This window comes from Hyperolius riggenbachi, chromosome 5 (assembly GCF_040937935.1).
Source record: "Hyperolius riggenbachi isolate aHypRig1 chromosome 5, aHypRig1.pri, whole genome shotgun sequence".
Lineage (NCBI taxonomy): Eukaryota > Metazoa > Chordata > Amphibia > Anura > Hyperoliidae > Hyperolius > Hyperolius riggenbachi.
Window position 1 is genome coordinate 52,453,299 of NC_090650.1, and position 144,179 is coordinate 52,597,477.

The 144,179-nt window shown below is 44.0% G+C and overlaps 1 protein-coding gene across 1 annotated transcript; it reads left to right on the forward strand.

Moving 5' to 3' along the window:
• The first annotated feature begins 2,301 nt into the window (after window positions 1–2,301).
• Window positions 2,302–121,167, forward strand: KIF5B (kinesin family member 5B). The gene is made up of 26 exons (XM_068235691.1): window positions 2,302–2,673; window positions 55,839–55,926; window positions 59,723–59,796; window positions 59,882–59,986; window positions 64,437–64,485; window positions 67,574–67,629; window positions 68,369–68,456; window positions 69,863–69,987; window positions 74,687–74,791; window positions 80,606–80,751; window positions 85,299–85,447; window positions 88,667–88,848; window positions 90,418–90,486; window positions 92,917–93,123; window positions 94,200–94,343; window positions 96,223–96,411; window positions 98,274–98,391; window positions 100,538–100,599; window positions 100,691–100,800; window positions 102,339–102,440; window positions 105,233–105,293; window positions 105,371–105,442; window positions 105,611–105,715; window positions 109,260–109,476; window positions 114,660–114,793; window positions 120,566–121,167. The coding sequence occupies exons 1-25, from the start codon at window positions 2,548–2,550 to the stop codon at window positions 114,785–114,787; spliced, it is 2,877 nt and encodes a 958-aa protein (XP_068091792.1). The 5' UTR covers window positions 2,302–2,547; the 3' UTR covers window positions 114,788–114,793; window positions 120,566–121,167.
• Window positions 121,168–144,179: the final 23,012 nt, after the last annotated feature.

The window sequence follows — 144,179 nt, forward strand, 5'->3', positions numbered from 1 at the left end:
TTATCTCTTTCTTGCTCTCAGAAGCCATTTTCTTCTAGGAAAGTGTTTTATAGTTGGAATTTCTTATCAGTGAGGGTCACACTGTAGTTATTTGTTATTTGTGTGCTAGGCACTGTACATACCCATGTCTATCTCATTATGCCACATGTCAGTTGTGGTATCCTTTAAGGTGGCCACTGAACGGTGCAATTTTAGCGAAAAATCGTTACAGCGATCAGAAATTCTGATCAGATTGGTTGTAAATAATCTCAGTTGATGGGCACAATCAATTATGAACAATTATAAAAATAGTCATCCGCTTAGATTTTCATCAAACCAAAATTTGGATTTTCTTGTTGGTTGTGATAGATAGGAAGCAAAGATTGGTTCGTTGGTGGTGTAGTGAACGATTTTTCTTCCGATCAGAATTTCTGATCGCTCGAACGATTTTTCGCTCGAAATTGGACCGTTAGTGGCCACTTTTACAATCCAGCAAACACAGTTGTGCCATAATGCCACCCAGATACGTGATAACAGCATTGCAATGCATGCAGTGTGAATTCATGTGAATCATTGCAGTATGTTTGCAATCATGATTTCAAGTGAAAAGGGCCCTGTATATTAAAACTGACCTGATCTTAGAACTTCCTCTCTGCTCTAAAAGATAAGCAACAGCATAATAACCTTTAAAAAAGAAACATTTCTTAGTTACAGCTGATACAAATCCTAAAACATATTTTTTACTAGAGAAATATATATATTTTCATACAAATAGGAACAAAGTCCTGAAAGAGGGACAAATAAGGAGGAAAGAGGGACAGACGGACAGGGCTCCCAAAGAGGGACAGTCCCTCCAAAAGAGGGACAGTTGGGAGTTATGCATCAAATATGGACACTGGTACAAAATACAGAATTGGTAATTACAGTGAGAAATGTAACATGATGAAAAAATGTATACCAGATTGCAAGATACAAAGTCAATAACAAATTCCAAGACATAAAATGATAAGAGACCTTGCAAGCTTACAATCTAAAGGAATGGGGGGGGGGGGGGGGGGGGGTTACAAAAGGTGGGGTAGTATACGGTATTCATACAGGAAGTGTGTTTTTAAGTTATTTAGTATGGCGTACAACTGCCAGAGGTTGAAAGGGAATAGGCCTAAGTTAGAGCATATGGCTAGCTCCCAACTGTCCCTTTCAGTGGGGCAGTCCCTTTTGAGAACCTAGTCCCACTGTCCCTCTTTATCCCTTATATGACCTCTTCCAGAACTAATGTGCAGATCTGTATGTAAATATATGTATTTTTCTACTGAAAAAAATACTTCTTATTTTCAAATGTTAAGATGAAGGAAAAATAACGAGTGTGTGTGTTACTTGTTGTGCAAGCAATGAGGCTACTACATCTAAAATTCCTGTGCTAAAATGTTGATCACAGAATCGGAAATAGCTGGGGGGGGGGGGCTTTGTGGGTGTGGGTTCTGTTGGCGTTTGGACTGCATCACCCACTGTTAAAACTGCAATAGACATAGCCGTAGACTGAACCTCTCTGCGGAGAATGCAGCACACAACCCTGCCAATCTTTCTTGTAAGAAGAATCCTGTTTCTCGGATTCATGACTGTAAAGAAAAACTATAACCAAGGATTAAACTTCATCCCAATCAGTAGCATTTAGCATGAAATCTCTACCTTTCTCAAATAGATCATCAAGGACTCCAGTACATGAGCAGGAACATCTGTATGGCTGATATTGCGGTGATACCCCTCCCACACTGTGATGTCATGACCTTGGTTCTGATAGTTTGATGTATGCCATCCTCATTGCATTATGGGAAATAACCACTTTTTCCAACTGCCAAGCAAGTAATATCTCCCTCTGTGCATAGAACTCTTAGTAACGAACATTCAGCACATATCACCTGGCAGAACTAAAGGTGTAAAATATCAGTGATACATTTCAGAATATAAATCAGAGAGAGGAAATATTTAACACTGGGCGAACACTGACTAAATAATCTATAAATCACTAATGTAAACAATAAGCAAATTCATTCATTATACATTCATTTTTTACTGCACAGTTGATTTAATTCACATTCGTCTCAGCTAATAAAGAAGCTTCCACACATACAAGTCTGCAATAGAGCCTCCACTCATGTAAGAAGCATCGTGTCGGGTGTTAGGCTCAAGTTGGTCTCCAAGAAAATGGCGTCTGCTCCCGACTTGCAAACCCACACCCCTCTAGTTAGACTGGCAGGGACTGGGTTTCGCGCATGCGTTCTAAGGCCACGGAGTAACCCTCTGTGTGCGAAGGTGACGTCACCGCCACTCCAGCGCCGCCGCCGACAGGAGGGGCGGAGCCGGGCGTCATCGCACCGGCCACAGCCATGGCTGCCATATTGGATGGGAAGTGAGCCGCATCCCTCCGCCCACTGAGATTGGCGGCGCGCGGTCTAGGGCTGCGGAGCGGCGGCGCCGGTTCTCGTCCGATCAGAGCGCTGTGAAGGTTCCCGGGCCGCCGCCGGCTGCCTGCCCGTTCCCGGAGACACAGGAGAGGGGCGTCTGGACAAGATGGCCGACCCGGCGGAGTGCAGCATCAAAGTGATGTGCCGCTTCAGGCCTCTCAATGATTCGGAGGTGCATCGCGGGGACAAGTACGTGGCCAAGTTCCAGACGGAAGACACGGTGGTCGTCTCGGTGAGTGATTGTGACGGCCAGGCGTGTCTCTGCTGACCTGGCAGTGCGTGGTGCTCCTGCCTCCAGTGTGCTGCCCTCTGCCACTGTGCCACTCCTGCCCCCAGTGTGCTGCCACTGTGCCACTCCTGCCCCCAGTGTGCTGCCACTGTGCCACTCCTGCCCCCAGTGTGCTGCCACTGTGCCACTCCTGCCCCCAGTGTGCTGCCACTGTGCCACTCCTGCCCCCAGTGTGCTGCCACTGTGCCACTCCTGCCCCCAGTGTGCTGCCACTGTGCCACTCCTGCCCCCAGTGTGCTGCCACTGTGCCACTCCTGCCCCCAGTGTGCTGCCACTGTGCCACTCCTGCCCCCAGTGTGCTGCCACTGTGCCACTCCTGCCCCCAGTGTGCTGCCACTGTGCCACTCCTGCCCCCAGTGTGCTGCCACTGTGCCACTCCTGCCCCCAGTGTGCTGCCACTGTGCCACTCCTGCCCCCAGTGTGCTGCCACTGTGCCACTCCTGCCCCCAGTGTGCTGCCACTGTGCCACTCCTGCCCCCAGTGTGCTGCCACTGTGCCACTCCTGCCCCCAGTGTGCTGCCACTGTGCCACTCCTGCCCCCAGTGTGCTGCCACTGTGCCACTCCTGCCCCCAGTGTGCTGCCACTGTGCCACTCCTGCCCCCAGTGTGTTCCCCCTGCCACTGTGCCACCCATGCCCCTAGTGTGCTGCCCTCTGCCACCCCTGTCCCTAGTGTGCTGCTACTGTGTCACCCCTGCCACCACTCCTGCACCCAGTGTTCTGCCCTCTGCCACTGCTGCCCTGTGCCACCCCTGCCCCAATGCGCTGCCACTGTGCCACCCCTGCTTCTAGCGTGCTAGCTGCTGCCACTGTGTCACTCCTTCCTCCAGTGTCCTGCACTCTGCCACTGTGCCACCTCCTCCAGTGTGCTGCCCCCAGTGTGTTGCCCTTTTCCACTCCTGCCTCCTGTGTGCTACCCTCTCCCATTGTTACTCCTGCCCCCAGTGTGCTGCCCTCTGCCACTGTGCAACCCTCCGCCCTGACTGATACCATATCTGCCCTTTGGGTGGCACTGTGCCCTTGCCTGGTACCATCCTATCACCTCTTATCTGTCACTACCTGGTATTGCTCCCAATTTAATGTGTCTCTGTCCCCTATCTGGTACTGCTGCCCTGTGCTCGTGTTTGATGCCACTCTCTCCCCATTGGAAACATTGCTGTTTTCTGCACTGTGCCTGGCATCACTTGTGTCATTTCTGCTCTGTATAACCATGCCTGGCTTCCTTATCCATACTCATTTCTGCTAGGTGCTGCTCCTGTCTAGTGTTATTGTATTCTGCTACTGTGTGTCTGGCTGGTGTCACTGCTGTCTGCCCCATGTTTGTATGTCTGGGGCTGCTCCTCCCCTCTGCCATTCTACCCCTATTTGTTATGACTGGTGGTTCTCCTCCCCTTTACCACCTTGCCACTGTCTGGTGACACCCACTCTCCCACTGTGTACCTGCTTATCCCCACGTCTGCTCTATGCTTCTGTGATAGCACTGTGGTACTTTACTTCTATGCCACTGCTGATCTACCTAGTCTTACTTCTGTCTTCTGCCTCCACACTCTGTTATTGTTTAATTGTCCCCTTGTCCTATAGCTTGGCATAGTGCCCTTACCTGCTGTCATTCCTGTCCTATGACCGTGAACCACCAAATCACTGCTCAGTATGGCAGGTGTCACTTCTAGAATTACATTCCCACCAGGAATCTCTGATGTCACTGTTGGTCTCTAGATTGTAATGCTGTATGGAATGGCTGGTGTCAGGGCTAACTCACTGTGCTTGAAACTGAATCCTGTCCAGTATTGTTGTTTTTAAGAACTGTATTCCTGTTAGGCATGGCTACTTTCTTTGCCCTGAAACTGTTACAACCCCAACCCACCCACCTACCTACCATGATATGGCTGGTATCACTCTTTTCCTTCACCTTAGTAGAGCACGTTTGGCATGGCTGGTAATACTCTTGCACTCTTCTGTTTTTATACAGGGCAAATATGTATCCATTCTTACTCTGCCACTGTGTCTCTTCATGGCATAGCTGGCACCACGTCTAGTCTACAACCCTTCTGTTGTGTACTATTGTGCAGGCCATAGTTTGTGCATTTTCTCCTTTGCCACACTTTCCCATTGCTGCTACAATGTACCTGCTTAGTGGGTGTCAGTTCTGCCCACTAGTGCTTTGTTTCATCATGGGATGTGGTCTCTTGCTGTGGCCCTTCATGGCTAGACTGATGCTATTTATGTTCTCTGACACTGTGCCCCTGCCAGTCATTATCTGTACTATTCCTTTCCCATTGTTCATCTGTCAGCTAGTGCTTGAGACATTCTTGCTGGTTAACATTTTCTGTATTTCTGCCAGACATAGCCAGTACCAATCCAATTATCTGGGGCTGATATTGAGCTTACTGCCAGTCCTGCCACAGGGACATTATTTTGCTCTTTGCCTTTGAAATATCTGTCAATGTTTCTATGACTGTCTTCTGCTACTGGGATCTTTCCCAATCCTGCCACTGGAGTAGCTGCCAGTGTTTCCATTATTGTCTTATGCTATTGGAATCTCTTCCAGTCCTGCCACTATAGTCACTGCCCTACTATAACAGATGTGCCAGTCATTGCTGATCAACTAGGGTCATTCATAACGACTGGGGTACCTGGAAGCTGCTGCTTTGGTGTTTGTGCCAGTCATCTATTCAATATTCTGATAATAGAATGGGTGATAGTCTTCTTGAAGAGACCCAGCAGGAAACCTCATAGGGAACAGTTGTCCAATCACAACAGCCTCTTACACAGGGATGTGGAGTCGGGGCAATTTTGGGCACCCAGAGTTGGAGTCGTTGATTTCATAAATTGAGGAGTCGGAAGATTTTTGTGCAAAATCCACAGCCCTGTTAAATATTAGACTAAGGAGTCGGAGTCTGAGCCATTTTGGGTACCCGGAGTCTGAGTCGTGGTTTCAGAAACTGAGGAGTCAGTCTGAAGATTTTTGTACCGACTCCACAGCCCTGCTCTTACAGCACAAAGCGTTTTGATTGGACAAATGGTGTGAGTGTAGTTTAATAATACCTTTTGGAAGCCTAACAGTTGAAACGGGTACCGTCCACCCAATCACATTAGCTGAATTTCTCTATGAGGTTTCCTGTTGGGGGTCCCCTAAAGCAAAAGTATTCCCTGGAGTGTCAGTGCATGCTGTCACTGCTGTAATCTTCTGCAGTAGCCATCACCTCAGGAGTATCTCAGTGCTGTCGCTGCTGCTTTTTGTCACCAGTGCCTATTGCAGTCCTGTCATTCCTTCCTTCTGCTGCTTGGGTAGCTTTCAGCCTTCTAGTTGGCTTTGATGCCACTGGAATTCAATCTTTGCACTTATGTTAAGGCAGCTGACAAAGGCATTGGAGTTAGTGTTATTGTTGATGGATTGTCCTTCATGACTTGTGGCATCTAGTAGCTTGGTGTTTTGTTTCTGAGTCCAGTGGTTCTGCCAGTTATGTTAGATGGCACAGCTGGATGGCTGCCAGTGACTGTTATCAAAACTAGCAGGTCTCACTATTAAAGCAGACCTGAACTCAGAGCTTCCCCTCTGCTCTAAAAGATAAGCAACAGCATAATAAACTTTAAAGAAAAACGTTTTTTTTTTTTGTTTTGTTTTGTTTTTAAAGCTGGTACAAATCCTGCAATAAATCTGCAGTGTTTCTTCCTACTTTCATGGAAGCAAACATAATGTTAACACAGCTGAGGGATCAAATTACAACGTGTACTTAGTCACAGATGAGGGGGAATTTGACAGGCTAAACTCTCTAAATACGTACAGGGTGCATTTCTCTGTTTTCGTTCTGTCCTGTGCAAGAATTCCGGTCCAAGAAAAGAAAACATTTCTTTGCTACAGCTTACAGAGCTCCTGCAATAAATCTGCCTTGTGTCTACTTCCTGCTTTCATGGTAGCAGGCCTATTGTTAACATCTTGTGTTTACCAGTTAACTGCTCTGCCGTGGCAGTCAGCTGACACAGCTGAGAGATCCAATTACAACTTGTGATTAGACACAGATGAGGGGGAATTAGACAGGCTAAGCTCTCTAAATACATACAGGGTGCGTTTCTGTATGTTTTTTTCTTTCTGTGCAAGAAGAGTTCAGGTCCACTTTAATTCTGTTTGGTGCAAGTCTTCATTTGACTCACGTCTGTCGTAATATTTCCCTTTGTCCAAGACTTGTCCTGAATCTTGCAGCATGGGTTATAATTTGCATGTAGGTGATAATCATATCCAGGAATAATAGTTATTTCAGGTGTGGATAAATTAAACATTTCCTGCCCTGTTTCTGATTTCCATAAAGCCAGCTCCCTTGACGTTAATTATAGAATATCAAAACTTAGCAGCTGTAATTTTAGAAAGTGGACCTAAACCCTGTAATATGACCATGTCTAGGCCAGCCAAAATGAGTAACGCAGAACAAGCTCACATCAATGAAACATTTACCTTTTGATGATTATTAAAAAGGTTGTTTCCTTGTTCTAATGGAGCCGTGTCATGTGATAATGCTTTGGATTATTGCCGCCTTTACTGAATGGAAATGATCTGCAGCCTAGCTTTCTCTTTGTACCCAAGCATGCTGAATCCCGATACTGGTCTGACTGAGCACAACACAAGAAAGCTAGGCTGCACTAAATTTCCCATCAGCCAAATGGGAAGGCCGTGTTCTCGCCAGATATTTTTTCCAGCCGGGTGGGGTGAGATGAGAGAATGCAGGACCGGCGCTTCTTTGCGCAACTTTTTTTTTTTTTTTTTTTTTTTAACAGCAGAGAAGGAAATGAGCCAATGACGGGTGCTCACCAAAACTAGCCGGATGGAGCACCCAGCTAAAAGACCCTGGGGAGAACAAACACTGGGAAGGCAATAATCATTAGGCAGTCACATGACAGGACTCTCTTTAGAACAAACAAGCACATTTTTTTTACCATCAGAGGTGTTTGATTTCTGCAAGCAGACTCTACCCATCTCCTGCGTAGCCCGGCTCTGATGACGTCACTGACGGGAGCCGGTTCTCGTAGTTGCGGGCGGCGTGGGATCGATCAGCGCGTATGGGGCTGCAGGAAGCCTCAGGTATGTATAACTTATTTTCTTTACAGGATCTCTGGTTCCTTTTAAATCCTTTTTAGGGAATATCTTTATACAGAATAAATGCCTTGCTGAGAATCCCCCCTTGAAGAGATGGACTAGTCCAAAACCTTTCGCTTCTGTCAGATTTTTACTACCTGCTGTAAGGCCTAGTGCACACCAAAAACCGCTAGCAGATCCTCAAAATGCTAGCAGATTTTGAAACGCTTTTTCTTCTTTTTCTGTAGCGTTTCAGCTAGCATTTTGCGGTTTTGTGAAGCGGTTTTGGTGTAGTAGATTTCATGTATTGTTAAAGTAAAGCTGTTACTGAACAGCTACTGTAACAAAAAACGCCTGGCAAACCGCTCTGAAGTGCCTTTTTTTCAGAGCGGTTTGCGTTTTTTCCTATACTTTGAGGCAGAAACGCATCCGCAATCCAAAATCTGCAGCAGCCCGGGAGTATGCGTTTCTGCAAAACGCCTCCTGCTCTGGTGTGCACCAGCCCATTGAAATACATTACCCAAGCGGATCCGCACCCGCAAGCGAATCGCAAATCGCAGCAGAACCGCTCTGGTGTGCACTAGGCCTAAGTGACAGCAACATAGGAGAAAAGTAATTTATGGCTCATTTTACTCTGGAAAAAGTGTACTTCTTATTTGTATATGTTTGCACATATTTTACATTTTTTGACATAGTGCCCCTTTAAAAAAACGTTTGCAATGTGGTCTTTTAATTCTGTATTACTGTATTTGTAGCAAACTTCAGCAGGACTAGTGGCGTGATGTTGTTAGTTTAGTTCTAATAATGCAGACTACTTGTACTTTGGAGTGCAATATTCTTCAGATAGCCTTACGTCTTTGTGCCAGAGACCTGTGATTCATGTTATTGTGCAAGAGTCTTTTAATATTCCAAAGTGAGGCCACTTTGTGTTTAGGATCAATACCTGAGCTGTTAAAGTGGAATATATTGCATATCCAGAGCTTTTCAAGTCTCCATTCATGTGACGCAGTGCCAAAAACCTGACTGATTTCTCTGTGAAGCTAGAATGTAGCCTAGAGCCCTTTTTTTTGCAATTTTTTGTTCTATTTTAGCTTTGAGTATACGATTAGGCATTCCTCAGATTTTTACTACAGTTCTTTGTCACCATTTGTGAGAATTTACGTCATTTCCTGTCCAGACAGGAAGTGCTGGAATTCATCTGCAAATGATACACAGCAGCAGTTTTTTTTTTTTTTTTTTTTTTTTTTTTTTTTTTTTTTTTTGTGTGTAATCGTGCCTGTTTTTTTAATTTATTTTATTTATTTATTGGTTTTGTTTTTTTTCTTAATGCACATTGTGTGGAATATATTGTAACTTGAAATGGAAAAAGCACAAAAGCAGTTTTTGTAGTATCCCTTCCTTTATTATGAGATTACAATGCTGACTTCCTCTTCTAATGTCATAGTGTTTGGCTGGATGTGCATCAGTATGTGAGCTGCCCAAACTCCTCCCTCTATCCCATTATCACTCACAGGAGGTAGTCGGGTAAGGCTTGATTCACACATAAATCTGTACATTTCTGTTCCTGTCCTGTCAGTTTTGCGTTTTTGTCAGTTTTACCTGACAGTATTGGAACTGTGCACCTTTTATGTGTGACCACACCCAGGGAAAACTGACACAAAACTGACATGACTGGAACGGAACTGTACATCTTTTTATGTGTGAACTAAGCCATTGAAAACTCACACACAACTGAGAGCACTTGAATGGAAATGTACAGATTTACATGTGAACCCAGCCATAGAAAACTCAGACAAAACTGATGCAACTGACAGATCAGGACTGGAAGGAAACTGTGCACCTTTTATGTAGGAGCCCAGCCTAATCCCTGGTACATGCCAGACAATTTCCCTTCAGATGGGTTAAATAGGTAATTTCTGATGGGACTAATCAGAAAAACGATTGGAAATCAGATTGGGTCTGACGTAAATATGTTCTACCCCTCTATCTGATGGGAAACTGCATGGCGTGTACCAGGAGTAAGAGCTGGGAGTGGTCAACAGCTGGTGTTATCCTGTGACTCTGCTCACTGCAGGAGGAAACAGAGGCGGGAGGGTCGGGTGATGGCATTTGTAGGGGAAGAAACTCCCACTCTGCTGGCAGCTTTGTGCACAGTTCCTTAGTCATGTGATTGACTTTTCCAAGGGGAATTCCTCTGGAACAGCTGCATCAAATATGAACATTCTGTGAGTACAAGCATAGTCTCCTATTTACCTTTACAGACAACCTGTGAGGGTGAACCAGAGCCACAAAGCTCCCCGGTGGAACAGAAAGTAAGGGTAATGTTCCCAGTGGGTACACAGACATCAATTACACCTGCAACGGCTTGGAATTATTGTCCACACTATATTCAGAGCAGAATTAGAAATAGTAGAATTGGGCTTTGTAATTGGGGCAAGTTCTTTGATGCAGTGTATTTGCACTGTGGTTTGTGCACACTGTTCTTTAGAGTGTGTACAGGCTTTACTTTTGACAGCTAAAAAAATCATTCTATTGTTTTAGCTTGCAGTGTGAAGTCATTTTTGGTATCCCCATCGTCTGAGCCTGTCAAAGCAGAGGCAACAAGCAGTCCACTTTAGTGGATTTATTTCAGACAGTTGTTTTATGCCCAAGTGCTACCGGGAGCCTCCTCATCTTCTTCCCACTCCCCTATGCAGGGGTCTGAGAATAAAAACTGCCACTTACCTGGGGCTTCTATCAGCCCCCTGTAGCAGTAATGTCTCACGCCGTCTGCTTCCAATCAGCCATTCCCTGCCGCTGGCCCCGGTCTAGCGCGACACGCCGTCCAACTGCGGCTGCGCGGCCGTGGCCATGGCCTGCTCACTCCCGCCCACGTCATTGGAACTTTACTGCACAGGCGCAGTACAAGGAAACTTCGTACTGCTGCTGTGCAGTAAGCTTCCGAGGATGCAAACGGCAGCAAGCATTATTTGGCTATGTCAGACGAATAATTGGCGGGTAACGGCGGATCGGAGGACGACGGCGTGGGACATTACTGCTATATGGGGCAGATAAGAAGCCCCAGGTAAGTGGTGGTTTTTATCCTCCGGTTCCCCCCACAGAACCCCTTTAAAGAAAAGACTAGCGACAAGGAGGTTGTTGCTAACCTGGTGCTTTTTTCAGGGGGGCACAGCAGACCCCCAGGGGGACTAGAGGCGGCAATACAGTGATACAGAGGCATGTGTTTATGCACAGACCATGACTCTGTGTCCTCTTAAGATTTATAATAACCCCTCGGTTTCTCTTTAAATTTATCCAGGGATGGAGATTTCCTGATTGGGTGTGGCAGGGTGTTCCAAAGTGTAGGAGCAGCATGACAGAATACTCTGGCTACAAAGGTTTTGAGATGGACTCTAGGGGCGACCAAGTTATTAGATCCGTTTGATCTAATATTCTTGGGGGTCTGATGCAATTGTAACAATTCCTTCAGGTGCCCAGATTGTGCAACGATTTGAAGGTCAATAAGCCAACCTTAAAGGACAACTTAAGTAAGAGGGATATGGAGGCTGCCATATTTATTTCCTTTTAAGCAATACCAGTTGCTTGATTTTCCTGCGGATCCACTGCCTCTAATGCTGTTAGCCACAGACCCTGAACAAGCATATGCAGATCAGATGATTTTTACATTGTCCGATCTGACAAGATTAGCTGCATGCTTGTTTCTGGTGTGATTCGGACACTAATAGATCATCAGGGCTGCCAGGCAACTGGTATTGTTTAAAAGGAAATAAATATCGAACACTGTGAATGCAACAATGGAGACTTAGGCGCAGCCACCATAGGCCGTAATAGGTATTACAGCTATAGCAGCTCACAGGGAGTAACTTCGGCGCCGTCAGAAGGCGGAGCTGAAGTTACTTTTATAACACAATAATTCGGCAATTGCTGGGAGCTGAATTATTTCATCCCCCACCATCCATGGTGGACCTGGAGGGGGAATAGTATTTAATACAGCCAGGAACTTGTGCAGCAGCAGGATCAGCCATATACCACGCCGATATCTCTCGTACACATAAATATGTCCGCGTCCATATTCTTCTCACTTCAGTTGTCCTTTAAACAGAATACTCCAATTTATCGGTATCCAATTGAGTGAGCGAAGGGTTGGTGTTTTGCTATGAACTCTCCTTAGCTGCCAGCAGAGCATTGGATGTAATACAGCCAGTTGTTATAGTCAGTGGAACTATATACATTTGTCTGTATGGGATTTTATACATTTTGAGTCATCCTCTAAGAACAATTATGGAAGTCAGATGTTCTGACATCACAGGAATTACACTGCCTGTATGCTTCTAGCAGGTGTGGGACTAGAGGCTTGACTTATTACAGGAGCCAGCTAGCAAGTGCTTTAAAATATTTTCAGCTGGCTTTTAGGCCTCTCTCACACCAAGACGTTGCGTTTTAGGGGACTTTAAGGTCGCATAAAGTGCCCCTAACGCAACGCATGGTGGTGTTGAAGTTGGACGTCAGATTGAGCCGCGTTATGAGGCTCTTGGTGCTATCTTGGGAAGTCCAGATCTTTTCAATTATTCGGATGATTCGAATCGGATCATTGAAAAGATCTGGATCTTTGAACCGAATCTTTGAATCATTTTACTAGGGAAGCAGGGGTGCAGCAGAGTGAGAGGTGCAGGAGAATGAAGGCACATTGAGGGTGCTAATGGGGAAGGGAGAGATGCAGCAGGAAGATTGTGCTTGTGCACAGAAGCTGCAGTTCCTGTTTCTTTCAGACATCCACTGTGAACCGAATCCTTCATTGTGGTGATCCGGATGATTCGACTCAGAAAAAAGATCCGGATCAAAGATCCGAATCCTTCATGATCTGGACAACACTACAGTGCAGTGAATATCAATAAGCCATGTGGCTAGAAACAATAGTGGACTCTCCCCTTACTGAGCATGTGCAAACAGTCTAACGCAGCTAAAACCACCTATAACGCACAGCATGCTGCACTTTCTTTGAAGATCCAGCGTTGCACTGTATCGCAACGTGGGCACTGTGAACAGCCGATTGATTTTTCATTACTGTGAGTTGGGCTGCGTTGCAGGCTGCTCTAACGTGCGCCTGTAACGTCTCACTGTGAAAGCAGCCTTAAAGAGACACTGAAGCGAAAAAAAAAATATTGATATAGTGAATTGGTTGTGTGCTATGAATAATTACTAGAAGATTAGCAGCAAAGAAAATATTCTCATATTTTTATTTTCAGGTATATAGTGTTTTTTCTAACATTGCATCATTCTATAATATGTGCAGATTACACAACACTCAGCATTCAAAATGAGTCTTTCAGAGCAGTCTGTGAAGTAATGACCTCTCCTCTAGCAGAGAAAAAGTAAACAGTTCACTTACAGTTGAGATAATAAGTCAGATAACAGCCCTCTCCACGACTAAAGGCCCATACACACGTCGGATTTTAGCGAACGACCCGTCGTTTGAACGTTCCGTCGTTCGGACGTTTCCGCGTCAAATCCGACGTGTGTACAGACTATCGTTCGGGTGATAAGACTGGTTACCAGCGATCCGCCCGGTGGATCGTTGGTAACCAGTCTTATCACCCGAACGATAGTCTGTACACACGTCGGATTTGACGCGGAAACGTCCGAACGACGGAACGTTCAAACGACGGGTCGTTTGCTAAAATCCGACGTGTGTATGGGCCTTAAGACTTAGTCGGAGAGCTTAATGGCTTGTTTGCATAGAGATAACAACTGGAGTTTCTCAACTCCTCCTGTACTGGAAACAATTAGACTGATGTATCTGATCTTAATGTTTTATTTCTTAGCTGTACTACACATACAAATCATAATATCATATTTTTTTTTCGCTTCAGTGTCTCTTTAAATGTGAAGATTTTATAGTGGTGGCTGGATAGTGTACTGTGGTGGCTGGATAGTGTACTGGTTAAGGCCACCGCCTTTGACATGGGAGACCAGGGTTCGAATCCTGGCTAGGTCAAGTACCTATTCAGTAAGGAGTTCAAGGCAAGACTCCCTAACACTGCAGGGTGGCCTCTTGAGCGCGTCCCAGTGGCTGCAGCTCTTGAGCGCTTTGAGTCCAACAGGAGAAAAGCGCTATACAAATGTTCGGATTATTATCGGATTATTATAGTTGGTAGTCAATCCAAGTTTCCTAACATTTCTGATTGGATCCTGGATTGGACAGCCAGACTTTTGTATTCCATCTTTGTGTGTGCCTCAAAGATCACAATAACAGCTGAGAACTGACAATTTTCATAAAGAAAAATGGCAGGCTCCTTATTCCTTTTACTTCAAGGTTTCTTTGCAACTTCAAATTGTTTGTCAGCTAAGTGAAAACGGGAGTCAGTGTTTGTGTTAAACCCATGAGTACTGCCTGTTACTGATTTTGAGAATAAATACATCCTGAAACTACCTGTAACTAGTGGTCGTGGCATGGCCAATGAATATATTTCTCTGGCTCTGAAGAAGGGCATTATGGGATTGCTATGTCACTGACATAGTTTTCTATTAACCTACAAGAGGGCTGGTCCAATAAAACATGTTTTTTTTTTTTCTTCTCATGGCTGTTTAGGATAGGTCAACCAGACTAGTCTTGTGATGGCCACTTCTGCTGCCAAAGTTAAATATTTTCAATGCATTATTTTTGGTTCAGACTATTTATGGATGGGATGGTTGTCACATAACATTCTATCAACTATAATCAAATTAAATAAAAATTAAATTAGTCACAGAAATTTAAGTTGTTTTTTTTTCCTCTTCAGCTAAGAAACGATACTCCACTGTTGACATATCGGGCCAGGAATTGTGTCATACTGCAGGCTTTGGTTTTGCTGATACAAATACAAATGAAATGACCACGCTGCGTACTTGATGCAGTGCAGAACCGCCAGTGAGCTGCATAAAGGACACCTGAAGTGAGAGGGACATGGAGGCTGCCATATTTATTTCCTTTTAAACAATGCATATAGCCTAGCTGCACTGCTTCTAATACATTTAGCCATAGACCCGGCACAAGCAGGCAGATCAGATGTTTCTAACTGAAGTCTGACTAGATTAGGGGCATGTTTGCTTCAGGTTTGTGATTCAGACACTGCTGATACCAAATAGATCTGCAGGAGAGCCGGGCAACTGGCATTGCTTAACAGGAAAAAAATGTTCGCCTCCATATGCCTCTCACTCCAGGTGTCATTTAATCTTACTGGAATCTCCAGTGATGACCATTATGTCTTGGGCTGGCAATACCACATATCAAATTTTCCTTGCACTGTTACACCCAACGAACCAAATTGAGTATTTTTCAGCTGATTTTGGGCAGTGTGCAGATTAAAAGGGTGGTTAGTGTGTTGGTAAATCTCAATTTAGTGGGTAAAGGAGGCGCAGTAAGAGATCGAAATCTGCATAACATTGTACTGCATCAAAGTGGCACAATGCTAGCTTATATTAGAGCTCTGCTGAGGTCTAATTAAGGAGAAGATGGTGGAATAGATCACTGCTACTCTAACTTTTGACCACAGTGGGTTTACTTGCTTGTCTATTGGGTCATTCTAGAAGCTGTGTATGAGCAGCCTATACTTTAATGGACCATGCGTTCTAATGTGAATTTACATACGTGAAAAATGCGCAAGCATGTATGCTTGTGGATATAAGCCCTAAAGTTGCCCAATAAAGGTATTATTCACCTCAGATACGCTCGTTCAATCAGATTTGCAGCAATCTAATGGTTGATTTTCTCTATGGTCGATTTGGAATACAAAATATTGAATGTTGCTTTTTTGATTGTATCTGAAGAAAGTGCGCAAATCCTCAGGTTTATGGGCACTTTCTCCTAGTTGCTCACGGTCCCACAAATCTGATCCTATGATCGCATCTGAGGAAAATATTGTGCCGTTAAAGTGGAACTGAAATGTAAAAAAACCCAAAGAGTTTCACTTGCCTGGGGCTACTGCCAGCCCCATGCAGACTTCCTGTCCTGCGCCGGTCCTCCACGATCCTCCATTCTCCTGCCCCAAGCTACTTTTGGTACTGCTGTATCTTTCCAGATGAATGTCACTGCGGCTGTGCGTGTTCTCGCTCGTGTGTCCGGGAGCTTACTGCACAGTATGATGTTTTCTGGTACTGTGCCTGCGCAGTAAGTTCCTGTAGACTGGAGCGAGGACACGTGCGCGGCCATGGACGCGCAGCCGCAGTGACATTCTAGACAAATAATTGGAAAGCGACCCACGGCGGGAAACGGAGGATTCTGGAGTGACGGCGCGGGACAGATCATTTGCCGGGAGCCGTTAGAAGCCCCGGCTAACTGACACTTTGTTTTTATTTAGCAGTACAGAATCCTTTTAAGGCTGGGTTCACACTGACTGCAAAATTGTAATTTTTTAAAATTTATTATTGTGTGCGTTTGTTTTGGCCCGTATGCTGCAGTGAATGAGCATGGTCCAGTAGGAATACATTTGTCGCATTGCTTTGCTGATACTGGCAATCAGCAAAGCACTGAAATGCTCCTCAAAAGCGAGCAAGTGTGAACCAGCACTAAAAAAAATGCTACAGAATTGCTTGGCGATTAGCGGTTTCTAGTAGATCCTGTCCCCAAGCAAATGTTATGGGATTATTATTATTTATCGTATTTATAAAGTGCCAGCATATTAAGCAGTGCTGGATAGTAAATGCATAAAATAAGGCAAAGGATGATGGACGTAGCGTTACAAGGATATACAACATAGCACAAAGTTATACAAGGCAAACTGGATACAAGATACATGATGTGATTTTGGGCTGGCTAGGTAGGCCCAGTAATACAAGAACGAGGCTTTCTGGAAAGGAGCACACGATCATGTAGAATACAATAGGGAGGGAAGGACCCTGCCAAAGGCTTACAATCTAATAACAGGTACACACCATGCAATTTCCTGTTAGATTGATTGTCAAATTTCCAACCGGTCTGATCTGATTTCCTGTCCTTTTCCTGATTTTAAATATAAAGTGAACTGAAAATCAATTTAAAAAAAAATATCGGAAATCAGATTGACAGTCAAATTGTTAATTTCTGGCAGGTCTGAACTGGTGGGAAATTGTATAGTGTGTACTAGGCATTAGGGATGAACTACAATAAATGTCTGTAATGTCATTTAGTGCATTATTGCTTCCCAGGCCACTTTGCTGAGGGCGACAGGATTTCTTTCTGGAGGACCTGTCATCTGCCCAGAGACTGTCGCCGGCTCTTTGATTACATAAAACAAAAGAGCTGAGTTTTCCTCTCCGCCAGCAGACAACATGGAGCAGATTTGCAGAAATTCTTTATCTTCCTCCAGTTATTGCCATAAAGGAGATTGTCTGTCTGCTATTAGGAGGAACAGATTGTGCATGATCTGGAGAAGACGAGGGCTGCGGAGGCCAGATGTTCCACGCATTGGACCGCAGTGAAAATCTGTATATTCTAATATTTCCGTGAAATTTCACAAGGCTGCTTTAATTTGTGCAGACGCACCACACCGCAGAGCTTTGCCGTACACCCATCTGCGGCTAGCTTACCCAAAACTGCTTTATTCTACAGGGCGCATATGTAATCCTTTTAATAATTGCTTAACTCTAAGATCTGGGAGATTTAATTTAGTATAGCCAAGCCTTTAAATCCAGCACGTCTGGTATAGCCCCGTCCTCCTCTGAGAACCTTGATGGATTACTTCATTGTTATTGTTTGAAGCTGTGAATAGCCAGTGTCACCTGTGGGATTTGATACTCCCTCTCTGTCACTGCAGGCTCGTGATTGCTGCTGACTGAGCCGTGCAGGCTGGGTGTGCTTGGTTAGTCATCTCTCATCCTGCTCCATCTTGTACAGTCACTCTTCTGAAAGCCATGTATGATGCTCATCTGCTACAAGTGGCTGGGGATGATGTAGCGGCTGTGCACAATGACTCAGGGAGAATATTGTATGTCTGCAGTTAAGAGGCATAGATATTAATATGCCATTTTTATGATGGTTTACAAAGTACGTTGCTGCCTTCTGAAAGCTTAAAGAGAATCTGTACTCTGAAATTCTTACAATAAAAAGCATACCATTCTATTCATTATGTTCTCCTGGGCCCCTCTGTGCTGTTTCTGCCACTCCCTGCTGCGATCCTGGCTTGTAATTGCCAGTTTTAGGCAGTGTTTACAAACAAAAAACATGGCTTCTAACCAGCTTGTGATAGGCTGAGAGGAGCTCAGTCTATGACTCACACAGAGCCTGCAGGGGGCGTGGAGAGGGTGTGCATAGCTTCTATCCTATCACAAGAAGAATAGTACATTCCAAGACATTACAAGCCAAGAAGGATTAGATTATATAGCAGAGATAATACAGCCACTGTGCAACTAGGAAAGGCTGCAGTAAGACAGACCACATTAGAACAGGTATAGGAACTTAACCAGTTCGGCCTATCTGGACGAGCTTCCTCATCCAGATAGGCACTGCTGCCGCCGGCTGGTGCGCGCGATCGCCCGCGCGCTCCCGCTGCCCGCCGCTAGCCCCCCGATCAGTGAATGGGAATATAATTCCCATTCACCGATCTAACTTCCCCGCAGAAATACTGACGCTTTCTCTCCAGAGAGCGCTGTATTTCTGCCCCCAGGAAACTTCTCCCCAGCATTTTAGTTCCTGGATGCGAGATCGTTCGCATCCAGGACTTTTTTCACGTGGCCATCTTGTGGCCAAATAGTAAACTGCACCCACATACATTTTTAATTAAAAAAAAAATATTATTTTACATTTAAAATTAGCAGTTTCCCTCCCACACCAAAAATTACCCGCGTACACTTTTTTTTTATTAAAAAAATAAAATAAAAATACAATAAAAAAAAACAAAAACAACATAAATAGTTACCCAAGGGTCTGAACTTTTTAAATATGCATGTCAAGAGAATATGTTGTTATAATATTTAAAATTATAAGCTTATAAATAGTGATGGACGCAAATTGAAAAAATGCACCTTTATTTCTAAATGAAATATCGGCACCATAAATTGTGATAGGGACATCGTTTCAACGATGTAATAACCGGGACAGATGGGCAAATAAAATGCATGAGTTTTAATTACGGTAGCTTATATTAATTTCAAACTGTAATGGCCAAAATCTGAGAAGAAATGATTTTTTTTCATTTCTTTCTTTATCTTCTGTTAAAATAGATTTAGAAAAAAATAATTCTTAGCAAAATGTACTACCCAAAGAAAGCCTAATCAGTGGCGGAAAAAACAAGATATAGATCAGTTCATTGTGATAAGTAGCAATAAAGTTATAGGCGAATGAATGGGAGGTGAACGTTGCTCGGATGCATGAGATTTTCGGACTGCGGTGCTGAACCGGTTATAGGATAGAAGAAATAAGGCTGAAAATGTTGTTACAGAGTCTCTTTAAAAGGTACACGAGGTGAGAGACCAATGGAGGCTGCCATATTTATTACCTTTTTAAACACTTCACCTCCTAGGGTTTTTCCCCTTAAACACCAGAGCAGTAGTGCTCTTTCCATTCATCTGCCTATAGCGTTATTACTTAGCACAACGAAACAATCTATATCACCGATTAGGCTTTTTTTTGGGTGGTACTTTTTGCTAAGGGCTCTTTCACATCTAGAACGGATGCAGGAGCTGTTCTCCTGCACGCGTTACATGCCCTGCAGCGTGTGGTCGGGATGTAGCGGTGCAACGCAATCGGCGGCGGTAGTAATTAACACGACAGGAAATCGCCGGCTCCCGATGATTAAAAGCTCTCGGGTGCGTCGTATAGCAACGCACCGAAACGCATCGTCGCTTGTGAAAGGCAAAATGAAACTTTATGGACTATCATTTTACCTTGGTTAACGCAAAGTTTCGACTTTGTGTTAAAACGCAGCAAATAGGCTCTAGTGTGAAAGAGCCCTAACAATTATTTTATGCTAACTGCATTTTAATGGGAATAAGAAAAAAAAATGGAAAAAATTCATTATTACTGAGTTTTCGGCCATTATAGTTTTAAAATAATACATGCTGCCGTAATTAACACACACACATTTTATTTGCTCATTTTCCCCGGTTATTGCAACATTTAAAACATTTCCCTAGTACAATCTTTGGTGCCAATATTTTATTTGGAAATAAGGCCTCTTTCACAGTGGGACGGTGCGTTTGCTGCAACATTAAAGCCGCACAACGTGCGCCTAACACAGTGCATGTAGGTTATGAAATTGGACATTATTTTGTACTACATTATGTGTCTCTTGGTGCGCCGGTTTCGTCGCATACTGATGGAATGAAAACGGCGCATGCTTTTCATAAAAAAAAAAATTAAAAAACTTTACTGAGCATGTGCAATACACATAACGCAGCAGATACATTGCTAAACGCACAGCATGCAGCACTTTTTAATAACGCTACACGTTACACACTAACGCAACGTGCGCACTGTGAATGTCGCACAGACTTTGCATTGCTGTGCGTTACTCTGCGTTAAAGTATTTTATAACGTGCGACTTTAACGTCCCACTGTGAAAGGGGCCTAAAGGTGCATTTTTTTTTCAATTTTGCATCCATCACTCTACATATTAAAGTTCAGTCCCTAAGGTAACTGTTTGTTTTGGTTTTTTTTGGGTTTTTTTTTTTTTATAATACAAAAAAATGGGTACTATGGTAGTGTGGGAGGGAAAGAATTAATTTTAAATGTAAATGTGGGACTTTTTAATAAAAAATTGTATGTATTTGTAATTTTGCTATTTGGCCCCAAGATGTCCTCATGCATTCCTTTCTGTTGCGTACTATTAGTACGCTAAACAGGAAACAATGCGTGGCCACGTTGCTTTTGCTTTTTGTGAATGACGCGGCATCTCATTGATCACCAGCGCCTATTCATTTATTCCGCCCTATACCGATAAGCGGGGAGAACGGGAGCGAGCGGTAGTGTAAAGCGGCAACGGAGGAGTGTATACATCCCTGCAAGGTAAAGCAGGCATGGTGATATTCGTCCCAGGGGAGGGGAAAGTGGTTAAACCATACCAGTTGCCTGGCAGTCCTGCTGATCATTTCTCGTCAGTAGGATTTAAATCACACACCTGAAACAAGCATGCAGCTAATCTTGTCATAGACATCTGATCTGCATGCTTGTTCAGGGTCTATGGCTTAAAGTATTTAAAGTGGACCCAAATTAAAGATACAAGATTTCAGAAATAAAATCTATTTTCTAAATGATAATAATAAATAGCAGCCTTTTTTCAGCTGCATGATGACAAATATACAATATTTTAAATTTATTGGAGGAACCCCTCCTTTCCTTTCAAATTGCCGGGATTTTTCCGGCAAACTGGTGGAGTAGATGGTGTCTGGCAATGGAGGAATTGCTAATGGCTGCCCCCAGTATAACCCTAGCTATGAAAAGAGAAGGGTGAAAAGCATGCACTGAAATGATAGGTTTGAAGGAGTGTTTATCTTTGTATGTGTCAGAGTGGTGCAACTAAATATTTTGAATTAAAAAAATAAAAGCAAAAAATCCAATGCGCTCCAATCCAGAACTCTCCTCACAAAGAAACGACAGGCTTCCCCAGAGTGCAGCTCCTATCTTACTTGGGAACTAGTAAGGGGCTGTAAAAAACAGTGAAAAAAGGGGAGGACAAAAGAAGCGCTCTCTGGTGCATTACCTTTTTAATATGCTTCCTATAAGCAAATAAAATCACACGTACAATGTTAAAGTTAAAAAGTGCACTTATCACACTGAGGAGCACATCCCCACGTCCTCTGGATGTTGCATCCGTCCAATGCTTCTCCTCACTATGGCCAGTAGCGGGGGAACCGATCGGTTTCTAGCAGCGGCGGATCAGGGAACACGGAGACGCTAATGGCAGCTGCCTTGCGCCTGTTGCGTCATGACGCGTTTCGGCGTTCCACGCCTTCGTCAGATGACGCAACGGCGCAAGGGACGCGAATTTGTATGCGTCTGGTTTCCCAGCAACAGCCGCCCTACCATACGGCGGCCCTGCTGGGTCACAAAATATATAAACAAAAGGATGCGCGCGCACCACCGGCGCCCTCACAGCCATGCCCATACATGACACGTCGATCTATATTGGTAAGGGAAAGGGGCCAATTCATAAAATAAATTCATCGGTGCCAATAGAGACATTTCATAAAACAGTCTAAAAATTATGTAAATGTAAAAACATTTTTTCCACTTATACATATATCCATAAAACGATATACGCATGTCGTATACGGAAGAAACATCCAGGAGGCAGCGGGGAGCTTACCCCAATGGTTCTTCTCCACAGCTCATAAATCACAACTCTCCATATGACATTGGTCAATACACATACATATCTCCCCAATACATGTATACATATATATATATATATATATATACATATACATATACATATACATATACATATACATATACATATACATATACATATATATATACATATACATATATATATATATATATATATATATATATATATATATATATATATATATATATATATATATATATATATATATATATATATATATATAAATCTGTGCAAAAAAACGATCCCTAGGCTTATTCCTGCCCATATGGAGATCAATTTTATACAAATGGTCCAAAGTCATGAACCTTAATAAAAGGGTTAAAAATACTAAATACTTCAAAAGAATATACTGTCAACAGTGCACTAATCCCTTCATAGAGTCCCATACACATCCATACTCATTCGTGAAATTATAAAAACCTCACGAAGATGGGGACAAAGGACTAAGTCTTTAAGAATAGCAAAAATTAATAATGAATCATTCATTGGTGCCCCTCCCAGAACCATGGTATGGGTGCTCGAACCGGAGCCAAGCCATTTGGAGGATAGGAGAGGAACAGGGGGGGGGGGGGGAAACGGGAAGGAGGTATAGGGAGGAAAGGTAGGAGGGGGAAGTGAGGGAAGGGGGGGGGGGGGAAAGTGGGGGGAAAAAAGGAAAAGAAAAAGAAAAAGGGGGGGGGGAAAGGGGGGAGGGATTAAGGAAAAGGGGAGGGGGGGGGAAAGAGGGGGTGAGAAAAAGGGGGAGGGGAGAGGGGGGGGAAAAAAGGGGAAAAGAGGGAAAGGGGGTACGGGCTGTTTGGTGAGTGGAGTTATTAAATATAAGTGGCCACTTCCAGCCCTTCATTCAGTCCTACTGGGGCTAGGGAGTTAAATCTAAAGATCCAGAAGGATTCTCGTTCGCATAATCTCTTATATCTCGCCCCCCTATTGAGGTCCCTTGAGATCAATTCTACTCCCATTATCCTCAGACTATCGACCCTACCCTCATGGGCTTCCTGAAAATGCTTAGGAACTGTGTGTTTGATACAGCCCTCCTCTATTTTCCTCCTATGTTCCCCCAATCTTTGTCGTAGGGGCCTTGTGGTTCTGCCTACATAGCTTTTATTTGAACATCCACAAGTGAGCAGATAAACCACAAAGGCAGAACTACAATTAATGAAGTCCTTTACCTTCACAACCTCTCCATTCCCATCTACAACTTCTGAAACCCGATGCTGAATGTATTTACAGCAGCCACATCGTTTTTTATTGCATTTAAAGTTACCGGCCAACTGAGGAAAGAAAGTTGGTCTCTCAATTGGTGGGTTTTGAATGTTACTGGGCGCAAGCTTATTTTTGATCGACCTAGCTTTCTTGAAAATTACGTCAGGACAATTGGGCAGCTCATTCTTCAACCAAGGGTCCTGCAGAACTATAGGCCAATTTTTCTTTACAATGTTTTTAATTTTCATGGCCCTACTGTTAAAGGTGGTAACAAATGTAGGACCTCCTTTATTGCCTCCTCTCATACTGTTGTTATAGGCTGACTTGAATTTTTCCTTTCTTTTATAATTGTTACCCTTATCCTTACCTCTAAACTCATCCTTGACTCTAGAGATAAACTGTTCCTCATAACCCTTCTCCACAAATTTATTTGCCAAAACCTTGCCCTGTTCATCATAATCCTTATTTAAAGAGCAATTTCTCCTTAATCGACAAAATTGACTTTTAGGTATATTCTGGATCCATCTGGGAAGATGACAGATGCACCAGAGAGCGCTTCTTTTGTCCTCCCCTGAATTAAAAAAATGTTTGGTTTGGGTTTGCTTTAAGGCAGAGGATCCGCATAACAGCCAGGCATTGTGCATTTTTTAAAAGGAAATAAACATGTCAGCCTTCATATCCCTCTCACCTTGGGTTCCCTTTAAAGAGAAACTTTAACCCAGGATTGAACTTCATCCGTATCAGTAACTGATACTCCCTTTTCCCACAATACATTTTTTACCTTTTCTCAAATTATAGCGTACAGCAAACAGAGGCGCCAAAAGGATAATATAGACTAAAATTGTTAAAATTGCTAAGTAGGCTGTGGTGGGCTTACTTCTTGAAGCGAACACAAAAACTAAATTTAAAAATGGACATACAGTGATGTGAAAAACTATTTGCCCCCTTCCTGATTTCTTACTCTTTTGCATGTTTGTCACACTTAAATGTTTCTGCTCATCAAAAACCGTTAACTATTAGTCAAAGATAACATAATTGAACACAAAATGCAGTTTCAAATGATGGTTTTTATTATTTAGTGGGAAAAAAAACTCAAAACCTACATGGCCCGGTGTGAAAAAGAAATTGCCCCCTGAACCTAATAACTGGTTGGGCCACCCTTAGCAGCAATAACTGCAATCAAGCGTTTGCGATAACTTGCAAGGAGTCTTTTACAGCGCTCTGGAGGAATTTTGGCCCACTTATCTTTGCAGAATTGTTGTAATTCAGCTTTGAGGGTTTTCTAGCATGAACCACCTTTTTAAGGTCATGCCACACCATCTCAATAGGATTCAGGTCAGGACTTTGACTAGGCCACTCCAAAGTCTTCATTTTGTTTTTCTTCAGCCATTCAGAGGTGGATTTGCTGGTGTGTTTTGGGTCATTGTCCTGCTGCAGCACCCAAGATCGCTTCAGCTTGAGTTGACGAACAGATGGCCGGTCATTCTCCTTCAGGATTTTTTGGTAGACAGTAGAATTCATGGTTCCATCTATCACAGCAAGCCTTCCAGGTCCTGAAGCAGCAAAACAACCCCAGACCATCACACTACCACCACCATATTTTACTGTTGGTATGATGTTCTTTTGCTGAAATATGAAAAATGAAATATCTACAGCCAACAACAGAGCTGCTCAACTCTTCCACACAGTGGAATCACTCTGCAATCCTTCCTGCCTAAAAGCCCCAACCACATACTCCAGGGAAAGGTGTGAAGAATTCTCTGCCTTCTTCACAAACAAGGTGTCGACCATCCGTGCCAGCATTACACCAACAACATCAATTGACCACTGGACGTTGCATATACCTACTACCGTACCACCATGGCAAGTCTTTGACACTCTGAGTGTAGAAGATTTTGGAATTCTCATTCAAAGTCTCCGCCCCACTACCTGCGACCTGGATCCTGGCCCAACTGGATCCTTAATGCAGTGCCCAGCGCTGTTCAGGCCAGCACTTCACAAAATCACTCAGTGCTCCTTGCAAAGTGGACTTTTCCCAGAAGAACTAAAGAAAGCAATCATAAAACCCCTCCTGAAGAAACCATCACTAGATCCTGATTCTGTAACCAACTACAGACCTGTGGCGAACTTACCATTCCTATCAAAAGTTATCGAGAAAGCAGTCGCCAACCAGCTAGAAGCCAGGCTTACAGATAACATCTTTGATACTTTTCAGTCAGGATTCAGGAAAAGGCACAGCACTGAAACAGCATTAGTCCGAGTAATGAATGATCTACTTACTGCAAGGGACAAGGGTGATTGCTCAATTCTGATTCTTCTTGACTTGTCAGCAGCATTTGATACTGTGGATCATGAAATACTAATCCAGCAACTGAAGAATTACTGTGGCCTAAGGGGTACTGTTCTTAGCTGGTTTCAGACCTTCCTATCTGTCAGGACACAGCAAGTATGTCTGGGCACACACTACTCTAATCCAGTGCCACTTGCCTATGGAGTTCCACAGGGTTCTGTGCTATCACCATTACTCTTTGCAGTCTACATGCTCCCACTGGGCAAAATAATCCAGAACTATGGTTTAGGATACCATTGTTATGCAGATGACACACAACTGTATCTGTCCTTCAAGCCTGGCACCCAAGACCCATCAGCATCCATAAATGCGTGTCTAGTGAATTTACAAAATTGGATGAACACCAGCTGGCTGAGGCTGAACTCTGACAAAACAGAGGTGTTGGTGGTAGGTGGTCCACACATGATGGATAAAGTTCAAAACGCTCACCACCTCAAACTAGCAATTGGGGGAGATACTGTACAGTATAAAGACTCTGTGCGAAACCTTGGGGTGATCCTGGATGGAAATCTAAAACTCAGACAGCAGGTATCAGCTGTCGTCAAGTCTTCCTTCTTCCATCTAAGAAATATAGCGAAAATCAAACACCTTATCCCAGCTGAAGACCTACCTGCCCTGGTTCACGCATTTGTATCCTCCTGCCTAGACTACTGCAACGCCCTGTTAATCGGATCTACAGATAAGGTTCTGCGCCCCTTACAGCTAGTACAGAATGCTGCAGCCAGACTCCTAGCCAATGCCCCCCGCAGCTCACACATCACCCCAGTACTGCAAACTCTTCACTGGTTGCCAGTAAAATGGAGAATCAATTTTAAGATCTGCCTGCTGACATTCAAGGCTCTACACCACATGGGACCCAAATACATAGCGGATCTATTGGAACTTTATGCCCCTCCACGCACCCTCCGCTCTGCCAACAAGATGAAGCTGGTTATTCCCAGGATACACTTAACATTTGGTGCTCGGGCCTTTTCCTATGCAGCCCCTACTCTATGGAACTCACTTCCACAATCAGTACGAGAGGCTCCTTCTCTGGACAGCTTTAAAAAAAGGCTAAAAACTCACCTCTTTTCCCTAGCCTTTGAGACTGCATAATGCAGGGTCACAGCGCTTTGAGTCCCCAGGGAGAAAAGCGCTATATAAATATTATTGTTATTGTTATTGTTGTTGTTACTTTTACGTCAGATGTAACGGGACACGCACGTTCCAAAAAGTTCAACTTTTGTCTCGTCGGTCCACAAGGTATTTTCCCAAAAGTCTTGGCAATCATTGATGTTTTTTAGCAAAATTGAGACGAGCCTTAAAGAGAACCCGAGGTGTGTTTATAGAATGTTATCTGCACACAGAGGCTGGATCTGCCTATACAGCCCAGCCTCTGTTGCTATCCCAAACCCCACTAAGGTCCCCCTGCACTCTGCAATCCCTCATAAATCACAGCCATGCTGTGAGGCTGTGTTTACATCTGTAGTGTCAGTCTCAGCTGCTCCCCCGCCTCCTGCATAGCTCCGGTCCCTGCCCCCGTCCCTTCCCTCCAATCAGCAGGGAGGGAAGGGATGCAGGCGGGGACTGGAGTTCTGCAGGAGGCGGGGAGAGCAGCAGACTGACACTATAGAGATAAACACAGCCAGCTCTGACAAGCTGTTTGTCAGCAGCGTGGCTGTGATTTATGAGGGATTGCAGAGTGCAGGGGGACCTTAGGGGGGTTTGGGATAGCAGCAGAGGCTGGGCTGTATAGGCAGATCCAGCCTCTGTATGCAGATAATATTCTTCAAACCCACCTCGGGTTCTCTTTAATGTTCTTTTTGCTTAAAAGTGGTTTGCGCCTTGGATATCTGCCATGCAGGCCGTTTTTGCCCAGTCTCTTTCTTATGGTGGAGTCGTGAACACTGACCTTAATTGAGGCAAGTGAGGCCTGCAGTTCTTTAGATGTTGTCCTGGGGTCTTTTGTGGCCTCTCGGATGAGTTTTCTCTGCGCTCTTGGGGTAATTTTGGTCGGCCGGCCACTCCTGGGAAGGTTCATCATTGTTCCACGTTTTTGCCATTTGTGGATAATGGCTCTCACTGTGGTTCGCTGGAGTCTCAAAGCTTTAGAAATGGCTTTATAACCTTTACCAGACTAATAGATCTCAATTACTTTTGTTCTCATTTGTTCCTGAATTTCTTTGGATCTTGGCATGATGTCTAGCTTTTGAGGTGCTTTTGGTCTACTTCTCTGTGTCAGATAGCTCCTATTTAATTGATTTCTTGATTGAAACAGGTGTGGCAGTAATCAGGCCTGGGCGTGACTACAGAAATTGAACTCAGGTGTGATAAACCACAGTTATTTTTTAACAAGGGGGGCAATTACTTTTTCACACAGGGCCATGTAGATTTGGAGTTTTTTTTTTCCTCACTAAATAATAAAAACCATCTTTTAAAACTGCATTTTGTGTTCAATTATGTTATCTTTGACTAATAGTTAACGGTTTTTGATGAGCAGAAACATTTAAGTCTGACAAACATGCAAAAGAATAAGAAATCAGGAAGGGGGCAAATAGTTTTTCACATCACTGTATATTAACGTACTCAAACAATGTTGCAACGCGTTTCGCAGGCATGATCCCGCTTCACCAGGCAACAGAACGAGTAGTATATAGCAGTAGTAGGTCTGGATTACACCAAGTACCTCTGTTAGATAATCAAGGGGGTTCGTAAATCTAAAATTGTGTTGAAACCCCCTCCCACAGTGTGGTGCCCTGACAGTTTGCTGTCTGTGAACCTTGTTGCCTTGTGGGAAATGATGGCTTTTTCAAACGAGTACATTTGAAATCGGCGCCGGTAGACTTGAGCGCAAGATACAGCCGGTATATAGCTGATCCTGCTTCTGCACAAGTTCCGGCTGTGGTAATTACTATTCCCCCTCCAGGCCGCCATGGATAGTGGGGGAATGAAATAATTCGGCTTCCAGCGATTGCTGGAGGCCGAATTATTATATTTTTAAGCAACTTCAGCTCCGTCTTCTGACGGCCCCGACGTTACTCACTGATCGCTGCAATAGGAGTTATTCCTATTGTAATCTATGAAGGCGCCGGCTGCGCCCAACTCTAGCAGCGCTGAAAAGCACTGCTCCGATTTCAAACTGCCAAGCAGGCATTATCTCCCTCTGTGCATAGAAACGAATATTCCATAAAGATTACCTGGCAGAGCTAAAGATGTCACCACCAGTGATCCATTTCATAATGTAAATCGGAGAGGAAAGATTTTACAATGGGCAAACTCTGGCTAAACAATCTAAATGAATGTTGTAAAAAATATTCATACATTTTTTTATATATATATATTATGGAAGACTTTTTTTTTTTTTTTTTTGCTAAATACTTGCTGCATCAACTTTTATAAAGCAGACAACCGAGACGAACTGAAGGAGAAACTGCGACCATATACAAGAGTGGGGACTCTTGCCTGTGTGTCTGTTCTTTCTCGAGTAGCAGCCGTAACTAGATTTAGTCGGTGACCTTTGAACCGAAGGTACTTGTGCAGCGCATGCACATTATTTCAGTTTCACCTTTCTGGCCCTGCGGGGCGCGCAGGCGAAGAGGTAGATCTGAAATACTGCGCATGCACCCCACAAGTACCTATGGCTCAAAGGTCACTGACTAAATCTAGTTGTGGCTGCTACCAGAGTAAATTACAGGCAAATAGAACTTCTCGGGAGAGAACGCACACAGGCCATATGCTATTCACTTTTTCACCTGGGTTTTCGCCTAGGTGATATTTTTACATTTGTCAATAAAATGCCCTTTAAGCTACCAGCAAGCAAGAAAATACTCAAAATAATTTTGATAGTACTTTTGCACTTACTTCTCAGTACTTTTTCAGTTGAAAAGTGTTGGAAAGTTATTTTAAATAGAAGATGAAAAATTACTGTATGTACTCGAATACAAGTCGACCTCGTGTATAGGTCGACTCAGATATTCAACCCTCTTAAGCTAGGATTTTCTATTCACTCAAGTAGTCTACCCAACAAAATTAATGGCTGCACTTGGGGCTCAGGAGTGGTTAATGACATCACTGCATACAGTATTGCAGCCATTAACCCCTCCTGTCTCTTAAAGCGGATCCGAGATGAAAAGCTAACTATAACAAGTAACTTGTCTATATATCTTATCTAAAGTTTAGATAGTTTACACAGCAAATCTAGCTGCAAACAGCTTCAATAGAATATGATTATTTCTTTCTGTGATACGACAGCAGCCATGTTGTTTGTAAACCTTACACACAGGAAAGCTTATCTGCATCTTCAGCACTCAGCCTGTGAAAAAACCTAATACCCCCCCCCCCCCTCCTCCTCCCCTCTGCCTCTGAAATCTGTGGCTAGTAATACCTCCCCTCCTCCTGCCCAGACTGAGCTCCCATGAGCCCTTGCTACTGTCTGAAGATGCCAAGGCTCTATGAATGCTGTGGGCGAGGCTTATTTAGTTTATAGGGAATTAGAGTATTAAAACAAAAACTTAAAAAGTATTTGGCTTGAGGAATGCCCTATAAACAATAGGAAAGGAACACAATTATGCAATGAGTAAAAGTTCATCTCGGATCCACTTTAAGTGCAGCTAATGCCTCCTCCAGGCCCCCCAAGTGCGCTAATTATTCACTCCCCCGGCCCCTTTCCTTGTTATTAATTGTTGTGGCCAGGACTTCCAGACCTGTGTTTTATTGGCATTTCCTTTTCCTCAAAGTATCACTAACCACAGGGTAAATTGCTGCACATGGAAATGTCACCATTAGTACACACATTACTCTGTGTGCTCAGTGTTGCCTGTGACTCGTTTGTAAGTTGACCCCTATACTTTTATGAAGTGAATCTGACCTAAATTTCTAGACTTATACTCAAGTATATACAGTATCTCCTAGGAGAAAACGCAGGTGAAAAGTGGAATTGCATATGGGCCATAGGGTTTTGTCTGCAAAAATGTCCACACCTCTATACGGCCTCTGTTTCTCCCCTTCAGTTCATCTTGGTATCCCTTTAACTACCTCCACAGCATCCGCCAGCTGTTTCTTTACTATCCCTGAAACACCACTCTGAGGGCTGGTTTACACTGCAATCGGTTTTCTAAGCGTTTGTGGTTTTAAAAACTCTTGCTAATGTGATGCTATGAGTTTGCTCTGACTGGAGCAATGTTATTTTATAAAAATCACATATACAGTAGCATTGCATTAGCTTTTACAATAACTAATGCTAAAATAGCTCTTGCAGTGTGAATCAGGCCTGAGGCTTGTATGCAAATTACATGCAGCTCGGACTTGGGCCAATTCCTGTTGCTTTTGTCTGGGCCAGATTTAAGTTGCACACAATTTGCTTTACATTTGCATACAGGCCTGAATTTGCTCATCACTGACCATCTCTGCTAGAAACAGACAGCCTGACACCTTAAGGGCAAGGGGTGTGATGACTGAAATGGAGTACTGAAGTGGACCTGAGGCAAAAATAATTTAGGAAAAAAGATTACCGGGCAGCACAGTGGCGTAGTGGTGAGCTCTCTCACCATGCAGCGCTGGGTCCCCGGTTCGAATCCCAGCCAGGGCACTATCTGCAAAGAGTTTGTATGTTCTCTCCGTGTCTGCATGGGTTTCCTCCGGGCACTCCGGTTTCCTCCCACATTCCAAAACATACGGATAAGTTAATTGGCTCCCCCTAAAAATTGGCCCTAGACTACAGTACTTACACTACATAATATAGACATGACAATGGTAGGGATTAGATTGTGAGCTCCTTTGAGAGACAGTGACAAGACAATATATATACACTGTACAGCGCTGCGTAATATGTCGGCGCTATATAAATACTAAATAATAATAATATTTACCTAAGAATAGGGAAGTAGTGGGCTTTTTGGGGGTGGCACAATTTACCTGACAGGTGGGTTCATACCATTGGGCGCTAAGCCACGTCCCCTAAAGTCATTACCAAAAAGTCCAAAGTAGGTAGCTTGGCGCAAGTGTCTAGTATAATATACTTTGCATGCAAACCATATTGGAAGCTAAAGTTCCTCCTAGTTTAATAAATGTTAGCACTTGTCTAGGATGCAGGGCATGCATTTTTCAGTCTGACAGAGGCGGTGTATGCCTGTGCGATTAACCATTCAATTGCAACATATGTTTAGGGACGTGCAGCCTTTCCCCCCACCTTTTTTTTAATTAGGAAGCTTGTTAAGTTCGAGTCTAACAGAGGCTTCCCAGGTCTCCCTGGCCCCCACTGTTGCCATGCTCGGACCCCCAAAAGAAATCTGTCAAGAGCTGGTTGGATTTGTGATGGCGACCACGTCTCACTTCATGTACAAGCACGGCCGTACTGCGCCTACCCGATTAAATATGTGAATTTTGAATTTCCCTCACACCTCATATTGTGTAGGAATGCAAGAGAAGGCGGGGTGTTTTTTTTTGGGGGGGGGGGGGGTGATTGAGTAATTTACATTGAGGTCATGGGTCAGATAATTTGTCCAAAAATGTAAATGCTAAACTCTGTTTATATTAAACAGTGATAGATAGTACATTATGAAAACTGTACAAAATCACACTTTGCCATCAGCATAAATATAGTGTGAAGACTATATATCACTCCATAATTCTACCATACATATGATGCGGAAAATTACAGGTCTGGCTTCATTTAATAATATGGTCCAAGAAGTTCGACCTTTTGTGGCCAGTGCTTGTAGTATAGTGTCACAACACAATATTAATTACTAATTACAAATAGCCGAGGTGCAGCTTTGAACTCAAGGGTCTGATTTACCAAGTCAAGTCCAGGGATCTCCAAGTATCTCCAGTAGGACTATAATAAGTAATCCAGCAAGCTTGGACTACCTTGTGTATATACTCGAGTATAAGTCTAGAAATGTAGGTCTGATTCACTTCATAAAAGTATAGGGGCTGACTAATACACAAGTCACGGGCAACATTGAGCACACTGAGTAATGTGTGTACTAGTAGTGACATTCCCATGTGCAGCAATTTACCTGGAGGTGACACTTTGAGGATAGAAAATGTCAAGAAAACACAGGTCTGAAAGTCCTAATTAACAAGAAAAGGGGCAGGGGGAAACATACTGGGCTGCATAAAAGGGAGTGAATCATTGCAGCGCTTGGGGGCCTGGAGACATTATTGGTTGCACTTAAGGGACTGGAGGGGTTAATGGCTGCAGTACTGCATGTACATTGGGCCCCAGGTGCAGATGTTAGTTCTTCCTGGTTCCCAAGTGCAGTCATTAACTTTGCTGGGTAGACTTGTACTTGAGTCAATAAAAAAATCCAGCTTAATAGGGTTGAATATTGGAGTCGACTTATACACGAGGTCGACTTGTATTTGAGTATATACAGTAGATTCATAAATACTATGGGCAGCATGGTGGCGTAGTGGATAACGCTCTAGCCTTGCAGCGCTGGGTCCCCGGTTCGTATTCTATTGCAATAGGCACATAATAGCAACGTGATACTATTGCATTTCAGTATGTTGACATTGCCGTATCAATGGTGCAGTGGTTTCTGGCGAAATTAAGCGCAGCACGATACAGTGGAAGTGAAGCATAATTTAATGTATTGTATGCGTCATTGTATGCGTCACATCACACTCCTAATGCACAGTACAACATTTAATCACCGTTGCATTGTAATCTTATCACGGTGCATAGTGGGAAAACTGTCTAAAGGGTTAAGATTTTCCTTCATCTCCTGAGTCATATCAGATGGTAGTCAGGGTTACAGAGAGGTTTGAAGTTACCACTCTGGAATAAGTTTTTTTATTTTTCATTTTATACATCCAAGACAGCCTGAAGATTTTTTTTTAAATATTATAAAAAGTTCTCACTGTAATCACATACTGGCTTATTTGCTAACCTTTTAGAAACCTTTCATTATTAATACCCAACTGATAATGCTGAATCTCAATGGCTGGTGATTTTTTTTTTTTTTGTCTTTCGCATGGAAACAGAAGAATCCAGTACATAAAGATGTCATAATGAACAAAAGTGTAGAACCTTTATTTTACTTTATTCGCATATATGGGGTTGTCCGTCAAAAGACTGAGCTCAAATAACTATAAAAACAGCGTAATTCGGCCACCAGCAATAGCTTGCAGCTGATTTACATATTTCCCACTGTCCACAGCAACTTGGAGGGGGAATAGTTATTATTGCCACCAGGACTCTTGCCGGAACAGGGTGTGCCCACATTTTCTGGCATATGTACGCTTTTAAACAATACCAGTTGCCTGGCAGTCCATCTTATCTTTCTGGTCAGTAGGATCTGAATTACACACTTAAAACAAGCATACAGCTAATCCTGTCAGATTTTTGTCAGAAACATCTGATCTGTTGCATGCTTGTTCAGGGGCTATGGCTAAAAATATTAGAGCCAGAGAATTAGCTGGAATCCCAAGCAACTGCTTTAAAATGAAATATGTCTGCTGCATTATTCCTCTCACTGTCTTTGGCTTCACAGTGGGTGTTATGTTCCCTGTGACAACAGGAATAAACAGACCCCCCCACTCACCCCACAGACATTAGATGGCCCCAATTATACAGACTTCTGTATATACGAACTATGATATGGATGGCTTGCTGGAGTGCTGCTCAGGGCTAGATTCAGCATTCCTAACTAGCCTTAAAATGGCGCTGAAGAATTGAAAAGGGCCAAACCTTAGCAGTGCCCAGCACATACTCCTCCCTTCTGCAGGCTAGATGTGAACCAGAGAGGAACAGGACTGAGTAGAGCGTGGGGGTGGAGCTTTGCAAAGCATCTCTTTACACTGATGCTCCACCCCCTCCATTTGGCGTATCTCAACTCCCCTGGGATCCAGACGCTGGCAGCCATTCTTCTTTTGGTTTTCGGCGCTCCACATTACCCGCGTGTTGCTCTGGATACAGTGAAACATAGTCTATGAAAAGTATGCTTTGCTTTTACTGTTCACTCGAGCTTCTTGAGGTAACGCACTGCAGTGTTATGATGCTGCACACTGTTCTATTGCACCACACCGGCTGCACTGTGAATGTCACTATAGGGGGTGCATTGCAGTGCAGCAAGCCACATAACAAAGTGGCTGTTACCCAAGCACCCCTGTGAACGTAGCCTTTAAGATCATGTTGAACAGCAATACTGGTTTGGGATAAATGGAATAAAAACAATTATTTTTAAGCAGTCGCTTGTTTGCTGATCATTGTACATCCCCCACCGATTGTCCTTCCTATTTTCTTCAATAGAGTGTCCTTTGTTTCCTGCCCCCACGTCTCTGTCTATTTCCTACATGCTATAAATATTTCTGTAATTGGCTCTGGCTTTTAGAGATGCAAGTTTCTATTTTGGGGGGTCACCAGCCCTTCCAAAGCACAAGTGTAAGTTGTATGAATATATAGCATACTTGGAAACACAAAGCAATCAGCTCGCCCTCTTTGATTGTGGTATTTCTCCTTAGGTGAGGGTGTGTACTGCAACAAAACAGAATGTGTCTCTTTAATCCTGACTCAGCAGCTCTGAGAAATACAGGCTGGGCTCGCAGGGAGAGATGGCATGGTTATTTTACCTGCAGCTTGTGTGTTTGGTAACAGGATACAGAGATTGCTAGAACACTCTGCACATGGTAATTGTCATGCTAGTGCTGTCCATGTACAGGACACCTGCAGTGGGAGAAACCTAGCAGGGAAGATGTTATCCCTGGCTTCCTTTTTAAAGGGGAACTGAAGAGAGAGGTATATGGAGGCTGCCATGTTTATTTCCTTTTAAGCAATACCAGTTGCCTGGCAGCCCTGCTGATCCTCTGCCTCTAACACTATTAGCCATAGCCCCTGAACAAGCATGCAGCAGATCGGGTGGTTTCAGACTTTAAATTCAGATCTGACAAGACTAGCTGCATGCTTGTTTCTGGTGTTATTCAGATACTACTGCAGAGAAATACACCAGCAGGGCTGCCAGGCAACTGGTATTGTTTAAAAGGAAATAAATATGGCAGCCTCTGTAAACCTCTTACTTTAAGGTGGACCTGATCTCTTGCACAGGACAGAAGGAAAACCAAGAGAAATCCACCCTTTGTTTTTTAGAGAGTTTAGCCTGTCTAATTTCCCCTCATCTGTGACTAATCATATGTGTAATTTGAGCTTTCGATTGTGTCAGCTGGCTGCCTTGGCAGAGCAGCTAATTTGTAAACACAGGATGCTTCCAGCAGGAAGGAGACACGCTGCAGATTTATTGCAGGTTATTATGCTGTTGCTCATCTTTTAGAGCAGAGAGGAAGTTCTGTGTTCAGGAAATAAAAATGTCAGCCTCCATATCCCTCTCACTTCAGTTGTCCTTTAAATCACTAGTTATTAACCACCCTTACCCGTGTGAACAATGCTGCAAGCTGTGGCAACAAGCTATGACTTGGTGTGAAAGATGCCTAGAATCTCTCCTCCATCACAAAACAAAAAGAAAAACTGTTTATTGCATCCCTGTGCACCGACAGCTCTTTACCTTGATGCAATCACACATTCATTCAATGGAGAGGAGGGACTCAAAACATCCGAAGGGATGCTAGCTCTGCAGAAACAGTGTTTTGAGTAATCATTCCCATCTTACCAACAGCTGAGAGCAAAAGAAAAGCATTGTATACAATGAAACATGCTAAGCTCTAAACAGTGGCAGGAATTTCTGCCAGTGGGTAGTTGAGAAATCCTTTAACAAATAAAACCCATAAGTTCAGTGCCAGCTGTGTTTTTTTAAGGTGAAGTGGATATATAGCTTCCTGGGATTTGTCAAGCACTGATGCTTTGTGTAGAAACCGTCATTATCATATTAATCAGACAGCAGGCTTGGACTTTATCTTATGGTCCAGATATTGTCCTAAACAGATGTACGGGAACGCTGCAGTGTGTTTTCACTGTCGTCACTCCTCTCCTTCCTCTTCAGCGATGAACTATATTCACGAGGAAACACAAACGTAGAGCTCAGCACGACCTGAATTTAGTGTAAGCAGAGATTCCACATTCATGGATTATTAATGGCACAGCGTCACACTTCAGGGCTAACCCACTTACATGGTGCTAGCATCAAAGCATGAACCACTACTGTATCCAAACACTGTCCTAAAACAGGCCAGGTGTACTGGAATGGGAAAATAAAGGGCAAGGTGCCAACAGTATATCCAGGGGCTGGACAAATCCCAGAAGGTGGCTTCCCAGAACTTCTTCAGGGCTGGTTCACAGTCACATGGCAGTAAACGACAGCTGGGGGCTCTCACAGTGCCCCACCCAGCTAATTTGGGTGAGCACTCAGATACCATCGATCCACCTCCTCATCCTCCACCTATACGGTAAGCAGAGTTGTGCCGGCACTGCATCCTAAACCCCCCCTTACGCCCCACCCGGCTACTTTTTCATGCCACCCGGCTGGAAAGACTTTCTGGGGAGAACACCGACGTGTGCTGTAACTTTGCAGCACTTGTCACCCTGAACTTCTTGTGAATGTTTACCATTGCAACGCATGGTAGTGACAGGTGTATGAAGCATCTACAGCAGGAGTGTCAAACTTAAATACAAAGTAGGAAACATACTTGTGAGATATAATACGGAAGGGGTATGGCCTGATTGAATACAAACACCTTAAATATTTGCAAAAATACAAAACTTTATTATTCACTTACAAAAAACACTATACCGAAATAGCATAAAACCATATATGGTAGCAGGAAACCCCCAGCTCCCAACACACCCACACCCCAACACCCGCTATACCCAAGGCCCTCTACTCTGATAAAATCCAGCCAGTGGACTTAGTGCACATATGTGATGATTCAAAGCTGCGCAGCTTGATGACAAAAAAATCAAAAATCTCCAGAGCACAAACAGAAAACTCAAAAATCAAAAATCAGGATACAAAAGGAGGGGTTCAGACTGGCCACATAGTGGATATAAACGTTCCAGTGTAGAGAGAGGTCAAACCAAGGAGCAGGTATCCTCAACTCTCAGCACACCATGCCGACATCGCCTCAAGTCCTGACAGCTTGTTAGTTGTTGCACACACACCAAGAGCAAATATATTGCAGCATTAGTTGAAAGCAAAAGTCCATGTAGCAGTGGCTCATTAGCAGAAAGCAGATAAATGAAAACCGTGTTATTGCCAGCAGTTCCTTGCAAATCTGCAGAGGCACCAGGGCTAGTGTATAGCAGCATAAAATGGAGACAAAAGTCCATGCAGCAGAGGCTTGATGACCACAAACAGGTTGACAGATGTAAGCAGTATTGATGTTAGTAAATCCTTGCAAGGGAGCACATCATTGTTGAAAGCAGGTCAAACAGCCAGTAGATGAAAAAGCAGCAGTGGCAATAGCCATGAAGCATAATAACACTGTATGTCAGCCAAGCATATGAATATAGGTGGTGTGTGATTGCCCAGTGGGCTCTTACTCATCCGGGCAGGTTTCTGCGACCATCAGCGGTGTTGGCTGAGAGGAGGTGATGTCCTAGAGGAGCATGGGGACTTAGGTGCCAGGGGGATCCACCACCATGGAGGACAGCGTCCTCGATCGATTTCGCCGGCTACTACCGGCTTCTTCAGGAGGCGTGTCCGAAAAGCCGTGACACGCTTCCTATGTAGTCGCCGCCGTCCAATCCGGCCACACCACACTGCCACCCGCGCCCCCGCCCCCCGGCCAATGCGAGCAGGGGGGCGGGGCGGGCAGACACGACGGGCGAACCAACCAATGGTGCGCCCGGCGCGTCCGCCAAGCCCCGCCCCCCCGCACGCACGCAGGCCCGGGGACAGGGGCGAAGGAGACCAGGAAGCCGGATCAGGCGGCGGGGACACACAGGAAGCGCGCACAGACCATCAGTAAAACAGATGATTTCTTAATTCAAATATTATGTCATTCGCATTATAACTAGCCTTTTATCTAAAACAAACTCATATAGGGCAGCAGCCAATACAATATCATGACATGAGATAATGTGTCCCATAAATGAAATAGGCACCCTAGAGAGTATCCATGTGGTGCCAATCCCATGGGACAAGTATATCACCAAATGGATAGAGTTACCAAGCATAAAAGTAAAGACTAATTGGAAAGGCCACAAGGGTACCCCAATGGGACAGATGGTCCCCCCCTAAAAGCTACAAACAGCAGAGCAGGAATGTGGCAGCAGCACCCCCGAGACCCACAAACAGACAAGACTAGATGGGCAAAAATGGGACATAACTGATGTTTTCATTTAGACCGGGATACCTGGTTGCATCTAGCTCAAATATCCATCTGGCTTCTTTTTGTAACAAAAGACGGTCCATATTCCCTCCTCTAGGTGAACCGTGGATCCTATCCAGTCCAATAAACCGCAGAGATGAATATCTGCCGTTATGGGTTTCTTTGAAGTGCCTTGCCACCGGGGTGAGACCGGCCGCTCCCGAACTCTTAATACTGGTAATGTGCTGCGACATCCTAGAGCGAAATTCGTTCCTAGTTTTTCCCACATAAAATGCCCCACAGGGGCAGATCAGTAGATAAACAACAAGGACAGTGCCACAATTGACATAGTGCGAGAGCGACCAATCTCTCCCACCCGGCAGCAACACACTCCTTCCAACCTGAATGAAACGGCACATGGTGCAACCACCACAAGTGTACGTGCCTGTTAGTTTACAATGCTTGGTACTGGACTGGGGATCCACAAAGTGGCTCTTCACCACTAGATCACGGAGAGAGGGTGCTCTACGGAAGGACAGAAGGGGAGTATCCGATACAATGGTACTCAATTTGGCATCGTTCGTCAGGATATGCCAATGTTTCTTCAGAATGTGGGAAATCTCTCTATGTTGAGCTGAAAATTTGGTACAGAATCTCGGTCTCTGTTTCTCGTTCCTGGCACGGCATTGTTTCCCAGCCAGGAGCGATGTCCTCGAACTAGCATCTGCCCGTTTGTATGCTTTAATCAAATTTTTGTCACTGTACCCCCTTTCTCGAAATCTCGACCTCAGGCGAGATGCCTCCTCATGAAAAGTTTCCTCATCGGAACAATTCCGGCGAATACGTAAGTATTGGCCAGTGGGAATACCCTTGATGGTATGTGTAGGGTGAAAGCTTTCAGCCCTTAACAAAGAGTTTGTCGCTGTCTCTTTTCTGTATAGACATGTTGAAATATGGCCATCGCCGGAGATCGAGATCAAGAGATCTAGGAAAGGGACATGTGTTGGGCTCATCTGCATGGTGAATTTAAGATTCCGAGTATTGTTGTTAATAATGTTAACAAATCGAGTGAGGAGATCGGGGTTCCCTGTCCAGAAGACGAGGATGTCATCAATGTACCTGTGCCACGCCACAATGTGGCACAGGTACATCGAGAGACCCTCATCCGCGAACAGCTCCCTTTCCCACGCCCCCAGGTACAGGTTAGCATATGACGGAGCACATGTTGTGCCCATCGCTGCCCCCTGCACCTGGAGGTAGTGGGATCCCTCAAAAAGAAAAAAGTTGTTCGTCAAAATGAACTCGAGTAGAGTCAACAAAAACATGTTATGAGCTGTGTATTGAATACCCAGCTCTCCCAAAAACATACTCACTGCCTCCACCCCTAGTTGATGGGGGATGCTGGAATAAAGGGCCTCCACATCCAGAGCCACCAATAAAGTGCCAGGGGGCAGCTGCAGGCCCTCAAGGGCTCGCAATAAGAACGATGAATCGCGTACATAAGATGGTAAAGATTGTACGTGTGACTGAAGATGTCTGTCAACATACATGCTGGCACGTTCAGTCAGGGAGCCCCTGCCCGACACTATCGGTCGGCCTGGGGGTTTACTCAAGTTCTTGTGAACCTTTGGTAATGCATAAAAAGTTGGCAAAATAGGATTCAAAACCTTCAAAAAAATGGCCGTTTCATGGTCAATAACTGTCCGGGTCAGGGCATCCTCAATGATGTTAAACAATGCCCCCTGACACTTCATGGCTCTGGACGGGGAGACCCTCAGATAACATTCCCGTTTGTTCAGAATCTGTAGGCACATATCCCTATAGGATTCCGCCTTCATCAGCACCACGTTACCCCCCTTATCGGATGGTTTGATCACCCATTCTTTATTCATAATTAGTTTAGAAAGCGTGTCCCGTTCAATGACACTTAGGTTATCAACATCCGACTTATGCCCCCCTAGTCTCGAGATCTCCCTCTCTACTACTTCAATGAAGGTCTTCAAATTTGGACATAGAGTAAAAGGTGGAAATTTCTTAGATTTGTTCCTAAGACCAACCTGTTCCAGGTGCGGGACATGGTAGGATGCATAACATCCCATCCGATCTGTCACCACATCCTGGGTCAGTGGACCTTGCAAGTCCATCAAATCCTGGAGAGCAGCTAAGTCCTCATCTGACCACGGCTTCTCCACATCGCATGTGGGTATTCGTTGTGGTTTATCCCCATATAAGGCCTGCAACAGAATCCTTCTACCAAAAAGATGTAAATCTACAATGGTCTCAAAAATGTCCATATTGTATGTAGGGCAAAATCCTAGACCCTTCGACAGTAGCGTATAATATTCATCGGGAATACTTTCTCCTGTAAGATTAATAATTTCAAAATTTCTGTTAACTAGAGCCCTATTGTTCTCACTAGGGCTCTTCATTTCCCCACCCCCTGTCCATTGGCTAAAAAAGCCGAGGCAACTGATGAGGAGGGCAAGGCTGCATCGGAGTCTTCCTGACATGATGAACTGGAATCCTGTTGGACCAATTCTTTATTTTTTGTAACTTTCTTGCTTCCTGTCTTTGATACACCGTTTTTGATTTGTTTATGTCTAAGATTATATTGACGGGGATTGTCGTTACCGGATATGGAGCTGCCTGAAGCTGCTCCACTACCGCCCCTAGTGGAGTCTGACTCCTCTGTACCAGAGGGTTGTTGTATAGGATCTTCTCTGGGAGGTTTGGGCTTAATGGGAAACCTTTTCCTGGGATTGCTCCACCTGTAGGCAGAACCTGTTTTGTATGCTGTTCTGTCCTGTAGTACTTTTTTATCTCTGTATATCACTAGATTTTTGTTAAACTGAGTGATGTGCCTATCTAGTTCCTCACTGCGTATCTTATAGAGAGGATCCTCAGAGAATGAACTGATAGATTCAGTCACCCTCTGGATTTCCTCTTCCAACGTACTTAGATCCTCCGTATCCAATTCATTCATTAGAGTTAGGCAAATTTTTGCACAGCATTCGAAATTCCTTTCCCACCGTTTTTTGAAATCTTCACTAAGGTTTCTGCGATGAGGAAAGATCTGAAACCGTAGCCAGAGAGGAGAAAACTGCTCATCCAGGTAAATTTTATTGTACTTGATGTTCCACCAAATCCTGGATTTTCTTTCATATAATCTATTCAATCTCCTGAATCCACCATTAATTAATTGTTGTGCGTCTCTAGTTCCCTGCGTCTGCGTACACTCCCGCTCCACCCGCGCTAAAAGGTTGTCCCACCGGAGCATCTCGTGGCCTACCTGCTGCAAGAAACACCCTTCGTATCACCCCGGGCCCTGAGGGTCCACTTAACCTCTATAATATAGGTATTAATCTCCAAGGGTGTACTCAGGTGTAAATAATTTTGTGGTCACTCAGGACATCCCCCTCCTAATACACATAGGAAACATACTTGTGAGATATAATACGGAAGGGGTATGGCCTGATTGAATACAAACACCTTAAATATTTGCAAAAATACAAAACTTTATTATTCACTTACAAAAAACACTATACCGAAATAGCATAAAACCATATATGGTAGCAGGAAACCCCCAGCTCCCAACACACCCACACCCCAACACCCGCTATACCCAAGGCCCTCTACTCTGATAAAATCCAGCCAGTGGACTTAGTGCACATATGTGATGATTCAAAGCTGCGCAGCTTGATGACAAAAAAATCAAAAATCTCCAGAGCACAAACAGAAAACTCAAAAATCAAAAATCAAAAATCAGGATACAAAAGGAGGGGTTCAGACTGGCCACATAGTGGATATAAACGTTCCAGTGTAGAGAGAGGTCAAACCAAGGAGCAGGTATCCTCAACTCTCAGCACACCATGCCGACATCGCCTCAAGTCCTGACAGCTTGTTAGTTGTTGCACACACACCAAGAGCAAATATATTGCAGCATTAGTTGAAAGCAAAAGTCCATGTAGCAGTGGCTCATTAGCAGAAAGCAGATAAATGAAAACAGTGTTATTGCCAGCAGTTCCTTGCAAATCTGCAGAGGCACCAGGGCTAGTGTATAGCAGCATAAAATGGAGACAAAAGTCCATGCAGCAGAGGCTTGATGACCACAAACAGGTTGACAGATGTAAGCAGTATTGATGTTAGTAAATCCTTGCAAGGGAGCACATCATTGTTGAAAGCAGGTCAAACAGCCAGTAGATGAAAAAGCAGCAGTGGCAATAGCCATGAAGCATAATAACACTGTATGTCAGCCAAGCATATGAATATAGGTGGTGTGTGATTGCCCAGTGGGCTCTTACTCATCCGGGCAGGTTTCTGCGACCATCAGCGGTGTTGGCTGAGAGGAGGTGATGTCCTAGAGGAGCATGGGGACTTAGGTGCCAGGGGGATCCACCACCATGGAGGACAGCGTCCTCGATCGATTTCGCCGGCTACTACCGGCTTCTTCAGGAGGCGTGTCCGGAAAGCCGTGACACGCTTCCTATGTAGTCGCCGCCGTCCAATCCGGCCACACCACACTGCCACCCGCGCCCCCGCCCCCCGGCCAATGCGAGCAGGGGGGCGGGGCGGGCAGACACGACGGGCGAACCAACCAATGGTGCGCCCGGCGCGTCCGCCAAGCCCCGCCCCCCCGCACGCACGCAGGCCCGGGGACAGGGGCGAAGGAGACCAGGAATACAAAGTAGGCCGAAATTGTACACTGGGACCTAGCTGCGGGCCAACCTCAATGTCTACTGGCCACCTTTCTCCCTTATAAAGTTCTCTGGTATTTAGCGGTCCTCCCTCTTTTATACAGTTTCGTGGTGTCTAGAGACCCCCACCCTCCCTTATACAGTTCCCTAGCGTTCAGTGCTTTCCCCCTACCTCCCCATATGGCTTCCCTGGTGTTCTAGGGCTTTACCCTCAATATAGCTTCCCTGGTGGTGTAGACTGGGCCAAACATAATGCAAAGTGGGAAACCACTTGAGGGCCAAATTTGGCCAGAGTTTGACATGTATGATCTACAGCGACTTCATAAGTACTGTCAGGCTTGGGTACAGAACACTGCGTGCAGTTATGCTCACAGCTTACCAGCATTATAATATGTACCCCCGCACATCTGAATGCATATAAAAATGTTATTGCAGGCTGAAGTCTAACGGTAATATGAAACGGCTGTTGTAGAGATACAACGTAATAAGAGATTGTGGTTCTGAGGTGAAGTATCCCTTAAGGTTCGTACACACAGGCAACTTTTCCGCACAGCAACCCGATGACATGACCCACCACATGACCAAGCGATTGCACGACTTGTATTTTCCACGCACCAGCCAAGTGAACAACCAACTCATTTGCATACAGTGCACGCAAGCTAACGACGGACTGCGCGATATGGCCACATTCAAAACGGGTACAAGTCGATCAGATGACCTGTACTCACATGGCCAGCTGGAGATATCATTTAAAACCTCTAATTAGACAAAAATTGTGGCTTTTCATCTTATCGTGATCACCCTGCCGCCGATTTTCCATGATTGGGATAGGTGGTTTTTACCGAAATAAACACATGAGATCAGTCGTAATGTTAAAAATTGTTGAAATTTTACTATACCATTGTTGGATCTGCAGCGCTACCTAGTCTCTCTCCATACTCCTTCTACTCTCCCCTCTGGTGTGTGCTGTGTGCAGAGACAAATCAACTGCTCTGTGTGTTCAGTGTCTAACAGAAGAAGCCTAATGCCTTGTACACAGGTACGAGGCCTTTCCTTTCATCGGAATCAGGAACCTTAGGCGACACTGCAGGGCCGAGGCAGCCTCTACACTAGCAACACCTTTTGTTGGTCTGTTGGTAGGAGCCCTGACTGCTGGGCACAAGCCACACGCGGGGATATATATGATGAGAAACTTGAACTGGAGGGGGAAGCAGCCAGGGTGTGGGTGGCAGGGAGGGTGGGGGCATCCGTCCTCCCCTTTCACCTGGGTTCCCCGTCCCCGCTCCCTCTCCAGCTATTTGCGCAAATGTTGTAATTAAATGTAAAGTATGCAGAGAGCGGGGAAGCGTACCTTCCTCCCTTGCGTTCCACCGTTCGCCGCTTGACTTCCTGCAATGCCGCCCTCTATACTTTGGAGGGCGGCATTGCAGGAAGTGACGCGGCGAGCGAAGGAGGTAAGGAAGGTAAGCTTTCCTGCTCGCTGCATACATTACATTTAATTACAAAATGTGCACAAATAGCTGGAGGGGAGGGGGCAAAGATGGGGGACCCTGTCCTGGCCCCTCCCCACTTACAGGCTGGGGCACTGAAAACAGATCTGTTTCTGTGTCCAAAGCTGCCTGTGTATATCCACTTTTGCATTAGGTTTCACTACCCCTCCGTGTATCCGGTGAAAATCCTTCAAATCTGGACCATCCATTCAGGTTTTCAGTACGGATCCCCCTAAACGCAGACTGATGAGTGTGAGTGAAGACGGCTGCTATTTTAAACATTGGTATCCGTGGCTCCGATTTTGATCCGGGCCAAAAAACAGAGCCACGGATATGTTTTTAAAATAAGTGTGACCCTACTCTAACAGAGAGCAATGGACCTTTTTAGTAAACGCTTGTCTTTCAGGATAGGGTAGTGGATTGATTTGGAATACATTTGTGGATGATCTGTTTTGTTTTTCTATTTTCAATTTCTGTAATAGGACATTACAGCATATGCCAATTGATGAAGCACAGCTTTGTAACAATGAGCATTCTGTGGTTAATCTGGCTGCCGGAGGCAGAGCGGCTCTCCACAGCGCATGGCTTCACCCTGCAGGCTTGATTTTCTCTTCCGAAGTACAAAGAGACTCATTGATATTGAATTACTTAGACACTGTGCAGTTACTCTTTATATTATGTAACTGTATACTCCTCAGATCTGTGTCTTGTCGGTCATAGGATATTGTGTAAGACACGAGGCATGTAATAAAGGTGCGTTCTTAGCCGCGGTTTCTGTGTGATATCTCTCCCACTAGGTGTGGCCTGTTAGTGACAATATGATGTACATGTCTATTTACTTATATTCAGAGAAACCACGTTGCCTGGAGATCTCTAAAGGATGCTAAAAACAACTGTCAAAAACCTGGGCAACCAAAACTGATGAAAAAAATACGTTCATGGAAAACCATATGCAAAAAACAAGAAGTATTTCCATATCTACAGCTGTTGAAGTCCTAGTGAGAATATAGGCGCAAAACCAGTTGAAACGGCTTGAATTGGCTGCAATGATGTTGCGCGTCCCTAGCCGCCGCAGTGCATGTTGGGAGATCTATGCCCTAGACTCTGATGTGTGCTTATGAAGGAAATGCTAGCTATGTTTTAGCTGACATTCTCTGGCTAGTGCTGTGCCGATCCAGCAATGAATGGAATTTCTATATTCATTGCAGGACTGGTTACCATGGTTATATGATGCTTTCCAAATGATAGAATGGAAATGTATTTACCCAGCAGATAAGAAATATTTATTGTTCAGACTTGTAATAGACATTATTGGCCTCTTCAGCTGACCAGTGTATCACATGTAGGTTTTTTTATATTACACCTGAAGTGAATAAGGAGAAAAAATACTTCCCTCATTAGGAAGGGATGGATGGATGGCACAGAGGCTTTCTGGATTCTCCTACAGCCCACACCGTTCCAGTGCAGGGTCTTCTATCTAGATCACAGAACTCTAGTCCTAGAGGGCCATATCTATGCTAGAGTTCAGGACGGACTGAGAAATGGAGAAATGTGTTCTACCTGTTTCAGTACCCGCAATTAGTTTGAGCTGTGCCAAAAATGTGTGAGGACCTTGGCCCTTGAGGACTGGAGTTTGACATCACTGCTCTAGATCTATTAGACTAAAGCCAGTGAAATAGGTTTCTTGGTTACAAGCGCCAGACATTGAGTGAAGATTTCGCATGCGAAGTAAAAAGTGCTTGTGCACGCAAGAAAAAAAGCCATTTTCGTTGTATTGAGCATGCATGGACCTGATTTGCGCATGTCCAGTCCGGATCGGCTTACCCATGGCCAGAAGATGAACTTTGCGTTGGATTGGTGGGCACCATGAGGATTTGGGAAACCTTTGGACCACCTAGAGGCTCCCAACTACTGAGATATCTAAAATGCTGTTTTGTTTGTTTTTACTTGCCTCAGGCATACTCTAAATGGCTTGGATATACTGTCTGGTAGGTACTGGTAACACTAAACCAGTGTAACTTTTGTCCTCTCGCCTTTAGCAAAATTCAATTTGTTTATGGCTAAAAACACTCCTTGGAAGGTGTGTGCTACAGTCATTTATTTTGTCTTGATCGCAGTACTGCAGCCACTAGCTTTGCACTTTTGAGGTGGTAGCATCCATCAGTTGGGTGCTTGATGGAGACTAAAACAGCCTCTTCAAATCAATGTTGTGACGTAAAATGAGCAATAGGGCCTTTTCTTTTAGTGTATGGGTATTTTTAAATCCCAGCAAAGTCCGAAGTCCCTAATTGGGGTTCATCATCTTGCAGCATTCTTGGTCCGCTGGTAGGGGTTGCTGTGGTATGACTATATACCGTGGTTTGATTGTGCATGGTAATCATACTATGCACAATCACGTTTTACCAGCTTTTCGGGGGGCAGGGCGACGTAGCGGCCAGGATGCGTTGCAGTGACAGGCGCACTAACAACGGTGGGGATAAATACTCACTTGCCGGTGGGTCCTGCAAATGTGTACTGGCTTCATTCTACTTCCTGTTCTTGCATCTCATTTCCCTGAAACAGCCCCCCTTCGTCTTTGAAGAAATAATCGTTGAGTAAATATGAACATTCAATAATTGCTTTCAGATTACTTATCATTTAAATCGCATCAAAAAATCGCATTTAGTAAAAAAAATTGTTCCGTTAATGGACACCTTAACCACATAACGACCGCCTAACGCCGATAGGCGGCGGCTGGTCGTTTGTGGTTTTACATGGGGCCATTCCATGTCAGTTCACAGAAGGATGTCTCCGTGAACAGCCTGCGAGCCTCCGATCGCGGCTCACAGGATAATTGTAAACATCCCGCTGTTTACATCATACGGCCGTAAAGGAGATCGGCAATCCCTGGCCTCTGATTGGGATCGCCGGCATCTGATAAGCTGAAGCCTATCAGAGGCGGCGCAGGACGGAACACCGTCCTGTGCCGCCCATGGAGCGAAGGGGGGGAGGGAGGAGTAGCGCTGCGGAGGGGGCTTAGAGAACGGCGATCCGTCCTGTGCCGCCCATAGAGCGAAGGGGAGGGAGGAATAGCGCTGCGGAGGGGGGGCTTTGAGGACGCCCCCCCCCCCCCCCCGCTCGGCCACACGGAGCGGCAGCGATCAGACGCCCCCCCCCCCCCCCCCAACCAGCAGGTCATTCCCCCTAGTGGGGAAAAACGGGGGGAAGTCTAGTCGCCCTGCCTCACTGCTGATCTGTGCTGTGGGCTGGAGAGCCCACGCAGCACAGATCAGCAAAAAACAGCCCGGTCCTTAAGTGGTTAAGAGTGACAGACATCCAACAAATACATGATTCAGATGCAGCCTATTGATTTTAATAGGCTGTGTTTCTGCATCTAAAATCGCATGTGGGAATCTGGTGCAAATCGCCTGCTGTGGGCCTGAAAATTGCAATGATATTGATAGTAAAGCACATAGAAACAATAAATCGATCTACATTTGATAGCAGCTGATTCTTGTACAATCTGCTTACATTTTTCCATCCAGCTCATTTGGCAGTATTTTGAGTTTAAGCTGGATAGGTATCACTTTCCATCGATTGTACAACCAGAAGTTCTTGATTCATCCTTGATTTGATTTAAAAATTGAACCTAAAGGTTGATCAAACACAAATATTGTCAAGTGTATGCTATTGATAGTAAAGCACATAGAAACAATAAATCGATCTACATTTGATAGCAGCTGATTCTTGTACAATCTGCTTACATTTTTCCATCCAGCTCATTTGGCAGTATTTTGAGTTTAAGCCGGATAGGTATCACTTTCCATCGATTGTACAACCAGAAGTTCTTGATTCATCCTTGATTTGATTTAAAAATTGAACCTAAAGGTTGATCAAACACAAATATTGTCAAGTGTATGCTATCTAAACAGTTGTCCTATTGGAGACCCAGACCCAGCGCTGTGGAGCTGGTACAAAAATCATCTAACTCCTCAGTTTTAGAAACTACCAACTCCAGGTATCCAAAATGGCTCCGACTCCTCGACTTCGACTCCTTAGCCTAATACCAGGGCTGTAGATTTAGTACAAAAATCATCCGACTCCTCAATTTATGAAACCTCAGACTCCAGGTACCCAAAAATTGCTCCAACTGAGTCCGCAGCCCTGTCTAGACCTCCATAAAGGTCCCAGGGTCAGAAAGTAAGGGGAAAGTTTTTTTTTTCCACTGGGCAACAGCAAAGATTTTCAAAATAAAAATAAATTAGGCCTCTTTTCCACTGGAATGTAGCTGATCAGGGTTTTTTTAGCTACGCACAGTGATGCAATGACATCAGAAGTGTAGAGACTGCGCTGTCTGCTGTCCCCATCCATGCGTTGCGATCGACCTAAGAATCGCAAGGCATGGTTGCATGCATTTCTGTTCATTTGTAGTATGATTTTACTTAGTACAAATGAATGAGATCGCAATCGCATTGGCAAATATCGTAGAGCAGAGCTATGCGTTGATAGCCACTTGCATTGACCACAGCGCCGTCATGGAAATGAGACCGTAATCATCATCTTGGAGTGAGACATCACCAGGCATTGATTTACACAGATATGAACAGCACAGTGTTGTCTTGGTTGCATATCAGAGGGTAGATAATAATCCAAGTATTGAATACAGTGTGTTATCTAGTGTTACTTGTGCAGCAAATAAGAGTATTTGAGGTAGCAGCCGTTGTCAGATGTGTGATGATTCAACGTGCCTTCCATCACCCCTGACAAGCAGACTGTTTTAGAACTGCACGTCTTTAAAACATGTCATATGCCTATGCTTCGTATAATGAGGGATTGTGTAATTATAGCTTGCCATTTGTTCAGGAGCAAAATGACTGCTGCATTTTGTTAACCATGTGTTCTGATGATGACAGGGCTTCCAAGAATCCTCTGCAACATGCAGCTGTAAATATGACACTCACACTCCCCTACTTACACATGACTCCAGTTACATTTCATACAAACAAAGTTGTCTCCATGTGCAAAATATACAGTACTGTTCCATTTACATATTTTTGTTACATGTTACAGTATTGTATAAACTATTGTAAGTAGTTTAAAACACTTTAAAGTGTGAAACTGTATCCAAGGATTGAGCCTCATCACAATCAGTAGCCGATACCCTTTTTTCCACAAAAAATCTATCTTTTCTCGAATAGATCATCAGAGAAGTCTATATGGCAGATTTTGTGGTGAAACCCCTCCCAAAGTGTGATGTCATGACCTAGGTCCTGACTGTTGCCTGTCTGTGAACCATTGCATCGTGGTAAATAATATTGTGGTAAATTCCAACTGCCGAGCAACCAGTAATCTCCCTCTGTGCATAGGTATGTTTATAACACACACACACACTCGCACTCTTTAGCGTATCGCATTGTTAGGAGGTGGGGTTATAGATAATGGCAGTTGGTGCTGCCTAGTTTTTTTTTTTTTTTTTTTTTTTTTTTTTTTTACTACTTCCAGTAGTAAAGATGATGACGTGCATGTTGATTGTGGATCAAACAGTATGAACATCATCATCAATCATTTCCTGATCTTTCTTTTATTTTTCACTTTGCAGTGTATTGCTTTATTTTCCCCCCCTTTTCATTAACTACTTTAGGACCAAAGTGATTGAAATCTACGCCCTGTTTTGGTGGGCTCCTGGCTGTCAGGACGTAGATTTCAATCACCGCCGCAGCGCGCATCCGCTGTTTCCGTCGCTCCCCGCCGATCGCGCCGCTCAAACCCGACATCTCTCGCCGCAACTCACTGGCTCTGCCTGTCTCTATGACGGCAGAGCCATGTGAGCGGGTCAGGAGCCGATTTCATTGGCTCCTGGCCGTGTCTATCAATGTAAGCTGTTCCCATTGGCTTTGACATTGATGGACATGGTCAGGAGCCAATGAAAGCGGCTCCTGACCGGCTCACATGACTCTGCCGTCATAGAGACGGCAGAGTCTGGCAGGAGGGTCCTGGCGTGATGTCGGTTGCGGCAGGTATGCGCGGTGATTCGTTGGGATTCCGTCGGTATTGTACCAGCGGTCTCTGGTCCATAAGGAGGCAGAGGCCACTGGTACTTAGGTGGTTAAAGTTCCTCTTTTAAAGCAAACCTGTGAGGTTTGCAGAAAGAAAAATTAGATCTTTGCCCCAGAAGTCTCCCGTTGTCCTTCACCACCAAGCCGTTCACAAGCAGGGACCTTCAAAGTGCAGCAGCACTGCGCCTGTGGAGTAGCACAAACCCGGTCAGGCTTCAGCGGAAATAGCCAAGCCCGAGTAAGTCTGTGCTCCTGTGCATGCACAAGCCATAGACGAGCCCTTAGGCCTGGTGCACACCAAAACCCGCTAGCAGATCCGCAAAATGCTAGCAGATTTTGAAACTTTTTCTGTAGCGTTTCACCTAGCATTTTGCGGTTTTGGCAAGCGTTTTTGGTGTAGTGGACTTCAGATATTGTTACAGTACAGCTGTTACTGAACAGCTTCTGTAACAATTGCGCAAAAAAGTGGGATCAGCGCATCACCAGGCCTCCTCCGAATGGCCTCTGCTCAGAGATGCGCTGAGCCCCCCCAGAAACTACAAACGCACCTTGAACCCAAACAGAGGCTCTGCATATACACCAAAAGCAAAGCTGTTAAGTGGGAGCAGCTGACCAAAAATAAATTAAATTAGTACATAGCAAAGAAATGAACAGCGCTACTTAAAAACAGATGAGTGCTTACCTGCAAAAGAGTGCAAGCCCCACTTATGGGATAAAATACACACTGAGCATACACATGACCTGTCTACCACTGGAGGATGTTGGTTTCCTGTAACAGCTTGCATGCAACTTGTTAGGTACTCGTCCCTCCCACTGTCGAAGAAGTCTTTCCTCCATGGGAGAGGACCTAACACTAACTAAATCCTACCTAGGCATATGCATAGCCTGGGCGCGCTACCAAGTAAAATTGAAAATTGCGCAAAAAAGTGGGATCGGCGCATCACCAGGCCGCTTCTGTAACAACTCCTGCAAACCCGCTCTGAACTGCCGTTTTTCAGAGCGGTTTGCGGTTTTCCTATACTTAACATTGGAGGCAGAAACGCCTCCGCAATCCAAAATCTGCAGCAGCCCGGGAGTATGCGTTTCTGCAAAACGCCTCCCGCTCTGGTGTGCACCAGCCCATTGAAATACATTACCCAGGCGTATCCGCAGCCGCAATCTGATCTGAAAACGCGACCGAACCGCTCTGGTGTGCACTAGGCCTGCTTAGGGGACATTGCTTGAATGGCCTGGTGGAGGGGGGTGGGGGTAACCTCTGGAAGGTCCAGAGGCTTCCCTCTCCCAAAGTGTGTACATATTTGGGGCACTTTTTTCCCTACAAGTACATTTTACAAATTCACTTGCATCTCGGGGATCCTCGTCAGTCCCCACATGTGCACATTTGCTGTGTCGCCTATTGACCTGCATTGCTGAATAATCCTGTGGTAACACGCTGCAGACTTTGCTTATGGTGCATCGCAGCGCATTAACTCTGCAAGGCTCCATTGACTTTCATTGCACTCGAGGCACCTCTCGGTAAGAAAGGGTAACGCAACACAGGTTTTCAGAGCTAGTGTGAAAGGGTTAGTGTTTAAAGGAGCCTGACTCCCACTTCCTATACAGGAATTTCTACACAGCAGCAGACAGACCTTTGCCTCCGAGCAAACATTGGCTTGATAAAGGGGCCCTACGTGGCTCCGAAATGTTGGCTATATGCTTTTACATGGAACCAATAAAGATTTGCTTTGGATGTGCCAGCTCTTTCTTCTATTGAATACTGCATAGAGGGAGTCATCCCTCTTCTCCAGCTGTTGCACTCCCCTTAAAAGGATTTGATCTTTTAGTGTATGCGAGACAATACAACAAAAATATGATGCTAGTGTGAAAGGGTGCTGAAAATAAATCCTTTGTCCACATTTCACTATGTTAAGAACACAAGACTTGTCTTACAAACAAATTCAGCTTTCAAACAATCTCCCAGTACGGAACCTGATTGTAAGTAGGGGACCTCCTGTATTAGAGAAAGCCTCAAACAGGAATTCATTCCATTACTTAAAGTTGAACTTTGCTTTTGATTATATCAAGGTGTATTTTTTCACAGACACAGTAATGGAATGACATCATCGGCAACATACCCATTTGCTGTTCTTTTATTCTTCTTGCCCTAACCAATATCCAGCAATATCTTCCACCTGGCACATTGAGTACAGTAGAATCCCTTTATAGTAAACTCCAAGGGAGCAGGAAATGTAGTTTACTATATCAGAATTGGTCATTTGCTGGGACCTGAGGACTGAGTTTACTATATCAGAGTTTACTATGAAGATATTTTAGTGTTAAAGTAAAGCCTATATTTTTCCAGGTGGTTATCGAATGGACCTACTCATGGAACAATAGCCAGTATTTCGATCCATATTTTTCAGCATAAAGCAGAGGGACACCAAGAGCCCCAATAGTGTAATTCGTCTTGGGGACAGTAAAATAAATGATAAGTTAAATTTATACTTACAAACCAGGGTTACCAATAGGCAACCACTGTATAGGCAGGTGGGGAGAACAAACCTGACCCCACTCAGGAATAAAAAGTCGCTCTCTGTAGACAGGAAAATAGGGTAACAACCCTCCACCCAGGGTGGACTCAATGTAGTGTACAAGATACAGAGGCGCCAAAAGAATAAAAGGTAATTAAATGAACTTAAAAAACCAACTGGTTAAACAGAGGAGGCAGCGGTGGTCTTACCCCCTCCAAACAGACACAGGCAAGGACTGCGATTCAGACAGTCAACAATTTATTCGGAACTCCAAAAAACAATGCAACGCGTTTCACGGGCCATACATCCCGCTTCCTCAGGCAAAATACAGTAGGAGTCACAGCATCTGTATTATATCAGCGAGCTCGGCGCCTCTGTGACAGAGACACAGAGGCGCCGAGCTCGCTGATATAATACGGATGCTGTGACTCCTACTGTATTTTGCCTGATGAAGCGGGATGTATGGCCCGTGAAACGCGTTGCATTGTTTTTTGGAGTTCCGAATAAATTGTTGACTGTCTGAATCGCAGTCCTTGCCTGTGTCTGTTTGGAGGGGGTAAGACCACCGCTGCCTCCTCTGTTTAACCAGTTGGTTTTTTAAGTTCATTTAATTACCTTTTATTCTTTTGGCGCCTCTGTATCTTGTACACTATATTTTTCAGCATGTCCAATCTGCTTGCGATCAAGAAACAGATCAGTTTTAAGCTTGGGATTAGTCGTTGGCGATCAGTAGGCTTTTTTCCCCCCCTCTAAACTGGTCATTTTCTTAATTGGATATAAGATCTGAAGTGAAAATTGCATGGTGTTTGCCAGGTCTAAGATGCGTCAGATACCCTTGAGTAAGAAAGCCTTAGTGTGTCACCTAAGTGCACAGTTATTTCTTAAAGCACACCCGAAGTGAGAGGGATATGGAAGCTGACATATTTATTTCCATTTAAGTAATGCATATTGCCTGGCTGTCCTAGACAAGACACAGAATATTTTATTGCGCTTTTCTACTGCCGGACTCAAAGCGCCATAGCTGCAGCCACTAGGATGCGCTCTATAGGCAGTAGCAGTGTTAGGGAGACTTGCCTAAGGTCTACTCCAATAAGTGCTGGCTTACTGAACAGGCAGAGCCGGGATTCGAACCCTGGTCCTGCTGATCCTCTAATACTTTTAGCCATAGACCCTAAACAAGCATGCCAATAGGATGTTTTTGGCTGGATTAGCCACATGATTCGGACACTACTGATGCCAGTAAGGACCAAGGACTGCCAGGCAACTGGTATTGTTTTAAAAGGAAATATGTCAGCCTCCACATCTAAACACCCCCCTTTCCCAGCACAGAATACAGCAGGACTGGGAACGACCATCGGTTACATGGATGTGGGACATCAAATTAATTCAGAATACTTGTACAATGAGCAAAACTTTTCTTTTTGCTTACAGTCACACTGAATCCTAAAACTCACTCGTACAATGTTTTTAAGGGCCCTTTCCCACCAGCGCGTTTGTGCTGGCTGAATCGCAAAACCGCAAACCGCTAGCGATTTTACAATCGCTACGGTTTGCTTTTTAACATAGGAATCGCGGTAGGTCATTTCCACTACCGCGATTCGCTTTTGTCGGGAACGCGAACGCGCGGCGGAGCGATAATTGCCACGATTTTGCTATGCAGTGCATAGCATAGCAAAATCGCGGCCGCAAACGTCGGGGGAATCGCCGGTTTTGCGATTCAGCAATCGCTAGCGTTCAGCGTGAACGCTAGCGATTGCAGGTGGAAAAGGGCCCTGATTGTTTTTGTTTTCTTTTTGTGAACTGTTTTTATGTATGAGTTAAACATCACAGAATTGGAATGAGGGCACTAGGTATTGATTTTCTTTTTAATTTGACACTTTTATTTAACCAATTGCATAATCTTTTAAAAATGTGTAATAGTGTGTGGTTGCATATTATAATAATAATAAACATTTGCAATAACATTTGTATAACACTTTTCTCCTGTTGGACTCAAGAGCTGCAGCCACTAAGGGCACGCTCAAGAAGCCACCCTGCAGTGTTAAGAAGTCTTGCCCAGGACTTCTTACTGAATAGGTACTGACCTTAGCCAAGGATTCTATCCCTGGTCCCCCATGTCAAAAGCAGAGCCCTTAACCAGTACACTATCCAACCACTGTTAACCCTTTGATCTATTTTCTGCATGTCCCTTCTATTGTAGTATAAGCTGGCATCCTCATCAGTTGTAGCGCAGTGCACCACCAACAAGTAACATTTCTTTTTTTTCTCTTTCAGAACAAACCTTATGTCTTTGACCGAGTGTTCCAGTCAAATACATCTCAAGAAAATGTTTACAATGCCTGTGCAAAAGCGATTGTTAAAGGTAAGTGGGGCTTTTATTGTTCGTGTAATGCCCCTGTATTATTAAAGCAAGAATACTCCCACTCCCTCTAAGGCTTTGCTCGCACTATACGCATTACCATGTGCATTTTGGCAACACTGATGGTGTGTGACCCGCAAGAAAATTAGAAGTGCGTATGCTGCACTGTCTGACATTCACACTATATGCTTTGCTCAGCAGTGTAATGCAATATCGCAATATCGCACTGCTGAACACATTTTTGGCAAAACGCAACACTGATCCATGCACGGTAGTGGCAACGCAGATGTGCAGTCGCATGCATTGCATTATGATCGCACGGCCATTTGTGTTTGCTAATATGAGGCCAAAGAGGGGGGGGGGGGGGTGTGAAGAGAGGGGTCATTTCCTCCAAGCACTCCACGTGACTCCTCCATGTGTTTTCTCCCAACCATGAGAGATCAGTAATCTATTACTGCTTGGACTTTTGTTCTCTTAACAGTTTTGTAGTAATGTTAATCGTTGTTGCTAAAATGTTGAATCATTGACAATATGCTGAGTTCTTATCTGTGGCAATGATATATGGGGATTAGGGATGACAGTGTTAAACCCCCTCTACACCATGCAATTCTGCATGCGATCGCTCGAATTCGATTGGATCGATTAAATCCGACATGTCCGATTGGAATTTAATCGGTAGTGTGGCCGATTTTGCATAGGTACACTGCCAATCGAATCGTGATCGAATCCCGATCGGACATGTCTGATTTAATTGATCCAATCGAAATTCGATTGATCGCATGCGGAATTGCATGATGTAAAGGGGGCTTTAGGCGAACTCATGGAGATGCATGTAATCAGTTTTTTATGTTCTGATGTGCTGGTCATGTGTTAAACCAGGAAGTCATCACCGCAAATCAGAACCTTACAAAGCTATCAGCTGATCAAACTGATCACATGCTTCTCTATGAGCTCTCCTAAGCATGTCCATCCCTAATTGGGGGAGGGGGGAGGGGATCCAGAAAATATACAATTTTTCTTTTTCTCTTTTTTTTTTTTTTTTTATGCACCAAATCTTCATCATCTTGATTAGCTTGAGAACTTTGTAGTCATAAAGTAAGCAGCTTGAAATCATCTAAATCGCAGGCAAGAATGCAAGCTTGTTTCAAGTCATAAGTGGCTCTTCATCAGGCTATGAAAAATCAGTTGGGAAATAGACATCCAAGGCAATCATCTGACATACAGGAAGAGAAGGTGCAGGAGATCTTATGAGCCCAGCAAATGTACTTACCTTTTGGAAGGGGAAGCCTTTGGATCCTGATGAGTCTTCCCCCATCCTCTTCATCCTCTGGGGCCCCAGCGCTGGCAGCCCCTGAACACCCGCGGGGTAAATATTTACCTACAGCCATCCAGCGCAGGATCAGTAATGGCTTTCCGATCAGACTCAGCCGAAAATAGCCAAGCCCGATCGATTCTGCTCTACTGCATGGGCGACTCATGCCTGTGTAGTAGAGCTGACCCGATTGGGCTTGGCTATTTCTGTCGGGGGCCCGAGAGGAGAGCTGCTACTGCGCCTGCGCTGGATTGCAGTAGGTAAATATTGAAGGCGCTACTGCACCACAGCCGACATCCTTGGCTGTGTTTTCGGGTGAGACAGTGCTGGATCCCTGAGGTTTGGGGAGGGGGGAGGGAAGCATCATTAGGATTCAGAGGCTTCCCCCTCCCGAGGTAAGTATCCCCAGGAGGTCTCTTTAAATGTAACTTTTTTGTTTTTACGCTGTCCTATGGATTGTCTCCTTGTTGGCTTTACTGACCAGCTGTCAGTAAACGTGAATAAAAATACTGAAACACAGAAATACTTTTCTTGGTTGTGCTAAAAAGGCAGCGATAACTTTACTTGTCCTGGAATGCCGCAGCAGCTGCTGTATGCTGGGAATATATAGATGCTGCCCCACCATCTACACATCTAAGTATTACTATTAAAGGAAAATCGCCACATTTCTTCCCTGCCACAGTTCTCTTAGGTCTGTCTACCCAACCCCACGATTGATCTCATACTGAGTTTGTTCAGTACGCATCTTTAGGGATCATAAAATATTCATTATAAATGAACTTTTGTCAGGCGCAGATCTTTCAGAAAATGCAGTCTGCCAATTAAATCGGACCTTCGCCATTCACGTTTAACACTTCTAAAGTGTACCTGCAATGCTGAAAAGCAAATGCACCAATGGGAAGGGTGCCTGTAGTCAGTCCATAAGACCTGTTTGTTTGTTCCTCATTCGTATAGTGTAGCAAGCTCTGGGCAAAGCTGTCAGCTGGAATTAAAGCAGCAGGGTCAGCCATACTATCCCAGGAAAAAAACAACAACACATCAGTAGATAAATACTTGTTCTGCTTATGTAACATATATATTGTTCTGTCCACGTTTTGATTTCAGTAAATTTTTATATAGTAAATAAAGAGAATTCTGTTCCTGGCATTTTCCATTCCATTGCTTCCCTCTGACTGAAGCCAATCCTGATGTAATTTCCTCCCTTACTTTTTTCCCTCTTAGAAACTGCACTGTCATAACTAGCTTGCTTTGTAAACACGTGAGCACAGCATAGATCAGATTTCAGCAGCTCACTGAACTGCCCTCAGCCAATCAGGGAGGAGTGATGAAAATTAGAGCCAGGCTGACTGAGATTAGATTTTTTTTTTTTTTTTTACAGCAGAAACCTTTCTGCATGGATTGAAGTGCGTGCAATGCAGGGTCAGGTTGCAGGCTGCATATTAAACACAGAGCAGTGGGTAATTGGAATTTGATTTTGTGGCTGACAATCTCTCTTTAAAACTGGATACATTGCTAGGCTCTGCCCCTCACCACACAACCCTGTGTGACACAAATCCATACCCACCCCCACCTTCCCCTTGCAAGCTGCAGGAATATAGGTGCCCAGGCTGTAGGAGGAAATGCCCCCATAGCCTGGCAGCTTGATTGTGGGAATGTCTTCAGCCACCGAACTGCACACAGCAATATTTACAATCTGCACTTCAGCACAGGTGCAGTACCAGCTTTCCCTCGGGCTCAGATGGAAATAGCTAAGCTCAATCGGGTCTGCTCTACTGCACAGGCGACTCGCCGGAGCTCAGCTATTTCTGCCAAAGCCCGAGGGGGAATTTGTACAAGAGGCAGATTGTAAATATTGCTACGCACTGTGGCCGCTACTGTGCCTGCACTCACCACCGATGAGCTTGTCGGTGGATTTTTGGGCCTGCCAGCGCTGGATTCCTGATGCTGAAGAGGACGGGGAGGCATCATTAGGACCCAGAAGCTTCCCCCTCCTGAGTTATGTACCCCCCAGGGGCACTTTTTTCATTACAGGTTTACATTAAAGGACAACTGAAGTGAGAAGAATATGGAGGCTGCCATATTTATTTTCTTTTAAACAATGCCAGTTGCCTGGCAGCTCTGCTGGTCTCTTTGGCTGCAGTAGTGTCTGAATAACACCAGAAACAAGCGTGCAGCTAATCTTGTCAAGGAAATAAATATGGCGGCCTCCATATCCCTCTTGCTTCAGTTGCCCTTTAAGTAAAAGTTTTCGATTAATCTACCCCTGTGATTGCCGTGAGCTGCTGTGGGATTTTGCAGGCAGGATAAGAATGAAAAGGTGCTGTACGATAAGTAAGGTAGTGTAATCTTGTTATTTAATATGCACTTCATTGATCCTTTTTTTTTTTTGTACTGTTCCTAGTCATGTGATCTGTGTCTATGGAGAATTGATGCATTTTACTTTATCTTGGTTTCATAGTATTAATGCAAATACCTTTTGCTCTCTAGATGTACTTGAAGGATACAATGGTACAATATTTGCTTATGGACAGACATCGTCTGGAAAGACCCATACTATGGAGGTAAGTATAGTGCCAATCACTTAGTTGTAGCTTTCATGGTGTAATGTTACTCTAATAGGATTTTATTTTTTCCATTTTATTTTAGGGTAAACTACATGATCCAGATGGAATGGGGATAATTCCCAGAATAGTGCAAGATATATTTAACTACATTTATTCCATGGATGAAAACCTGGAGTTTCATATAAAGGTAAACCAACAAGAAGCAGGGGACTGAATGTAATCGTTACAATCTACTTAACCACTTCTTGTCCTCCCATTGGCAGCGGAAAGCAAGGGTGTACCCCTTGGGTATCAGGGCTGCCAGGCAACTGGTATTGTTTAAAAGGAAATAAATATGGCTCCATGCACTTCTCACTTCAGTTGTCCTTTAACGGGAGTCAGAAGCCTTAAAAAAAAAAAAAAAAAAAAAAAAAAAGATACTTGCCTAAAGAGCGGGAAGGCTCTGGGTCCCATAGAGCCTTCTCGCTCCTCTCACAGTGGTCCCCTCTTTCCACCACAGTTTCCTCAGTTCAAATTTCCCCCTGTGGGAGGCCTTGGAAGCCTCCGGGCGGCTCCGTGCTGCGACTGTGTGAGAGCGCGCTGGCGCATGCGCAGTTCAGAGTGGCCTTACTTTGGGAGAAATGGGGCTCCCAAAGACTTTTGAAGCGACAGAGAGCAGTCTCCGACCCATCGATTGCAGACTGGGGAGCCAACGCTGGAACGCGGAGCCTGGGAGGAGAACTGGAAGGCTCTATAGGACCCAGAGCCTTCCCTTTCCATAGGCGGGTATCTGGTTTTTTTTTTTTTTTTTTAACTCTTTAGACTCCCTTTTAAAGATTACTATCATGAAATTGTGGTGAAAGTAAATATAGCCAATGTAACTGGTTAAAGCGTCTTCTATTTATTTTATTCTACCACCTCCTTGCCCTAAAGATATGCTTTGATGTGACAGCTTCAAGCATTGTAAAGAAGTGTCAGTAATGCTCTTGGTTCTTTTGCAGACGCTTGAGAGGGATGAGAGCAGTAATAGGCACCTGTATTTTATTACAAAACACCCCCCAACTTAAGCACATGTAGTTATTTACCTGCATCCAAGGCTCCCATTGTTCATTACAACCCACAGTGAGTGATCTGTGCCCCAGCAGTGGCTGTCTATCTGATGATGTGGACGCACTTCTGCAGGTTCTCTAGAATAGATAGATCATTGAGGGCCTTTTCACACTACATGCGACTCCGATTTTACTGCGATTTTACATGTGAGTGTGATTTTTTTTTTTCATGCGATTTAAAGAAATGTCCTGCTTTTCTGCTTTTTTTTTTTTTTCTCCTTCTTGCGTTGCTAGCATCCAGTGAAAAATGTGAATCAGATTTTTATTGCGATTTGCTGTGTTACATAAGACTGAGCTGGGGAAGAATCCCTGTGCTGTTAGCATAGCCTATTGACAGCGGTTGAGATTCACTACTGCTGGTAACGGGCACAGCCAGTGCTGATCTCCAGATGGAGGAGCCACCACTGGTAGCTTTGGCTGCCAACAGGAATTACATGTTCTGTCCTAAAACTCATTGGCCTTTTTTCGATTCACTTTAAATTTTCTCCTGGGTGATATTTTCACATCTTATCAGTAAAATGCCTTTTAAGCCAGCAGCAAGCAAGAAAATAATCATTTTGGCAGTACTTTTCACCTACTTTTTGGTAGTTTTTCAGTTGCAGGGTGCTGAAAAGTAATTTTAAACAGAAACTAAAAAATTATCTCTTACAAGAAATAAAGTGATTTGAATAAGAAATTTGCAATTGTTAAAACTTTGCTGGGAATTACGTTTAAAGCAGCAGGAACAGCAATACTATACCAGAAAAAAAAATACACAAATATAAGTCGATAAATAGTTGTTCTACTCTGCTAACTCATGCATTGTACTGGCCATGTTTTTGATTTCAGTGAATTTTATGTAGTAAATAAAGAGAAAACTGTTCCAGACATTTTCCATCTTTACTGCCTCTTACTAAAGCCTATCCTGAAGTCATTTCCTCCCTTCCACTTTTTTCCCCTCCTGCCTAAAATAGTGTATTATGCATTGCCAGACCTCCTCCCCACTGATCTCTGTAGAAACTGCACTGTCGTATCTAGCTTGCTTTGTAAACACATGTGAGCACAGCATAGATCGTATTTCAGCAGCTTCTGCAGAGGGGTGAGATGTATTTCCCCTTCTCAGCCTTCTGTCACACTGTACTGCCCTCAGCCTATCAGTGAGGATTGTGTGAGGGGAGATAACAATCTTCCCTCTCTCCCGCAATGTACCAGAATAGAGCCAGGCTGACTGAGATGAGAATGATTGCAGCAGACACATTTATGATTATATTGGAATGCTTGCAATGCAGGTGGCATGTAGATTAACATAATAAACTCAGAGCAGTGGGTAAATGTAATTTGATTTTATGTCTGACAACCCCGCTTTAAAGGAGCTACCAGGCAGGTTTGAAGAAAATAAATGCTACTTACCCGGGGCTTCCTCCAGCCCCAAGCTCCCAGCATGTCCCTGTGCAGTCCGCTCCGGCCCACGTGGCTGTGATTGACAGCGCCGCTCGCGCAGGCGCAGTACAGGCCGATTTGGAGGTCGGCCTGACGTCCTTGCCGGGGACCGGAACGAGTCTGCGGCAAACGGCTGCGGGCAGAGCTGCGGCGAGCGACATGCTGGGAGCTTGGGGCTGGAGGAAGCCCCGGGTAAGTAGCACTTATTTTCTTTGAGTATGCCTGATAACTCCTTTAACCACTTTACCCCCGCCCGTACGAATTTCTCCGTCCCTTTTTCCATCCTTTAACCCCCAGGGACGGAGAAATCCGTACTTTCCGCGTTCCCGACGCTGTCCGCGCTCCCGCTCGTAAACACGCCGCCCGCCGCTAGTAAACACGCCGCCGCCCGCTCGCCCGGAGATCAATGGACGGGAAAATCCATTCCCGTTCGTTGATCTAAGCCCCACAATGATCCGCTGCTCTCCTATGGGCAGCGCGATCATTGTGAGAAAAAACTCACGTGTCCAGCCTCCTTATCCTTTGGAGGTCGCATTAAAACAAAAAGTTACTGTGGCCATCTTGTGGCCAAATAGTAAACTACACCCTACACAATTTTTCACATACAAATAAATGATTTTTACACAAAAAATTAACTCATTACCTCCCACACTCCCCATTTTTTTTTTTGTAATTAAAAAAAAATTCAAAAATTTACAATTAAAAAAAATAAATAGTTACCTTAGGGACTGAACTTTTTAAATATTTATGTCAAGAGGGTATAACACTGTTACTTTATAAACTATGGGCTTGTAATTAGGGATGGACGCAAAACTGAAAAAAATGCGCCTTTATTTCCAAATAAAATATTGGCGCCAAACATTGTGATAGGGACATAATTTAAATGGTTTTATAACCGGGACAAAAGGGCAAATACATTTCATGGGTTTTAATTACAGTAGCATGCATTATTTAAAAACTATAATGGCCGAAAACTGAAAAATAATAATTTTTTTCCCCACATTTTTCCTATTTTCCCATTAAAACACATTTAGAAAAAAATAATTCTTGACATAATGTCCCACCTAAAGAAAGCCTAATTGGTGGCGGAAAAAACAAGATATAGTTCATTTCATTGCGATAAGTAATGATAAAGTTATAGACGAATGAATGGAAGGAGCGCTGAAAGGTGAAAATTGCTCTGGTGCTCAGGGGGTAAAACCCCTCAGTGGTGAAGTGGTTAAGCTTTGTTGGAAATTTGAGTTTAGTAATCGGATTTTGAAATAAGGGTAAAGGCTAGGTGCATGGAGGCAAGGGGAGAGTCATTACAAGGTGACAAGGTTAGTGTTAGGTTGCGGTAAATAGTGTAGTAAACAAGTTTAGGGCTGAGCCACACCGCATAGCGATTTACGATCCGCTTTCCTTTTTAAAACCGCGCTGCTATTGACCTTGCCGCAATTTTAATGCAAGTCAGTGAGAGAAACTTAAAAATGACAACGAATCAAAAAGCGTTCTGCGGTGTGGCTCAGTGTTGAAGAAGGGTGGTTAGGAAAAACCATTAATAGTCCACTTCAGCACAGTTGCACACAATAAATGGGTGGCTGGCTGGCTGCTCATACAGGTAGGTTCTTTGTTGTAATAATTAGGGCCAGTTCTCATTTTGGTTCATGGTTCTTAAAGAGGAACTCCAGTGAAAATAATGTAGTAAAAAAAAAAAGTGCTTCATTTTTTACCATAATTATGTATAAATGATTTAGTCAGTGTTTGCTCATTGTAAAATCTTTCCTCTCCCAGATTCACATTCTGACATGTATTACATGGTGACATTGTTACTGTGGGCAGGTTATTTAGCTGCTCCTAGCTGTTTTGGCTGTTAGAGACAGCTGTAAACAGCTAATTCCTGTCTGTAAACATTGTTACATTGTGGCAATTTGCCCAGAGTACCGCGGTACCCAGAGCTTCTTGTGGGAGGGGTTTCAGCACAAAATCAGTCATACAGCGCCCCCTGATGGTCTGTTTGTGAAAATCATTATATTTCTCATGTAAAAGGGTGTATCAGCTACTGATTGGGATAAAGTTCAATTCTAGGTTGGAGTTTCTCTTTAAAATAGCCTCTGTTACTGTTATGCTAACTTTGTTGTTTCTCTTTAGGTTTCCTATTTTGAAATCTATTTAGACAAGATTAGAGATCTGCTGGATGGTAAGTTTTGTTTTGTTCCCCTTTCATAGCTCGTGTTGTCCTTGGCGTGCCTGAGGTGTGTGGTGGTGATGGGTAGTTATTCCTGATGGTGAAGCTGCGACCAGATGTTAGTGTGCTACTGAAACAAGAGAATCTTTTCACTGCAACTATATACTAGTTAGGAAGGATTGAATGTGGAATCTTCAGTCACAGCCAGTTTAGTGCCACAGTGAAGGCTGTACAGATGACAACTGCAAATCTCAGAGCAAACCCGAAGTGAAAAGTGTCTCATAATTTCATTTTCAATTATATAGCTTTTTTTTAAAAAAAAAAATAACATTGCATCAATCTGTAAGGGCAATTTTTTTTAAGCGCTGGCGAAAATCGCCCTAAAACCGCTTGTGCAATGATTCCCTATGAGAGTGTTCACATTTGAGCGGTTCAATGACTATCCGCTCACCAAAGCGCTGCCTTTACCATTTTGGGGGTGATGTGCCTCAATAGAAGGTATAGGGAAATCACAAAACGCTTGAAAAAGCTCTTTTTATAGTGGTTTCCCCAGCGCTTTTAAGAATAAACACATTGTATTTATTCTTTTCCGGGTTAAAGAGTTCACTTCCTGACTTGCGTTAGGAAGGGAAAAAACAAATCGCTCTGCAAAAGCGTTTAGAAAAGCGCTTTACAAAAAAAGTAGCACGCAGGTAAGCGCCAGGAGGCGCTAAAAGAAATCCCTCACAAAATCGCAAAACGCTGGCGTCAGTGATTGCGATTTTAGATGTGAGCAAAGCCTAACAATTGCAAGTTTAAAAGCACGCTCTGTATTTTAAACTATAAAACAAAGCAGAAATAATGACCCGTTTAACTTTCCTGCAGTAAAATCATATCTCAAACTGTCTCTCACTGTTTCTTTGTTCAAGCGTTTCAGAAAACAGGAGTGTATTCGACCCAGTCAAATGGCTCAGAGAAGCACTTTTGCATAGATAAATGAAGTTTTCTACAGCTTCCTGTACTGGAAAACAATATGAGACTCTTTTCTTTGATGCTAATGCTCTATTTCTTAGCGTTACTACAGGTAAAGGCACACCACTGGAGCTGTAGGCTTTTCAGCCTCTGACTCTCTGAGATGTGGTTTCAGTTTATGACAAGGATGATGTTGCAGGTGCAAAAACAAAAATCATCTAGGATTAGACAGAGATTATAATGTACTGTTCTCAATTACAGCTGAGCTGCTCTGAAGTGACTAACTGTAGATTTGCTATTTACCAACTATAAATGGAATAATAGCAGTTTGCAACGTGTTTTCAGCCTTCTGGAAATATGAATGATCTGTAAATGTTGAATTTACAGCGATAACTTGAAAATTCTAATATACTTTGTTTTCTTTTGAAGCTATATAGCACCATAGGTCATAGCTTCTAACTGTCCCTCTTTGGGAACCCTGTCCCTCTTCCTCCCTCATTTGTCCCTCTTTCAAGACTAATGTACAGATTTATGTAAATATATGTATTTTTCTACTTAAAAATGGCGTCCATTCATCAAGCATTACTGCATTCGGTATGATTTTACCGAGCACTTAGTAAAATGTCAGTTCATCAAGGCTGTTACAGCATGACAAGCAGAAATGACCGAACAGTGAGGTAAATTACCGACTTGTGCAGTAAACACCTCAATAAATGTCAACAAATGTTAATTCATAAAGGTTACAGCATGCAGTAAAACACAGTAAGATTACTGTCAGTTCTCCTCCGTTGGAAACAGTGCGGGACTCACAGAAGCAGAGACTGATAGCCTATGACTGACAGGAGCAGAAGCCAGTAGAAACAGCCCCTGTGTCCTGCAAGTTCTGCTGATAGGTTGCATAGGCTTCTCACTTAATTTAACAGATATACTCAGTAAGGCAGGTAATACAGAAGTACACACAAATAAGCAAAATAAGAACAAGCAAAGTATAGAGTGAGTAGGCGTAACCGGTGGGGTCTGGTCTATAGTGGGCCTTGTATGCCGGAGTTGGACGGTTCGGGGGAAGAGTGTTTTTATGTCTGGAGGTTATTGTTGGGAGGGCTCTAGAGCAGCGGCCTGAAAGCAGAAAGTTGAAGTGGCGATGACAGCCAAGGTCAGACAAGGACAGAAGTGATGCTTCAGAATGGAGAACAATTGCTTGATTACTGTTGTCTTAAAGGGGAACTCCAGTGAAAATAATGTAATAAAGTGCTTCATTTTTACAATTATGTATAAATGATTTAGTCAGTGTTTGCCCATTGGAAAATCTTGTAAATCCCTGATTTACATTCTGACATTTATTACATGGTGACATTTTTACTGTTGGCAGGAGATGTAGCTGCTGCTTGCTTATTTTTGGCAGTTAGAAACAGCTGTAAACAGCTATTTCCCACAAAGCAATAAGGTTCAAAGACAGGAAACTGCCAGGAGTACCACGGTCCTCAGTTTCTTGTGGGAGGGGTTTCACCACAATATCAGTCATACAGCGCCCCCTAATGGTCTGTTTGTGAAAAGGAATAGATTTCTCATGTAAAAGGGGGGTATCAGCTACTGATTGGGATAAAGTTCAAATCTTGGTCTGAGTTTCTCTTTAATGGTAACCGGCAGGTCTGTTCTGCAACGGTTTCCTTCCATCTACCTCAAAGGAACGGGTGAGAGTTAACCATTCTATTTCCAGCATAACTTTACACCCTAATAGCGGGCCCAGAGGGTGGTTGAATAGGACCTGTATGTTTGGATGACACTGCAGATTTGTAGGCACTTTAGTGGGCACCCCTGCACAAGCGTGGCTGTACATAACTCTCAGTCTTCAGATGAAGATATGCTATTTTTAAATTCATAGGTTTTCAGTTTGGAGACAAAGTTCAACTGCTGGCAAATGTCACTGTTTTTTGGGCACAAATCCAAACACTAATTCTTGTGGCATTCTGCTTATCTGTGCAGTGTTAAATTACTTTAGCTGCTCTGAACCTGTCACAAAGAGTTCCCCTCAAACCCTGAGTGCTGCCACAGGAAGTGCTGTGCGCAGGCGTGGTACGGCACCCATGCTGGGGCTACACTGTTAACTTACTGAGTTATGAGATCATTCTCTCTTTTTGTTTTATTACAGTGTCCAAAACCAATCTTTCTGTTCATGAAGACAAAAACAGAGTTCCTTATGTAAAGGTGGGTGTTAGAATTATTTATTAAATGACATGTAGGGGTACTGAAGTGAAACTGACAATTAATAAAATTGCTTATTTTTTTTACAATATAACTTTATATATTATTTAGTTAGTGTTTGCCCATTGTAAACATTTTCTGAAATTTATCACAGGTAACGACATGTTAAGTCCTGTCAGGTGCATCACTACAGAACGTGTTTGTTTTTTAAAGTTCCAAAGCCAATGAAAGGAATACCTTATCTCCCAGAATGCTCTGGGAGGTGAATTCTGCATATCTAACCAGCCTAGGCTGTGACATCACTGGGGGGCAGGGCTACATGCTAATATACAGCAATTTATAGATAAAGGAAGTTGTGATGCTTAAACCAGGATATTTAACATAAAAGTGGGTATCCTATACAATAAAACACAAGTGTTCCTGTGTCAGTGCTTTGCGCTACTGCACATGCCAGGCACTGACAGCCGTTGGGACAGGACGCAGTGCAGGCCAAGTGAGAGGGCGTGTGTGTGTGCGCTCGCGGCGGGTGCATGCACGCACTGACTGGTGGCGGCGTGAAGAGACCTAGAGCCCATTTTTAAATGGGCTTAGGTCAACTAGTCCTGGATAATTTACTACATTCAATTATATATCATTACAGTGCATCGTTAAATGTGAGTTATTTGATATTGCAGAAGATGTCAGCGCTAAATAAATTCATAACAATGTATTACTTTTTTTTATCTTCCTCTTTCATACATAGGGTTGTACTGAACGGTTTGTATGTAGTCCTGAAGAAGTTATGGATACTATAGATGAAGGAAAATCTAACAGACATGTGGCTGTGACAAGTAAGTTATACCAGATAGCAAAAAGCCCAGCTCTTGTTTGACATTTTAAAGGGCCCTGGTCACCATTGTTAAGTTCTTACAAGCCTTTCTGTACCCATGGCTAAATTTAAAATTTTGCATGCTAGCATTGTGTTCTGCCTTGAGATGCTTGGGCACTTAAAGAGACACTGAAGTGGCTCTTTTTTACCTTATTTTATTATTCAGCCAGCTTCAGTAGTAAATTCCAAGCGGATTCACCACATTCCCGCAGCAGAACGAGTGATTTATGCCCCTGAAATAAGACAGCAAAGTTTTACAACTTTGCAAGTCGTAGATTTTGCTGCCCGGGTAGGCAGAGCTTTGCGCAGTAGCTCCGCCTCCTATACAGTCAACCTCTGCCTCTCCCGCCCCTCTCAGTGAAAGAAGACAGAGGGGCGGGGAGAGGCGGAGATTGACTGGAGAAGAGGCAGAGCTAATGCGCACAGCTCTGCCTCCACCAGGAAGGAAGATTTGCAAGCCCTGGAACTTTGCTGAGCTATGTCTTAGGCATAAATAACTTTTTGCTGTGGGAATGCGGCGAATCCGCTTGGAATTTGCTGCTGAAGCTGGCTGAAAACAGCACCACCTGCTGGCTAGATTTGTTGTAGGCTGAGGAAAGCTGCATACAGTGTAAGACAGTGATTTTTAGAATTCCTCGGCAAAATTTACAGGGACATTTGCAGTCATATAAGTGAAAAAAAAAATGAAATGACTGCGCAGAAATATATAAAATTATTGCATATAGTTACATATATTCCTTTGATTAGCTCACATCTCGATTAGTGCAATTCCCTCCTCTGTGGCCTGCCTACTAGCTTTCTGGTCCTTTCCAGTCCATCATGAACCCTGCAGCTCAACTTGTCTACCTTTCCTCTCTTCTCTAATGCTAACCCCCTCTCTCACATAAAGGATAGACTTCAAGATCCCAACACTCAACTACAAAGCACTTTACAGCCCAACTTCTTCCTACCTAGCTACACTTGTCTTTTGATACCGCCCTGCACAAAATCTTCGCTCTAACCAACCATATTCTCCTGTCTTTCTCTCTAGTCACCTCTTCTCATTTTTGCGTTCGACTTCTCTCGAAATTTCCCCTTCAATGGCACTCCCTTCCACAATCTGTGGGCACATTGCACACCGCTTCCAGTTACCAATTTTTCTACACCTTAACCTCCTTAGGCCACGTTCACAGTGGTTGTGTGTTTCCTGTGACAGCAGGAACACAACGAATCAGGACTGCGGTGCCACGTTATGCTCTTGTTGGGTCGGGTACAGTGTCCCAAACCCAAAAGTTCATTTCCAATCGTTCGTAAACAATTATCTTAGGAATTGTATCGTTATTGGCCACCTTAACAGGCATAACCTAATTTCTTCTTCTTCTCTTCCAGACATGAATGAACACAGCTCTAGAAGTCACAGCATTTTTCTCATCAATGTAAAGCAGGAAAACACTCAAACAGAACAGAAGCTGAGCGGTAAACTCTACCTGGTGGACTTGGCAGGTAGTGAGAAGGTGAGCTGTCTTATAGTCTGTGTTCTAAGTACATTGTTTCATGCAGGAACGAGTGACATACTCATATCCACAGCTGTATGGATGCTGGTGTGTTTAGACACATTTGGGTGTATGGACATTTCTTTGTTTACCTTCTGATATATGTTCATTGTACTGACTATAGACTTCTATGCAGTATGTTTTAGTTGTGTGTAAAAAAATGCTGTTGTATGTTTAATAAATCCAAACCCAATATGCACTCTGTTCCAGCAATACCATACTTCTAGAGGAGGGGTGTAGATTACAGATTAAAATTGATTTATTTTTGTTATACTGTTTCTTTCTTTACTTACCGATTGCCCTGGTTTAGATATATTTATAACATTACACATAAGTGTAGTTCTATAGTACCCATGATGGGTCGTTGGCACCCCCCGAGCGAGATATGAATTATGGCTATAGCGGTGCTCACTGAGTAACTTGGGTGCTGGCAATAGCCCAAATGTGTATCGGGGCAGCTCAAAACAGGATTTTGGAGAGGCATACTACTTACACCTGATATTGTAGACTTGTGTCGATGTTTTCTTTTGCTGTGTTTTCTTAATCTCTCAGGAATTCTCCCAGTGTTGAGTTTGCTTCACCAGAATACCTAAATCCACCCAGCTGATGTTGCCTTACAAAGCAATACAACCTAGAATAAACAAGTGGCTGAGAAATGCAGCTGCATTATATTATTACATAGCTCATTATATTCTTAGATGGGGTGGAGAGGGACATAAATACAGAGCAAGTTTATCTTTCTGTTCTCATTCTAAGCGATATTTTTATGTTGGGATATGGTGGATAAGATTAACTGTAGAGGCTCCAACCTTTCTGCAAAGTCCAAAATTAAAATAAGTTGTGCGAGTTAAATTTAGGTTTAAAAAAATATATAGTGCCGTGTTCAGAGATTAGCAGCGCTGTGTGCACAATTTAGCTGGAAACTGGGTCTAGCTCAGGGGTCCCCAAACGTTTTAGGTCGAGGGCCGGGTCAACATACTTCAGACTGCTGGGGGGCCGGAGTATTCATAAAATGATGTAGAAGTCTTTGTGGGCCAGACAGTAAAGCATACCCAAGTGACAACCTGCAGTCCAATTGGACAGCAGTGTCACCTGATGTGGAATTTGATTGGAAACCAGCTAATGACTGCTTTCTGGCTTCCATGTGGATGGGTGATGCCAGCACTGCTATCCTATATGTGGACAACCAATATTTAAAGATGTAGCTGACCGCATCTATAATTAATACATTTTGTGTGTTGGGGTCGGTAAAAAAGCATTAGGGGGCCACATTCGGCCCGCGGGCCTTAGTTTGAGGACCACTGGTCTAGCTTATTTAAAGGGAGCCAGAGATGAAGCCCCCTATGTATTTTACCATATATATCAGTGGGAACATTAGAGAAAACACCTACCCTGCTCTATTTCATCCTTCACTGCTCAGCCTGCTGGTTACCAGCCCTGATAAAATCCCTGGCCGAGCATTGTCTGGCTTTGCTCAGGAATCATTAAAGCTGAGTCATAGCAGAGCCACAAGGGGGCAGGCTTGGGCTTTAAAAGACAGAGAAGACAGACTTAGCTATAATGATTCCTGAGCAAAGCCAGACTGCATGCTCAGTCTGGGATTTTATCAGGGCTGATTAGAAGCAGGCTGAGAAGTGAAGAATGAAAGGGAGAGCAGGGTAGGTGTTTTCTCTAATGTTCCCACTGATATATATGGTAAAATATATAAAGGTGCTTCATCTCTGGTTCACTTTAAACCTAGACTACTCAACCCTGCAAGTTAATGCCAGAGCAAGAATAATGCTAAGGGTGCCCATACACTGCTGATCTTGTGGACAGATTGACCTTCCAAACCTATCAGAGGAGAATCTGTGCTGCAACGTGGCCATCCGATTGAGCTTATGCTCGATTTTACAGCTGGTGTCGTCCATCTTTATCCGCCCACCATGTGTGTGTGCGCATTCATCCGTCTGTCCTGTGCCCGTATGCAGTGTTGGATGGTCATCTGCCATACCGTTGCATATACTGGCCTCCTCCAATGTCTGGCTCCAGCGCGAGTGCCTGTAACACGTGGCAAGTCACTACATGCGCCGGTGTCACATATGTGCTTGCGGTGATGGCAGGTGGAGGCCAGGAATCATGCCAGCATGTGACTGGTGAGCCTTCAACACTGGGGAGGGGGGAGGAATCATATACACTTGGGCAGCAGCAGCAGGAGGATTTGATTCCATGCTAAACTTTATTTATTTTACAGTGTGTGGACAGGCAATAGATCAATCGGTGATCAGGTATAGGGATCTGTTTAATGGTCAATCTGGTGGCAGATAGACTAACGTATGGCCTCTTAAAGGATAGCTGTGTGATTACCAGGGCTACTCTCTCGCCTACCTCTGTGACTTGGGAACACTCAGGTCAGATGCTTTGTTTGTCTTGTGACATGGTGTCTCATTACGGGCCCTTTTCCACCAGCGCGTTTGCGCTGGCTGAATCGCAAAAATGCAAACCGCTAGCGATTTTACAATCGCTACGGTTTGCTTTTTAACATAGGAATCGCGGTAGGTCATTTCCACTACCACGATTAGTTTTTCACTTGATCGCGCCGCGGAGCGACTTTTGCCGCGATTTTGCTATGCAGTGCATAGCATAGCAAAATCGCGGCCGCGAACGTCGGGGAATCGCCGCTATTGCGATTCAGCAATCGCTAGCGTTCAGCGTGAACGCTAGCGATTGCTAGTGGAAAAGGGCCCTAACTTGTGCAGACTTAAAAAGAATGAGAACTTTGCCCATTGTTCAGATAGTTAGCCACAGATCAGAAAAATGAGTTCATAAAATCATACATGGGTATATATCAAAATGATCAAACTTTATTCATAGGCAGTATAAAGGATAAAACATACAATGTAGCTAAACAAGGGGGGGGAAACCAATCCCGGCCAAAAACATTTATGGGACCTGAGAAAAGAACTAGATTCTTAGCACAGACATAGTACGGTATATATTGTGTAAAATTCTGTGTAGGAAATACTGTGTATGCACACAAAATATAGTATCTTTGTGATAAGAATCTGGTTCTTTTCTCAGGTCCCATAAATGTTTTTGGCTGGGATTGGTTTTCCCCTTTTTTTAAGCTACATTGTATGTTTTATCCTTTTATATTGCCTAGGAATAAAGTTTGATTTTGATATATACCCATGTATGATTTTATGAACTCATTTTTCTCGCATGTGAATAGGCCGCCGGTCTTTGGTCATATAGACATCTGCTCAGAAAACACCCTTACTTCCTTGCCACTAAACTTACCTTTTCCACAGACCATCATTATTTTGAACATTATGTAAGTGATGTGTTTTCTTCCTAAGTTGTAAATACAGCCATGGTGTGGGGTAATCACCCTGCGTGACCCATGTATTAGATTAGATGATCATTCAGTATTTTGTCTACTCATCTTTTAGTATTTATATTTTGATTTCTTAGTACTTTCTTCAACCTTTTTTAGTCATATTAACTCATACATGTCAAACTCCGGCCCGCGGGCCAAATCTGACCCTCAGAGCCATTCAATTTGGCACTCAAGTGGTTTCCCCACTTTGCATTATGTATGGTCTACTCTAAACCACCAGGTAAGCTAGATTGTAGGTGAAGCCCTAGAACACCTGGGAAGCCATATGGGGGAGGTAGGGGGAAAGCACTAAACACCAGGGAACTGTATAGGGGAGGGTGGGGGCCTCTAGACACTAGGGAACTGTATAGGGGTTGGAGGGGAGCCATTAGACACCTGAGAATTTTATAAGGGAGAGAGGTGGCCAATAGACATTGCGGTTGGCTCGCGACTTGGTCTCAGTGTACAATTTCGACCCACTTTGTATTTGAGTTTGACACCCCTGTATAAACTCAAAGATCTGCTCTAAGCACAGCAGATTTTCGTTTGGGTTTTAGTTTGTGTACAATTTCATTGATTAAAAGTGTCATCATCAGCTAAAGTATCTGATCAGGAGTCTGGTCACTGGACACTTTCTGCACCACAAGACTGACAGAGATATTCAGGCAGTGCCTTCCTCCTTGCAGTCTGAGCAGCAGAATAATGCAGTCCAGTGTCAGAAACCGAACTCCTTGTACCCAGCGCTTCTGTTCATGTGAACAACATTTTACGACAGGATTTTTAACTTCAAAAGGCTCGTCTCACATAAATAGTATCTGAGAGCTCTGTTTGCTTAGATCTGTTCTTGGAATGGACTCTTTAGCAGCCAAATAAAGTAAAGTGTGCCTTTCCCAGCCTGGCAGAGTATGCAGAGTGGACGGCAAGGAGCTTTCATAGTTACCTGTCGGCATTACAGTGCCACCCGGTGGTGGAATAGGGCTGATGGAAGAGTCTCTTCCATCACCCATCTTCTACCACTGGGTGGCACTGAAAGGCTGACCTTTTCTCCTGGATCATGATCACGTGTCATATCATGTGACCGGGACCCAGAAGACATGTCGGAAGTTCAGAGCAGAAGGTGGAGGAAGAGAATAAGCCGCCTGGGACAGGTATATAGAACTGCTTCCTGCTGCCGCCAGAGGTTTAGAGTGCACAGCAGTCTTCAAACAAAAAAATTAATTTGAATCTGCTAATGGGTAAGGAAAATGTTAACTTTTTTAATTATGTTGTAAATGTAAACTTTTTTTTTTCTGATGCTTGTAGGTTAGTAAAACTGGAGCTGAAGGTGCTGTGCTGGACGAAGCTAAAAACATCAACAAATCTCTGTCTGCCCTTGGCAATGTCATCTCTGCTCTGGCTGAAGGCAGTGTGAGTATTTATACGTCAACATCTTGTTCTAGCTGTACTCTGTTTTGTTTAATAGGACGTTTTTTCAGGTATCCTGTGAATGCCTATTGTGGTTCAATGAAATTGTTAAAGTGGACCCTGGATGTATTTGGAGAGTTTAGCCTGTTTAGCTCCCTCTCATCTGTGACTAATCATAAGTGTAATTTGATCTCTCAGCTGTGTCAGCTCAGGAATCTCCGGAGCCCTCGGCAGAGCAGATCAATCATAAACACAGGATGTTATCCCTATTTCTGTTTCCATGAAAGCAGGAAGTATACACACTGCAGATTTATGGCAAGTTTTGTATCAGTTGTAACAAACAGTTTTCTGTAAAGGTTGCTATGCTGTTATCTTTTAGACAGGAGAAGAAGTTCTGAGTTTAGGTCCGCTTTAAGTAAGACCAGCAGCCTCCTGTAGCTCTACATACTTTTATTGTAGCTGCTATACTCTTCTGGTTTCACAAACTAAGGAGTCGGAGTTGGAGTCGGATGATTTTTGTACCGGCTTTAAATACTGTCTGTGCTGCTGCATCTCTTCAGAGGTCAGGACCACCCAAAACAAATATCCCATTTTGGTTGGATGCCAGAGAGTGGAATCATCACCAGCTGTCTTGCGGGCCATTTTCTGGCTTGTCTGGTCAGCTGCCAGGATGTGAAGATATCACTAGACACAACCCCCATCAATTATGTAGTGCTGCACACTTGGGTACTTTATTTCGCAAGGAAGGGCCAAAGCTGAGAGAGACTTGCTAGCATCTGAACTGAGAGGGATATTGCGGTTGCCATATTTATTTCCTGTAAAACAATGCACATTGCCTGGCTGTTCTGCTAATCCTCTGCCTCTAATACATTTAGCCATACAGTACATGCAGATCAGATGTTTGCCTTAAGACTGAATTTGCCGCATGCTTGTTTCAGGTGTGTGAGCTAGACGCTGCATGAACGATCAGCAGTACAACTGGAATTGTTTAAAAGGAAATACATATGGCAACCTCCATATCCCTCTCACTTAAGTTGTCTTTTAACATGTACACAAAAATTCAGTCCCTCGTCCAAGTAGCTGACAATTCCATTCTTTGTAGTGGAAATTGAAGCATCCCTGAACTCCACATAGGAAATTGTCATTAAAGGACACCCGAGGTGAAAATAAACTGATGAGAAAAACAATTGTATCCATCCTCCGTCTCCTAAAAAGGACTTTTTTAGATATTGCACAGTTTTGTTTTAGATTTAAATTTAGTTTTTAATTTCTTACTGTTTCATTGTCTCTGCTCAATGACACCTTCATTGAAGTATGCTGGAGCTAAAATCTATGAATTATTGACCCTTATTATCTCTTTCCTGCTCTCAGAAGCCACTTACTGACAGGAAAGTATTTTATGGCTGTAATCACTAATCAGTGAGGGTTATGCTATAGTCTTACCCAGTCCTGAACCGGTCCTGACCCAGACAGAAACTGTCACTTGAATACCTAATTTTTAACTCTTTTTTTCAGTCAGAGAAAGGGAAAAAAAAAGGAACACAGCCTAGTTATTTGTGTGCTTGGCACTATACATACACATATCTATCTCATCATGTCACATGTCACCTTGGTTGTCCTTTAAAATCCTTGTTAGCAGTGTAGGACTTCCAAAAGGTGAAACTATATAGTAGTGTATTGTGGGTCTCGAGGCCCCTATCCTGGGTAGTGCGCGTTCATTCTAGGATTATAATGTGATCTGTGCTCAGACAGGACCGCTCCTCACCCTCCCTCTTACTTGTCCACAGCTGTGGAATCCGCAGCAGATTTCTCTGCTTCCACACTTGACATCATTAAAAGGTTGAAGTTAGGGGTTACATAATAATGTATCTTTCTCATTTTCCCATTTTTTATGCTGTCTGTAACCGCATTCTGTTCACGTGGTTATTAATGTATCAACATCTGTTTTCCAGGCAATAGAATCTCCCATAAAACTATATGATAAACCTTTGGCTATAGTAAACTTGTTTTCCAGGTCCCAGCATTGCATCTTTATACATATACAATGTATGATGTATTCGGATATAGTAAACTTCTTTGCCAGGTCTCTTGAAGTTTACCATGAAGGGATTTTACTGTATTTGAAACTTTAAACTAGTTAACCAGTTCCAGACGCTGGTAGTTAAAATCTACGCCCTGTTTATGGCCTGTTATGCCTGCCGAGGCGTGATTTCAGCTACATTCGCCATACAGTCCTGTCGCTCCCGACGTTAGCATTGCTATGATGCTACTACAGTGCTCGTACTCTGCTGTCACTTTGACAGCAGAGCTCCGTGCGCCAGTCACGAGCCTATTTTGATTCCTGACCCTGTGATCGCTGTGAGCCAGTCTCCGTGTTCACAGCACAGGTTTTGTGATTTATTTATTTTTTTTTTTTTTTATTTTTTTTTTTATGGAGATTCCCTGCATACTGTAATGAAATAGAAAAGGAGTTTAAGCTCATGCACCTTTGTGTTAGTCATAACATTTTAAGGGTAAGACCTTTATTTTATTTTCAGCATTGGCAATGTGTGGCTTTTAGCACAGAAAGGGACAGGCACATGGGGATATGGCCTTTATCATCAGAGAGTCAGTAGAATGCAATATGGTTCCCTTCATGACTATGTAGAAAAAAATAGGTGAAAATGCTTTAAAGAGATCCCGAGGTGGGTTTGAAGAATATTGTCTGCATACAGAGGCTGGATCTGCCTATACAGCCCAGCCTCTGTTGCTATCCCAAACTTCCCTAAGGTCCCCCTGCACTCTGCAATCCCTCATAAATCACAGCCATGCTGCTGACAAACAGCTTGTCAGAGCTGGCTATGTTTATCTCTATAGTGTCAGTCTGCTGCTCTCCCCGCCTCCTGCAGAACTCCAGTCCCCGCCTGCATCCCTTCCCTCCCTGCTGATTGGAGGGAAGGGACGGGGGCAGGGACCGGAGCTATGCAGGAGGCGGGGGAGCAGCTGAGACTGACACTACAGATGTAAACACAGCCTCACAGCATGGCTGTGATTTATGAGGGATTGCAGAGGGCAGGGGGACCTTAGGGGGGTTTGGGATAGCAACAGAGGCTGGGCTGTATAGGCAGATCCAGCCTCTGTATGCAGATAACATTCTTTAAACACACCTCGGGTTCTCTTTAACTGTAGGCAATGGGGGTAGCTTCCTGGGATCTCAAAGAACAAGCAACACCCATGCTAACCTAGAAATAAAAAACACACATATTTAAGTAGATAAATACTACTTCTACTTACATAACAGATGTATTGTGCTATCCACGTAATGATTCCTGTGAATTTTATAAAGGAAAAGCAGAAAATCCTATTCTAGGCAGTGGCCATTTTGCCACGCTAATGCTGACATCATATCCTCCCTGACTCTACCCCCCTCCCTTCTCTTGCTCATTGTGTATTCATTAGCTGCCCTCCTCCCAGAGTCTTCAGACACTCCCACTGAGGTGTATACTAACAACTGCATTGTGTTTTTTTTTTTAATTTTTTTATTTACACATCCTATCACTGAGCCACCTCAGCCTTGCTAGTAAACACAAGTAATCAGAGGGTGTTTCTGATAAGCAGCTAGGCAGGGAAATAAATGGAAGAGGAGGAATATATTATAGATAAAAAGAACTCCCAGCATTCAACACTTTGGCACTGTTTGGCACTAGGGCCAGTGCTCCTAAAGTATGTGATAACTACAAACCATAACAGCAGAAAAAGTTTTGCAAGTTTTGAATGCAGGATTAGCATCTTTATCACTTAATACACTCAGACCAGTTGCTGTTGAAATTTGATTTTTTTTATGGTGACAGTGCCACTTTAAAACAGGTGTTATCATTATTTCAAGCCTAGTGCATGAAGACATTTAACCACACTTAACAACCTGCGGACCGCCGCAGTATAAATCTACGGCGGGCAGGGGGCGCTGCGGTTCTGACCGGATGTAAACTCTACGTCCCATTCACCTCCCGTCCCCGCTGCTGTCTGCCCTCGATCTCCACACTGACGGCAGAGCACTGTGAGCCGGGCAGGAGCAGTCTTCATTGGCCCTTGGCCCTGTCATTCATGTAAGCCGTTCCCATTGGCTTACATTGAGTGACAGACAGTCAACAGCCGCTTTCATTTGCTCCTGACTGGAGCAAAGCGCTCTGCCATCATAGAGACGGCAGAGAGAGCAGCCTGCGGCGGGGACAGGGCGACGGGAGCGGTGGATTTTAGCGGCGATTCGTCGGGAATCGGCGGTTTACTGGACCAGCACCTTCTGGTCCTTAAGGGGGCAGAGGGTCCTGGTCCCGAAGTGGTTAAAGAGAATCTGTAAGAAGTGCCCCTGTGGGGTAGTTACCTTGGAAGTAGGAACCTCTGGATCTTAATGAGGAACCCCCATCCTAGCGCTGTCAGCCACCGGATATACACTGGGCTCCAGGTGCAGTAGCGGATTTACTTCAGGCTCAGGTGGAAATGGCTGAGCCCGATTGGATTCACCCTACTGCACCTGCACAAAGATCAGAGGATTGTTACGATCCTGGAGCCCAGCGGATTTTGGGTTGCTGCCAGCGCTGAGATAGGGATTCTTCATTAGGATGCAGAGGCTTCAACCTTTCGAGGTAAGTAACCCCATAGGGGACTTTTTTTCTTACAGATTCTCTTTAAAGTGAACCTCCAGACTAAAAATCTACTCAGCAGCACTGAAAAGGTTTGGTGTTTTTTTTTAACAGTTTCACGGAATTAGAACTTTGTTTTTCTTACCCAAGTCTCATTTTTAGCTGCACAGATGAAAACTGCCCGGGCTTTTTTCCCCTCATGCTGTGCAAAGCATGATGGGATTTCTGATGATGGTGATCTTGTTCTGCTGTTTTGGTGCAAATTTTTATTTTGAATTTTGAATTTGAGATTTGAAGCCTAGCGTGCACAGCTGGGAGGGGTGATCAGGACACAGGACAGTTGGAACTGTATCTCATGTAGCTCATGCTCCCTGTCACCGCCTTTCAACCAAAAAGATGTCTGCCCCCATGAAATCACAAACATTTGCCTGTTCTTTTAAAACAGGGTGGGTAAGAGATTATATTACCTATCTATTATAATTAACATAACTAATGTAACTTAATGACAGTATGTTTGTTTAGGCTGAAGTTCCCCTTTAATTAAAACACTAATACTTTTAAATCCACAGCTTAACCTTCCCATTGCTTTATTTGCGATAGGTGAAGGAGAGAGCTGAGGCATATGATGTTAAAGGGAAGGTTCAGGGACAATAAAAAAAAATTAAAAATCCATATCTACTTACCTGGGGCTTCCTCCAGCCCGTGGCAGGCAGGAGGTGCCCTCGGCGCCGCTCCGCAGGATCCCGGTGGCCGACCCGACCTGGCCAGGCCGGCGGTCAGGTCGGTCCTCTTCTGGGCTCTATTATGCGTTTCACGCCGGCGCGCTGACGTCATCGGACGTCCTCCGGGCTGTACTGCGCAGGCTCAGTTGTTCTGAGCCTGCGCAGTACAGCCCGGAGGAACGTCGGATGACCTCAGCACGCCGCCGTGAAACGCATAATGGAGCGCAGAAGAGGCCCGACCTGACCGCCGGCCTGGTTAGGTCGGCCACTGGGAGCCTGCGGAGCGGCGCAGAGGGCATCTCCTGCCTGCCACGGGCTGGAGGAAGCCCCAGGTAAGTAGATATGGATTTTTAATTTTTTTTTTTTTATTGTCCCTGAACAAATGGCTTTTTAATTTTTTATTTTTTTTTTATATTGTCCCTGAACCTTCCCTTTAATGGCACAATTGACTCATTGACAAATGTATCCTCTTACAGGTCTATGTTCCATATCGAGACAGTAAAATGACCAGAATCCTTCAAGACTCATTAGGAGGCAATTGTCGAACCACTATTGTAATTTGCTGCTCACCTTCCTCTTATAATGAGTCTGAAACAAAGTCTACCCTACTGTTTGGTCAAAGGTGAGAACCAAGTGTACGTTATGTTTGCAAAGCATGCTTATTCTTTATGTTGTTTACTCTGCCGACGATAACTTTGTGATAAAGTTTGTTTAAAGAGCTTTGCCACTACTTCCTGATCGAACGCCTAATTGCCATGCTAAGGGACCTTTATCTTTAACAGACCAAGAATGATTAACGTGAGAGTCCTGAGCCCAGGTCACATTCTGACTTCAACCTTGTCTCTGACTGGAGGAAAAAAGTTCCTATACTCCTGGAATACAATGAGCAGATGACTTTGCTAAACTGCAGCTGACTTGCTGTTGATATACATAGAACTTAATGCCAAAGTTACAGGCAAACTGATTGAAAGGTCCACTTACACTTTTAAAGCTTCCCCGAGCAGTGTCATAAAAAAGAAAACTGAATTTACCCGGGGCTTCCTGTACCTGTGAAGTCCCCAGTATCATCCTGGCCCCCTTCCCGCTGGCAGCTCCGGTAATGCGCAGACTTCGGGACGGGAGAAGTCACGTGTGCTCAACCCTGCTGCTTACCCATCGCGTTATCACACCGCCATAAGAGTCCTGCGCATGCGCGGTTTTCTATAGACCGACGGGTACGCAACGGGGGCGAGCACATGCGACTTCACCCAAAGTCGGCGCATTACTGGAGCTTCCAGCGGGACTGTGGAGGGGGCCAGGAGGATGCCAGGGACCTTGCGGGCTACGGGAAGGCTGGAGGAAGCCCCAGGTAAGTCCAGTTTTTTTTTATGACACTGTTCAGGATCCCTTTTTAAAAGTGCAGATTTACACACAGACAGGAACACAGTGGCTGGATAGTGTAATGGTTAAGGGCTCTGCCTCTGAAACAGGTGACTTGGGTTTGAATCTTGGCTCATCCTGTTCAGTGAGGAAACCTTGGGCGAGACCCCTTAACACTGCCTACTGAGAATTTGAGCTTTCAGTCCGCCAGGAGAAAAGTGCAATATGTGTTATTTGTCTGACTGATCATGGGGTAACGTGACTTCGCTGTGAGTTTTCAACAATGTAAAGTCCTGGAAAAAGTAGTCAGAATTTCTCTATACTAAAATAAAACCTTTGAAGTAGGTTTAACCCCAAATTTCTTCTGTCCTCTAAAGAGTTAACAGAGTATACAACGAATTGTAAAATAAATAAATGGTTTTGAAGCTACCGGAAGAGTCAATACTCAAACCTGTGCTTCACTCAGAAGCTCATAAAGTTGCCTATACAGGTAGTCCCCCGACTTCCGATACGAACGGCATGGATTCAGTGTTTCCATGGGAACGAGACAAACATTTTTTTTTTTAAATTGGACTTGTAGCTTTTGAGAAAATCTATTGTAAAAAATGCAAAGAAAAAAATTGTATAAGCAGGTACGGTGGGCAGAGGTGACAGAGGGGGACACTGAAGGCACAGGGGGGCACAGAGGAGGTACAGGGGACAGAGATAGCACATTAAGAACAGATTCAGGTTAAGAACAAACCTACAGTCCCTATCTCGTTCGTTAACCGGGGACTACCTGTACTAAGCTGTGCAACCAGTGGAGAAGATCTTAGTCTTTTTATGTTTTCTGTTAGTTTGTTTGTTTTTGTTTTTTTGCCATGTTTGTTTAGTGAAAAAAATTAACTGAGTTTTATTCCATATTTAAGCCAAATAGAACTGTAATGTTGAGTTAGAGCCCTTTTCCACTTGCAAGCGGATCGCAAGCACTTGCCGTGATTGTGCCATGAACCATTGGGAACAAAGCTCAATCGCACTGAAAATCATGCAGGCATGATTGCAGGCAGACTGTGTTTGTGAAAAGATCGGGCAAAATTGAATCGCGCTGATTGGAAAGGAGCACAGCAATTTATATGTTAATTTCGATCAACAATGCTAGTTGTATGCTTTCTGGCACAGATCACGAAGTGGAAAAGCAACCTTAGCCACCAAAGAATGTCCAAAACATGAACGGTAGCTTCAGTTCTGTGTAATTGTTCATGCAAGATTACCTAAATAAACTAGCTTTACTTCCTGCCCCTAGTGGTCATGCTGTCCCTTGCCGCAGCTCCTTTCTTCTCCGGTCCCGCTGGCAGGCTCAGAAGTATTGCTGACCCCCGGCAGGTCAGCATCAACGCATGTGCTCACGTCACTGGGAGCGTATCGCGCATTATGCTCCGGATGACTTGGGCATACAGGTGCAGAAGAGGTCGATGATACTTCTGAGCCTGCCAGTGGGATGAGAGGGACAGAGTGACCCCTAGGGGCTGGAAGAAGCCCCAGATAAGTAAAGCTAATTTGTCAACTCCTGTGTTCTTTAATGATGTCTGAAATAAATCCTCCCAGTACTATTCGGATGCAGTCGTGGAGGTAGTTGCGACTCAGCATGTTCCTCCCACTATTCAGACAACCTCTGCTGGATTCTGCATCTTGAAATAAGTGTATTTGGCCTCATACTCTCTGCATTGCGGCAATTCCCGTAAGCAGCAGCTTATTGTCTGCCAACAAACACTATACATCTATAGGAGTCTGCAGCTCATCATCTCATTGGATCTGCTGCAGACATGAAGTACTTGAACAGCACCTAGGACATTTCAAGCTACTGAATTCAGCAACAGTTGCTTGATATCAGAATAAGTATGACCCACATAAGTGCATTACTACCAGACAACACAGTTGATGGCACTGATGGAAATTCTGCTTTATAGGCCATATGACCATTTTTGTTTCCTCTTTAACTGCTTCTGGGCCACCCCAGTTAAAATCTACACCATGTTATGCCCTAAGCCTGCCAGGGCGTAGTTTTCAACTTGTGCGTACACCCACCATTCCCATTGCTTTCACCACTGCAGCCCGCTTGCTCTGCTGTCACATTGATAGCTGAGCTCCGTATGCTGGTCAGGAGCCAATTTCCTGGGCTCCTTACACCTTGATCACTGTGAGCCAGTCACAGTGATCACACCTTGTATTTGAGAAAAGAAAGTCTCTGGTCCTTAAGGGGGGAAAGTGGTGAAAGGAATTCTATCAAAAATTACATTTTTGAGCAAACATCTTTAATCAATGTAAAATAAATGTAAATAAAGAAGTACAAATGTATTATGTATTACAGTGCTCTGTCAGAATGGAACACTTCCGCCCTCCTTTGCCTCAATGGCAAACATCCACTGACTCGCCGGGACACTGATCAATGCGCATATGGAAGTGAGCCCTCTCTTACATACTAATGTCCGGGCATAAACTGAGCAGAACGGATGGCTCGTTACTGCGGCGGCCACGGGTGGGGGAGCTAGGGAAACGGCCTGCAATGCTCTGTTTTACAATTAGCAACCCCTAGCAACATGGACTATTCCAGTGCCCCGTCGCCGTCAGTGTGTCCTCAGGGCACACTGACTTCCACACACATGTTGAAAAAACTTACACCACACAAAAATATGTGCTGACTTCTTTATTTACATTTATTTTACATTGATTAAAGATGTTTGCTCAAAAATGTAATCTTTGATAGAATTCCTTTAAGTATAGGAAGTAGTATAGGTGTTTGGTTAAAGGAACCTAAACTGAGCTTGGCAGTCCTGCTGATCTTTGGCTGCAGTAGTGGCTGAATCGCACACCTGAGACAAGCATGCAGCTAATCCAGTCTGACTTCAGTCAGAGCAACTGATCTGCATGCTTGTTCAGGGGCTGTGGCTGAAAGTATTAGAGACACAGGATCAGCAGGAGAGTCAGGCAACCTGTATTTTTTTTAAATGGAAAAATCCTTACCCGCCTCAGTTTAGGTTCCCTTTAAAGTGTACCGGCGCTGCAGAAGACTGAGGATGGCGACGTGGGAGCGATCGGAGTGTATGGGGCTGGAGGAAGCCCCAGGTATGAATATATGTTTTTATTTAAAGAACAAACAAAAAGTGACCAGCACTTGCCAATTCTTAAAAAGCAGGGTATTTATTCACAAAAAAAGGGTGAATAAAAAACAGCCATGACATCCGGACTCCCAGAATGTAACTATAGCTTTTGATAGCAAAGATAGCTCTTAGCTGCATACAATTGCATGAAGATCTCCTCCAGAGTACGTTACACCTTCATTGCAGCCCAATTCTGCTCACACAGTGAGTTATGTACTGAAGCAGAAAGAAGGCTCTGGATGGTCCAGAGGTTTCCTATTCCAACTTGGAGCCCACTACTGCTGTGCAGGATCCCTCCAAACAGATCTGACAAGAGTGGCGGTACTGTGCATGTGCGAGTACAGCTGTTCCTGCATCCTAAGTGGGAGTTGCTTGTTCACATATGGCGGCATGGTACTGTGCAGGCTTGGTGGTGTGTGCTTAGTACTGCCACGTTTGTACATGGAAGGAAGCGCAACCGCAAATCAGAAGAGGGTCCTCGCCAGCGACGGTGAGGTCAAGGAGGATATAGGAAGCCTCTGGACCATGTAGAGGTTCCTATCTACTTGGCTATGAATCCTTCTTTTTTTTTTTTTTTCTTTTCTTCAATACAAGTTACAGGTTTGCTTCAAGAATATTAAATCTGTAAGCAGATAGGAACACCGATAACTGTTTTTTATTACTATTATGCTAGAGCCAAGACCATTAAGAACACAGTGTGTGTTAACATAGAGCTCACTGCAGAGCAGTGGAAGAAGAAATATGAGAGAGAAAAGGAGAAAACGAAGGTATTGCGCACCACGGTGCAGTGGCTGGAGAATGAGCTCGCTCGCTGGCGCAAAGGTGAGGTTACATCTATGCTGTTTAGCTCATTATTGATGCTGTCAAAGGATTATCATAATAAACACTAAATGTAAACATTCTTAATTTTCAAGTGAAACAATAAAGTGACCCTCTAGTGCAGCCTCTCTCAACCTTTCTACCCTGGAGGAACCCTGCAAATAACTTTTTGATCCCAAGGAACCCCTGCAAACAATGTTTCGATCTCGAGGAACCCCTACATTTATTTTGCAGGAAGCATGGTCTTTAAAAGTATGTGTGGCTGTTTATTTCACTTCCCCATTACACTGCCACTCATTATACCGTCTCCTGACCCCCCAAATTAGTGCTTCTTGTTACAGTACCACCTATTATAGTGTGCTCTATATACTTCCACCACGATGGGGGAAAATGCCAAGGAACCCCTGCAGAGTACTCAAGGAACCCTGGTTGAGAAAGCCTGCTCTAGTGGATCCAGTCATATCAGTTATATCCGAAATCAGACATGTTTTTTTAAAACAGATGTTTCTTACGCTTAAAAAGCAGCAGGGACAGCCATACTATCCCAGGAAAAAAGCACATATATTAGATACTTTTCCTACTTAACATGTATTGTACTGTCCACGTTTTGATTTCAGTGAATCCTATATGGTTGGTAAAAAGAAAACTACTCCAGACATTTTCCATCCTTACTGCTTCTGACTGAAGCCAATCCTGATGTTGTCATTTCTTTCCTTACTTTTCTTTTCTCCTTAAAGGGATACTGTAGGGGGTCGGGGGAAAATGAGCTGAACTTACCCGGGGCTTCTAATGGTCCCCCGCAGACATCCTGTGCCCGCGCAGCCGCTCACCGATGCTCCGGACCCGCCTCCGGTTCACTTCTGGAATTTCTGACTTTAAAGTCAGAAAACCACTGCGCCTGCGTTGTCGTGTCCTCGATCCCGCTGATGTCATCAAGAGCGCACAGCGCAGGCCCAGTATGGTCTGGGGGCTTGCTCAGTACACTCCTGGTGACATCAGCGGGAGCGAGGACACGGCAACGCAGGCGTAGTGGTTTTCTGACTTTAAAGTCAGAAATTCCAGAAGTGAACCGGAGGCGGGGCCGGAGCATTGGGGAGTGGCTGCGCCAACACAGGATGTCTGCGGGGGACCATTAGAAGCCCCGGGTAAGTTCAGCTCATTTTCCCCCGACCCCCTACAGTATCCCTTTAAAACTGCACTGGCATATCTAGCGTGCTTTGTAAACACGTGAGCAGAACATAGATTTGATTTCAGTAGCTTCTGCAGAGGGGTGAGGGAATTTATCTTCTATTTCCCTTCTCAGCCTCATGTCACACTGAACTGCTTTAAAGAGAACCCGAGGTGTGTTTAAAGAATGTTATCTGCATACAGAGGCTGGATCTGCCTATACAGCCCAGCCTCTGTTGCTATCCCAAACCCCACTAAGGTCCCCCTGCACTCTGCAATCCCTCATAAATCACAGCTGTGAGGCTGTGTTTACATCTGTAGTGTCGGTCTCAGCTGCTCCCCCGCCTCCTGCATAGCTCCGGTCCCTGCCCCTGTCCCTTTCCTCCAATCAGCAGGGAGGGAAGGGATGCAGGCGGGGACTGGAGTTCTGCAGGAGGCGGGGAGAGCAGCAGACTGACACTATAGAGATAAACACAGCCAGCTCTGACAAGCTGTTTGTCAGCAGCGTGGCTGTGATTTATAAGGGGTTGCAGAGTGCAGGGGGACCTTAGGGGGGTTTGGGATAGCAACAGAGGCTGGGCTGTATAGGCAGATCCAGCCTCTGTATGCAGATAATATTCTTCAAACCCACCTCGGGTTCTCTTTAAGCCAATCAGTGAGAAGCAGGAATGTGGGAAGAGAAGATATGGCTTTTATTAGCTTCCTTTTCCCCAGCAATGTATGAGAAAAGAGCCAGGCTGACTGAGATAAGATTCCGGGCTGGTTCAGCCATGAGAAAATTGCTGCTGCTAATTTATCCCTATGGGATCATTCTCACTGCAGGGTTTGTGATTTGCATAAGTTGCAAACATGCTTCGTGCAATGCTTTGCAGGCGATTGCGATGTGATTTTCGTTCTACTGAACGGAAAGAACAGTGCAAATCGCAGGAAAATTGCGATGCAAAATTGTTCCCGTTTTTTGTGATTTGCTTTCAGTGTGTGAACACATTTATGATTATATTGGAATGCTTGCAATGCAGTGTCAGGATGTAGACTACATAATAAACACGGGGCTTTGAGCTGATGGAGTGGAGGAAGACATTAGCTGTTGTTGTTGTTACACAGCCTAACTGAACAAAGAGCATTGCTTCCCTGGCCTTATTAGTGACTTAGCGACGCCAGGATCTGTATGTGAGTTATAATTCATATCCAGAGGACCTTTGTTAACAGCAGCACTATCTAATATATGTTACTCTTCCTAATAGAAACCTGCTAGTAGGGAAATCCCAATAGCATACATTTCGCTGCTGTGCCCCTTTAACCCCCTTGCCGTTCCAATTATGTCGGCAAGGGGGCAGCGCAGCACTTTTTTAAAACATTTTTTTTTTAAATTCATGTAGCTAGCCTAGCGCTAGCTACATGTTAGCCCCTGACGAGCGGCATCCCCCTACCTACTTCGATCGCCGCCGGCGATCTTTGCAAGCAGGAAATCCTGTTCAGGATGGGATTTCCTGCAAGGCTTCCCCCGTCGCCATGGTGACGGGGCGGGATGACGTCATGGACGTCGGGACGTCAGAGGGAATTCCGATCCACCCCTCAGCGCTGCCTGGCACTGATTGGCCAGGCTGCGCAGGGGTCGGGGGGGGGGGCGCGGCGGGTAGCGGCGGCGATCGCATACTACCCGCAGCTAGCAAAGTGCTAGCTGTGTGTAGGAGAAAAAAAATTGCGAAAAAACGGCCCAGTAGGGCCAGAGCAATCCTCCTACGCGAATTACCCCGAGCTCAGCTCGGGATAACCGTCAAGGAGGTTAAGTAAGCAACTGTGGTTTCCCATGATGCATATCTTCTGAATATGCAAATCCTCTTTTTATGTCCCTGAAAGCAAAGCTGCACGTGCAGAACTGCTGGAATGATGTGGCGCTGTAAAATGTATTGGCTATAAACAACAAAAGAAGATTATTTGGAAATTTGTGTTTCCAGCATGCTTTTGAATTTGTATACAGTTTTTAGCCTATTCCTAATTGTATTGAATGAAGCATCATTCACTGTAGCCTTAACCTCTTTCTGTGACCCGCAGGTGAAACTGTACCTGTTGAAGAACAGTTTGACAAGGAGAAGGCCAACCTTGATGCACTTGTCATTGAAACTGTCACAACAAATGACAAGCCGGCTGTCATGCTTTCTGCTAATTTCACGGATGCCGAGAGGAGGAAATGTGAAGACGAGGTGACTAAACTGTACAAGCAACTGGATGACAAGGTAAAGCTCCGCCCATTCTACTTATCTAGTAATGTGGTGTGACACAGGCAGTGGTAGTCCTGTGAGTCTCCAGCTTGGTGAATCAGTTGTCTTTGAGGATTTTAGTGGATTTGCTACAACAAAAACTGTATTGCTAATTTCTGGCAAAACAATTCAGAAATTGTAGACTGCTTTTAAAATGTTCCTGAAGGGGGAAAAAAGTGCCCCTGGGGGGTGCTTGCCTCTGGAGGGGGAAGCCTCTGGATCCTAAAGAGGCTTCCCCCCCATCATCCTCTCCAGACTGGATTTAGTGCTGGGACCCCCCAGATTCTGCCGGCAAGGGCTTGTCAGCGGTGCGCGCAGGCGCAGTAGCGGCTTTCTGATGGGATCTGTGGAAATAGACAGTTTGCGCCTGCATGGACCCAATCGGGCTCAGCTATTTCCGCCTGCGCCAGAATCCACTTGTGCCCCTGCGCGGACCACTGATCGTAAATATTCTGGTCAGTGTCGTCACAGTTTTCTTTGTACTTACAGACAATCTAAAACATAGTCCGGGTTGCCGGCCAAATTGTTTGATTTAACGTTTATCCAGCTAGCTCAAATAAAGTGGCGTAAATGAGGGGGGGGGGGGTTAGATCTCCGCTACTCCCCTTCTGCAGAGCAGTGCCTCAGGTCTCCTCTAGTCTTCCTGATAGACACCTGCTTTCTGCTTCATACTTCTGGCTCTGAACACGTCACATAATCAGGAGATAAAGGCAAGGAAGTATAGAGCGTGCAGTTGCCAGGAAGAACAGAAGAGATACGATGCTTCACCGGAGCAGGAAAATATTACACTCTATGGGGAAAGGGTACTGAGGAAAAGGTATGTAGGTGTGTGTATGTTATATCAGCTGCACGGGGTAGATTTGGATCCAAGGAGGGTGCCCCATTCTAATTTCACAGGGGGTCCTGTGTGTTGTTGCTGCACTAAGGCTCAAAATGACAATTGCCTCAATTCACTAAGCTTATCTCCTGTCTTTAATAATGTTCCTAGAGTTATCACCATGGTGATAAGGCATGTAGTATTCAGGAAACATTTTACCTCAGGCAAACCTAAAGTTAACTCTCTGTCTTTAAGTTAACTCTTCAATCCTTAAAATAACTCCAGAATTCTAGACAGGCTGTTAATTAGCTGCATGTGAAAATAACTACAGAGGAGGTAACTTAAGGAATGAAGAGATAAGATAACTCTCCCACTGTGTGGAGGTAAGTTTTTCTCTTGCCTTATCTCCAGCATGATCTTAGTGAATTGAGGCCATTGTTTCAACCAGAAACTTTCATGCTCTGAATAGGAATGCAGTGTACTGGTCTTCTTTTACTGCTTACAATGGTGAACATTGAAACTCGTGAGGCCCACATAAAATGGCAAGGAGAGCCGCATTTGGCCCGCAAGGCCTTGATTTTGATGCCTGTGCTTTAATGTATCAGTGTAGCAACACCTGGACCAATTTCCATTGTGTTGCTTTTTAAAGTATTCCTACAAAACATTGAAACTCCACTTTTGTTTGCCCTGCATTTCACTTACTGATGTGAACTTGTTCTTTTGGACAGGATGAAGAGATCAATCAGCAGAGTCAGCTTGTAGAGAAACTGAAACAGCAAATGTTGGACCAGGAAGAGGCAAGTATTTGCTTGGTGATAACTGGTTTCATTTTACATTGCAGCAAGTCACCACAACAGTTATGTGTTTGTGCATAGCCACACAGGTAGTGCCACATCGCATTGTGAACTGTGTGATCTGTGTTTTATTGTTTTTGGCCAGTTTACACTGAGAATGTTGCAATGCTCTTTAATTCAATGCTTAACTGCTGTGCAGGTGTAAGGAATTTTCCATATTTCCTTTTGGATCAGTTTTTGTTTGTTCACACATTTGGGTCATATTCTTTTGCAAGTGATAAGGAGCCTGCTGCTTGCAAGTTACTCATTGCTTGACCATCGCTCAGGAGTTCAATTGCCTGGTTCACCTGGGTAACGGCTGAACGAGTAGAGGAAAATAGTCATTGACCTGAGAGTTGCTCTTCCCTGCCAGGGCAATGCTGGAGCAAGGCTTACGATGTAAAGCAGTCTTTCAGCACTACAAGACTGCTACCTCACTCCCATGTCACTCGCTGCTGTATGCCAGTAACCCTAACACTTTCCCAGTGTCTTTCACTACGTCTGGTATCCCAGCACTTTCCCGATGTCGCTGCTAAATGGCATGCATACGTCTTCTTAAATTATGTCACTTTGTTTTTTTGTTTTCTTACAAGTTTTTCATTTTGGTAATTATTGGGGGACAGAAAGGGGTTAAACTGATTTTTATTTCTATGTGTAGGATTTGTTTCTATTGGACAAATATAGTGCATTATTATATTTCTCCACCAAATGGATAACCGTTTTCTATATAAAACTAAAGTTAAAGTCCAGTGTTATTTTTCACAAACTCCACTAAAAAATCTCTTTTGTTCCTTACAGCAGAGATTATTCTTAAAGAGACTCCGTAACAAAAATTGCATCCTGTTTTTTATCATCCTACAAGTTCCAAAAGCTATTCTAATGTGTTCTGGCTTACTGCAGCACGTTCTACTATCACCATCTCTGTAATAAATCAACTTATCTCTCTCTTGTCAGACTTGTCAGCCTGTGTCTGGAAGGCTGCCAAGTTCTTCAGTGTTGTGGTTCTGTGATGCATCTCACCCCTCCAGGCCCCTCTCTGCACACTGCCTGTGTATTATTTAGATTAGGGCAGCTTCTCTCTTCTCTCTTATTTTTTACAAGCTGGATAAATCCTCCTCTGAGCTGGCTGGGCTTTCACATACTGATGAATTACATATGGGCAGAGCTGTCTGCACTCTGCAGTAAGAAACAGCCTGACACTTCAGTGGAAGATAGCTGCAGGGGGAAAGAAACACACAAATGATCTCTTGAGATTCAAAAGGAAGGGTGTATACAGCCTGCTTGTGTATGAATGTATTTTCTATGTGTGGACATACTGTACATCAACCTACTTCCTGTTTTGGTGGCCATTTTGTTTGTTTATAAACAAACTTTTTAAAACTGTTTTTAACCACTTTTAATGCGGCGAGGAGCGGCGAAAATGTGACAGAGGGTAATAGGAGATGTCCCCTAACGCACTGGTATGTTTACTTTTGTGCGATTTTAACAATACAGATTCTCTTTAAACCTGGCACTTAGATTGGCTTTGGGAACACATGTTTCCATTCACAAAGGTAGTGACAAAGGTAGTCCATTAGACTCGGGGAAATCAGAATCGTCACCGATGCAATACAGGGAGAACATTTGCTCTGTGAGTGAAAGTTGTGCTTCCACACCTTGTCAAAATCATTTTTTGAGAGTACCACGCTGGGTATTCACAGGGGCCGCCACCAGCATCTCTCACGGGACACTGTGGTATGGGCCACTAATAGAGCTGAACACAGCCCTTGTAACCAGGCACACTAATGAAGGGCTGTACAGGCCAACCGGTTTCACGGGGCATGCTGGCTTTCTCAAGTTATTTTGTTTATTTTGATACTGCCACCTACACTTTGTTCTACATACTAAGCAGTCTCACCATCTTCAGTGCTGTGCTTGTTCTGAAAACTTAGGACGCAGAGAATCCTGACGGGTCCTTTTGTGTGACCATTATATCCACCTCATTTTCATCTTACCTGTCCATATTTCAGCCTTTGATGTTGAGTAGAGGCTTGCTTGCGGTTGGGTAAGTTGGTGGGCATTGGCTCCTGTTAGCTTCTATGCCAGCCAATGGAGAGACGAGTCTCTGGTCAGGTGGGGCGAAGTGGTGTGGCTGTGTTCACCGTAGGTTGAAGCCTAGATGCAGCAGGAACTGCCAGTACTTCCTAGTCTTCCTTTTCAGAATGGTTACAGCATACAGGGTACATATTTCAGCCCTGACCTCTAGCTGTCACTGTCAAAACTGACAGAGTTGTGCTAAAGAATAACAAGCCATGATTTCATGTTGTAAACTGACCAGTTTCTGTACTGTGTGTTGTAGATTTAATATTTAAGTACTTGTAGCTTTTTTAAACATCTGTGTTTAAATCCTCACAGCTGTTGGCCTCTACAAGAAGGGACCAGGATAACATGCAGGCAGAATTAAACCGACTGCAGGCCGAGAATGATGCCTCAAAAGAGGAGGTGAAGGAAGTTCTTCAGGCCCTGGAGGAGCTGGCTGTCAACTACGACCAGAAATCACAGGAAGTAGAAGACAAGGCTAAAGAATACGAGAGTCTGAGTGATGAACTCAGCCAGAAATCGGTAAGGGCCAGAACATGACTTGGCATAAATAATTTTATGTTCAACTTGAGGGGTTTATGTGAACAAATAGATTTTTTTTCCCACAAACATGATTTGAATGGAATGTATACAGAGCTGTGGAGTCAGTACAATAATCATCCGACTCCTCAGTTTATGAAACCACTGACACCAACTCCGACTCCAGGTAGCCAAAATGACTCTGACTCCTTAGTCTAATACTTACCAGGGCTGTGTTTTTGGTACAAAAATCATCCGACTCCTCAGTTTATGAAACCTCCAACTCCAGGTACCCAAAATTGCTCTGAATCCTCGACTCCAACTCTGACTACACAGCCCTGAATGTATGATACTTTGTTAGCATGCATATATATATATGTTGATCACTAGAAAAATAACTGGCCAATGGGGCTCTGCGATGGTCAGAAGCGTACAACACTGCCAATTACCTTAATCTTCAGTCTCTCCCTTGGGGAAGAAAGTCTCTGTAGTCTTCCTGCATGGAAGGTGGGCCAAAGGAGTGGCCCATCTATAGCTAAGTAAAGACAATCACCCCCCGCTCTCCCCCATAGCATACTCTATTATGAAACCTCTGATGGGGAGGTTCATTTTACATATGCAGCTGCTTGGGTCCCTATAAAGACTTCATGACTACCCTGACTACATGCTGACTGGCTGCATATTGGGAGAGAAATGTAGCTGATGAAATAGTCCTCTCCCAGCAAGCATGGGAGTTGGAAGCTTCTTGTAGGCATAATCATGTGACCACAGTCTAGGGAAAATGAAAGTATCCTTTTTTTTAAAAAATAAAAAAATAGATTTGTAATTATATATCGTGGCTGAGGGAGTGCAGAGCATTCATTTTCGATACATTATAAATGACTCTAGTTCCATTTGGTGGCTTTGAAGGCTACAGGAACACAGATTCCCCTTTCCCAAAAGTTATGGGCTACTTAGAGCCTTAAATGGTTAGTCTGCCACTGCTCGCACATGGTCAGAAATCAATACCTCAGAATTCTTCAGCACTTCTTTTTGTCATGCTGTATACAATTGCATCACGTTTTTCTCTTTATTTGTAGGCCATTCTTAGCAGCATAGACTCTGAGCTCCAGAAACTAAAAGAAATGACCAATCATCAGAAGAAGAGAGCCACAGAAATGATGACCTCGTTACTGAAAGATCTCGCTGAGATTGGCATAGCCGTGGGAAATAATGATTCCAAGGTAATTTGCCCACTTTCTACTTCTGACTTCCTTCATGAATATATTTAATGCGCATTAATAATGCAAGCCTGGCCGCTTTCAGCCTGCAGCCTTCTGTCTGCTTTTCCGTCCTGGCTCTGATTCTTCTATACTTAACTCATTTGCTTTGTTTTGGAGATGTTCTTGCAGTCTTAATATAGTCAGCCTGAAAATATTGAGGTTTGGTTTATGTGTCTATCAAGACTTAGGAAGTGTCTGTACCCGTTGGAGAAGTTAATCCTTTGGCATCTGTTTGAACAACTTTCCCAAGTCCTTTCTTGTTCTTTTTTGGCATTTTTGAATGTGTTCAAAGTTTATGTGAGATTCGAAGCTGCCCCAACATTCCTGCAGCAATAGTGATTAATAAACCTAGTTCTCCTAAATACCTTGATTTGTATCTTCATCTGTCAGTCATGTGACTCTGGCTTTCCTTTTCAGCCCGAGCAATGCAGCAAATTATTTCCCCTCTATTAGACCTCCTATAGAAAGGAGTATTGTAAAATGAACAGAGGCGCCAAAAGAATAAAATCCATATTTAAAATATTTAAAAGTGCTTAGGAGGCAATAGTGTGCTTACCCCCTCTAAGCAGACACAACAAGCTGTGTATTCAACAAAAGGTATATTTATTGGTACACTCCAGGGGTTAATCACAACGCGTTTCGCAGGCCTAAACCCGCCCCATCAGGCAGTAAGGGTAGGAGTACACAACAGCAGTATGTCAGGGTCACACCTTGCGCCTTTGTTTGTCCTATAGAAAGGAGAATGATCAGCGGTCTGGGCCTTGCCCCCTCCTAGTTGATTCAGGAAGGTAAAGGGTAATTGTGTCATTAAAACCAACTATTTTTGGGGAAATTAGGATAGAATAAGGAAAGATTAGGAAATGCTCGGTTTTTATTCCTCTGCAGAGTCAGAATTTACCTCAGTTACAGTCTACAGTCAATAATTAGAGCATCCTCCCCACCTACCCCCAAACTGAGGTGGTGTTGGAACTGCTGCCAAGAATTTATCACCATATCTGTTATGGTGCCCATACATCGTCCAATTTTGCAGGCTGCTCAACCTTCCTATTCAATCATTTTATGGAAGCGGAGGAAAATTTGCACTACAACATGTCCACTTGATTGATGTGTTAGGCTGAAAGTGATTGAAAGGATCGATTGGATATGCTGGAAGTGCGACATTGCTAGATGTATGAGCACCTTTAGGAGTCCAAAGAAAAATGAGATTCATCAGACCATGCTGACTTCCTCCCCTGTTCTTCTGTCCAGTAGTGATAACCATGTTGCCATAGTGGGACACGGGTCAGCATGGACAATCTGGTTGGTCTTCAGCTACTCTGCCCCATACATGGCAATCTGCTGGGCACTTTGTGTTCTGAACACTTCTTAGCAGCAATTTGTGCACATTTAGGGACTTTTCCTGTCAGACAGGAAGTGAGAAAAAAAAATCTCCCTAATGAGCAAGACATGCCAATAACAAACTGGTTCAGGACAGGACAGAGGGGAAATGGAGCAGACACAAGTTATTTACAAGTGGTTAGTGAGATGTACATGCCCAATTAAAATCAGCAAGTGCCTTTGATTGGCCTAAGCTGAAATTAACCATTTTTTAGTGTTTATCAGGTGAAGATGGAGTTTTAGCGTCATAGGAAATTATCTTCCTGTGAGATTCATCAGTACACAGCAAGGAACAGGCTCTGTGTGACCTGATCACAGTTGGGCTGCTCCAGTTGTGTACAGTAGAGGAACACCTGAACGTTCTGCATTGTGTTCAGAGGTGTTCGCTGTATATACATGGATGAATAACTGGGAGCTGTGAAGTGAGTATGTAAACATTTGACATCCTGTTTTCTCCTGATAGCAACCTGAAGTGAGCGGCATGATTGATGAAGAGTTCACAGTGGCCAGATTGTACATCAGTAAGATGAAGTCTGAGGTGAAGAGCATGGTGAAACGCTGCAAGCAGCTGGAGGGATCCCAGACTGAGAGCAATAAGAAGATGGAGGAGAACGAGAAGGAGCTCGCTGCCTGCCAACTTCGCATCTCTCAGGTGATTCATGCAGACTGTGTACAGATCAGGAACATTTGTCTTATCGAATGTAAACGGAGCATTCATACAGAGCAGTGCCATTGCTGCTGAACTAGAAGTGAGGTATCCAGGTGAATTGTGGGATTTGTAGTTCATTGCAGGCCTGTAATAGAGATAAATGGAAAGAGAGCCAAGGCAACACAGGGACGGTGGAATTGAGGTCATAGCTGGCTTCACTTGCCCTTAACATAGATGGAGACAGAGAGAGGGCAAAGAGAATGATTTAGCTTGCCTTTGGTTGGCTATAAAACAGACACGTAAGGCTGAATCTTCACGAGGTGGGAGTTGAGGAACATAAATGTAAGCTATATTTTTATTTTTACTTAAAGGGAATCTGAAGCCAAAAAAAAAAAAAAGATACTCGCTTAAAGAGAGGGAAGGCTCTAGGTCCTGTAGAGCCTTCCCTCTCCTTAGGCGAAAGCGGTCAGAGACTGTTCTTTTCTGCTGCGGGAGGCTTCAGAAGTCTTCAGGAGCACTCCCGAAACAAGCCACTCTGTACTGTGCTCACACCTGCGCAATACGGAGCTGCCAGTCATCCGAAGCACTTGAGCTTCCGAAGCCTCCCGCAACGAGATTCGTACGGAGGAGCCAGTGGGGAACGAGTGGATGAGGAGAGGAATGGGAAGGGTCTATACGACCCAGAGCCTTCCCTCTCCTTAGGTAAATATCTGCTTTTTTTGTTTGTTTTTTTTGGCTTCAGATTCACTTTAAATAGGTTACGTTCTCTCTTTAACTATAATATGAATTATTGTGACGGCATAGTTAATTTAAAACACCAAATTCTACTTAATGGCAGGAAATGGGAAAAAAAAGTGCATACATGATTTTAGCATTGTTAGGTGGTTGTTTTTTGTTTTTTGCCTTTACAGTCCCCAAAACTTACAAGTACACTGTTCATGTTATTAAAAAAAAAAAAAAAGAGGAGTTTGTAGTGCTTTTAAATATAAAGAAAACCTTGAGAATTCTTCATGAGGAGTTGAACTAGTCTAAAAGCTGTCAGATTTTACTACCTACTGTAAGTGACAGCAACATGGAAGAAAAGTAATTTACAGTGCATATCACTCTAGAAAAAAAATGCACATTTTATACATATGCATAATCATGCATTTTTTATTTTTTTGCTGTAGAGGTCCTTTAAGTAGATATATGGCCATGTGGATTCTCTGGGCCAGATTTATCAAGAGTGTCTGAGACAAAATATTGGTAGGTTTTTAGAAATCCGTGCAGAACTGTCTCAGGCATCTTAAGAAATCATTACATAGTGCAGATTCTTTCTAAAACTGTTGTAAAATAGGAGGAGCTAGGAAGGTCTCTCAGACAGTGCAGTGTGTGAGGGGAATTGCTGTTGCTGAGGTAACCAACACACCTGCTGTATTGATAGCAGCAGGCTCTGAGGAGGAATTCAGCAGGTGGGAGGAGCACATCACAAATCATGTATAGCCTGCACTCTGCAATCATGTCTACCAGCAGCTCTACATCTGTAGAACTGCTATCAAGCACTTCTTAATCTGTGCCAGTTTAGGGAGGGATTTGCACTTTTCATAACTGTAGTGCAGCTCTAGAAATTAATGCTAAATTGCCACTATTACCTAGGATTTAAGAAGGTTATTATCATGCAGATTTGTTCTCCCTGCTGTTTAGAACAGATTAAGAAGAAAATACGGTCGGTAATGGGTTGATAAATCTTCCCCTCTGACAGGAATATTCTTAAATCTAGCTGTATATAAAGTGACTGATGCAATTTTATGGAGAATTGTACATTCTAGCCATGCTTTTACCACAGCATTATAATGGTAGATAATATTTGTTTTGTCTGTATACAGCACGAAGCTAAGATCAAGTCTCTGACGGAGTATGTGCAGAATGTGGAGCACAAGAAGAGGCAGCTGGAGGAGTCTGTGGACTCGCTGAACGAGGAGCTTGTCAAGCTGCGGGCACAGGGTGCGGCTTTATACAGTGTTATGCTTTATAATCCATCTGCTGAAGCCATCACAAACTGCACAGACCAGATATTTCAGAAAACCTGCAAAATGTTTTACGAAAACAAGGCGGGGTAGGGCAGGCTGGTAAATCATTATCGTCACTGGAGGGCATCCTAGTGGTATTACTGTGTTCCTTCAGATTTCATAAACAACCAGCTTGCATTGTACATCATACACTACATTAAAGAGAACCTGTGAGGATAGCTGAGGGTACCAAAGCCAGATAGCCTGTAACAATACTGCTTCCAGACCAGAGCACATCACACAGCTACACGCCCCTTTCATAACTTGGCATTGCCTCTGGTGATCAGGCAGGAGCTGCCTCTGAACTGGAAAGCAGCCAACATTCTTGTGCGTTGTTAAATTGTCCAGCCCATCTGTGTGAATGACGATTATTAATCATGGGCAGTTTTATTTTCCATGGCTGCATTACATCATCGCAATGCCTCACTGGATCTACGTCTGATCTGAGCAGTTAGAGGCACCGCAGTGGCCTATAGTAGAATGTCATACACTATTCAGGATACACAATTTCATTAATTGTAGTATCAGCATTTGTAACACATCTTGTATGTATATATTGCTGGATATTGGTATGTTGCACCACCTCCCTGTGATGTTTAGGCTTTTTTAGTTTTGCAGCCTTCTTCTCCCAGTGTACTCTAGGATATCGGGTGTTTCTGCTCACTTCTGAACATACAACAAACATTCCACAATTTTGCGCCTAGACAGCAATAAAAATGTCAGCACCTGTGATAATTTCAGAATGTAATTTAGGGTAAGGAAAGATTTTACAATGGGCAAACCGTGACTTAATAATTTATAAATTATTAAAAAAAAAAAAAGCTGAAGTGAGAGGGAAATGGAGGCTGCTATATTTCGGGCCTATTGGTCCCTCGCCATCCTCTGCCGCCTAGATCCTCCGGTAAATGCCCCGTTATCTACACCATTCTGCGCATGTGTGGCTGCGGTGAAGATGACGGTGCATCTACTGGAGGATCTAAGCAGCGGAGGACGGTGGGGGACCGATTAGCCTGAAGGGGCTCCAGTTATGTATAATTTTTTGTTCATCTCAGGTTTCCTTTAAAGAGAAACAGAGGTGGATCTCTGGAGGGCAGATGGGACACAGAGCCATGTTCTCTGCCTAATGACCTGGCTATGTGTCCCCCCAACCACTGTTCTCTGCCCCCCCACCATCGCACTATAGCCCGCAGAGTTTCTTGTCGCTATCTCAGAGGTAAACAAGGGAGAGGATTTCCCTGTTTAAAATGCCCGCCACCATTTTAAACAGGGAATTCCTCTCCCATGTTTACCTCTGAGATAGCGACAAGAAACTCTACGGGCTATAGTGTGACGGTGGGGGGGGGGGGGGGGGGCAGACAGCGCGGTTTCCTGAGCTTCCATTGGGCAGCTCTCACTCCCTGGCCACGCCCCCTGCTGCTCCCCTGCCTCCCTTCATGCTGCGAGGGACAACACAGTCTCTCAGTGCAGCGCATGACCCAAAGGTCGTGAAAGTGGGTCATTGCGGCCCACGGGAAGGGTGTTCTTTGCGGCTACCTGATCCGCTCAGCACCGCGGAACAGGTAGCCTACTTCTTTTTTCATTTTTTTGAGCCCACCTCGGGCTCTCTTTAAGGCCCGTTGTTTTAAGTAGAGATATAGTCAATGGTATGGAAATCATATTTTCTATTTGTTCATCTTAGGTACAATTTAAGGAAAATGATGTCTGGAACCAGCTAGTACTAGTGTTTGAGCGCATAACCTTTGTAATCATGAATGGACCAATTTCCTTTTATTTGTATTACTAATGAAAGAAGATTGATCTTTATGTGGCCAGGTGAAAGCCCAGCTCCAGCCAAAACTGTGTCTAGAACAGGCATGGGCAAACTCGGCCCTCCAGCTGTTATGGAACTACAAGTCCCACAATGCATTTGCATTTATGAGTCATGACTGTGGCTGTCAGACTCCTGCAATGCATTGTGGGACTTGTAGTTCCTTAACAGCTGGAGGGCCAAGTTTGCCCATGCCTGGTCTAGAATAACCTAGCAAAGTTAAGTCTATTTAGGAGATTTTTTTTTGTAATTACCTTATCTTGTTGTTTTGTAGAAAAAGTTCATGAAATGGAGAAAGAGCACCTAAACAAAGTACAAACTGCAAACGAAGTGAAGGTATGTTGTGATGAGCCACTTTTCCTAAAGCCTTGGTGATGAGTGTTAATCACGTGCTAATAGGTTACTATAATGTTGTTTGCCTCCTTAGCATGCTGTGGAGCAGCAGATTCAGAGCCACCGGGAAACCCACCAGAAGCAGCTGAGCAGCCTGAGGGATGAGATTGAATCCAAGGAGAAGCTGATCACAGATCTTCAAGAGTAAGTGGCAGACAATCCCCCTGCTATAGGCGAAAGATGCAGCTGTGCTCGCTAGGACCTGCATCAACAGAACTCTTGACTCATAGAGCCTGTGAAATCACAGTGCAGTGGTCCTAAAAAAAAATACAGAATAGCTGCTATGGCTTTCCTGTTTCTGAAACCTTGCCTAGGGCTGCATATTTCTGAATGGTGTACTGGTAAGGCTGCCTTTTATGTAGGATTTTAGCCTTTGACCAGGGTTTGAATCCCAGCTCAAGCCTGTATTTAAAACATGAGTCTTTGGGCAAGGCCCCCTAAAGATTCATGTCACCTATGCAGCCTAAGTGGCTGAAATGTGGGCATGTGACGCCTCAATCGAATCCAGAGGCTCCAGAGGCTTTCCCCTCACGAGGGGAGTACCCTCAGGGGCCCTTTTTCAATGCAGTCTCTTTAAAGAGAATCTGTACCATAAAATTCTTACACAAAAAAGCATACCATTCTATTCATTATGTTCTCCTGGACCCCTCTGTGCTGTTTCTGCCACTCCCTGCTGCAATCCTGGCTTGTAATTGCCATTTTATGCAGTGTTTACAAACAAAAGACATAGCAAATAATAGGCTGAGAGTAGCTCAGTGTGTGAGTCATACAGAGTGTGCAGGGGGCCTGGAGAGGGTGTGTATAGCTTCTATCCAATCACAAGCAGCACAGCACATTCCAGCCTGACTGCCTGAGCACAACAGACTCGACAGAGGAGAGAAGATTAGATCATATAACAGAGATAACACAGCCACTGTGCAACTAGAAAAGGCTGCAGTAAGACAGAGCACATTAGAACAGCTATAGGAACTTATAGGATAGAAGAAATAAGGCTCAAAATGTTGTTACAGAGTCTATTTAAGCTTCAAGCTTGCAAACACATGGGAAGATTGAGGGGGGGGGGGGGGCAGGGGACACTGGACAGAACAGGGGAGCACAGGATCGGGGTGGAGGGAGGGGACACTGGACAGAACAGGGGAGCACCCGTGGGGGGGGGGAGGGGACACTGGACAGAACTGGAGCACAAGACCGGGGGGGGGGGGGGGCACACTGGACAGAACAGGGGAGCTCTGGACAGAAAAGGACAGAATGGGGGTGCACCGGATGGGGAGGGGGCGGGCACACTGGACAGAACAGGTGAGCGATAGGCTTGTACAGACATGTTTTTTTTTTCTGCCAGTCTGATGACAGGTGATTGGATTGGCCATAAATCATCAAATGTCTGTTAGCAGCTTTGTTAGGTCATATAAACTATTGTTTTTACAGGAGCAGGATTTTTATTTTGTATTACTATAGTTCACTTGTGAGGCATTGCTAATTATTTAACACAACTCCAACTATAGTAGTAGGTTTCCCTTTTTTCATTCCTTTTGGAGTATGTCACCACAGCCAAGGGCTGTTATAGTAGAGGCATGCAGACATGTAAGCAGGGTGATGTATATGTGTCTGCAGCAGCTGTACTAGTGAACCTGGGTAGCAAGTGCAAGAAGGAAAACTGATCATTTTATGCTATTCCTTTCTAGCCAAAACCAGAAGATGATGCTGGAGCAGGAACGGCTGCGAGTGGAGCATGAAAAGCTGAAAAATGCCGACCAGGAGAAGAGCAAGAAACTGCATGACCTCACGTGAGTAGATGCCAGTATCCCAGCTGCTAGGACAATAATGTTCCTAGTAGATTTTTTTTTTTTTAAATCGTGTATATGCGTTTTCTGGCATTTTACAGGAAAAAAATCATCATTAATGCAGATTTTTTTCTCTCTTATAAATATATAAATATGTTATTTGGCTCTTCCCCATTAAAATGACACCACATTCACCTTATTTTGTCTGTTATTTTGTAATACGGTACAGACACATCTCTAGGCAATAGAACGATGCACTTAGCAATCACATCTGAATGCTACAGATGGCAGTCTTTAAGGGATACGTAAGCCCTTAATTCTATAATTGACGCCATATGTGTGTTTGGGGAGGTGCGCATAGGCTGGGGCCTGGGGTCTGTCTACGTTCATCTAAAAAATGTCCCGGTCCAAAGCAGTGGTCGGCGCAGCTGCAGTATGTCTGCGGGAGTACGCACGGGAATATGTAGTCGGCGCGTGCGGTCACAGGTGCCCAAGTAGATATAATGTGCATGTGCACACAGTATGTCCGGGTCAGATGGCATGCATGCCAGCTAAGTCTTCCCGCAGGCGTACTTGCATACTCCCGCAGACATACTGCAGCTGCGCTGACCACTGCTTTGGACCAGGACCTTTTTTAGATAAATGGAGACAGACCCCAGGCAACGGGAGGTGCGGTAAGCCTATACGCATCTCCCCGCACACACTGTGTCAATTGCAGAATTAAGGGCTAAGGTATCCTTTTAAAGTGAACTCGAGATGAAAATAAACTGATTAGATAAACAATTATATTTATCCTCCTACTCCTAAAAATAACTTTATTAAATATCCAAGGGTTTTGTTTTATATTTAAAAAATTTACAAAGTAGCTTGAAAGTTTTACTGTCTCTAATCAGTGGCAGCCTATTAAGTGTCCTAGAGTTAGAAAAAGGTCAATAGTTTGTGTATTTTATCCCTCCCTGCCCTCATTAGTTTTATTCTGCCAGGAAAACTTTTGTGGCTGTAATTAGCTTATCAGTGATGTTTACTACATTCCTGACAAGACAGAAGCTGTCACTTCCATGCCTAGAACTTAACTCTTTCAGGCAGCAAAATAAAACAAGTAAAACAGCCTGGTTATTAATGTTTTGTACTGTACATACACTTGTTTATCTCATCACATCTCCTCGGGTACACTTTAAAGCTGACCGCAAATCTTTAGCCCAGGTAAGGGGGAGGGGGGGGGGAGGGCTGAGCAACACTTTCATACTGATATTGTAACTTTGATAAACTAAAAAAACAAACAACTTGTTAAATAAGCCCCCGCCCACCCCCCTCCAACCTTGCAGCACTTTTGAACAGGTGCAGGAGCATGCACGAGTGCTGGTGACAGATGTGCCCGTGTGGAAATGCACAGCAGGGGTTTTACTCCTGGATATTAACCATTTTATGAAGCTCACGTCCGGGCGGCTGCTCTGCTCCGGTGCCGTGCGCAATCGCGCCCCCATGCTGTCCCCCGGTAGCCCTGGGATCAGTGAACGGGAACATGGTTCCCAATCACCGATCCGTGTCCCCAGCAGAAAAACCGAAGCGCTCTAACTAGAGGCTTCAGTCTTTCTGCATGTAAAATTTTCAGCGTCAACCTTGTGCTTCCGGTTAGCAAGAAGCACAAGGAGGGAAGAAACTCAAGGTCGCCATCTTGTGGCCAAATAGTAAAACTACATCTACATATTGTTTTACATTACAATTTACACATATGACATTAAAAATTAACTGTTTATTTCCCACACCAAAATATTACCCAAATAAAATTTTTAATGGGAAAAAAAAATTACAATAAAAAGACATAAATAGTTACCTAAGGGTCTGAACTTTTTAAATATGCATTTGAAGGGGGTATACTACGAATTTTTTTTAAATTATAAGCTTGTAAATAGTGATGGAGGCGAAACGGAAAAGATGCACCTTTATTTCCAAATAAAATACTGGCGCCATACAATGTGATAGGGACAAAATTTAAATGGTGTCATAACCGAGACAAACGGGCAAATAAAATACATAGGTTTTAATTATGGTAGCGTGGATTATTTTAAAGCTATAATGGACGAAAACAGAGAAATAATGAATTTTTTTTCCAATTTTTTTCTTATTAATCCTGTTAAAATGCATTTATGAAAAAATAATTCTTAGCAAAATGTACCAAACAAAGAAAGCCTAATTAGTGGCGGAAAAAACAAGATATAGATCAATAAATTGTGATAAGTAGTGATAAAGTTATTAGCGAATGAATGGGAGGTGAAAATTGCTCTGATGCATAAGGTGAAAAATCCCTGCGGGCTGAAATGGTTAATTTACCATCCAAGAATCCACAGGGGGACATACTGGATGTTAAATGAATGGCCAAAAACCAGAGCTGGTTAATCCCCAATGCCTCATTCCCAAACTAATTTTAATCACTTCCTAGTGCCTGTCCCTAATATCCACCCCAGAAGTTAACCACTTCCCAATCTATGCCGAACACGTGTTTACCGTAACTAATACACCTTTTCTCTGGTCTTCACTGTCACTAAACTGAAATCGCTACCAATATTCTGTCTCCAGCATAGGGATTCTTAAATGCCTCGGGAGCAAATGAGCTATGTGATGGCACTTGAAGGGCGATTTGTATCAGAAAAAAATACTTCTTAATCCATCACTTAATACAGAGTTTAAAAACATAGCCCATGCCATAGATAGTGCCCTTCATTGTCTGAATGCAAGTTCACATATTAGACCTCAGTGACTGTCATTATTCCTAATGCGTTTCAATATTACTTCAGGGTAATGCAAGATAGGAGAGAACAAGCGAGACAGGATCTGAAGGGACTTGAAGAGACTGTGGTGAGTAAAAAATTGTATGAATGCTCCTATAGCTTATTATCATGGCTTCCTTCTCTAACTTGTCTGTGTAATCCTAGGCAAAGGAGCTGCAGACCCTCCATAATCTCAGGAAACTGTTTGTCCAAGATCTGACTACTAGAGTAAAGAAGGTAACATATCTGCAGCTGCACTCTGCATAGAGCTTTGCTGTGGTCTTCTGTATGACTGACTGTTGTGGTCTTCTGTATGACTGACTGTTGTGGTCTTCTGTATGACTGACTGTTGTGGTCTTCTGTATGACTGACTGTTGTGGTCTTCTGTATGACTTGTGTCTGCAGAGCGCAGAGATGGACTCTGATGACACGGGCGGCAGCGCTGCACAGAAGCAGAAGATCTCCTTTCTTGAGAACAACCTGGAGCAACTCACAAAGGTCCACAAACAGGTAAGCAGATCTTTGCCACCAGTAAGGGATTCAAGTAATACCTGTACTGACTATGTGGGTAGTACCCGACTTGCAAACGCCCGACTTACGAATGGCCTACCGATTCGAACGGCCTGGATTCTGTGATTCAGTGGGAACAAGTCAAAAAAAATTTTTCAAAAAGAAATTCAAAGAAAAAATGGCTTTTAAACTTGTATGGATAGGTACAGGTTGCACAGAGGAGGTACAGGGGACAGAGATGGCACAGTGTTCTGACCTAAGAACAGATTCAGGTTAAAACGAACCTACAGTCCCTATCTTGTTCATTAACCAGGGACTTCCTGTACATAGTTTATTGCAAGCTTTCGAAAGTTTCTTCTTCAGGCATGATACAGAACTGTATTAGAACGGTCCAAAAGTTAATGTAACATACAGAGACCTGCATATGATTCTGTAGGTTAGGAGATAGTAGTAGGTGCCCAGGAAAAAGAAAAATGTATGTAATCTGCACAAACTAAGGAATGGATTGGTAGGGAATCCTACCTTAACCTCCCTGGCGGTACATTTCTTTCTGCATTTATAGGCCTAAAAGCGGTACATCTTTTTCAAGAATTTTAAGCCTCCAATTCTTAAAGTGGATCTGAGATAAACTTTGACTCATAATGCATAATTGTGTTCCTTTCATATAGTTTATAGGGCATTCCTCAAGCCAAATACCGTTTTTGTTTTGTTATAATTCTCCAATTCCCTATAAACTAAACAAGCTTCGCCAACAGCTTTTTAGAGTGCCTTGGCAGTAGCAAGGGCTCAGTCTGGGCAGAAGGAAGAGGAGGTTACTAGCCAGAGATTTCAGAGGAAGAGGGGACTGAATTTGTCACATTACACACAGGCAAGCTGATAGCATCTCCAGCCCTCAGCCTGTGACAAGCAGAACATGGCTGCCCTCGTATCACAGGAATAAATAATCATAAACAATTGAAGCTGTTTGCAGTTAGATTTGCTATGTAAACTATCTAAACTTTAGATAAGATATATAGACAAGTTACTTACAATACAATAACATTTGTAAAGCCTTTTTCTCCCATAGGACTCAAAGCGCATTGTTCTAGTTAGTGTTTCATCTCGGACCCGGTTTAAAGCGGGATTGTCACCATAAAAAAATCAAATTTCAGCAGCTACTGGTCTGTGTGTATTAAGTGATAAAGATGCTAATCCTGCATTCAAAAATTGCAAAACTTTTTCTGCTGTTATGTTTTGGAGTTATCACATACTTTAGGAGCACTGGCCCTTTAATAGTCCGTGCCAAACAGTTGAAGGCTGGGGGTTCTTTTTATCTATAATATATTCCTCCTCTTCTATTTATTTCCCTGCCCAGCTTCTTATCTGAAACACGATCCTCTGCTCACTTGGTTTTACAAGCAAGGCTAAGGTGACTCAGCGATTGGAGGAGAAAATAAAAAAAAAAACGTAAAGGGCAGAAATGACATAAAGGATTTAGCCTCACACTTTGGACAAAAGACATGGTTCCCACTATTCATTTACTGTATAAAATTCCCTCAAATCAAAACATGGACAGTACAGTACATGTGTAAGGCCTCTTGCACACTGCACGCGATTCCGATTCAGATTCCGCTTTTTAATCGGTTTTTACATCAGATTCAGATTCCGATTTGCAGTGTGCAGGGAGAAAACTGCAAATCAGAATCTGAATCGGATGTAAAAACTGATTAAAAAGCGGAATCTGAATCTGAATCGCTTGCAGTGTGCAAGAGGCCTAAGGCCCGGTTCAAATTAGCGTTCCCTGTCCGGATTCCCCGGATCCGGACCGTATACTGTACAAACGGAACGTACGTTCCGCATAGCAATGCAAAGGCTATGCGGACGTTCACACGTGTCCGTTCCGTACAGTATGGAGCCGGACCAGATCCGGACTCCGGACACTTTTCCAACATGCGCTATTTTTTGGGCCCGGATCTCCGGCCCACGCACCCGGACCGGAGCTGGACCTGAGCCTGACAGCACCATCCGGAACACAGAAACCAATGGGAAACGGAAGGCACAAAACACACTGCCTACAAACACGACGTTCTACCCCACTTCCTATGCGTATCCAAGCGGCCATTTCGGATGGGGACACATGGGCCAAGCATGTCTGGAGTGGAGCAGCAGTGACAGAGGTGCTGGAGCTGTTTGGCAGAATGTCGGAGGTGGAGGTGAGGCCTACAGCGGAGGAACCTGATTCTACAGGTACACCTTCTGCTGACCCCAACATTTTTTTTATTTAAATTTCGCTATTTTTTGCCCACGGATCCGGATGGCAGCCTGATGCAAACGGACCGGATCCGGATCAGAACCGTACGGTTTCCGATCCGGATCAGGTCCTGATCCGATCAGGATCCGGTCCGTTTGCATGGCAAAACGCAAGTGTGAACGGGGCCTAATGCAAGTAGATCAAGTATTTATCTACTTATATATGTGTTTTTTTACCCTGGCATAGTATGGCTAATCCTCCTGCTTTAAAGGGACCCCGAGGAGTGAAAAAAAACAAAATCGGAACTTACCTGGGGCTTTCTCCAGCCCCCACCGTAGGTCGGGAGGTCCCCCGGCATTGTCCTGGCTCCTCTCCCGGTCCCTCCGCAGAAATCACGACCAGCGACACCAGGGCCGAGTGTCGGGCTGACACTTCCTGAACGATGACGCTCGTCGTCCTCACGGCGGCCGGCATGCGCAGTACTGTCACGCCGGCCGCCGTGATGACGACGAACTTCAAAAAAGAATAGAACAAAATTGTTGAAATTACATTTATGAATAAACTTAAAAAATTGTGAAACTGTACAAATAAGGCACCAGTCTATGCAGTATGTACATATATACCTAATACACCTCCTGCGTGTGGTATAGTTTGAAACTGGGAATGGCACAGAGGGTGACATCACAATCTGGGCAGTAGTAGCATGATTCCTTTTGGACTTTTTCCCCTTTACTATCAGTCTTAGGCGGCAGGCAGAGAGTAGGCTAAATCCAGGCAGAAGTTGCTGCAGGCGGCAAGCAGAGAATAGTCAAAATCCAGGCAGACGTCAGTGCAGGCGGCACGCACAGAGTAGTCAAAATTCAGGAAGAGGTCGGTGCAGGCGGTAGACAGAGTAGTCAAAACCCAGGCAAAAATCTGTAACTGTAAGGCAGATTAGCAGAAGCACTTAGCTCAGAAGCAGTTGGGAACCAAATGGCTATATTGTTAACATCCTGTGCTTTTAAATGAGCTTATCTGCCATGGCAGTCGGGTGACACGGGAGAAATCAAATTACAGATCAAATCTCCCCCAGATAAAACCGCCAAGATGTTTACTGCAGTAAATGGCTTGGCGTTTTTCTCTGGGGAGTGAGGGGAGGCGGGGCCAGCCGCCGGAAATCAAGTGATGCGGGGTGTTCAGGACCGGTTCTCACAATACAGGATGATGCAAAATTATTCCAATGACGAACGCCGGACTATAATACACTTGCTCCACCATTGAGTGTTCTACAAGGATTGCATTAAGGAATATCAACCATTTTCTTTTTCTTTGCAGTTGGTACGGGATAATGCAGATTTGCGTTGTGAGCTTCCAAAACTGGAGAAACGACTTAGAGCTACAGCTGAGCGAGTTAAGGCCTTGGAGTCTGCTCTAAAAGAAGCCAAAGAAAATGCATCTCGTGATAGGAAACGGTATCAGCAGGAGGTGGATCGCATCAAGGAGGCTGTAAGGTCCAAAAACATGGCCAGAAGAGGGCACTCCGCACAGATTGGTAAGCACATTGTCAGCACTCCTTGCAAGTGTGTCGCCACCTGCTGGATTCCAATAAAGTAAGGAGAGCAAGTATTATGCTGGCCATACACTTATAGATTGCCACCCTATGTGGATAAACCATTCCTCTGTTCAGAATCGATTCTTTCCAATAAACTAAAGCAGGGAAAATAATAGATTGAACCTGTGTCCTATTGATCAATCACCACTCCTGCCCTGTCCCTGATCAGCCTAGATTTTCCATCCTCTCCGATCGATAGTTTTGATCAAAATTAGATTGATTGGACAGTTTGGCGGGGAAAGGTTTCCCAGCAGATGAATTGAATCTGCAGGGAGTCGAATGGGAAATCTGATGTGTATGAGTACTTTAAGGCCTTGTTCACATTGGCAAACGCAGATGGCCGTCCATTCAGATTGCTCGTGATTGTGTTGATGTGCGATGTGCTGCAGATCCCATTCATGACGGTAAAGTCGGTTGATTTAATCTAGAGATCAATGGAAATTACAATCGGACAACAGTCTTCGGTGATGGAATATGCAGAGGAATAGCTTATAGTGTATGGGTATCATAAAGGAAACCTGAAGTGAGAGGTGTATGTAGGCTGCCATATTTCTTTCCTATTAAAGAGACCCTGTAACAAAAAAAAGTCCCTTGGGGGGTACTCACCTCGGGAGGGGGAAGCATCAGGGTCCCAATGAAGCTTCCCCCACTCCTGTAGCTGCAGGCAGTCAATCGCTGGCTCCCCCGAGGTGTCCCGGAATCCTCCCTCGACAAGGCTGATGAGCGCTGATTTATTTACTTTTCCTGGCTCCAGCGGGGGCGCTGTTGCGGCTCTTCGCACGGAGATAAGCGAAAATTGCCAATCTCCGTCGGGTCCGCTCTACTGCACAAGCGCAAGAGACTTGCGCCTGCGCAGTAGAGCAGCCACACAGCGATCGGCTATTTCCGCCTATCTCCAAGGCTGAGAGACGATACTGCGCCTGTACTGGAGCCCGGGAGGTAAATATTTACTTCCCCGCCGTTCTGGGAGGATTTTCGCCGCTGTCGTGGGACCGAGGAGGACGGGGGAAGCCTCAATAGGATCCGGAGGCTTCCCCCACCCGAGATGAGTACCCCCCAGGGGAGGTTTTTCTTATTACAGGTTTTCTTTAAGCAATGCTTGTTGCCTGGTCGTCCTGCTGATCTTCTGCCTTTAATAATTTTAGCCATAGACCCTGGCTGAACAAGCATGCAGCAGATCAGGGGGTTCTGACATCATTGTCAAATCTGACAAGATTAACTGCATGCTTGTTTCTGGTGTTATTCAGACACTGCTGCAGTCAAATAGACCAGCAGGGCTGTCAGGCAACTGGTATTGTTTAAAAGGAAACAAATATGGAAGCCTCCGTATACTTCTCTTGCTTCATGTTCCCTTTAAGGCTGCTGATAATGCACCCTTACTTTTTTATTTTTGCATTTTAGTTTACAGATTTCAAGCCCTTTCCCCTAGTTCTGCAATACCTACCCACCTATGTGTGCTTTTCTGGGTGGATCGGGGAGGCAAAGGCAGCTCAAGCTACACCCTCCTCACAAAGGCATTATGTACACACTCAAGTGAGAACTTGTAATATTGAGGAGCCTTTCCTCTGACCTGCTCCTTATCCAGGCTATGCAAGCAGCACTCTGAATCACATATCACAGGATAGAACATGCAGTGTTCTCCCCAGATATTTTTTTCCAGCTGGGTGGCATGAAAAAGTAGCCAGGTGGGCGTGATGGGTGAATGCAGGGCTGGTGCAACTCTGTTTGCAGCATAGGAGGACGAGGAGGCGAGCTGATGACAGCTGGGTGGAGCAACGGGCTAAGAGAGCCTGGGGAGAACACTGGAACATGTACTGCAGTGGACAACCTTTGCACAGGATCCACTGAATGAGGATGATTATCAAATCTGGGTTTCTTTATTTGGGTGCCTGAATTATGCCGTACACCACACTTAGGCCCCGTTCACACTTGCGGTTTTGTCAAAACCGCACCGGATGTCCGGACCGCACCGGAGCCGGACCGAACCTGATCCGTACGGTTCCTATCCGGATCCGGTCCGTTTGCATCCGGTTTCCGTGCGGTGTGAACACGGTTGCGGTCCGGATCCGGTTTCTTAAGGAGATACCATCCTGTAAATACCTGGGGTCTGGGAGGTCAGCAGAAGGGTCTGGGGTCATTGTTGGAGACAGGTGGACGTGTGGAGACCATCCGTGGATACAGAGACTGCAGTTGGGACCATGGATCCAGGCATTTTTTACTCGTAAACCTGGGAATTCTCTCCTTCCTGTTGTTCGCCTCCTCGTTATCAGACATCAGACATGTTGCTGCCAAAACGAGCTCCAGCATGAAATCGCTGCTGCCCCACTCTTTGAACGCTGGGCCCATGTGGTCCCCATCCAAAATGCATAGGAAGTGGGGTAGAACGTCCGGTTTTTGTAGCCAGTGTGTTGTGCGCTCTCCGGCTCTCATTGCTTTGTATTGGCCGGATGGTGCAGTCCGGCTCCGCTCCGGATACGGCTGCCGGAGGAGCCAGACCAAAAAATAGCGCATGTTGGAACGGACGCCGGAGTCCGGATCCGGTCCGGCAGAACGGACGCATGTGAACGGACGCATAGGCTTTCATTGCTATTGCCGTGCGTCCGTTCCGTCCGTTCTGCAAGCGGTCCGGCTCCGGCACGGCGATTCCGGACGGCCACCGCTAATGTGAACCGGGCCTTAGTGACTCTGAAACGAGTGTAACAGCATGTGATTACTGTAAAGCACCATATATAGTGCTAAACCGCCACTATCCTGCGGCAAAACGAGGGGTTTCTACCCCCAAATCCCCCCTGCAAAATCCACAACTTTCTTGGTCGTGGATTTTGCTGCTCATGGAGGCAGAGCTTTCAGCTGCAGCTCTGCTTCCATGCGTGTCAATCTGCCGGCAGATCTCCGCCTCTCCCCCGCCCCTCTGTGAAGGCAGATTGATAGGGGCGAGAAGAGGCGGCGATCAGCGGGGATTGACACGCTAAGAGGCAGAGCTACAGCCTTTAGCTCTGCCTCAAGCAGGAAGCGCTCCCCTGAAAAAGGAGAGGGGATTTGGGGGCTATAACCCCTCGTTTTGCCGTGTGGATGCGACGGTTTAGCACCATGTAAGGTGCTTTACAATAATCAAATGCTGTTTCACTCGCTTCAGTCTCTCTTTAACCACTTTACCCCCACGCGTACGTATTTCTCCGCCCCTTTTTCCATCCTTTAAAAACCAGGGACGGAGAAACACGTACTTTCCGCGTTCCCGACGCTGTCCGCGCTCCCGCTCGTAAACACGCCGCCCGCCGCTAGTAAACACGCCGCCGCCCGCTCGCCCGGAGATCAATGAACGGGAAAATCCATTCCCGTTCGTTGATCTAAGCCCCACAATGACCCGCTGCTCTCCTATGGGCAGCACGATCATTGTGAGAAGAAACTCACGTGTCCAGCCTCCTTATTCTTCCTCCAAGCTTCCGGAAGGAGGCTTGGAGGTCGCAATAAAGCAAAAAGTTACTGTGGCCATCTTGTGGCCAAATAGTAAACTACACCCTACACATTTTTCACATACAAATAAATGACTTTTACACAAAAAATTAACTCATTACCTCCCACACTCCCCATTTTTTTTTTTTTTTTGTAATTAAAAAAAAATTCAAAAATTTACAATTAAAAAAAATACATAATTAGTTACCTTAGGGACTGAACTTTTTAAATATTTAAGTCAAGAGGGTATAACACTCTTACTTTATAAACTATGGGCTTGTAATTAGGGATGGACGCAAAACTGAAAAAAATGCACCTTTATTTCCAAATGAAATATTGGCGCCAAACATTGTGATAGGGACATAATTTAAACGGTTTTATAACCGGGACAAAAGGGCACATAAATTTCATGGGTTTTAATTACAGTAGCATGCATTATTTAAAAACTATAATGGCCGAAAACTGAAAAATAATTTTTTTTTCCCCCACATTTTTCCTATTTTCCCATTAAAACACATTTAGAAAAAAATAATTCTTGGCATAATGTCCCACCTAAAGAAAGCCTAATTGGTGGCGGAAAAAACAAGATATAGTTCATTTCATTGCGATAAGTAATGATAAAGTTATAGACGAATGAATGGAAGGAGCGCTGAAAGGTGAAAATTGCTCTGGTGGTCAGGGGGTAAAACCCCTCAGTGGTGAAGTGGTTAAACACCAAAGCTTGTGGAGAGAGCCACGGGGATGCGGTCCACTACGAGACTCAGATGTTGTTTCCGACCGGCTTGGAAGGTGAAAGCATCTGAGTCGTGTAAAGCATGACGTGAACTGCAATTCCCATACATGAAATAAAGGCACCTAGAGAAACGGGCACAGGGGACTACCGCTAGGAAAATATCACTAAAGTTAGCGATATTCTACTACTGCATTTTTAAAGTAAAACATCGGTAATATTTACTGATATTTTACTATGGCTACACCTAACTCTACTCTCACACAGAACCCTTCCCCTGGTGGTGCCTAACCCTAAGGGCCCGTTCAGATCACAAATGCGGATGGCCATGCGTGCGGAACGCGTGCGGACCACAACGCGTACGAACGCACGCCATCCGCGTTTGTGTGCGTTGCGTGGCTGATCCCATTACTGAAAAGTGAATGGGACAGCCGCGCGTTTTTGTAAAATCTGCGCGCAGCATGCGTTCCCGGACCGCACAGGTCTGGAATGCATGCAGTGTGAACATCAGACAGTGCACTCTATGCACTGTCTGATGTCGTGCGTGTCTGCCTTCTGCACGCGTTTCCAAAACGCGGCTGGAAACGCGTGCAGTCTGAACGGACCCTAAACCTAACCTTCCTAAATTTGTGCTCCCGGAGGCGCTGTATTAGCGGCAAGAAGGGAAAATATTTCCGCACAGCCTTGTGGATATCCAAATCGGCTTGCAGATAATTAATTTGTGGCATTGCATAGTGGGCGATCCGCAGATTGGAACACCAATATTTCTACTGAAAACTATTTTATTAATAACAATACAATGTTCAGTTATAACCTGGCCACACTGAAAGCACTTTCCCATTTCTGTACTTGTCACGCAATAAACAGATACATTTGATCTCTCAGGGCCACTCAAATAATTGTATATAACATCTGTTCTTTTTTTTTTTTTTCTTTGTAGCTAAACCCATCCGTCCTGGACAGCATCCAGCTGCATCTCCAACGCATCCAAATGCAATCCGTGGGGGAACCGTATTCCCTCAAAATAGTCAGCCAGTGGCTGTTCGTGGAGGAGGTCCTAAGCCTTGACAGAATGTAAGTATTTAATAGTTGTGTTTGAGGAATATGCTGTTCATTTCTTTTAGAACTGCACAAGTTTGCAGTTTGTAACAGCTGTGGCAGGCAGGGCTCCAAAGACTGCATGCCTTTTCCATGATCACAAGTTCAGTTCACTCAAATATGAAGGTTCCGGTGACATTATCCACCCCACCCTCCCTGGATGATTAGCAGTCCTGGCCTTGTTGCATCCCATACATTTCTGCTGGTTAAAAGTCTAGCTTTTTAAAGGTGAATTTTAGGATTTTATTCAAGGAATACTTTGCACCAAGGCTTTATAGAGCTAAACTGGGACTGGGTGTACAAGTCTACAGTGCTTTTCTTTCCTTGTACAGTTTTTAACCACTTTAGCAGTAACCCCGAGTCAGGCTCAGGCCGGACATCCGCTGCTCAGAGCGGTAACTCCGAGCCTGACTCGTGGTAGCCGCCGGGGGGTATGGATACAGAGCGCAGCATGGCGGCATTTCAGCTCGCCTCCCCTGAGATCCAGGCGCTGGCAGCCAGTTGTCTTCTGGCCCTTAGAGGCTCTCGATCCTTGTGGTGGGATCCCTGTCTGTCGGCATGAGATCTCACTATGGGAGTAGAGCGCCACCTTGTGGGCAGGAGGAGTATTGCAGCGTTGGATCTAGGGGAGGTGAGTGCGGGGCTGCCGCAGATCTATCCAGTGATATGATTTTTTTTCCTCCATTTTTAGGGTCTAAAAGCTTGTGAAAAAATTGCAACACAATTTGGACCCTAAAATGCGGAATTAATCTCACAGCTAGGGAGGTTAGAGCAGAGGTAAATAAATTAACAAGACATTCAGGGTCTAGTTTATCCATTCCATGATCCTGAAGGAGATTTATTGGAGCCAGCTTAATGTATGACAATTGGTGAAAAACTGGAAATCCACATTGAGTTCGCACACCCACAATGAGCCCAGCCCAATTGACTTTTTCACCTAGGAGATATTTATATTCTGTTTAAAATAACTCGTCAGCAGTCGTCTGCAATTAAAGTACCAAGAAAGCAGGTGTAAAAGTACCGTCACAATTGTTCGGAGTATTTTCTTGTTGCTGGTGGCTTAAAAGGCATTTTATTTATGAGATGTAAAAAAAAACACCTGGGACAAAAAGCAAATTGGATCGGGCCTAATGATAATTGCAGCGATATGGGGCGTGATGCCCTCAAAAGGAGTTCAGGATCAAGCACTATACAGATGCGTTGCTGGGCTAGATACGCATTTAGTTGCTATGGAGGGGAGAGGAGGAACGACAGCACAGTGCAGGAGGGGTAAGGAGAGGGGTGCACTGCACTTATTAAAGATCATCCAGCATTCAATGAAGTTTGGGGTTTTTTTGAGGGAGGGGGTGTCTATCATTGGGGTGGCTGTGCACACACTTGATTCTTAAGGCTCATACACATGTCCAACAAGCACACAACCACATGATCAACATGACAAATCACACAACCTGACGAACCACATGACCTGTACATGTACACACCTAGACGGCTAAACTATTAACAATTCACATACTGCGCATGCAAGAGGACTGATGGACTACACATTCAAAACAAGTACAAGTCATTCAAACGACTCGTGCACATGCACCAACTGCATGATATCAGACCAACATAGATCCAACAGATAAATTGGGCAAAACCGCCTGTTATAAGTTGCTTGTCAAGATATTTGGACACGTACACATGCCTGATTATTGTCCAACAGACTAAAATCAGATGATGATCAGGCTGCAGGTTGGTCTGTGTGTACTAAGCTTAAAGAGCAATTGAAGCAAGAGGGGTATGGAGGCTGCCATATTTATTTCCTTATAAGCAATACCAGTTGCCTAGCTATCCTGCTGATCCTCTGCCTCTAATACTTTTAGCCATAGACCCTGACCAAGCATGCAGCAGATCAAGCATTTCTGGCATTGTCAGATCTGAAAGATTAGCTTCATGCTTGTTTCTGGAATTATTCAGACACAATTGCATCCTAACAGACTAGCAGGACTGCCAGGCAACTGGTATTGTATAAAAGGAAATCCACACAGGATGAGCCCTGCCAGGACACATTACTTTACCTGTGGATGCGCGCCGTTTCCTACAAAACATGGACTGTGGGCTTTGAGTACATGGTTGGTAAACTACGCTTTAGACAAGGGCTGGGCAAACTTGGTGTGGGCCGGGCCGCATTCCATCCATTTCTCCCCTCCTCCCTCCCTGCAGAGTCACGAGTGGGTGGTAACAGGGTTAAAACTCACCTGCTTGCCAATTCCAGCGATGCAACTCCATGGCAACTGGGCGTCCGTCACATGACACGCCACTGGGACATGCCAGCAAGTATGTGATACGCTGGCCTGTTATGTGACGCCTGTTATGTGACGCGTGTCATGTGACACCCTGTTACCTTGAAGACCTGACACAGGAAGGGGCAAGTAGGTGAGTTTTATCCTGCTCACAACTCTGCAGGGAGGAAGAGAGGAATCCGGACGCCAGTCAGCAGGCCGGATGAGCAGCACATCGGCCCACGGGCTGTAGTTTGCCCAGCACTGCTTTAGACTCTAGGGTGGCTCTCAACATGTGGTACATTACGGTTGCCCAGGGGAACTTTTTTGTGGTTCAGGGGGTATTTCAGCGTGCCAAAGCCAGTCTAAGTATTGTGGGTGCTCGTATTTAAAAATAAACAAAATACATATGTAATAAACCTGAATAACTATTAATAACTAATAAACCTGAGTAACCACATTTTTAGTTAATAGCATAAATAAATGTTCAAAAAACGTTTACGGTATGCACAATTTGGTATTCCTACCAAAGATACATGCATCAGGCGGTACTTGAGATTGTTTGTTTTTCCCAATAGGAGTACTTGGCAAAGGCTGTCTTTGTTAAATGGGAACATGCTGTAATAATATTATGCAACACTGATCTAAACTGTATAGGTTATTACAGTTTATAAATATGACATGACGAATACAACTGCTGGTTGTCCTTTTAAGCGATGAAGCCTCCCCCCCCCCCCCCCCTGTTTTTCCCTTCCCCCTCCGGTTTCCTTTCCTTTTCCTTCCCCCCCCCCCCTTTCATCCTCCCCGCCCCCCCTCCCCTTTTTTACCCCTTCCCCTTTCCCCCCTTCCTCCCCTACCGTTTCTACTATGGGTTCCATATCGGATCAGTGAATGATCTAAGAACCATGTAACAGCTTATGAATATATGGAATGAATATATAATGTTTCTGCTCCTCAGCCCCAGTATCCAATTTTAATGTTGAAACACATCTTCACACTTACACAGTTTCTTCACTTAATTGTAATTCACCAGTGGATGAGCCAGTGATGTTTTGATAGATTGCCACTCACAATTACAGGCCTGATAGTGGATGGATGGCCACGGATGTACCTGACTAGCGTTCCTTAGGCTTTAATGAGTATTACGCACCCTGCCGGCGGTTTTGAAACCGGCATGTGGTCCCCTGCAACACCAGGATGAAATACATCCGGGTGTGAAGGTTGGATCAAGTTGTTTGCGCTGCATGTGACGCGTGTTTATGCGACCAATGGGCCGCATGACACGCTTCTCGCCAGTCCAGTGATTGGGTGGTGCGAGACGCGTCAGACATGACGCACGCCGATGCGGCAAGCTGGAACGCACGCGATGTTATCCTTTGGCCACCACCCACACCATCATACATCACGGGCTCTCCCATTGGAGGAATTTTTGGGCTCCAATCAGCGCCGACGTTGTGACACCACAGGGGAGGCGGACCCTCCCGTATGTAAACTGTGGCCAAGCATCGCCGGCGCATAGTGGAGCGCAGCGTGACCAAGCGTCCAGGAGGATGCGAAACGGCCGTCGCTAGGCCCATCTCACTCCCATGCTCCCACCTCCATCACTGACGGGCTATATACGGGAATACAGATAAGTTTGCCAACTATGATATATACATCAAACATGTAACACAGATGAATCATGTTATGCACCGTATTGTATCTGCACTGGTTTTTGCCTATCCGCAATAAATGCACAAGTCTGGACGGATGATGCACGCTCTCTGCTCTTCATTTTATATTGTTCAAATCTCTTCCTTCATATCACAACAGCGGAGCACACGTCCTGCATACAGTGTTTGAATACTAATAAGACTGTCAGTATATTATTGACCACCTGTCCACATAAAGCCCGCCTGAGAGGCTGGAGTCAATAAATCCCCCATTAGAGAGGAGAAGTGCCACGCTAATCCTATCCTCTTTAGTTCAACGTACATTACGGTTGCCCAGGGGAACTTTTTTGTGGTTCAGGGGGTATTTCAGCGTGCCACAGCCAGTCTAAGTATTGTGGGTGCTCGTATTTAAAAATAAACAAAATACATATGTAATAAACCTGAATAACTATTAATAACTAATAAACCTGAGTAACCACATTTTTAGTTAATAGCATAAATAAATGTTCAAAAAACGTTTACGGTATGCACAATTTGGTATTCCTACCAAAGATACATGCATCAGGCGGTACTTGAGATTGTTTGTTTTTCCCAATAGGAGTACTTGGCAAAGGCTGTCTTTGTTAAATGGGAACATGCTGTAATAATATTATGCAACACTGATCTAAACTGTATCGGTTATTACAGTTTATAAATACCTTTTTCCTTTCCTTTGTGTGCTTCTGTAGCCCACTAAGCAGCCTGTTTTGTACTGAGTATTTGGTACCGGAGTGTGGGCAGGCCTGGGTAAGCCTAGTCTTGCCTCCTGTTCCTCTTTGGAGAAGTCTCCTTTATCCTTGGAGCTCTCCGTCAAATTACCTTAAATTCATGATTCTGTAACAATGCGCATTAGATTTGTCATCGAAAATTAATATTTCTTGAATGTTTCAGGTGATTTTTTTTTTTGTTATTTATATAGTACGTTATTGTCTTGTCACTTAACTGTCCCTCAGAGGAGCTCACAATCGAATCCTTACCATAGTCCATTGTCTATGTATTGTGTAGCGCAGAGGTGCCCACACTTTTTCAGCTAGTGAGCTACTTTTAAAAATTAGCAAGTCAAAATGATCTACTCATGTCCAATTTTAGGAGCACATTTGTATATAAAGAATGGAAACTGGAGTGGGGTTGGGATCTACCATGAAGGCCTTTGCGATTAACTGGTATATAGCGATCTACCTAGTGGACACTCCTGGTGTAGTGTGTGTCTCATGCTAGGTACACACGATGCATTTTTTAGGTCGATTTTTCGTTCGGTCGATTTGTGTTTCCCGCTCTATTCTCTTATCTTTTCTTATCAATTTCCATTCACTTCTATGAGAAATCGACCCGAACAACGATCAAACATATCGGACATGCTGGAAATGATCAAACTATCTAACACAAAATTGTATGGTGTGTACCTAGCATACAGTAAGTCTAGGGCCATTTGTAGGGGGAAGCCAATTAACTTACTTGGTTTTGGGATGATGGAGGAAATCTGAGCGTCTGGAGGAAACCCACACAGACACGGGGGGGGACATACAAACCTGGCTGGTATTCCCCCTATGGAAGATGTAGGCGCTAAATAAATAGTGCATTTGCTGATGATGAGATAAGCAAGCTTCTGCTCTCTGCAGTGAAAATAAATGTTTTCACACGCAGGTAATACTTAGTCATGCTTTCAAATGTTCTTTTATGTATCTGAGCAGTTACTGAAATTTTAGTTTTGGGAATATAATCCCACTTTAATTAAATTCAGAAAATAGGTCTATCATGGTTTATTGATATCCCCTATTTTTTCTATATTTCAGGTGCTGAAGGATGATTGAAGTACCAGAGTGAGAACAGTCACCCGATGGCCATTACTGGGGTTCACTTACCTTTTTGGGGATTGTAGGATTGTTTTTCAAATTGTAATTTATATCTGGCCTGTACAGCTCTTTCTTTATTCCCGACAAATATTTTTTTTTCCCCCCTTTGGGCAAATTCTTATTGATTTGCAGCAAAAGAAAACTAGAGTGCAATTTTTTGATGTCTTTGCATACGATATGTAATTTAAGGTATATAGCTCTATCTTATTGCACAGTTTGTTATCCATGTCTTAAACCTTAGTCTGCACTGTGCCAAGTCTGAATGTATGTTACTGGTCAAATAGAACCTAGTTAGGTCTCTGTAAATCTTTTGTCTCTGGGACATGGATCAAACGATAACGGTTTATTACGCTCACAGGTTAACTTTTTTTTTAAATACTTAACACTACTGCTTCGTCATACAAGGGCAGTAGGGGGCTCTTTAAAGTGACTTCATTAAAGGACTTTGTAACATTTAAAATACATGTGAACACGCACAAATAAGAAATACGTTTCTTCCAGAGTAAAATGAGCCATAAATTACTTTTCTCCTATGTTGTTGTCAATTACAGAAGGTAGTAGAAATCTGACTGAACAGACAGGTTTTGGACTAGTCCATCTCTTCATGGGGGATTTTCAGCATGGTCTTAATTCTTCATAAAGGCACTCCCTGAAAAGGATTTATGCAAAGATGCTGGCCAGCCTCCCTGCTCATTGTACACTGTTTTGGCAGTTTGACGGAGCAACTGCCGTTCACTAAGTGTTCTTGAACATAAAGAAAACCCTGAGAATCCCTCATGAGGAGATAGGATAGTCCAAAACCTGTCGGTTCTGTCAGATTTCTACTACCTACTGTAAGTGACAGCAACATAGGAGAAAAGTAAACCATGGCTCATTTTACACTGTAAGAAACGTATTTCTTGTTTGTATTTACGTGTATTTGAAATTTTATGATTTTTGTGATAGTGGTCCTTTAAATGGCGATGCTAAAATGCCGCACTGTAGTCTGTACAGCCTGCTGCAGTGCATAGCTACTAAAGCGTGCTCTATACCAAGCTGCCACTGATCCGACGTCTACGTTACCGTATAATCTACAATAACCGGTTCCTACAAGGCTGCTGTACCAATATCCAGCAGGACAGCTGCTGCCGTGCTGTTTAAATAATGTATAGTAACGACCATAGAGGAGTAAGACTTTTATATATGACAGTGAGGGTTCTTCGCTCATAAATATTGACTGTCCTATCACAAGCATTAATGTCTCGCAACGTTATTGCTGTGAAAACATTCTGCTTCATTCTGTTAATAAATGTGTATGGGATTTTCATGAGCTATTTAATCATTTTACTGTAATACAAGTGTGCACTGGCTTTAGTGTTATTGTTTTTTTGTTTTGTTTTGTTTTGTCTTCTTTTATAAACTATTTTAGTTTTGTTTTTCTCTTTATTTCTATTTGACCTTTATAATGCCACTTGTAAGAGTCCAGCTCAACGAAGATACATTCCTTGCAAAAGTGGTTTTATGAAATAATGTATTTATGTATACCAGAAAGCCTTGATTCTATTAGACTTCTCTCCCCCCCCCCCCCCCTACTTCACAAGCAGGACCTTATTGAAGTAAGTGTGAACTGGCTTTTGTGTTAGGTTTATGGCATGTTATGATTTTTTTTTGTGCTGGCTTAGAAATGGTTGTGGGAAAGTATGTTAGTGGATAAATTAGCTTGTCCTGTGTTATGGTGAGGAATTCAGAGGTGGTCTATATGGCTTGGCGGAGTCATCGTTTTTTTTAATGAATGGTAGACCAGGAAAGGCCTCAGTTCATAATGGTGGTAACGGGAGAGATGGCAACGCATTCTAAAACCAGGCTGCTTCTGAGCGACTACCAACAGAGGCGCGCAGAGCCCCCTAGAGGCAAATCCATATCTTGTATTCAAAACAGATGGTAAGTATGCTCTAATGCCCTAATCTTAGAGTACAAATGGAATGCAAACATAAAATATTAAATGGGAGCAGCTAACCATAAGGTAAACTTATATTTTTTTTTATTTTTTTTTATAGACAGCAGGGAGAGGTGGCAGTGCTTCCCAAGACAGGCTGCATCTGAATGACTAACCGCATAGGTATGCAGAGCCTAATTACAGGCCAGGTACACATCTTGTATTGAAAACAGATGCACCAAAATAACATTGAGGATGTTTGCTTCTAAAAATAGTTTTCACATCTATGCTGTTATTCATTCGGATGCAGCCTGTCTTTGGAAGCGCTGCCACCTCTCCCTGCTGTCATACTGGTGGTAGCTATCCATGGGAATTTAGGAAAAGACTGACCGCTGATGATTGGTGGGTAGATAGAGGTCTGCTGGATCTCCTGCCGGCATTGTGGAGAAGACCAGATGTCAGGTTTTTGTCTTGGTTTTGGCAAGTTTTCTCTTGAAGCGAACTCCTTACCCCCAAAACAGAGGGTTCTTGAGCAGATAGCCAGCTTTTGTCTGTGAAACAAAACCAGTAACTTGATTGGTGGGTGTTGGTATATCCAGCTCAACTGTAGTTTCACAGTAAAGTCCATAAAGCCCTAGTAAACTCAAAATTGAGCTAGGCAAACTCCAATATCATTAAAGGTTGACAAACGTGCCAATGGTTTGTAGAAGCAACGTAAGGAACAGAATAACTGCTTCATGGGCCAAAGGCGCTTAGAAAACTGCACTATGGCTCATTTTGCTCTTCTCTAAATTCAGACAGGTCATTCAGGTTTAACCGTGTACCATTCAGAGTAGGAAAAAAGTAGAAGCGGGGCTAGGTTTTCCCTAAACCTGGCTTTACAATCGTAATTGTGTCTCCTATATATGAGGATATACAGACTTGTCATTTACAGGAAGCAGGTGTTGGTCATTTGTAAGACTTCAATCTGCTCACAAGTAACTACATAACACTGATGGTCTTCAGTATGTATAGATAGATGGACAGCTGCAGGCAAGCACAGCTACACTATGAATTCCTGAACTTCAGAAGTTCAGCTCCTAACTTGAAAGAAAAAATCTCCACAAAATCAGCATAGCTGCTTTAAGATTAAGCATTTTTTAATTTTGGATTTAGCCGGGCTTTTGTGGAAGCCTAGAAGTCTCCGCTGTCTGTCAGTGGCCATACTTCAAACTGCATTGCCTCAGCTATCTTTGATATGAATAAAATGCCTTTTGGGATCTGATTTCAAAATCTTACTGTTTTTATATGCAACCTTTTTCCCCCCAGCATTTTTTTTAATATGTAAGTTGACTTGTATTTTATTTTTGGGGTGAGTAATAAGTCACTTTGCCTCCTTTCAGATTGAGATTACCTTGTATAGTTTTGATTCATGCTGTTTTTTTTTATTATGATTGCACAATTTTACTGAAAAACAGTTTCTAGGAGTCAGAAATAGACTTTGACCACTAACTGACCACGTTATGTGCATTGCTTAAAGCCATCTACCTTTACAGGATGACCTGTGGGATCGAAAAAGGTGCAAAGGAAACAGGAGTACAAGTGAAATAGTTGCCCAGAGCAACCAGTCGAGTTTTTAACTGTTATGCTAGGTACCCACAATGCAATCTTATTAGATTGATGGGTAATCTTACAGGAAGCTCCATTGTGTGTACATGGCTAAACTGCTTCCAATCGATGGGATCGATCTTCAGATCATTACTTCACAAAAGCAATCCCGTTATTGATCGGGAGCAGATTAGTCAAGTCGGAAATAATCGGCTCGACCCGTCAATATGATCGGAATATTCTTATTGGTTGTTCTGAAGAACTTAAGTTTTGGCCCAGTCTCGTTAAAGTATACCATACTCGAACCAAAGCTACGTAAGGTAAGAACAGAGGTATGCTGGATCCACATCTCTGCATTGTCCGTTCCTTTCTTCGTTCCCCCCAGTTGACTTTCAGCTTAAGTCAATTTTTCAGACGTTAACAGGCAGGCTTGCGGCCTGCCTCCTTCTTGTCTGAAAATGTGACTCTAGCCAGTGATTACAGAGACCAGGGGGAATGAGGAGAGGAATAAACAGAGGTTTGTGGGTCCAGCATGAAGATACCTCTGTTCTTACATTAGGTAGCTTTGCCCGAGGTCCGGTATCCTTTACATGAGTTCCTTATAGCTTAGTTGATTGACAGGCTGCAGTCCTCTGATTAGTCTGAAACATGCAGTTGCGTGGTGGCAATGGACACACTGCAATGTTGTTTCTTGTACTGCTTGGGATAGCTGTGTTAGTATATATTTGTGCCTGTTTGTATAATCTTATCTATAGCTAGTCCAAGCCTGGCCATTTAAGGTATCTGCATGACTTACTTTAAGCTGCAGTAGGTTGACTGAAACAAAGCTTCATGGACCTTGCTAGCCTTCATACTTCTGGGTTACTCCCAAGAGCTCTCAGTGATATGCCTGTTGTTGGTGGACTGCTTTTTACATTTTCATTATACACTCCTTATCTGTAAATTTGTAAACCGAATGTCTGGTTCTGAGGACAGGACGCCTCATAGTAACTTCTTGATTGCAAATACTGACCCATTTTTAAACATATTTAATTATAAACACTAAGTCCATTCATTCTAACGTACCAAGTTCAGTCCGTTTCCAGCTGTTTGTTTTGGGTCTGCAGTATACTCTACCCTGCGCCTTGCAGAACACAACCAAGACTTTGCATCAGGTTAGATTGAAATTTACCATGGTGCTTGATCACACTTTGGATCAGTTGGACCAGCACTTTAGAGGCTACCAGTCGATCTGAATCCGAACATTTGTATAGCTCTTTTCTCCTGTCGGACTCAAACGCTCTAGAGCTGCAGCCACTGGGACACGCTCAAGAGGCCACTCTGCAGTGTTAGGGAGTCTTGGGTTGAACTCCTTATAGATAGGTACTGCCCCTAGCCAGGATTCGAACCCTGGTCAAAGGCAGTACCCTTAGCCAGTACACTGTCCAGCCACTACTGACCCCACCAGAAGATTTTGAGCGGATTCAAAATGATTTGATTTTTTTTTCCAGCCACTCTCTTGATTTTTTCAAACGGGTGTGCATGCAAAATGGACGGTTATAAAATGTCCTATTTGCAGTTATTAGTGCAAGAATAGGATGTTTTAAAAAAGTCAAATTTGCAGGAAGTGGTTCAAGCCCATCACAGCCTGTCTGTGTACCCTACCCCAAAGCCTACCATATTCTTCAACTTTGGGGTTTCCATGGAGTTAAGCCACTTTGGCTCCTACTAGTACAGTCCCAACTCGTCCTTTCCCCCCCTCCCCCCTGCAGCATCTCCCCCATACGATATAGCCAGTGGTGGTCCATACCTCTCCCAAAGTCACTTGCAAATCAACTGCCCTCCCCTGCCTAATGTTGGCTCCTCTTGGCAAGGGATTCCTGGACTTGAGGTGAGTAAGTTGTTAGTGGTAGTTGGGTGAGAAGGGTTGTCACAAAGTTACTGAATAGTTTAGATTGGCTTGAAGGAAGTATTTAAATCACATGAGCACACCTGTTTTATTATTTTATGGTCCTGTTTCCAATGTCACATTTATGGAGAAGCTGATGCATTCGTGGGTGCTTCTAATAAAGGATAATGAATGTTCTCGGCAGTCTTTGAAGACCACAGTTGAGCAGTACTTGGGGTCATGGACAGGTACACTTTAACGGAGACCTGCCAGGTGCCGTACACATCCCTCTAACAGGAAGCAGAATTTTTTCTATCGTGCCTCCCATCAATGTTTTTATTATGATGTCATTGTTTTAACAGGCCTTGATGCTTAAAACTTTAACTCTGTCATCAAAAACAGAATGGCTGAAATAAACATTAGTCTGAAGTTGACACAAGACATGGTATATTTCTGTTTACCTTCCTAATTTAAGCGATTTGTTATAAGAGAACTCTGCTCAGGATATTTCACTGATAAAAGATGTGTACGGTTTATATATGTATGTTTTTATTGCATGCTGCAGACGTGAATGTGCTGTACAGGGGGATAAAGACAGTCCACAGGAGGTGAACACAGAATTACAATCAGAACCTTGTGGGGTGGTGTGTAGGGATGGTCAATGAAACATTTATAATTCTGGATTGATGCAAATCATATGCGCGGATACAATTGCATCAACTTTGATTTATTGCGATCTCATTGACAATCCTTAGTGAAGTGTCCATAGTCGGATCCAACCACAGAGTACTTGATTAAGTTTCTATTCAGGACAGAAGCAGCGCTGTGGGCCAGTAAAGGCTGTCCATTCCGTACAGTCATGATTAATCATTTTCTTATATATATGTGGTATAAGGGCGATCAGACTGAGAATACCCAGAACAGATGAAGACCTCACGCTACATAGAAGTGGTAAAGATGGCTACTAAATTTTTTGCAGTTACAATATTTGATGAAATGATCACTTGTGTGGGGGGGAAAAAAAAAAAGATGAATTTTTTTTCTTAAACTTCTATCAAGTTTTGTAAAGATCTCGCAGGGTAAAAATTTGTGATTGATCTATAAGATCAATTATTTAAATGAAGTAAACTAAAAAAATTAAAGGATACCCGAAGTGACATATGACATAATGAGATAGACGTGTATGTACAGTGCCTAGCACACAAATAACTAGGCTGTGTTCCTTTTTTTTCTTTCTCTGCCCGAAAGAGTTAAATATCAGGTATGTAAGTGGCTGACTCAGTTCTGACTCAGACAGGAAGTGACTACAGTGTGACCCTCACTGATAAGAAATTCCTCTTTTTATCTTGTTCCTGCTCTCAGAAGCCATTTTCTGTTAGGAAAGTGTTTTATAGTTGGAATTTCTTATCAGTGAGGGTCACGCTGTAGTCACTTCCTGTCTGAGTCAGGACTGAGTCAGCCACTTGCATACCTGATGTTAAACTCTTTCAGACAGAGAGAGAAAAAAAAGGAACACAGCTTAGTTATTTGTGTGCTAGGCACTGTACATACCCATGTTTATCATCATGTCACATGTCACTTCGGGTATCCTTTAAGTCGAACTATGTATGGCTTCTAGGGCTGGTCAATGAGATGAAAATTACTGCGAGTTGATGCAGCATTATGCAAATTTATGCTACTTGAAAATGAACCAATCAAATCTTGCTGAGGTAAAATTCGATTGGTTCATTTTCGAACGGCATAAATTTGCGGGATCTGGCATCAACTCAAAATTATTGATGATGGACTATCCCTAAAGCCCCATCTACACGATACGATTCTTTGTGCGATTCGATTACGTTTCTATTTACGATCCGATATGTCCGATCAGGATTCGATTCAAATCGATTTGCTATTGTTTTGCAATGGCAAATTGAATTGAATCGAATACCGATCGGACATGTCGGATTTAATCGGATCGTAAATAGAATCATAATCGAATTGCACAAAGAATTGTATCGTGTAGATTGGGCTTAATGGCTTCTTTACCAAGACTTAAGAAAGTTGTACCGTCAGGATTTTATGGCAACCTCCGACATTTCTAAGCCTTTCTTGTGGGGGTTTCATAAGTGATCCAACAAACCTGAACAGGAGCTGATATATTTGCTTGTTTGGTATAACATTGCAGCCTTGCTGGGTCCTAATAAAATCTGCAGGGGGTGGCTGAAATGTTAGTCAAATAGCAGACGTGTAATTACTGTCCCATACAGTAAAATGAACTCTTGCAGTGGGTACTGCAGTCACGCAACCATAAATAAACTAACCTTTCTGTAGTCACCACTATGATCTGCTATAACTGAGGTGAGGGGGAATTCCTAACCACTCCATAACTGGCTATTTCTTAAAGCAAACCTGAAGTGAAAATAAACTTACGAGATGATGAATTATATGTTTAGTAAAGCTAAGAAATAGAACATTAGTAGCAAATAAGAATCTCCTGTTTTCCAGTACAGGAAGAGTTAAAAGAAAACTTCAGTTATCTATGCAAATGAGCTTCTATGAGCTGTTCGACCCACTGTATTGAATAGTCCTGTTTTCTGAAGCACTTAAACAGATAAACAGTGAGAGGCAGCTTTAGATAAGGTTTTACTACAGGAAGGTTCAAAGGGTCATTGTTTCTGCTTTGTTTTATAGCTTAAAAGATAGTGTGGTTTTAAAAATGCAACTGTGAGAGAATGATGCAACGTTATTAAAAAATAATAAAAACTGAAAATTAAAAATGACACTCTTCTTTGCTAGTAATGTTCCATTGATTATCTGTACTACGCATACAATTCATTATATCATAAGTTTTCTTCCACTTCAGGTTTTCTCTAACTGAGCCTCATTTGATCACTGATGCTGTCCTCATGGGCGATGCCTTGAAGTCTCTGGAGGTGTTTCAGTAGAGAAGGCCCAGAGACAGCTGTATCCACCACTGGCCCAATGTTAATTTTTCTTCTAAATGGAGGAAAAAGAGACACTTTGATTAGCTGTTCCAGACACATTGGAGCATTGTATGTCTTGTGTGGAGTTCTCTTTTAACTTTTAGGATCTTAATCCCCATTTCATATTTCCTACATAAAACACTACTTTGCTCTATTCCCGTCTCGCACATCTCCAGGAACATTTCTGGGGGTAGCAAACATGCCATATTTATTCATGACGATTTATTAAGTTATTTTATTTAAAAAGTTATTGGCCATCATTTGACCTTAACACGTATACCAGTAAAATGTCTCAGTTTATTTCCAATACATTCACACATTAACACTGGACAGGTAAAGCACCATTGACATCCGACTTTCTGCATGCTGTAAATGTATTTGTGTTTAAAATAAAACAAAAAAGAAAACTTATGATTGCTTTTGTTTTTTTATTTTGGGAGAACTGGTTGTTGCGCTATTCCTATTGGGCTATGTCTCTCTTTTTTTTTTTTTTTTTTTTTTTTACTCCACTTTGTCCTTATTGTTCATCTTAAGGATACCAGTAGACACTTTTTTTTTCCCTTAAAGCACATCCGAGGTGAAAATAAATAAAGCAGATAAACAGTTTTATCTATCCTCCTCCTTCTAAAATGACTTTTTTTAGTCTTTTTTTTTTTATCTTTAAATCTACTTTTTAATTTTTATTGTTTTATGACCTCTTCTTAATGACACATTCATTGAAGTATGTGAGAGCTCAAATCTATAAACTATTTGCCTTTTTTTTTATATCTTTTCTGCTCTCTGAAGCCATTTACTGTCAGGAATGTGTCTTATGGCTTCAATTTTTTATCACTGAGGGTTATGTTCTAGTCTGACCCGATACAGACCCAGACAGAAACTAATTTGCATACCTGATTTTGAACTCTTTCGGGCAGAGGAAGAAAGAAAGGATCACAGCATAGTTAATTGTGTGCTTGGCACTTGTACATACACGTCTATCTCATTATGCCACAAGACACCTTGGTTGTTTTTGTAAACAAAAAAAAAAAGTACATCCCCGCCTAAGAAAAGGGAAGCTTCTCGATTCCTTAGGGCCTTCCCCCGGTCCTCTCTGCATGTCATCATTCCAACGATGGGCCCCTGTTGCTGCAACCCGTCCAAGTAGCCTTTAAGTCTCCTGAGTACCCGAAAGCCTTCAGAGGAGACCCGAAGATGCGGGAAGTTTGAAAAGAGGCAGCAGAGCAACAAGAAGACCGAGAGAACTGGGTAGCTCTGTAGGATCAAGTGGCTTCCTTTTCAGGAGAGTATGTAACTTTTTTTATATGTGGCTACAGGTACCCTTTAAGGCTTTAAGAAAGCTCTTTTGTGAAGACAAGGGTACCTGATCTCAGGAAGTCATTTGCAAGGAAAAGCCGTGGGTGGATTTTCCTTACAAAGACCAATCGCACACATCTGATCTGGTTTCAGAAGATCAGTATCTTTTTATGGTACGGTTTCTCTAAAGGTGTAGGCAGTCGACAGCAGTGACTTGCTGCTTGGCCTGGATGTAACTGTATAGTGTAAACACACTAATATCTAGAGGTGTTAGAGGCACAGATAACCATTTAGTCTGGAGCAGGTGTTGAATGTCATAAATATATAAGCTGTGGAAGTAAGGTTATTTTTACAATTTGCAGAAAGGAAGATTGCAACATCCATTAATCCAAGTACATTTTGCCTGAATTCTCATGGGTGAGCCAAAGCCAATCACTATTGGCAGGCAGGACAGATTGCACCCTGTTTTTCTAACACTTCAACTAGCCTAAGTTCAACTTTACACTAAGAGCCACCCAGCCTAGATACTGTCACTGAGCGAGACAAGCCTTTGCAGCGCCATACTAAGAGGAGCGCCTCTTACCTGCCCGAAACCTTCTTTACGGTACAGCAGGCCACTCCGCTACCAACCTCTAGTGATTAGAGTAAGACAAAGGGCTGTGACTGCCACTCTGGCGGACAAGTTACATCTTTCCCCATTATCCAACCTGGATGGGGAATAGTAATTAATGCCGCTGGGACTTTTGCAAGAGCAGGGTGAGCTGTTTAATGGCTTTACCCTGCACCCAAATATCCCAGCAGCTTAAATATAGTTACTCTTGCAAAGAAGCTGCAGCAACGCTGTAAAAACAGCGCAAGAGATTTGGACACAGCTGGCGCCACCATAGGCTGTAATAGGAATTACGGCTACTGCAATGCTCAGCAAGTTATTTGGGCACTGTCAAAAGACGGAGCACAAATTACTCTAAAAACACTGTAATTCGGCCAGCAGCCATATCTGGAAGCTCAAATACATCTCTCCCTCACTAGCCATGGCGGCCTGGAGGGGGAATAATAATTAGCGCCGCCAGGACTTGTGCAGGATGGCTTTAACCACCAATTGGCGAGAAGTCCTGGGGGCGGGGATTGTGATCGCCGCTAGGGGACTGTTAGACTGCAAAAGCGCAGTGTTTACATTGTACAGCAATGCGATCTATGGCAGCGCTGTACTGGGGACAACCCCGACGCTCGGTTGCTACCCTGGGAGACTCAGAGAGCGATCGGCGCTCATAGGCTGATGTCTACGAGAGCCGATCGCTGTGATTGGCTGGCAGGGGGAGGGAAAGATTTAAAAAAAAAAAGCATTAAAAAAAAACACTGTCTGCAGAAGCTATCAGAACCCACCAACAGAAATCTCCGTTGGTGGGCAGAAAAACCGGGGGTGGGGGAAGTTATTCATGTGCTAAGATTAGTGCTCTGCAGCGAGCTCTTAAAGCTGCAGAGCACCAATTAGTAAAAAATAGCCTGGTCACTAGGGGGGTGTAAGCCTACGGTCCTTAAAGTGAACCAGAGATGAAGCACCCTCATGTATTTTACCATATATATCAGTGGGAACATTAGAGAAAACACATACCCTGCTCTCTGTTTCATTTTTAACTGTTCAGCTTGCCTCGGCTTTAATGATTCCTGAGCAGAGCCACAAGGGGGCAGGCTGGGACTTGAAAAGACACCAGAGAACACACTCGGCTATAAAAATTCCTGAGCAAAGCCAGACTGAATGCTCAGTCGGGGATTTTATCAGGGCTGATAAGAAGCAAGCTGAACAGTTAAAAATGAAACCGAGCAGGGTAGGTGTTTAATGTCCCCATTGATATATATATATGGTAAAATACATGAGGGTGCTTTGTCTCTAGTTCACTTTAAGTGGTTAAAGTGGACCCAAATTAAAAATACAAGATTTCAGAAATAAAATTATCTTCTAAAATATAATAATAGCAGCCTTTTTTCAGCTGCATGATGACAAATATAAAATATTTTACATTTATTGGAGGAACTCCTCCCTTCCTTTCATATTGCCGGGACAGAATCCAGCAGACTAGTGGAATAGGAGGTGTCCGGCAAAGGAGGAATTGCTAATGGCTGCCACCTGTATAACCCTAGTTATGAAAAGAGAAGGGTGAAAAGCATGCACTGAAATGCTCATAGGCTTGAAGGAGTGTTTATTTATCTTTGTATGTTGTCAGAGTGGTGCAACTAAATATTTTGAATTTAAAAAAATGTTTGGTTTGGGTCCGCTTTAAGCTACTGAACTAGTTCCAGCTGCACTTGGATACAGCGAATCCCTGCGTAACGCTTTGTCTCTGTGCAGCCAGCTGTGGATGTTCCAGTTGTGAAATAATAATTCTGCACACAGGCAGGGATGAGGCCATGTCTCCGGCATGTCATGGAACAGATAAGCCTGCAAGTGTTTTCTTACACTCCCATCCTCTTGCTCACAGTGAGGGTCAGGAAACAAGAGTGGCATTTCTGGGCTTCCGCTTCAGCTGTTGGTGACGGCTGTGTAACAGGCAGCTTTGTATCGGGAGTTCGGAAGAATGTGTGAGTCATGTATGAAAGTTCTGCAGAGAACATTTGGTAGCAGGGCTGGCATCCAGTCCGGGCTAATGAGAATTCTATCACAACAACAGGCTGAAGTAAAACTAAAGTCAAATTAAAGTGAACCTCCGGACTAAAAATCTACTCAGCAGAACTGAAAAGGCTTGGTGTTTCTTTAACAGTTTCATAACATCAGAACTTTGTTTTTCTTACCAATGCATCATTTTTAGCTAAACCTCCACCCATCAGAGAAAACTGCCTGGGCTTTTTTCCCCTGATGCTGTGCAAAGCATGAAGGGATTTCCTATGTTGTTATTCACATTGCCTAGCAACTGGGAGGGGTGATCAGCACCCAGGACAGTTGGAACTGTGTCTCATGCTCCCTGTCCCCTCCTTTCAACCAAAAAGATGGCTGCCCCCATGAAATCACAAACATTTGCCTGTTCTTTTAAAACAGAGTGGGTAAGAGATTATATTACCTATTTTAATTAACATAACTAATGTAACTTAAAGAGACACTGAAGCGAAAAAAAATATATGATATAGTGAATTGGTTGTGTACTATGAATAATTACTAGAAGATTAGCAGCAAAGAAAATATTCTCATACTTTTATTTTCAGGCATATAGTGTTTTTTCTAACATTGCATCATTCTATAATATGTGCAGATTACACAACACTCACCATTCAAAATGAGTCTTTCAGAGCAGTCTGTGAATTAATGACCTCCCCTCTAGCAGAGGAAAAGTAAATAGTCTAGGAACAGTTGAGATAATAAGTCAAATAACAGCCCTCTCCACGACTAACTTAGGCGGAGAGCTTAATGGCTTGTTTGCATAGAGATAACAACTGGAGTTTCTCAACTCTTCCTGTACTGGAAACAATTACACTGATGTTTCTGATCTTAATGTTTTATTTCTTAGCTGTGCTACACATACAAATCATAATATAATCATTTTTTTTTTGCTTCAGTGTCTCTTTAATGACAGTATGTTTGTTTAGGCTGAAGTTCCTCTTTAAGAATAAGCACCCTACACACAGCACAGCCACTGAAGTTAATAAAAATTGAAGGGACTCTGAAATAAACATGAAGTGTATCCAAGGTGACCCTCTGGTATGAAAAGACATACCTAAAGCTACGTACACACATGCGACCACGATCGTTTGTTGTCAACGACGAACAAACTTTTAATTGATGAAAGAACGACCTAAGTAAAGTCAGTTTTAAAAGGTGTGTAACGATCAGATCGTTAGAACGAACGTTACATCACGTAAAAGTAACTACTGCGCCTGCGCATAAAAATGAAAAGTTCCATGGAGAAATAGTGAAATGCGCATGTCAAGCCTAGTATGAACAATCGTTTCCAACGATGTACTACTTTTGCAAACGATCGTCGTTGGGAAAAATCCGCCAAGCTAGATCATTCGTTTTGAACGATCTAGCTCGTCCGTTGTTAGACTTCATGGTCGTTGGCTGCTTTTTTTCAAACGATTGTCGTTTGAAAGGATTGGGGAACGATCGTTTCAAACGACTATAGTCGCATGTGTGTACGCACCTTTAGAAGAGGAAAGCCTCTGGATCCTACAGAGGCTTTCGATGCCATCCTCAGGTCCGGTGGCTGAACATGTATACCCTGAAAATTATAGACAAGGGCTTGTCGGCAATCGCATTCGAGCCATATTCCTCTTCAGGCACAAGTGTGGTCAAGCCTGCATAGTAAGCCAGAGGAGCTCATGCATGAGTGGCTCAGTGCTACTGCGCAGGTGCAGTACAGCCGCTCGTGCCAGAAAAGACCCCAATGTTAAGGAGGGTTGCAGCGGCAAGAGCAAGAAGGACCCATGAAGCCCTCTATAGGATCCAGTTTTCCCTCTTTTTAGGTAAGTATCTTTTCTTAGGGCCCATTCACACTTGCTGATCGCAAAACACTAGCGATTTTGCTCTGGCGGTTTTTGCCGATTAAAAACCTGGCAATTTTTTTAGCGATCACGTTTTGCGCTTCTATAGCAGTCAGATGCGATCGCCGGGAAATTGCCTGAAAATGGTGCAGGCTACGCGTTTGCGTTTAGCGGTTTTGGGCAAATGAGAACAGGCCCATAGACTTTTTTTTACCCCAACGCTTTGAGAAGTGCTAGCGGTTGAGCGTTTTGCCGAAATCGCCGGCAAAACGCTCAAGTGTGAATGGGCCCTTACTCCCTTTTCGCCTTGGCTTCTCTTCAACACATATTGACCTTATTAGGCCCAATTTATATGGGCAGCTGAAGGTGGTATACTCTGACTGTCAGCTAAGCTTTTCTGATGTACCAACTTGGAGGTTGCTAGCAGTAGGCACAGGCAGTGCAGAGGCGCCTGTCACATGGAGTCATATATGAGTGTGGTTGCAGCTGAACTTGGACACAGCACGATGTAGTTTCAGCTAATCGCACAATGGCCCATATGCAATGAACATTTTAACCTGAGTTATCTCCTAGCCTAGGAGATAACTTTCATCTTTTCTTAACTTTTCAGCATTTTAAAAAAGTACCCAAAAGTTGGTGAAAAAGTGCTATAAAATGTATTCTGTTTTCAATTGTAAAATGCTTACAAATAATTTTAAAGATAAATATATCATTGGAGATAACTCGGGAGAAAAAGTTAACTGCATATGGGCCCATGGCTCTTATTTAATTTACTTTCTCTCCTAAGGTTTTTGTTAGGTGAAGTGTAGGAAAAGCTCAGGTCCCACCTGTTGACACTGACGCCTACGTTGTGTCTTGCTGGACCATACAGCAGACAGTCACATCGCTCACAAGTTAGGAGACAACAGAGAAGTATTTAGCTGTGATTGCAGCCCTAAGAAACGGATCAGTTTAAACTCCACCCCCTTTTCAGTAAGTGCAGTAATGGAGGATGGTGATTAGCACCCACCACGCCCTTAACATCTCCCAAGGTTGTCTAGTGAATGATCCACAGGGGAGGACTGGGACCTTTTGGCCTGGGGGGAAACACAAATTAGAGGCCCGTTATCATGGCAGCCCCAGCCCAAAGGACGTCACACACACCCCACATCGTATATGGCAGTAGTCACGTGGAGCGCCAAAGCGGAAATACAGAAAGAACACTATAGGGACAGTGTGACAGGTAAAGTACAGGCACTGGGGGTACATAATACATTTTGAGGGACAATGGCCGGTGTTTACGTTGTGTCTTTCATTTGTGGTAATCGCATGCCGTGATTATCGCGTCTGACAACCGAGATTTCTCAACATCTCAGATTGATACAACCAATTTCCACCCAAAATTTTTATCTGATTCGATAATATCAAAACCGTCGGTCGATCGGCTGTCGAGTCAACAGATGTGGCCACTTTAATTCCCCAAAGCTCATTCCTCCCCCACACACTAATGTCCTCCCCTTCGCCACCATCTCTACTAATCCCTCACTGTGGAATATGGCGGCGCTATATAAATACTAAATAATAATAATTTGCCTCACCAGGATTGCACTTTTTATTTAGCTTTCCTGTATGACAAGAAGACACAGCCAGCCAGCACTAGGGAAAGAAGGAGACAAAGGTGAATAAGGGAGGGCTGGTGCACACCAAGAGGGCTTCTGAGCGGTTTTCAAATCGACAGTGATTTGAAAAGCGCATGGCTAATGTTACCCTATGAGGGTGTTCCCACAGCAGCGTTGTGAATTTTTCAAAATCACAAACACACTGCATGTAGCATTTTTTTGAGCGATTCATTCAAAAATCTATTGCTATTGTGATTTTGGCGTGTACTAGCCCAGAGAGAAGAGGAGTGGAGAGAAATTGAGAATAGCCTGAGATGGAGCAGAGAGCTTATCTGTATTGCAGCCACATCACACAGAGGCTACTTGCCTGTAATTGGACTTCTAACTCCCTGCCAGTCTCTAACACAAGTCAGAAAGCATCCCTCCTGGAGTCTAGGGACTGTCAAAACTTTTCAACTTGTATAACATCTTATCCACACATGCAGTCATAACATAGGTGAGAGACCAGACAGATATTTTCCCACGGACCCTCCAGGCAACCTCTGCATCATGCTGTGTATATTTACCAACTTGCCTGTCCTCTAATTGCACTTTTATCACCTAGCCTAGTGTTTCACATTGCCTTACATCAACAAACCTGAATACACCAGACACTGGACCAGCCCTAAATCACTGAATGAAAGGCGGCCTGGGGTGAGATTGCCCCCCTTCCCCCCTGGCCAGTCTGGGCCTGATGATCCAGCTCTGGTTGTCGCCATTCAGCATGTAAACCAGGGGCCACATGTTGAGAAAATTAAGCAGTATCAAAAGAGCACTCTTTGAACTGGTGACGCTCCAGGTATAGGCCCAGCCAGCCTGTGCCTACAAACAACCCTATCTTTTCTCATTTGTAAGATGAATCAATAGTTTACTGTAACTGTATCACTTTTTCTCCATGGTTGTCATCCCAGAGCTATGTAGAAAGAACTGTCATTACAAAAGGCCATCTAGCATCAGAGAGACTATTCCAGAAAATACAGTAATTACAGTACATACAAACAGGGCCGGGCCGAGGCAGAGGCTGAAGAGGCTCCAGCCTCAGGGCGCAGTGTAGGAGGGGGCGCACAATTCATTCAGCTGTCATTCCCAATTGTGTTTGAAGCAGAAAGAAATAAGAAAAGGGGATACAGGACAGTGACTGCAAGCCAGATAACTAGAGATTAAGGTGTTGGGGAGGTTGGGGGCCCTGGGTCACCTATTAGTCAGTGTGTGATTGCTGGGGTGGGAGGGATAGAGGGGCGCACTTTGCTGTCTCAGCCTTGGGTGCTGAAGGACCTTGTCCCGTCTCTGCATACAAATCACAAGAGACAAGCTAACCATCCACTCAAAATCAAACTCATAAAACTCAACATGAAAAGTAGCTGCTTGTTCTTCATATAATTTCATGAAACGAATTATCATGAGATAATGGTAACATCAGCACTTGAGATAAAATGAACGTCTTTATTGGACTTCTGCAGTGGAACAGCACAATGTTGTAATTTCCACTCTTGTCCTCTAGATGGCAGCAGCCAGCAATAAAAGGTCATAATGCTATGAACAAGTTTACGTTAATGTAGGCCACTTTTATAGCAACACTTTTATTAATACTTGACAAATCGTCCCCATCTGTTGGTTGGGGACCAGGAGGAATAGATGAACACAGTGGCGTAGCTAAGGAGCTGTGGGCCCCGATGCAAGTTTTACAGTGGGGCCCCCCAAGCACTCTATACATAACAATTGATATGGCGCACCAAAACCTGCCAATGGCAACTACAGTGTCAGAGATGTAAGAAAGGGATGGGGAACAGCTTGTTAATGATTACCACTATTCAAGGCATCTATAGAAGTTATAATTATGACCACAGGACCAATAGAAAGCTAATACTGTAGTTGAGGGATGGCCCTTCGGGGCCCCTCTGGCCCAAGGGCCCCGATGCGGTCGCAACCTCTGCAACCCCTATTGCTACGCCCCTGGATGAACATTGTAACATGAATTGATGGTTTTCTTAGATGGAAGAGCACAGGGCTGAGAAGGGGTGGAATATCTGTGTCAGGTAGGTTGTCTCTCACACACTATTGCAGTAGAACCTTTAGGTTTTTTTTGGAGTGCTGCTACTTAAAGAGAACCTGTACTGAGTAAAATTATTTAAAATAAACACATGAGGTAACTTCTAATGAACATTAAATAGTTACCTTGCCATCAGTTCCTCTCAGAAGCTCACCATTTTCTTCTGACAATGATCCCTTCCAGTTCTGACAACATTTTGTCAGAACTGAAATATATCAGTTGCTGTCAGTTATATATCAGTTGCTGTCAGTTACAGCTGAGAGGAGAACTGATGTGTCCATGTTTCCCTATGGCTCAAGTGGGCGATGTTACAGTTTAACTGTGTGCTGACCAGAAAGCTGTTATGGTATAATGGCCATATTCAAAATGGAGGACGGAGAATTCCATTGATCACAGTGGACAAACAGGACGCAGGAGAGGAAAAAGAGATTGAGAAGTAGACTACACAGGAGGTAAGTATGACTTGTGTATGTTTATTTTGACTTTTCATTTTCAGTTCAGGTTTTCTTTAAGAAAGGGGATGACGCCCCTACAGAACATATGAAAGTGAAGGCTGGCACATCCCATGCGATACTTTATTGTAAATGTATAAAAGGTAAAAGCCAATGTTTCTGGACCATGCAGGGTCCCTTTATCAAGGCAATATGTGCTCAAGGCATCAATCTACAAAAACAAAAAAAGAGAATGTCAATATACATCATTAACACTGTACTTGCCGAGAGACCAATCAACTGGTGGTTATCCTATACAATAAACCGCCTGTGTCCCTGCGTCTTCCCCTGTCCCGCTGTCCGTGCCTTTGCGCTACTGCGCATGTGTGGCACACGGGTGGCCGTTGGGGCAGGAGGAGGACGGGGCAGGCGTGTGCGCGCACGGGCTGACGTCGTGGTGACAGGGGCGAAAGGGTAGGGCGGTTGTGAGGGAGGCCTAGAGCCCGTTATTGTAACGGGCTTAGGTGTTTCTCAACATTTTATTGGTATGTACCCCTTTTAAAACCCAGTACTCACCAAGTACCCCCTAGCATAGTAACCATTATCACAAGTACTCCTACACAAATATATATTTAATTGTAGTACATGATAATTGGTTCTAAACTATTTCCAAGCATTTACTATTGCTTTTAATTAGCTAAAACACTAATTTGGTGCTGTTTAAATAAATTTGTTATTCTTTGTTAAGTATATCAAGCCCGAATTCCCGCTGGAACCATCAGAAGTACCCCCTGGGGTACGCGTACCACACATTGAGAACCTAAGTACTAGTATATATATACAGTGGGATGTGAAAGTTTGGGCAACCTTGATAATCATCATGATTTTCCTGTATAAATCGTTTTACGATAAAACATGACAGTTAAATATATCATATAGGAGACACACACAGTGATATTTGAGAAGTTAAATGAAAGTTATTGGATTTACAGAAAGTGTGCAATAATTGTTTTAAACAAAATTAGGCAGGTGCATACATTTGGGCACTATTGTCATTCTATTGATTCCAAAACCTTTAGAACAGGGCTGCCCAATAGGTCGATCGCGATCTACCGGTAGATCGCGACCGCCTGATTGGAAGATCGTAGCCTCCAGGCCGCTGATTTGTTCAGGAGAGGAGAGAGGCGCGGCTGAGAGGCCAAGGGCGGCAGTGTCATGGCTGGGGGCGCGCTGGAGGCAACACTTCCGCCTCCTCTCACACTGGCCGCTGGAGCGCTCCCTCAGCAGCCTGGTGATGTGATCTCCGCTGTGATGTAGGCTGCGCGCACGAGGTGTCATGGCTGCCCGCATTGCTGCTGCACATGGCCTGTATGGGGAGATGACAAGCCGCAGACCCCACAGTTGAAGGGAGGTAAGTGATTACATGTGCCCGCCCTATACCTAGCTAACCTGTACTGAGGGGACCTATACCTAGCTAACCTGTACTGAGGGGACCGATACCTAGCTAACCTGTACTGAGGGGACCTATACCTAGCTAACCTGTACTGAGGGGACCTATACCTAGCTAACCTGTACTGAGGGGACCTATACCTAGCTAACATGTACTGAAGGCACATATACCTAGCTAACCTGTACTGAGGGGACCTATACCTAGCTAACCTGTACTGAGGGGACCTATACCTAGCTAACCTGTACTGAGGGGACCTATACCTAGCTAACCTGTACTAAGGTGACCTATACCTAGCTAACCTGTACTGAGGGAACCTATACCTAGCTAACCTGTACTGAGGGGACCTATACCTAGCTAACCTGTACTGAGGGGACCTATACCTAGCTAACCTGTACTGAAGGCACATATACCTAGCTAACCTGTACTGAGGGGACCTATACCTAGCTAACCTGTACTGAGGGGACCTATACCTAGCTAACCTGTACTGAGGGGACCTATACCTAGCTAACATGTACTAAGGTGACCTATACCTAGCTAACCTGTACTGAGGGAACCTATACCTAGCTAACCTGTACTGAGGGGACCTTTACCTAGCTAACCTGTACTGAGGGGACCTATATCTAGCTAACCTGTACTGAAGGCACATATACCTAGCTAACCTGTACTGAGGGGACCTATACCTAGCTAACCTGTACTGAGGGGACCTATACCTAGCTAACCTGAACTGAGGGGACCTATACCTAGCTAACCTGTACTGAGGGGACCTATACCTAGCTAACCTGTACTGAGGGAACCTATACTTAGCTAACCTGTACTGAGGGGACCTATACCTAGCTAACCTGTACTGAGGGAACCTATACCTAGCTAACCTGTATTGAGGGGACCTATACCTAGCTAACCTGTACTGAGGGAACCTATACCTAGCTAACCTGTACTGAGGGAACCTATACCTAGCTAACCTGTACTGAGGGGACCTATACCTAGCTAACCTGTACTGAGGGGACCTATACCTAGCTAACCTGTACTGAGGGGACCATTACCTAGCTAACCTGTACTGAGGGGACCTATACCTAGCTAACCTGTACTGAGGGGACCTATACCTAGCTAACCTGTACTGAGGGGACCTATACCTAGCTAACCTGTACTGAGGGGACCTATACCTAGCTAACCTGTACTGAAGGCACATATACCTAGCTAACCTGTACTGAGGGGACCTATACCTAGCTAACCTGTACTGAGGGGACCTATACCTAGCTAACCTGTACTGAGGGAACCTATACCTAGCTAACCTGTACTGAGGGGACCTATACCTAGCTAACCTGTACTGAGGGGACCTATACCTGGCTAACCTGTACTAAGGGGACCTACACCTATCTAACCTGTACTGAGCGGACCTACACCTAGCTAACCTGTACTGAGGGGACCTATACCTAGCTAACCTGTACTGAGGGGACCTATACCTAGCTAACCTGTACTGAGGGAACCTATACCTAGCTAACCTGTACTGAGGGGACCTATACCTAGCTAACCTGTACTGAGGGGACCTATACCTGACTAACCTGTACTGAGGGGACCTATACCTAGCTAACCTGTACTGAGGGGACCTATACCTAGCTAACCTGTACTGAGGGGACCTATACCTGGCTAACCTGTACTGAGGGAACCTATACCTAGCTAACCTGTACTGAGGGAACCTATACCTAGCTAACCTGTACTGAGGGGACCTATACCTAGCTAACCTGTACTGAGGGGACCTATACCTAGCTAACCTGTACTGAGGGGACCATTACCTAGCTAACCTGTACTGAGGGGACCTATACCTAGCTAACCTGTACTGAGGGGACCTATACCTAGCTAACCTGTACTGAGGGGACCTATACCTAGCTAACCTGTACTGAGGGAACCTATACCTAGCTAACCTGTATTGAGGGGACCTATACCTAGCTAACCTGTACTGAGGGAACCTATACCTAGCTAACCTGTACTGAGGGAACCTATACCTAGCTAACCTGTACTGAGGGGACCTATACCTAGCTAACCTGTACTGAGGGGACCTATACCTAGCTAACCTGTACTGAGGGGACCATTACCTAGCTAACCTGTACTGAGGGGACCTATACCTAGCTAACCTGTACTGAGGGGACCTATACCTAGCTAACCTGTACTGAGGGGACCTATACCTAGCTAACCTGTACTGAGGGGACCTATACCTAGCTAACCTGTACTGAAGGCACATATACCTAGCTAACCTGTACTGAGGGGACCTATACCTAGCTAACCTGTACTGAGGGGACCTATACCTAGCTAACCTGTACTGAGGGAACCTATACCTAGCTAACCTGTACTGAGGGGACCTATACCTAGCTAACCTGTACTGAGGGGACCTATACCTGGCTAACCTGTACTGAGGGGACCTACACCTATCTAACCTGTACTGAGCGGACCTACACCTAGCTAACCTGTACTGAGGGGACCTATACCTAGCTAACCTGTACTGAGGGGACCTATACCTAGCTAACCTGTACTGAGGGAACCTATACCTAGCTAACCTGTACTGAGGGGACCTATACCTAGCTAACCTGTACTGAGGGGACCTATACCTGACTAACCTGTACTGAGGGGACCTATACCTAGCTAACCTGTACTGAGGGGACCTATACCTAGCTAACCTGTACTGAGGGGACCTATACCTGGCTAACCTGTACTGAGGGAACCTATACCTAGCTAACCTGTACTGAGGGGACCTATACCTAGCTAACCTGTACTGAGGGGACCTATACCTGACTAACCTGTACTGAGGGGACCTATACCTAGCTAACCTGTACTGAGGGGACCTATACCTAGCTAACCTGTACTGAGGGGACCTATACCTAACTACCGTTCGGGGGGGGGGGGGGGGTGCATTTAAAACGTCGGTAGATCTCCTGGCCTCGGCGAATTTTAAAGTAGCTCGTGAGCCCAAAAACTGTGGGCACCCCTGCTTTAGAACTAATTATTGCAACTCAAATTGGCTTGGTAAGCTCAGTGGCCCCTGACCTACATGCACAGGTGAATCCAGTTATAAGAAAGAGTATTTAAGGGGGTCAATTATAAGTTTCCCTCCTCTTTTAATTTTCTCTGAAGAGTAGCAACATGGGGGTCTCAAAACAACTCTCAAATGACCTGAAGACAAAGATTGTTCACCATCATGGTTTAGGGGAAGGATACAGAAAGCTGTCTCAGAGATTTCAGCTATCTGTTTCCACAGTTAGGAACATATTGAGGAAATGGAAGCCCACAGGCTCAGTTCACCTTAAGGCTCAAAGTGGCAGACCAAGTAAAATCTCAGATAGACAGAAGCAACGAATGGTGAGAACGGTCAGAGTCAACCCGCAGAGCAGCATCAAAGACCTACAACATCATCTTGTTGTCACTGTGCATCGTTCAACCATTTAGCACACGTTGCACAAGGAGATGCTGAATGTGAGAGTGGTGCAGAGAAAGCCTTTTCTCCGCCCACAGCACAAACAGAGCCGATTGAGGTATGCTAAAGCACATTTGGACTAGCCAGCTTAATTTTGGAATAAAGTGCTGTGGACTGATGAAACTAAAATGGAGTTATTTGGGCATAACAAGAAGTGTTATGCATGGAGGAAACATAACACAGCATTCCAAGAAAAACACCTGCTACCTACAGTAAAATTCGGTGGTGGTTTCATCAGGCTGTGGGGCTGTGTGGCCAGTGCAGGGACTGGGAATCTTGTCAAAATTGAGGGACGCATGGATTCCACTCAATATCAGCAGATTCTGGAGACCAATGTCCAGGAATCCGTGACAAAGCTGAAGCTGCGCCGGGGCTGGATCTTTCAACAAGACAACGACCCTAAACACTGCTCAAAATCCACTAAG

Excerpts from the sequence above, each read along its gene's own strand:
- KIF5B (XM_068235691.1), top strand. The coding sequence starts at position 2,548 with ATGGCCGACCCGGCGGAGTGCAGCATCAAAGTGATGTGCCGCTTCAGG. Across the intron at positions 2,674-55,838 it reads AAGACACGGTGGTCGTCTCG|AACAAACCTTATGTCTTTGA; the intron begins GTGAGTGATTGT and ends TTTCTCTTTCAG. Across the intron at positions 69,988-74,686 it reads ACTTGGCAGGTAGTGAGAAG|GTTAGTAAAACTGGAGCTGA; the intron begins GTGAGCTGTCTT and ends TGATGCTTGTAG.